Raw genomic sequence first — 144,179 nt, 5'->3', positions numbered from 1 at the left:
GTTTATATATTAATATATTTAGTAGTACAGTACCTACTGTATTGCTCAACCAAATATATAAATTTGATTTATTTTCAAATTCTTAGTTCAATTCAATTTAAGATGTATTTCACCAGTTATAACTATATAATCCAATATATTTTGGTCGAAGAGCCTTCAGTGAAATACCGGCTTTCATTTAAGCTATTAGTTGCTCAAATCGGACAAGTTTCAAGCAAACGCAAGGTGAACAACCAACAAAAACATTATTTTTATAAGGTTTTTCTATGATTAAAAAGCAATAGCTCCAGTATTGTTTGTTTTTTTAGACTCAATATAATCAGTAAATTATAGGCTTTAATTTTAGCTATTGATTGTTGAATCATTTAAGTTCAAGATACTGTATTACTCAATCAATCATAAATTTGATTTTTTCTCGGATATAATATTTATTTTAACGCTGCAGAGCAGCATACTTTTTATATAAATACTTTTCATTGAAGTAGCGACCATACAAAGTAGGTATTTTAAGCCAAGTATAAGTGGAGATGAGTGTAGGATGAGTGGCGTGATCTTGTAGTCTTGTTAGTGACTAAGGCCATCATTCCTTAGACACAGCTGTTAATTAATAGCCCATACAGCTAATGGCAACCAAAGGACCTACAGTTTATAGTAAAATCCGAACCACATATTTGCCTTGGTATTAACGAATTGGTATAATTATCAGGATAGTAGACCTATAGGTCCTCTTGTTAAGTATGTAATTAAATGCATGCTTCTCTCTAATAAACTTTTAATCAAAATATTTATCGTGTAGATGTTGGTGATGAAGCCGAGAGCAAATTTTCCTGGCATGATTTGAAAATATGAACTTTTTCAATTTTCAACCTGCTTTAATAGTTCAACATTTCTGAAGCATACCATTTATATACTCTAAGTCGTCTTTCCGTATAGGTGCCTTGAAATTTTCCCTTTAAAGGATCCCTGCTGTTATAAAAAATCAAATAATTAAATAATTGATGTAAAATCCTCAAAAAGTCTATTGTTGCCTCACAACAAGTAACATGTCTATTTATAACCTTTTTAACCATGCTGTCGACAACAGGGTCTTGCGCGAGATCCCACATGCCGCCTTCAATTTGCCCATGCAGCAACCCCGATACACGCCTGTATTGGTTCGGAAAGCTCTACATGAGCCGTATGGCCTGCGCACAATCCAGTTAGTTTTATACATCGATACTTGAAACATGACGCGCCTAACTTTACCCCCTCGTAGCTCAGGGCCAACTGACGCTAAGACGGTCAAAACACCGCCATTGTCCTTGAAATGGTAGTGGGGGAAGGTAGATGGCGTATCATGTAATTTGCTAGCGGTTTCACTTATTTCGGTGCGCTTTTTCAAATGTACGGACTCTGAATCCATGGCACGAGTACTGGTGGGTTATGCAATTAGTTTCTAATACAAATTAGTGAAAGTTGACAAAATTGTGAAATTAAATCATTATCGAGTTAAGTTTTTTTAACTGTACTGGTATGCACTACTGGATCTTGCATATTTATATTTTTGCATTCAATATCAACTTTTCTTGTGATAGGCCTATTTATCTTACTAATATTATAAATGTGAAAGTTTGTGTGTTTATTTAACCATTCATTGAAGATGAATAAAGTTCAATCACGTATTAACTACTGGACGGATTGGGCTGAAATTTGGCATGATGATAGCTCACATTCCCGATTAACATATAGGTATATTCTTATCTCAAAAATCCTTTCTGGCTCCGCCCCAGTGGCTCTGTAGTTCCCCATGTTAACATTATGAGTATTTATATTTAAAGAGAATTAAAGAATTTAGTCAGCTGTTTCAACTAAAAAAGTTGGTTCTATGATATGATAAAGCATTAAAAAAGTTATAAGATTTACCAACAGGGTGCAGCACTATTTTTTGTATTTATGAAAACAGCTAATTTGAACTAAGCAGCAACAAAAACTTTGACGCAATGAAAACTAAACTGTCAAAGTAGGATTGTTTACTTTACAGTTATGTTTGTGTTTTTAATTTCATGAATAATTTGTGATATTTTGTGAATCTTAAATAATTTATTTTTCTTTATTGTTTAGGTGAAATGGTAGAACATTAAGGCTATGGTAGATGTGTAATACGATAGAATCCTGTAAATTTAAAGAAGCAAACTTTATCAAACTGTGTCCTCCCTCTTTGCAAACGCAAAGCTTGCATATAACAGCAATAAGCATTTTATGCTTATATGTCGACCCCGTACGAAGGACGGGTACTCATTCATCATTATTAGTCCTCTTTGGAAATCCCAAGATATTCTAATCTTGAGTGATGACTATGGTAAATTATTGGATGATGAGTGATAAATTTGCTCAGTAAACATACTATGAAAGAGAAAGGTAAACAGTAAGGTAAGTGAATAAAACGTAATAATTTGTTTTAGTTTGAAGAACAGCATCAGACTGTACTTGCCTGACTTAAATCAGCTGAACAAGGGAAGCAAGGAATTGGTTTACTTGGTGCTGCTGTTGGATAATGTGTTAAGAGTATAACTACCTTGTTGGACTGAAATTTGAATTATAAACGAGAATTTAACTTCACTAATTAGTAATTAAGGAACCATACAATATGTTATAGGCTAAAATCTCCTATTTGGAGAAAAAAATCCTGTTTTTTTAGGGGATTTTGTTACTATTTTTTCTGTTACATGTTCCTATGTTTTGTTTATATGTTGTTGTTGGACATAAATTTGTTGTAATAGTAATACATATTATTTAATTACCCCTACTATATGGTACTCTCCAATTATGAGAAAATGTATTATTTGTTTTGATAAGTGAATTATATACACAATTAAATTCCAATGACAATGATTATGTTGTTGTTTATACTGAATAATGCAACTATTTATTTGTGTCTCTATTTTACTAACAAATATCTTTAATTTGATGTGCATATCAACCTATGGTTACATTTAATATTTCCTTCTCTGACTCCTTGCGGGACGTCCCCGTGGCCCATGATATGACAGAAAACTGATAGTTAATTCAAAATGTAGATTTTTAGGCATCGTGTTGATGTACCAAATCTTATTGGTTCATCTGTTATCGTTCAGAAGATATTAATCCCGTGCGGGACTTAATGTACACCCTGTATAAGATACTGAAGAATACATCCCTTGTATGCCGACCAACTATAGCCTAACTGGGAAAACCTTTTCAACCTAAATCATAATGGGAATCATAAGCTATGTAACACTTCAGCCAATTGTATTTTTAATACACAGTAGACCCTGCAACCAGTTAAATCTTGTTCCATCCTCCTTGCTCCAGTAAAACGGACTTAATATATTTACAGTCTTCTCCTGTGATGATGGAGGTTCTTTAGCTGTCCCGGGGGTTAACAGTACTGATAGAGACAAGACTTTGGGTATGGTACTTGACAGTAGCCTCACATTCTCGGACCACATCATTTTATTTCCCAGGTGGCTTTGGGAAGAGACAGCCAAGCTGCAGCTGGTACAGTCACTTATGTATTTAGTATTCCATTGCTGTTTTCCAACAAATAGTAACTCATCTCAAGGTAAGAGATGTCCGGATTGCCTGCAGTGTGTTTTGTTTACAGTATCTGTGAGAGTGAAAACGGCTACCACCTTTCCAGGAGGCTGCAGGGTTGCTGTCAATAGATGCCATGTTCTGGGGGCAGATTTGTGGCCTCATCCACCGAGTCTTGGTAAAAATCATCAAGATTTGGATGAAATTTGTTACAACTGTGAAAACCTACATTCAAACGAGTTCGCAAATCAGCATATCAGACGATGAGAACTGGCATGAAATGTAGCAATTTGATTCTAAACTATTTTGTAGAGCTTTCAAAACCAAATAATTTAGTATGTTGAGGTGTTTTTTTTACGCTCAATGGTTATGGAGAACATTTTGAATCACCATGTTATTGTTGTGAAAAAAAGTAAATTGATGTGGTTTGCTTGTTTATAGCTATATTTCAACCAATTTATTTATTTCATACCAAGCTATTAACCATAACTTACCTTACCGCTGTTTTCATTCAAACCAAAGAAGGTTTTTGTCCTCACCAACAATGCGAATCACTATTTGCCATACGAAGGATACGCTCCATAGCAGCAGCTTGTCTACGCGCCGGGCGATGCGGGCTCGTTAGCACAGCTTGTCGCACTCGCTCCACGTTCTCCGGCGTCCTCACTGACCTTGGACGACCTGTAGGCCTACGTTTTGCAGTTGATCCTGTGGATCTAAAGGTATCCACCCACAATTTGATGGTGTTTCGGGATGGGATAGGTTCCCCACGAGCCACATTAAAATGCCTACGAAACTTACGTTGCGTATCAACAACAGAATCGCCAGTTTTAAAATACGCCTCAATGACAAACACGCTTTGTATACCGGTCCACTGCCCCATGGCGACTGAAATGGGGTCACTTGGCCTAGAGAATGAGCCGCTCCCCACCACCCTCCTCCACTCGGCTGCCTGACAGTACACGCTTGAAAACCGTCAGATATTTCTGCCGCTCCCTGTATATATATATATGTGTGTCCGTTAGCACGATAACTCGAGCAAAAATGATCCGATTTTGATAAAATTTGGTACGAACGTGTAAACCTACGTTTATTCAAACGAGTTCGCGATCCAGCATGATCGGACCATGGGAACGGGGGTTTATGGGGGGTTTTATGGGGTAAAAATAGGTTTTTCCCATTTTTGACTCAAAAAACATAAAATTTTGCAATTTCTTTCTAAACCATTTTGTAGAGCTAAAAAAACTAATAATTTAGTATATTGAAGCGTTATTATGCGCCTAATGGTTACGGAGAAAATTTCAAAAAATTGTAAATTTAAAATTCCCATGTTATTCTTATGGAGAATAAGTAAACTGTTGTAGTTTGCTTGTTTATGAACATATTTTAATCAAATTTTGAAAATGTTTTTAATTCTTACTAACTATTAACATTTTACAAAAAAAAAAACAGTTTTACCCTACCTGATGCAGCAAACCTAATTACTTTTTAAACTAATTCTATTTAAATCGGAAATAAATGTTATATTTTTAAGTAGACATTTCAGTGTAAATCCAATCAGTCAAATAGAAATTCGCTTAGTCTGCAGGTTTACTGCGGCGGGGGTATTATGTTAATAGCTTAGTAAGAAATGAATGTGTTTTCCAAACTCGATCATGATATGTTCATAAACAAGAAAACTACAACAGTTTACTTATTCTCCATAAGAATAACATAGGAATTTCAAATAAAATTTTTTTTGAATTTTCTCTGTAACCATTAGGCACACAATAACGCTTCAATATACTAAATTATTTGTTTTTTTAAGCTCTACAAAATGGTTTGGAAAGAAATTGGAAATTTTGTGTTTTTAGGGTCAAAAATGGGAAAAACCTATTTTTAACCCATAAAACCCACCATAAACCCCCGTTTCCATAGTCCGATCATGCTGGTTTGCGAACTCGTTCGAATAAATGTAGGTTTACACGTTTATACCAAATTTCATCAAAATCGGATCATTTTTGCTTGAGTTATCGTGCTAATGGACACATACGTATAAATTTGAACGGATGGTGTTTTGGCCTCTAGGGACCTCAAAACGAAAAAGTAAATCGGCCCCGGGTCCAGGTCTTACCATGAGTACTACGGTAATAGCTTAAGGTGCATTGTCACTGGTGCGGCTGGAACTGCAGTCGTTGGACGACAGCTGTTGAACGATAATCGTAGAGCTACTGCTTAGCATTGTTTTCAAGGGCACCGTTGTCACTTACGCCATTGTAGCCTCAGTCGTAGACGTCTATCATACGGGTCTGCTCCTGGAGCAGTCAGAGTCACATTCGTTAGACGATTTTTGAGGAATTCACAGATTTAAGTGCTTTGAATTATTGCTTTACGTCAATTTGTTACTGATATATTAAAAGTGCTAAATCTATTGATATTTTCATTAAAAAAAAAAACACATTAATTTGTTATCCTTGTTGCAGCAAACCTGTGTACTCAGCCCCAATGTTATACGTTTGTGGAATAATTTAAATGTTGTACATCACATTTTTTGTTAATGCATTTTTATCAAACTTAATACTGTAAGTGGCTTTATAAGGTATTATGGTATTAGAACACACATAAATGCATTGGAAACTCTCCGGGTACATAGGTTTGCTGCAACTGGGGTATTACATTGTTTTTATCCTGACCACGTTTTCTTCTGAAAATAAAAATACTATAGGTAGCATTCTAATAGTTTATTAGCTTAATACAAAATTTAACTAGGGTAAATAAACCGTCCTACCTAACAGGGCCGGTTTAACCCATACGCGAACTACGCGTCCGCATATGGCGCCACGAAAAAGTGGCGCCGTGGCGCCAACGAAACATTTTTTTACGTGAACAACGTAATTTTGTTTATTTTTGCTCAGAGTTCAAGTATTCAAAGCACCACAATAAAGGCATTTATTCTGTCAATCAATCAATCAATCAATAAAATCTTTATTCAATATTAGTACTCTGTCTGTTTAAGTCTGTTTGTACCAACAGCACTTGAAAATTTTGTATATTTGTACAGCACTACAACTCAAGGACTCAATGCTATTTGCAGTTTCGATTTGAACTGAGCTGACGCTCGGCAGTCGGCAGCGTCAGCGCCAGCGCGGCACACCGGCACCTATGGGTTTCATTTCACGAATCACTCATGCTCGAGATAAGCAAGCGCGCAGCGCCACTTGTCACAACAAGAAACTTCCCCTTTCTTTCACTCCTTTCTGCCTCTGATCCTAGAGCAGAGCACTACGTTGTATTGCACTCTTTTAGTTGTATACGTAGGCCCACGATTACTAGAAAAATACCGGTATGGATCATAAACATAAACAAATGACGTTGTTGGCCCGAATCCTATACTAATAGCATTGAACATAACATATGTTTTGGCAGTTCCATTTAAGCAATGTTAAATAATGTTTATTTTCTGGCCAAAAACGTCATTTGTTTATGTTTATGATCCATACCGGTATTTTTCTAGTAATCGCGCGTAGGCCTATACCGTATCGGTATCGTATTGGCATTGTTTTGATTCATGATTGTTGATAAGCGAATTATTACGAGTGTTTTAAGTTTAATTTATAATTTGCGCATTAAATAAAAATAAATTATAAACTGAATGAGTGAGTAAAACATATTGCGAGCCGAAACTATGAAAACAATGGCAGAAAAAAAGAAACCGTCTGGCACTTATCATAGAAAGCGTAAGGCAAATTTGGAAGAGGAAGAAAAAAAAGCCAAATCAATGAGTAGACTTTTGTAGAAATCATCTGGGGCCCATTTCATAATAAAGTACAAACTAATATTATTAGTAAATCAGCTGATCGCCCAATGCAAATCTAATGGAAATTACAAGTTACAAGTTGTAACTTGTAACACCCCTGGTGACGAGTTCAGTCAGCCCAAAGAAGTCACGATAGAAGACGGCAATGACGTAGGTATTTATTTATTTATTTGCCAAGGAAAGATTAAAACAAGCAGCTGATCACAAACGGCAAACATTACGTCATTGCCGTCTTCTATCGTGACGTCATGCTTGACGAGCATTACATTACGGCCTGTTTTTTTTAGTGTGTCCTTGGTTTTGCTATAGTTTTTATATGATGAGTAAAAGTGTATAAATGTCACATTTCTGCGAATAATAAACAGCCTTTTATTGCAAGTTACTTCTTCTACCTAAACTTATAAAAAAAATTCTTCCCAAAATTATTGGGAAAAAATTCACAAATACGGTTAAGTTATATGTTCATGGGTTTGGGGGGGGGGGAATTCTAAGTGGCGCTGATTCGGGTGTTCGCTTAACTCTGAAAAATTCCTAGAACCGGCCCTGCTACCTAACGTAAGAACAAATTTCTCATCTCTTGTGATAGGAGGGGGAATGTAGTTTGAAGAAGTCTTCTTAAGATCCTCATTGATCAAACTAGACAAAAACTTAAACTGACATTTTGAAAGTCTGAAGAACTCAGAAAACATTCTCTCATCAGCTTGCAATTGATTGTTTTTTAACATTTTGAAGTACCCCTCCACTGTTCATTTTGTAATAAATTATACTATGTGTGCTAAGTCCTGGAACAATTATCATCTACAAAATTTCTTCATCTTCTAGATCTTTAACTACAGTAGACTCCCTCTTATCCGGACTCCTCGGGACCGAGGCCAGTCCGGATAACGGTTTTTCCGGTTAAACCGACGTCCCCAAAACTCGTTAAAATGGACCGTTTAATTGCATACTCTTTACAGTATTTGACTTAAAATTAGGAGAGCATTGTATTTAGACACGTAATCACTGGTATCAAATATTTCCCACGAGAACAGTCGTTTCAGTACCGCCCACTTCCTGCCAATCTAGTCCGGTTAAACCGATGTGCTAAAAGAAATATCCGGATAAAGAGATGTCACTTCTACCGAGTGTAGTCCGGTCAAACCGATGTCCGGATAAGAGGGAGTCTACTGTAACAAATAACTGAATAGGCCTTTCTTTAAACTCATCAATTACTAATACTATCACTACTTCAGCTCGGTAGCAGTCAAGAAGCAACTTGCCAAATTTCAGCCCAATCTGACCAGTATTTTTCGTGTTTACTTGTCACAAACATACTGTACATACATCCATACATCCAAACTTTCTCATTTATAATATTAGTAGGATCACAAATTTTTTCATCTTCAGTTTTTTCACTCACAATAAATCATTAGCAAACTAAGTCAGCTGTTATAAACTTTAGAAATATTGCTGTGCCTTATCAATACAGTCTTTTGAAATATTAAAGAAACTATATCTATAGGTACTATAAAAAATGCAGAGAATCCTCCCTTTCCGGTCTACCGTGGTCGCGTAGGAACAACATTTTGTGAGCGCTCATTTGGACCTTATGGACTTTAGACGTGTGTTATTCCGACAATAAGATCAAGACACCAACATATGAAGCCTTTGTCTTGAGGACATTCTACCGTTTTACCTACCAGCGCAGCTTGATCCCGTGTCGCTTCCTTGCCGCTCACTACGTCCTTCGAAATAACTCCAAAGGTACATACATACATCATTCTTCATTAACCCGTATTAATCAGCAGTTGATTGCTATATCTCTGTAATCCAAATACTTAAAAAAAATGGCGTTAAGAATCATAAAAAATCTACAACCACAAGTTAAAAGAATAAATCACAAAGATAAAATAAAGTAAACCACACATCATCAAAAACCAAATCCTTACTGTACTGAACATTTACATCCTTGAAGTTATAAAACCTCCTAAAACTAAACCCCCCCAAAGCTTAGGAAAAACTGCCACAAATATCGGTAGAAGCTTTGTATACTTGAAAGTGTACCACTCTAGACGTCCCTGCGTACCACCTTTGGGAACCGCTGCCTTAAGTTATGGGGTTTTTAATGTCATGTTGTAACTGAAAGTATTCTTTCTATCTTTAATAATATAGTCACGTTGAACCTCTCTAGTTAAGATGGATAAAACATTCAAATCAAATCAAATCAATTTATTGTTGTAGACATTTCACAATGTTTTAACAATCGTCATAAAATACATAATGCTTTTATTAATACAGCAAATGAATACTTAGATGTAATCAATCAAATCAAAATCAAATCAAAATATACTTTATTTCCAAAAATATTCAACAGAATAAAATAAAAACATAAACTTCCAGTGGAACAGACACCTTACTCGCTATTGCATGGATAAAATAAAAAACTATAAAACTACATGTAAACTTAATAATAATAATAACAAAGGATGGAGGTTTCAGAGAAAGCTATGTTAATATAGTCATTTAGGAAATAAGCCTACATGGGCTGGAAGCCTGTGCGTAGGCTCAGTCGCTATCAGTGAATTACGTATTTGTTGGAAAACAATAATATTCATAAATATTTCAAAAATCTTAAAAAAAAACAAGTAGTTTAATATAATTGTAAAGTACCGTCAACTAATCTGAGGCTAAATTAGTGAAATGAGCAATTTGAGGAATGCGGCAAGGCGGAGGGCATAGACATACTATAGTTAAGAATGTTCGATGTTAGAAATTCAGTAATAATGACGAGAGATAAAGTAGGGTCAAGTCTGCCTGTACTCTGCTTTGATTAGGAGTTCTAATTCATCTACACCCCACTCTATAAGACAGCCAGTGATGCATTTTTTGAAAATAGTAATCGATGGAGAATGAAACAAATGATAAGAATTACAACGGGAGATAACATTACGATATAAAACTTCAGAAATGTAAGAGGAATTTGTTAATGAGTAAGATTTGGATAAATGGGAGGTAGTTATTCCGACATTCTGTGCATATCGGGAATTATAAGAATGTGATGTTTGGTTAAAAATAGAATCGAAGTTCTTGAAAACATGAATTGAAAGAAATTTAATAAATAACTGTCTTACACTGAGTAAGGATAATTCACGAAATAATGTGTTAGTGGGGTATCGAATTGGCTTATTGAAACAAACTTTGAGTAATAACTTCTGAAGGACAAAGAGAGGTTCTAAAACAGTGGGAAAAGCTCCGCCCCATACGATAATGCCAAATGAAAGTAACGACTGGACATAGGCGTAATATGCTAGCTTCATTTCATACGCAGTTTCCTAAATGCAAAGATATATTTACGTAATTTAGAGGTTAAAAAATGTATGTGGTCAGACCACTTCATACGATTGTCAAAAACCACACCTAAATATTTATAGGAACTTACTTTCTCAATTTGCTCACAAGAGCAAAATCTATTTAAAAAGTTGCCACAACAGTGAATTGAAATATTTTCCAAGTTATAATCAGTAGTATCTCTTAATGAAATTGGTAAGAATTTGGTTTTTGAAACATTTAAGGATAGAACATTTTGGTCAAACCATTTTTGTATTAAAAGAAGATCATGATTAGCATCATCACGGACGTTTTCCCAACTTGTCCCGTTTTCAAGAATGACGGTATCATCAGCAAATAAAAACAGTTTGCCTTTAATTGCAAGTTTTGTGATATTATTTATATAAATTAAGAACAGGACAGGCCCAAGAGTGCTTCCTTGAATTACCCCATAGTTTATGGGTTTTACGTCACTGGAAATTCCGTTAATCACCACACTTTGCTTTCTGTCGGATAAATAGCTTTGAAACCACTGATGAGCGGTGCCACGAATGCCAATGTTTTCTAGTTTAACCAATAGCTTTGTTCGATCAACAGAATCAAATGCCTTTTTTAGGTCTAAGAATACTAGCACACTCCGTCTATTGTGAGAGATATCATCATTTATGTTTTTACTTACTTCAAATAGAGCGTCAGATATACTTTTTTCTTTTACAAAACCGTACTGTTCTTTGCTTAAAATTTCGTTTGTTTCAAGGTAATTAACAAGTTGATCTTTCACAATGCGTTCTAAAATTTTTGAAAAAACACTCAGCATAGATATGGGGCGGAAATTGTTGACGTCTGAAAAATCGTTGGATTTGTAAAGAGGATATACTTTGGCTGTCTTAAAGGGGGTTGGAAAAGTGCCTGTTGTTAAACTTAGATTGATCAAATGAGTTAGCGGTAGGAGAAAAATATGGATTTGTTGTTTTAGAAAATCAGCAGATATATTATCAAAGCCAGGTGCAGACCCTCCCCTAAGTGAGTTAACGTAACGTGAGACGTCATGTTCAGTGACTGTATGTAGCGTGAACTGTGAGTCATGTCTGTAGTCAGCGTCGTTCAGTATTGGGGTTCCTCCAGAGTCAATATTATTGGCCAGATTTTGACCAACAAGAGAGAAAAAAGTATTGAAATCACTAGCAATTCGCTTTGATGTTTCATCGTTAATAATATGTGATTGAGGTAAAAACTTCTGTACAGGAAACGCATCTCGAGATTTGACTCTCCCAGACAGCTCATTGATAACACCCCAAAGCACTTTGGGATCTTTATTCCCCCGATTAATTTTGCTTCTATAATAATCTCTCTTTGCATTTTCTAACGATCGACTTAAATTGCTTCTAACATTGATAAAGTGAATCCTTAGGTTTTCATTAAAAGGTTGTTTTTTAGAGTTTTACTAAGCTTGTCCCTCTCACGAATTTGTTGAACGAGATCCAGCGTTATCCAAGGTTTTATCTTTTTAAATCTTGTATTATTATTTGATAATTTTCTTGAGCTTTCATTAGACACTGATATAATTTCGTTAAAACGCTCAGAACAAACATTGGTATCGAAACAGTTCAGAACGGTTCCCCAATCTGCGTGAGTAAGATTGTCGGCAAGTAGTGTGCGGTCAATGTAAGTGCGATTTGTCTTGTCGGACTGATTGTTGGATAAATTGTTCGTGGTTACAGTCAAATTCAGTGCAGTTCCATAGTGATCGGTGATACCTGTCTCAAAAATAGCTGTATTTATATATTTTAAATCTGCAATACGGACAAATATATGATCCAAACAAGACATAGAGTTATGGGAGACACGTGTGGGTTTATCAATGCACTGAACTAAGCCATTGCCTATCAAACAACTTAAATATCTGTCAGAAATATGATTACCTTTGAGCAAGTCAATATTTATATCACCCACAAAAATCATCTTTACATTCAAAGGCAAATAGTTAAAGAATTCTTCGAGTTCTGATAAAAATAAGTCAACGTTTTTTTTTTTTTTTTTTTTTTTATCAGAACTCTAAGAATTCTTTAACTATCTGCCAATCAAGTTCTAGTATTAAAAAATATATAAATACAGGCACAATTAAATAGAAATATTTTGACATGTAAAAAAATCCTCCACTGTATATGGGCATTTTTGTATTAAATATGTTTTCAATTTTGATTTGAAAGTGTTCAAGGACAACTCCCGAGACTCCACTGATAAATTATTAAACAATTTAGCTGCCATGTATTGAATGTTTGTTTGACTCTTTGAGTATTTACAAAGCACTGTTTGCAAGTTGTTTTTAAATCTGGTTTCATAATTATGTCTATTTAAATTTTCTGAGAACATTTCTAAATGATTTTTTACATACAACAGAACTTGAAGAATATATATTGCAGGCAAAGTTAAAATTTTGAAATGTTTAAATATAGGTAACTTAAATATTGATTAACTATATTGTAAATGGTTTTACAGTAATTCCATTAAATTAAATAATGGTTATGACTTTTATCAGTTTTTTTTAATGACATTACTTTAGTGATTAGCATTATGTCTGATTGTATGTCAAAGGTAATAGGCCTATATGGATACTTTGGGTTACCTCATTCATATCATCAGTCAGTTTATAACATTTTTATATAACTTACAAAACTCTGTATAACAAAATCAAACTAAATAGTAAAAAAAAAAAATAGCGATTAGATGTGCAAAAATGTAAAATAAATGTTTTGAACATATAATATGTGATGGTAGTCATTGATTAAACCAACATGGAATGTATAATTCAAAGGAAACCTAATTTTACATATCTAATTTATTATTGTGATAACAAACCAATTACACTAATGCAATTGTGACGAGATTATAAAGATACTTTACCACAGCAAAAAGTCATTTCATGTTACATATTTAATACAATGTAATTATCATTATTCGAGTCATTTATATTAAAAGAAGTTTGAGCTCTACTCCAAATACCACTTCAGTTTATTGTGCAAAGATAGACGAGATGGATTCAGAACATGAAAATGTTCAAGTTCCAAAAAGCAAAACCCGCCATAGACTGGTCCTGTATTGTGTCATATCTTATGTGTTTCTAATGATAATGGTACCTCTTTGTTTTTATCTAAGAGATCAGTTGGAGTTAGAATTACTACCTTGCGATTATCACATGAGTGCTCCGCTGCTGAATCACACGTTTCATGAGAATGGGACAGTGGAGATGGACAACAAACTATACTTGACCGACCAAATGTTCTCAGTGAATGGCACTACCCGTGTTTGCAAATGCCAACTCAAACCATGCATCAGAAAGTGTTGTGCCAAAGATGAACATTTAGTGACAATTCCTAAAGTACCCTCGTGGTGCAGCAAGAACCCTGCACATTCGCCATTTGACAACTTTAGCGTGCCTGTCTACTTGAACCCTGATAGTTTGGCAGATATAGAGAAAAATCATTTTGACATACTTTATGGTAATGTTTGTACCAATGGAAAATTTGCTTTAAATCCTAAAAAGTATCCAAAAGACAAACACTTTCTAATGGTGACTGGAAACTTGTATCACAAAGAGAAGTATTTAGATACATCCAAATATTGTTTGGAATCTCGAAACGGGAGTGACATAATTTATACTTACAAATGCTTTGATAAAAAGGACAAAGAAGCTGAGTTGGTGTTCTCCATGTACCCAATCTTCTTGTTGTTTTCATGTGTGTTTTTAGTTGTAACTTTCATTATCTATTCCATGATCCCAGAACTTCGTAACGTCCATGGCAAGTCCCTCATGAGTTATGTTATATCTCTCTTTGTCACAAACATCAGTGTCTCTGTCACACTGCTCACAGGGAAGGCCATGCCGAAGCTCCCTTGCATCATGCTAGGTAAGATCATTCAAATTTACCTTGTGGCCCTTGGCAAATCAATATTTTAAACAGAAGCTTGGAGTGAGTATTCCTCTTTGGTCCAGGAAGGTGGAGGGCTAAAGGCGGGTGTACACATGTAGTAATAACATTTTCTTTGGAAACTTTTTGTCCTACTAGATGTTGCAAGTAGCATATTAACATAGACTAACCAACACAAGTAGACTTCTCATCCCATTGTAAATTTTGAAGCACGTTTTTCGTGTCTAGTTCATGTACGCCACACTGTGGGCGCTGGTGTTGACGAAATTTTGTTTCTATTATTATAGCGTTAATTTATTGATTTGTGCTTTACCGTTTGGTTATATGACTAGGGAACAAGTTATTGTTTATGATTAGATCGTATTATTTGGTTAAACAAGGTTTTAAATTACTGTAATAACGGGAAACAAATTCTAAACAAAACACGACCTCTACATAAACCGTACAAAACTAACAATAAAATTGTCTTCAGCTGTTCCATAAGGATGAGAAATCTACTAAGGGAGTATGTTTTATCTATGATATTAAGCTACATGTAGCATCAATTTCTTTGATCTTTTGCTGACACGGGATGGATAACAGATTTTACATACATATATCTCATTTTCTGCCACATTTAGCAAAGCTATATGTAGCAGTTTTATAACTGTTAGATGTACGGTACATTAAAAAAAAATCAACTCTGTCACAACGACGCTTCATAGCAATTAATTGTGTTTTATTTCATTAAGTAATACAGGGTGTCCTGTAAGGAAACAGCCAAACCCCGGAAGATGGTTCACTCTACGACTACGCGCAGTGCTATCCTGATAATAAGACCAATTCGTTAATTACAAGGCAATAATGTGGTTCAGATTCCACTATAAACTGTAGGTCGCATAGTTGCCATTGGCTGTATGGGCTTTTAATTAACAGCTGTGTCTAAGGAACTTGTCTTAGTCACTAACAAGACTCCAAAATTACCTTGATCCAATTAAACATTTCAAAATGGCGACCATTTCAATTTAGTGGAATCATTTTATGAGAAAATTTGACCTAACCCCAACAAAATTGCAACACAAGCAATTTTTTTTTTAATGATAGCTATGAGTGTCTTTAATAACCCCTCAAAAATCGCCATCAATAGTACCATGGCAACAAGCCCAAAAATTCAAAATGGCCGCCAAGGGGGCCGCAAAATATATATTTTGGCATATATCTTGAGAACGGTTAGTTTTATCAAAAACGTTATTTTAGCAAATATGTAGCTCTTTTAATGCCAATCAGTTTTTATATATGCATTTTGTCTGTCAGACGTATGGTATGGTCGCAATTTGAAGAGCCGTACTTCATTAAAATCTGCCTTTTTCACAAAAATTCAAAATTTTCATTTTTTTATGACTTAATGTTAGAAAATACAAACTGTACGTGAAAACATTACAATTAAAAGTTGTTTGCCGTGTGGTTTCCTACTTATTTTCAGTTTTACTTGGGATTTTATGATCATGAACAATTTTTTTGCATGATTTAAATAATCTCCCATTTTAAGGGATAAGTAAGAAGCCTGAATATGGATATGTAATAAAAACATTTATGTTATTTAAATCATACAATTTTATTCAATACTACGAAATAAAAAGATCCCTATATACAATATGTACAACATGAACATATAAACGTAGTTTTACCATGGTGTTAACATAATTTGGCCAAATGATTTAAAAGTTTAGTCAAAATTTTCAAAAATACTATTCTCATCGTCTTTTTCTTTGTCCAATGACAACTGGAGACTGTTTTCACAATTGTTTTCTAAACAATGACCACAGGAAATAGTGCAGTTGAATCCATTTTTTTACACACACATATCACTGATTTACAAGGAGTCTTGCAATTGCATCTAATCATTTTTAACAATGTCTCTGGTGCTGCTGGCAAATCCATCGTTTGAGGCACTTACATGTTGTCCTGCAAAGTCCATCCCCAGTCTGTAGTTATCATACTATCTTCTGCCCTTTCCCATATTTGAATTTGTAAATAGGCACGCAAACTATGAAACTTTACTGCTGACTCTGTTGAAGGAATTTGCTGAGGCTTTACAAAGCTTTTAGCTTTTTTTTAATTTTGACAAAATACTTTTGTATCTACATGCGTTCATTGATTCGTTCTTATTCCCATTGAACAGACAAACCATTAGTTTCAGACCGATTTCTTCAACTTGATCTGGACTCAGATTTGGTGAGCTGAAAGATGACAGCAGACCCTGAAAATACTCGTCTTCTAATGTTCTGTTGAATACAGATAGTTTTCCGATGTGAAAAATCCTCGAAGTTGTGTCGCACCCTGTATAGGCGTGCAGAGCTAATAGAGATTTAGCTAAATCTTCTCCAAGTGAGGATCTAATTTTTTTAATGTTATAAACATGATCTGAAAGTCGTTTGTCACTTCTGAATAGCAAGTTGTAATTTGTTGTAATATTACGCCAATAGATAAGTAAAATAAGAAGCTGTCAGCGACTCTGTAGCACTAAAGGAAAGAAAGCGACTGTGTAAAAACTAAAAATAAGTAGGAAACCACATGGCAAACAACTTTTAAATTATTGTGACGTACAATTTGTATTTTCTAACATTAAGTCGTCAAAAAATGAAAATTTTGAATTTTTGTGAAAAAGGCAGATTATAATGAAGTACGGCTCTTCAAATTGCGGCCATACCATACGTCTGACAGACAAAATGCATATATAAAAACTGATCGGCATTAAAAGAGCTACATATTTGCTAAAATAGGTAACGTTTTTGATAAAACTAACCGTTCTCAAGATATATGCCAAAATATATATTATGGCAGCCATCTTGGTGGCCATTTTGAATTTTAGGGCATGTTGCCAAGGTACGATTCATGGCGATTTTTGAGGGCTTATTAAGGGCACTCTTAGCTATCATTTAAACAAAAAATTGCTCGTGTTGCAATTTTGTTGGGGTTCAAAACTAAAATGATTCCACAAATTCTTCAAATTCAAAATACTAAAAAAAAACTCCTGATTTTGTGAAAAAAACATCAAGAAAACTTTTATTTTGGATTTAAAATGTTCTATTAAACTACACCAATTTCAAAAAGATCACGTAAAAAACAACTGAAATATCACGATTTTCATATATAAAATTAAGTAGAATAGAATCTCTAGTTTCTCTTACCTAAGCTAGTCAGGTTTGGCTAATTTTATAACTAAATACTCCCACCACAGCAAACCTGCAGGCTAATTTAAAATTAATATATGGCCTATTTAAAGACAGTACAACTCTTTCCCCATAAAATAATCTTGACAACCTTCTCTGTAGGTGGAAGTGGGAAGTCTCCAGCTCCTCTACATAAGACTGAGCTTGCCTCAGCTCTCTTTTAATTTTCTCATTCTACATCGTACTGGTCATCGGTGTAGACATTGTGAAGTTCTTTCCTCCTTTAACTCTAGCTTGACTCCTCGAAGCTCATACAACAACACGTTACATTCTTCTACAAACCGCTTCAACCGAATGTCTGCTAGTTCTTCTTGAGCTTTCCTCAGAGGTTTGTTCCTCGGTTCTCTGACCTCACCTTCGCCATTATCCTCTTCCCCCTCTACCACCACAAGACCTTTCTCCTGAATCAGTTGCAACAACTCCTCAAACTGAGCTCTTGATATGTCCAGATCTTCCTGTTGTTTGCTCCGTTCCTGGTCTTGCTCCGTTTGATGTGTTCAAACTGTCGGTAGGTATCCTTGTGTTCTTTCAACAATTGAAGATATTGTTTCCCCACATCCTCATATTTTTCCTTGAACTTATCCACCTTATACACTAGTTTAGCCTTTTAACATTAAAATGCCTTTCATATTTATTTTAATATGTATTAGCTGACTTAATTTGTTTGTTTTTGTTATGAGTTTTTGGAATTGTAGGCTAGGCATATTAGGAATATAAGTGACAGTTAGCGGAAAGTTTAGGTACAGTCCCAATCATCACTTTTCTTTATGTTTTTTGGGTCGCTGAACACGAATATGAGGTTTGCTGACAGATATTTTGCCCGGAACATTGGTTATTTTGTGAAAAACCTTAAAATTTGGGCACTTTTTTTGGTTTTTCGGGCAAATCTCGGTAAGTATGGGTTTTTGAGAAAATCCTGCTTTGTAAAATTACAGATGACAAAATTTACTACAAGTTTCCTATATAACGTTTGTTTCTACGACGAACCGTTTCGCCACTAGAGTACACTAAAAAAGGCCAGAAGTACAAAAAATTAAAAACATTGCTAAATGCTGCCGTTTTACATTACGTTTCCATGGAAACAACCCATGTTACGATAATTTTAACTATTTATTCATGATAACAAACTGAAACACACTTAAAAATACCCCCGCCGCAGCAAACCTACAGACTAAGCGAATTTCCATTTCCCTGATTGGATTTACACTAAAATATCTCCTTAGAAATATCACATTTATTCCCTATTTAAATACAAGTTTAACGGAGTACTTAGGTTTGCTGCAACAGGGAGGGTAAAAAGGTGTTTTTTGTAAAATGTAATAATTTAGTATGAAATGAATGCATTTTCCAAATTTGATCAAAACATGTTCATAAACAAGCAAACTACAACAGTTTACTTAGTCTCCATAAGAATAACATGGTCATGTTAAATTTACAGATTTTTGGAATTCTCTCCGTAAGAAGGACAAGAAGTGTTTTAGTTCTTCATCAGAATTCTTAGCGATGCTGATACGTTGAAACAATGTGTTGGGGTTTACGGGTAAGAATTCTCTACTTTCATCGCGTTATTTACTATGGCAAGTGGCTGGTCACGGTTTACTCGTGAATTTGACGTTACCAAAGTTAAAAGTTATCTACAACTCTTTTAATGTATTTCATCCTTTTTTCTCAACCACTATAGCAGTCAACCCTGTGGCCAGCAACATCCCTGTGCTGAGAAAATAAATGGGGGTTTTGTGGAAACGGGAAATGTTCCAGCAGTCAGTCATACATTTTGGCATAGATTTATCAAGTGTGTATCAGTTCATTATCATGAATAGTTCAAATTATCGTAACATGGGTTGTTTCCATGGAAACCCAATGTAAAACCTTTGTAAAACGGTTATTTTCATTTTTGGTTTTGCCCAGCATGATCGGACTATGGGAACAGGGATTTATGGGGGTTTTATGAGGTAAAAATTGGTTTTTCCTATTTTTGACCATATAAACTTAAAATTTAGCGATTTATTTCCATACCATTTTGTAGAGCTTAAAAAACAAATAGTTTAGTATATTAAAGCGTTGTTATGCGCCTAATGGTTACGGAGAGAATTCCAAAAATCTGTAAATTTAAAATGACCATGTTATTCTTATGGAGACTAAGTAAACTGTTGTAGTTTGCTTGTTTATGAACATGTTTTGATCAAATTTGGAAAATGCATTCATTTCATACTAAATTATTACATTTTACAAAAAACACCTTTTTACCCTCCCTGTTGCAGCAAACCTAAGTACTCCGTTAAACTTGTATTTAAATAGGGAATAAATGTGATATTTCTAAGGAGACATTTTAGTGTAAATCCAATCAGGGAAATGGAAATTCGCTTAGTCAGGTTTGCTGCGGCGGGGGTATTTTTAAGTGTGTTTCAGTTTGTTATCATGAATAAATAGTTAAAATTATCGTAACATGGGTTGTTTCCATGGAAACGTAATGTAAAACGGCAGCATTTAGCAATGTTTTTAATTTTTTGTACTTCTGGCCTTTTTTAGTGTGCTCTAGTGGCGAAACGGTTCGTCGTAGAAACAAACATTATATAGGAAACTTGTAGTAAATTTTGTCATCTTTAATTTTACAAAGCAGGATTTTCTCAAAAACCCATACTTACCGAGATTTGCCCGAAAAACCAAAAAAAGTGCCCAAATTTTAAGGTTTTTCACAAAATAACCAATGTTCCGGGCAAAATATCTGTCAGCAAATCTCATATTCGTGTTCAGCGACCCAAAAAACATAAAGAAAAGTGATGATTAGGACTGTACCTAAACTTTCCGCTAACTTTCCTAATATGCCTAGACTATTGGTATTAAAACAGGGTTTATGTAATGTTGGTTTTATTTTATGTTTAAATAACTTACACTAACCAGCTGCTGTGCCCATGCTTCGCAACAGGAAGATGTACCATACGTCCATACTGCCTAATCCAAACACTTGTTAAGTAGATCCAATTTATAAACAAAGAGCCACCAAATTTTTACAAAAAAGTATGACCTAGGTACATTGTAATTGCCCTACTGTTTACATTAAAATATATCATTAACATAATTTTCATAACTTATGGCATAGACTAACCAACACAAGTAGACTTCTCATCCCATTATAAATTTTGAAGCACGTTTTTCGTGTCTAGTTCATGTACGTGACACAAAGGCGCTAGTGTCAATGAAACTTTGTTTCCATTATTTTAGGGTTAATTTCTTGATTTGTGTTTTACTGTTTGGTTATATAACTAGGGGACAAGTTATTGTTTATGATTAGATCGTATTATTTGTTTAAACGAGGTTTTAAATGGCTGTAATAACGGGAAACAAATTGTAAACAAAACACGACCTCTACATAACCCTAGCAGCACAAATATGTATTTTATAAATATTTTATATATTTAAAGTTGTATTTGATAGAACCTTGAATAAGATATATATATATAATATATCTTTAATAATAGTTTGATATATTCAAATATATATTTAAAATATTACCAAAAAGCAATGCAAAATATAAATTAAATATAAGTTTTGGATATATAAAATTATTTATGATATATATTGATAAAACAATTATAGAATCTATAATATACATAATTTTATATGTATATTTTTCCTATTAAATATTAAAAAAAATTATGTGTTGAGAATATTTTAAATATATATATAAAATATTTTTGAAACTATATTATATATTTAAATTATTTATAAATATATTTTGAAACACGTCAGATATTTTTTATTAATAAAATAATATTATATTTATTTGTAGAATATATAGCCTATAATCTTTTATAATTAGCAAATAAATAATTTGCATCTTTTTGTTTTTTATAGTGTCTATCAGTTTATACACACATTTTTTGTATGATAAATGCTATTGTGAAAGTGTTAAAATTAAGTTAATAATAATACGTACTCTGAATGGTGTCACTCTATCATACACGTAAAGAAAATAATAGCATATTGTTAAGAGGCAGTATACATGTTCGACAGCTACATTTGGGTCAAACGAAAAAAAGTGTTGATGGGTTTTATTTTAGCGAATTTCCCTATAGGGAAGTAGCTATTACCGTAGGTGGCACGGTAAGACCTAGACCCGGGACTGATTTACTTTTTCATTTTGATATCCCCAGAGGCCAAAAACACCATTCGTTCAAATTTTTATATATGTATATATATATATATATATATATATAGACTTATATATATATACGTCCGTGAACGCGATAACTTGAGTAATTTTTGTCCGATTTTGATGAAATTTGGTTTAAAGGTGTAAAGCGGGATAAACTTGAATGAGTTCGCAAACCAGCACGATCAGACCATGGGAACGGGGCTTTACGGAGGGTTTTATGGGGTAAAAATTGGTTTTTCTCACTTTTGACCCTCAAAACACAAAATTTCCCGATTTCTCTTGAGACCTTTTTAAAGAGCTTAAAAAAACAAATAATTTAGTATATAAAAGTATTTTTATTCGATTATTAGTAACGGAGAAAATTTAAAAAATTTTAAATTTAAAATTCCCATGTTATTCTTATGGAGAATATTGTCAAATGTTGTAGTTTGCTTCTTTATGGATATATTTTGATCAAACTTGGCAAATTTATTTATTTTCTACTAAGCTATCAATATTTTACTCAAAAACACACTTTACTAGTTTCCTTGTAGCAGCAAACCTAGGTACTCGTTAAACCTAATGTTATTAAAATATATTTAACTGAAAATCAATTCAGACAAATGGAAATTCGCTTAGTCGGCAGGTTTGCTGCGGCGGGGGTATTTTTAATTGCAATATGTGACAATGAATGTGATCATAGAAATCTCGAATGATTGGCTAGAAAAGGGTGCTAGTGACTGGCGACCTTTTAAGAAACTAATTACGGTTGTATATGACGTTCTAAAAATAATTATTTGATTTACATATGCCATAAATTACATAATATTTGTCATAGTATTTAAATTAATTTTTGTAGTTTACTGTATTTGTATTCGTGGAGACTACTCACTATTCACTACAGCACTATTCAACTCAACTACTTGATGCCAAAACATATTAACAGAATCATATTATACTGTAGTATCAAAACTATTTCAAGTATTGCAACCATTGCAACTGAGAGCCACTCTTTCACCATTTGAAAACTAATGCTAACAACAGTCACAAGTAGCTCAGAGGTAAGATAGGAGGCTCATAAGTCGAAGGACCCAGGTTCGAGACCCACCCGAGCTGAAAAAATTTTATCCAGTAATTTTTTCAAAATTTGTTTTTATGAACTATTTAATCAATTTACTCAACTGATAATTGTGTTTTTAATACTAAATCTTTATTATTTTGTGTTTTTATGTTTAGGCCCCATGGGATGTTTGGAAGAGATATTAAATACATTTTTTATTTAAATATTATTCACTAAAATATATTATTGGAACATATTTTTTTAAATATTTAATAGATTCAAAAACATATTTTTTTATATATTTATATTTTATATTTTAATATATTTTAAATATTATAAAAAATTGACATTAATACACACTTGAGATATATAAAATAGATTTTAAATATATTTATTCATATGTATTTAATATATATTTGTGCTACTAGGGAAACCGTACATGAACTAACGATAAAATTGACTTCAGCTGTTCCATAAGGATGAGAAATCTACTAAGGGTATTTTTTATCTATGCTTATGGTTATAGAATTTTTCTTTATTTCCATAATCAATGACATAAATAAACCTACCACATAGTTGTGTAAAATATTGTATACTAGCAGAGTACCCGTCCTTCGTACGGGATTGGCATATAAGTTTAAAATGCTTATTAGCTATACTCAAGTTTTGCGTTTGCAATGGGGGAGGACAAAGTTTGATAAAATTTGCTTCTTTAAATTGACGGTATATTATGGTATTACACATCTACCATAGCCATAATGTTCTACCAATTCACCTAAACAACAAAGAAAAATAAATTATTACAAATAAAAAAACTATTCATGACAGTAAAAACATAAACATAACTGTAAACAATCCTACTTTGACAGTTCTCATTGCGTATCACAGTTTTTTGTTGCTGCTTAGTTTAAATTAGCTGTTTACATAAATGCAAAAAAAAATATAGTGCTGCACCCTGTTGGTAAATCTCATAACTGTTTAATGCTTTTGTATATCATAGAACCAACTTTTTAAGTTGAAGCAGCTGACTAAATTCTTTAATCTATATCTATAAAAGAGGAACTATGTATGTGTGTGTATGTATATACGTTATGGACTCCGAAACCGCTCGACAGATTGTAATGAAACTTTCAGGCATCATTAAGCATCTTTCAAGGATGGTTCGAGTGAAGTTTAGTGCAGATCTGTCAAAAGGGCTCTGCCCCAGAGGGTTTTAAGCGGGCCAATGTCAGACTACAATGTTACAATGTTTACAATGTCTACAATGTTTACAAATAAATATAATTTAAAAGCAGATGTTTACTTTTACCAACTGTTTTGTAGGTTTGAATAATTACAACATTCTGTATTAGCATTAGTCATGATTTGAAATAGTGCCACAGTGTTTCTACAGAGTGCAGCACAGAAAACTATTTTACTTTTGAATAAGTCCAAATGTATTAAACCCCAATCGCAGCACACCTGTGCACTTAACAACGTTTAAATTCTCCAATGTTAAATATTAAAACATAAAAACCTTTATCAAAGTATTATAAACAATAAAAGGGATGACTTTTTAAAATTTATGACAACAGCTAATTTGCAATCAAAAGGCGAGTGAGCGTAGCGAACGAACATCAACCTGGAGGCGAGTTAGCGTAGCGAACGAGCTAACCTGAAAACAAGTGAGCGCAATGAACGAGCTCCAACCTAAAGGTGAGTGAGCGTAGCGAACAAACTTCAACCGGGACGTGATTGAGCCATGCGAATACTTATGAAGTTAAACGGGGCAAAGCCCGTGGGTACAGCTAGTTCCCTTTAAATATGAATACTCATGAGGTTAACATGGGGAACTACAGAGCCACTTGAAATAAGAATATGCCTATATGTTAATCAGCTATCATCATGCCAAATTTCAGCACAATCCGTCCATTGGTTTATGCGTGATTGCACTTCAAACAAACAAACAAACAATCAAACAAATACACAAACTTTCACATTTATAATATTAGTAAGATAATGTTTACAATTAACATATGTTCTTCTCACTTTTAATTTCTGACAACAGCTGGAGTTTCATAACAATGTTTGTTTCCCATGTTAATCTTATGGAGAAATACAAAACTTTAAAGGACTTCAGGGCCTCACTCCCTAATTATTTCTCTAAAAAGAAAGTTTCCTGCACAACTTCACGTTACGCTCTTTCCAATGACACCAAAAACATGTCAATCGGTTCAGTAGATTCGGAGGAGTCATTGTCACAAAAACCTGCTTGCGTATTAAATAAGTACTAGAGTACCTTTTGCTCGAATTCGAGCAATTGCTATAAGTATTACAGGCGTTATTTTAAAACATATAACAGTCATAATTTCTGATGACTTTAAAAGATTTGACTCAAAGATTATGGAAATACTCAAGATGTACATAACAGATCGATATAATCTTGTAAATATCTTATCATTTCTCAACCGCTGATCTTGTTTTTTAGTGTTTTCTTCAAATAGCATTACTCATAGCCACATGTTGTCCATAATAACGATTATAAATAAAAAATAAAAAAAATTATTTCTATTTCTTCTCCTTGGTGGTTTTCTATGACTTTCCTATGTTTCCATGGTTTGCAAATCGGCTCTTTCAATGATTACTAAGAAATGCAGCACAGTGTTAATTCAGTTTTCTTTTAGCGAATTTCCCTATGGGGAAGTAGCTATTACCCAGTGTTGGGAAGTAGCGCGCTACAAGTAGCGACGCTACAGTAGCGCGCTACTTTTTTTGTAGCGTTAGCTGTAGCCACGCTACTTTTAAGATTTTGTAGCTTTAGCTGTAGCTAGCTACATTTTTATAGTAGTTGTAGCGGAATTTTAGCTACTTTTCTCGCTACATTAACATTTGTTTGAGATAGTGATTTTTATCATAACCTCAACCTTACATGAAACAACCTCTTTCAAACTGAGATTTTCAAAAAAATTAGGCCTACTTTCTTGGCTTCAAACAGCTGGTTGCAGCCGTTTTATTCCCTATTACAACGTTGTGTGGACATAGAGTTCATTAAATGAGTGTTATCCACATTTTTGGCTCTCATTTCCTTAATTTACTACTCTATGATTACTGTCAGATAAAATAAAATCGCTAGATGCAGACGACGTTTAAACTAACGGTACCGGTGACAAGAGAAGCTATTGAATTGAATGCTTGCAAGTGATTGACAGGACAGGGGAATTAGTAATCAATTTAGTTTCTTTATTATATCGATAATGCTTCAACTTGGGGTTTAATGGAAACCAACACACCTTGAAATAATGAGAAAGCTGGTCTATCAACCTTTGCTTCAGCTGTTGATTGTGGTTTATCATCACAAGCCCTTCCTTGGTTAGATTACGAAGATTTTTCAAAGGTTTACTAAATTAGCAAAGAGGAAATTACTTGATGAGATTTAAGATATGCCTAGACTACATGATAATTGTAATGAAAAAATCTCCATATAACATGAAACTTACATTGAAAAAATAGCATAGTTTGCTCCTGCTAACAGCTCTTGTATAGGACTGAGGCTATGGTTTAAGACGAATACCAAGTTCAATTATTATGAATATATCTGTTTAGTCCTTGCAAGAACAAGCCTACTATAGCCAATTTGTTACATAGCCAAGTAGGCCTACATGTTATTTTTACTTTACAAATTTCATCATGTTTAAATTAAAAGCCGATTTCAGGATAAGTTGCTGAATACTGTTTTCTCTACCAACCAGGTTGAAGCACAATTTGCCCTATGCATAATGTCAATAAAGGACGATTTCTTGACATTGAAAAGTGCTATTCGTAGAATAAGTAATTTATCACTTTAAAAGTTATAGCAATGTTGTTTTTAACATTAAAAGTAAAGAAAGGCAATAAACTCCAATTTCAGTAGGCTAGTCTCTGTAACACAAAAAGTATTTTTAAATAATCTTTTTGCAGTTTATTGGTCTTAATTGTTGATATAAAACATCTATAAATGAATCTATATTAAATTAATAAAATTAGCTTTTAAAATATAGTTTGGTTGTATGTCCTTTGAACTTAATGAAAATTACATTTTAAGATGCTTAAAAATGATGCAATATTTAAAAATAATTACTAAATATGATGGGACACCCAACTATTTGGTTCTGTTGTTGTAATGTTAGGTTTATAATGCCAACAAATTAAATACAATCTAGGAATAATTTGTTTTCCAAGTAATGTTAGATACAATACTGACATTTTTTTAAATGTTTGTTCAATAAAAATTTAGTTGCAATTAATTTTACATTTACCTAATGTGCGTGGAATAAAACTTAACGTCTTTGGAAAAGTAGCTAAAATTGTAGCTGTAGCTACATTTCATTGTAGTTGTAGTTGTAGCTAGCTACTTTTTCGGAACTGTAGCTGTAGCTGTAGCTAAGCTACTTTTTTGGAAATGTAGCAGTAGTTGTAGCTAGCTACATTTTAAAAGTAGCTTCCCCAACACTGCTATTACCGTAGGTGGCATGGTAAGACCTAGGCCCGAGACCGATTTACTTTTTCATTTTGATGTCCCCAGAGGCCAAAAACACCATTCGTTCAAATTTGTATATATGTATAGATTTATATACGTCCGTGAACATGATAACTTGAGTAATTTTTGTCCGATTTTGATGAAATTTGTTTTGAAGGTGTATGGCGGGATAAACTTGAATGAATTCGCGAACCAGCATGATCAGACCATTGGAACAGAGTTTTACGGGGGCTTTTATGGGGTAAGAAATTGTTTTTCTAATTTTTGACCCACAAAACACAAAATTTCCCAATTCTTCTCTACACCTTAGTAAGAGCTTAAAAACAAATAATTTAGTATACCAAAGTGTTTTTGTACGGTTATCGGTAACAGAGAAAATTCCAAAAATTGTAAATTTAAAAATGATTTAGTTTGCTTGTTTATTGAGATATATTTGGACCAAACTTGTCCAATTTATTTATTTTATACTAAGCTATTAATATTTTACTAAAAAACTCGCTTTATTAGTTTCCTTGTAGCTGCAAATCTAGGTACTCGTCAAACCTAATGTTATTTAAATAATAACATTTAATTTAAATTAAAATAGATTTGATTGAAAATCAGTTCAGACAAATAGAAATTTGCTTCGTCGGCAGGTTTGCTGCGGCGGGGGTATATTTAGTATATCAAATTATTCAGGCTCTCTTGTTTTTTTTCCATTGCAATATTTACGCCAACTCAAATTCAAATAGTAAATATTTCATTTTAACCAAGTCAGTAAATGTTTGTAGCAAACAGTTAAATTAGCAAACTTATCGACTGTTTATAATTAACATGTTCTTTTTCTCACTTTTAATTTCTGACAACAGCTGGAGTTTCATAACAATGTTTGTTTCCCATGTTAATCTTATGGAGAAATACGAAACTTTAAAGGGCCCCAGGGCCTCACTCTCTAATTATTTCCGTAAAAAGAAAGTTTCCTGCACAACTTCGCGTTACGCTCTTTCCAATGACACCAAAAACATGTCAATCGGTTCAGTAGTTTCGGCGGAATAATTGTCACAAAAAGCCTGCTTGCGTATTAAATAACTCTATTTTTACATTAGATTTAACAAGTACCTAGGTTTGCTGCTACAGGGTAGGTAAAAAGTGTTTCTTTGACCAAATGATAGTATAGGATAAAATAAATAAATTTGCCAAGTTTTATTAACCATTTCCATCGTTTAAACTACATCAGTTGTCATTTTATCCATAAGAAGCACCTGGGGACCGAGCTTTGCTTGGAGAAAATCATTAGTTCACTCTGAAAGCAGTCTTAGTATCGGAGATACATAAATCTGTTCCCAAACTCCACACGGCTCGCCTTTACAACGTCCTACACCATTTCCTACGTCATGGACCTGTTTCCCTCCATTCCCATAGCACTTTAGGATTGTAGATACCTTAATCTAATCGTTATTAACAGTTCCCACACTCCGGACAGCTCGCCTTGACTACTTCCTTCACCACTTCCAACGTAGCGGACCTGTTTTTCTCCCTTCCCATAGCATTTCAGAATTTCAGATACGTTAATCTCCATACTAATCGCCTTTACTACTTCCTTCACCACTTCCTACGTCGCAAACATGTTTCCCTCCCTTCCCATTGCATTTAAAGATTGCAGATACATTAATCTAATCGTCATAAACAGTTCCCACACTCCGGACAGCTCACCTTGACTACTTCCTTCACCACTTCCTACGTCGTGGACCTGTTTCCCTCCCTTCCCATAGCATTTTAGGATAGCCCATACCCTTATCTAATTGTCATAAACAGTTCCCACACTCCGGACAGCTCGCCTTGACTACTTCCTTCACCACTTCCTACGTCGCGGACCTGTTTCCCTCCCTTCCCATTGCATTTAAAGATTGCAGATACCTTAATCTAATCGTCATAAACAGTTCCCACACTCCGGACTACTCGCCTTGACTACTTCCTTCACCACTTCCTACGTCGCGGACCTGTTTCCCTCCCTTCCCATAGCATTTTAGGATTGCAGATACCCTAATCTTATCGTCATAAACAGTCCCCACACTCCGGACTGTTTGCATTTACTACTTCCTTCATCACTTCCTACGTCACGGACCTGTTTTCCTCTATACCCATAGCATTTTATGATTGCCTTTACTACTTCCTTCACTACTTCCTACGTCACGGACCTGTTTCCTTCCCTTCCCATAGCATTTTAGGATTGCAGATACCTTAATGCATTCGTCATAAACAGATCCTAGACTTTGCACTACTACCCTTGACTACAATGTATCGAGTAATCTTAAGTATAATCTTTGCTCAATATAAACAAGTGATGTTTTTCCTTTGGTACTATATTTGTAATTTGCTAGTATACTGTGGGTAGTTGGCTTATTAGCCCAGTCAATAAAGGGATTGTGTCGGAAGTAATTAGTGAAAGGCTGATTTTTGACCCATCGACTATTACCATTTAGACAAGTGTTCAGCCAAAAGTCCCCGCCCCTACCCCTCTTGCTTCCCCCCCTGTGCCCCCCTAAACATATTAAGTGTAAGGGTTTCATAAATCACGTTTTTCTCGATTGTTAAACGACATATTGAATTGCAATTAGTTTTATTGTCTTTCTTATAAAATTTCCTACAATCATGTTCAGTTAACTTTCGTCGTAGCTGTTACCTTTTGTTCATTATTTGTATACAAAAGTAAAAATTTATATATTTTTGAACATATAATTTTATTTTTGTTGCCTTAACTTTTTCCGCTGACGTTTTATGGAAATATGCTTAAAACAAAAGTTGTAGCTGCTTTCATTAGCTTTAAAATTATGTATAATAGTACTTACTTTAATAAAAATCCTGCAAGGTTCAGCCGGTGTAATGGAGTATGCGTACTCAATCAGTGAGCTAAGTTGGGCTGGCGCGGCGTTGCAATACTATCATTGTTGTAATATGGAGAGTGTTTTTTTTTTTTTTTTTTTTTACTTAAGGTATACTAATGCATTATCTCCATTCCCTACCGGAGCAAACCTGCAACTAAGCAAATTTTCATTTACCTGGCTGGATATTTACTCAAACATTCCCTTAAAATCGTCAGAATTATTTCCTGATCAGATTATTTTCATGAATACTGTACTTAGGTTTGCTGCTACAGCCAAGGTATTGAAGAGTGTTCTTTTATCGATATGTTGATAGCTTTTTATGAAATAAATAAATCTAATTAAATATATCTATAAACAAGCAGACTACAACAGTTTTTTATCGTCCAAAAGAATAAAATGGGAATTTTAAAACTTAATTTTTATGAATTATCTCCGTAATCGTTAGGCGTTTAACGTTGCTCCAATATACAAAATTATTTATTTTTTTAAGCTCTACAAAATGGTTTGGAAAGAAATTTTAATATTTTGTGGTTTTAGGGGGGAAATGGGAATAACCAACGTTTAACACATAAAAAACCTTATTAACCCCTATTCCCATAGTCTGATCATGCTGGTTCACAAACTCGTTCGAATGAACGTAAATTGATATATTTGTACCAAATTTCATCAAATCAGATCATTTTTGTTTGAGTTATCACGCTAACTGACTCGTGTATATATATAAAGTGATTTTATATATATATATGGATATATGATTTTAAGTTTTAAATTTTAATTATGAATTTTAACGGCGGAGGGTGTTTTCGGCCCCAAAATGGAAAACTAAATCGGGCCCGGGTCTTGGTCTTACCATGAGACCTACGGTAATAGTTTATTCCCTATGATGAATTTGCTAAAAGAACAACCGAAACAAAACCCATGTACAGTTAATAGAATTTATTTCTATCCTTTGTAATTTAAAAGCATAAAATCATTTTATATGTACGTAATAATTTTATAGGATGTTATTTTTGAACAAAATATTTGCATTATCATGATTTGAAGTTAAGAATTACTCATACATCGAATTCAAAATTTTCCCTTAAAACTTCTTTCCCCCCATATCTTATATTTTCAACACTGGGGTAAGACGACTCCTCATACACTCAGTTTTTAATTTCTTGTCTTATCAAAGCCGCAGCTGTAGAAACAATTCTCTTATAATCTTATCACCGTTATGCCTTTTTTTAAAGAGTACCAAGTTTCAGAGAAAATATTGTCCACCCTATCTCTTAAACAAACTATGGAGGATTTATTTTTATGTTTGTAGTCTAATAAGAAATCTTTCACCAAGTGATTAAGTAATAATTTTTTGAAGTACTTCGTTTCATAAACCTGGTCTCTGCCTGATATATTTTTCATCAATTGCAAAAGGTTAGGAATACTATGCTGGCAATCATCATTTTCCTCAATGAAATCGCAAACTTTCACCTACACACGTATCGGTGTGAATGTGTTGTTTCAAAAACCTAGCATAACAAGGTAAACAAATCCTTCAAGCCTAGACCTAACCTAATCAGCCCAATCATTTTTCTTATTTTCAATACATTTACTTATAGTTTGTTTAGTAGTTAAATTACAGTATGAACTCAACCGACTGCTTTCCTATTGTTTTTTTGTGTCTTAAAATTTAAAAAAAATCGAGAGAATACAATAATGGGTAGAAACGTCTTGCACGAGTGCGGTAACGGATCAGCTATGGAGCGCCACATAAAAATAGTACACACGGTCTCTTCACGGTTAATATCTGGTATTACATAACCATAAAGTACACGTTTCAATATATCATTTTAAAGCTGATAGCAGCTACAATTTTGTTTGAAAAATACTTTCATAAAATGACGGTGTTAAAAGTTTTGCAAAACAATAAAATTACGAGTAAATAACTATTTATCTTTACATTATTCTACGGATAACAAACAAACGGTAACAAGTACGACAAGATTTAACTGGACATGATTGTAGGAAATGTTATTACAAAGGGAATAAAACAATTGCAATTCGATGTATGTTACATTTTTACCTTGCAGATCTTTGTTTAAAGATAACATCCTTTAAAAATAATATATACCTAAAAAAATAATTACATGTTTTTTAAATGATAAACTAAATAAAATTTTTAAATGAATAAAAAATAACTTTAAATATTATTAACTTTAAATGGGGGTTTCGATTGTTTTTTTCTAGGATAATACAATAGTGTATCTTAATTTAAAAACAAATTCTCCACATTACAACAATGATAGTATTTCGCGCCAGCCCCACCTAGACCAAACCCACTGATTGAGTACACACATACTGCATTACACTGGCAGAATCTTGCAGAATTTTCATTAAAGTAAGTAGTGTTATACTTAAACATAATATTGATGCTAATGAAAGCAGCTACAACTTTGTCTACAACATATTTTCATGAAACGTCAGCGAAAAAAGTTAAGGTGACAAAAGTTAAATTATATGTTCAAAATATATAAATCTTTACATTTTTATACAAATAACGAACAAAAGGTAACAGCTAAAACGACAGTTAGCTGAACAGGATTGTAGAAAATTTTATAACAAAGACAATAACATAATTGCAATTCAATATGTCGTTTAACAATCGAAAAAACGTGATTTACGTAACCGTTACACTTTATATGTTTAGGAGGGCACAGGGGGGGAAGCAAGGGGGGTAGGGGCGGGGACTTTTGTCTAAACTCGTGTCTAAATGGTAGTAGTCGATGGGCAAAAAATCAGCTTTTTACTAATTTCCCCTCCCTAAAAACACAGGTTGACTTGACTAACTATACTCGCGGATCCGCGCCGCGAGCGCTCTTGCGCCCGACGCCGCATCCCGTTTTCGGACTGATTCTGTCAACTGGCTGCAATTAAAATACGTAAAACCTATATCATTTTAAAGATTGAGAAAAACGCTAACTTTTTATATAAAACACTTTTCTCTATCTCGTCTCATTCCAATACAAATCAACTTAACACACGAAGGTTGAAATTTAAAATTGAAAAAATTTACATTCAAACTTAAATTACAAGAAAACTACTGAATATATCGATTACACTCTTATAACGTTTTTTGTAGAGAATATTTCAAGGATTGAAATGGCGAAACAAAATTTATTCTATTGCTGTTTGTTTCTGAGATATTGATAAATTGATAAAAGATTACACAAATAGACTTAAAAGGGTGTAGGGGGGAAAGCAAGAGGGGGAGGGGCGGGGACTTTTTAGAAAATGTTCCTTATATGATCTACTAACATCCATGAAAAAATCTGCCTTTCACTAATTACTTCCGACAAAGCACTATTTTGACCCTTTATTGACTGGGCTATATTATGAACACATGCTACAACTTCAAGTCTTTTGTTTACTTTTTCTTTGTTATTTAATTCAGCCAACATAGTTACCTAGCAACCCATAAGACTAATGTTAAAAAAATGTGATTTTCAGTTTCATTTTTCTACGTAATTAGATTTTTGTGGCAGTTCTAACTGCATGAAACTCGTTTTTAGGCCAGAAATGAACTATTTACAACATTTGAAGAAAATCGTCGGAGCCGTTTTTGAGATCTTTGTGCAAGCAAGCAAGCATGCAAGCATACAAGCAAACATTGCTCGTATTAGAGTATAGGATAACACGAAAATTTCAACTTTACAATAATTCCTAAAATTTTATCTGTAACCAATAACACTTAAATATACTAAATTATTTATTTTCTAGTTAAGAGAAAAATTTGAAAATTTTGTTTTCAGGGTCTAAAATGAGAAAACCCCATATTCACAGCTGATCGTATGTATTTGTTTTTGTGTCAAATCATTATGGGTATAGTAGATAGTAAACCAAATTTGAAAACGACTCCTCTCCCATTGCAAACGCAAAGCACGAGTATAACTTAACTGAAATAAGCATTTTATACTTATACGGCGGCCCTGTACAAAGGACGGGTACTCCGCTAGTGCTAAATAAAAGTGCCTAGCATTCGCCTATTGGGTCTAATGATGATTGGAGTGTCCAATCGAAATCGATCACCACTTACCACCTTTTATGTATATTTACCGTCTTGTGAGTAACAGTATAAGCGTGAATATATGATTTAAGTGTTATAAGATGTGTTTTTATTTACTTTCCGTAAATTTAATAACACGTACGATGCTGATCTAGAAGTTATTAAGTTTTTAGCAAAAAACTATTTTTTTCAGAACAGTGCCTAGTATGGATAATGTTTTCAGCCTAAAACTAAGATATTCATAACAATTTAGAGGTATCATAGGAGCCGTTTCGAAATCATGCACAAATGTTACTCGTATTTTTAGTATAGATATATATTATGTAATTACAGGGGGAGGGTTTCGAGTATCAAGAGAAACAAATGAGCAATAACGTATTATGTTTAATGATATTATTCTTCCTACAAATGTAACCGAATTACATTAGTTACAGTTAACCTGTGCCATAGTAGGAACCCGGGTTTGAACATTATAAAATCTTTATATACCACACCTTTAGTGGCATTAACTAATTGAACCAGGGCGTGTAATGTCAGAATAGGGCGTTTACTGAGAACCTTAGTTGATTGGACATTTATGTACATATTATAGAAAGCAAAAGTGAACTTCATGTAATTAGTTTAGAGAGGATACAAGAACGCTTACACATAGGCCTACTTGATATACATTGAGTGGCTTTCTTTAGTTACAAGGGCTTCAAAACATGGATACAAATGCTAACCGTATACTGGGAATGAATTCCCATAGATTTTATCGTGTCTTCAGATTAGTCACTGGTGGACTGTTGATTGTTACATTAATGATTGCTGTGCCAAGCTATTTTTCATACATTTACAAAGTGGATAGTGAATACCCGTGCAAGCTCAACCTGAGTATACCTTTATTAAATCCCCAAACCTTACCCAATGGAACCGTCATCGACAATGAAGTTTTATACAATCCCGGACAGTATTTCACTGCAAGCCTAAATGATAACGTTACAATGAGAGGCTGTATTTGCCAACTGAAGCCCTGCATTAGGAAGTGCTGTGATGAAGGCAAGGTTTACATGAAGACAGGAAAAGAAAAGAAAGCAACCTGCCAACAACCAGATCTCCCTTACCACCTATTTGATAACTTCAATATCCCCATCTATGATAGCTTTTGGCAAAAAACTAACGCATCTGGAGACCACTTCTGGCTCTTGTATGGTGACCCCTGTCCTATTGGCAAGTATCAGGTTTACTCTGATGAAAGAAACCTCCTCATGATTGACGGTAGAATCTCAATAGATGGAATGGTAGGACCAGAGTTTAGGGATGCCTCTCAGTACTGCCTGGAGGGAATGAACGGGAGAGATATCAAGACTTTGGTATGTTTTGATGAGATGGAGTCTGCAGAGGATCGTGTCACTTTCATTATCTACTCCACATTCATGATTGTTTCTATACCCTTCATGTTGGCGACGGTCGTCGTGTACGGCTTTGTATCTGAGCTGCGGAACCTCCACGGAAAGTGTCTCATGAGTCACTCCGTCATCCTCTGTGTCACTTACGTATGTTTGGTCATCATTCAGCTCGGCCGTGACGAAGTTTCCAATTTTTGGTGTGTGTTTTTAGGTAAGTCGTAATTCATTTAATAAAAATCTGAAAATAATAAATAAATCAGTGACATAACTAATTACCAACATTTCTCATTTACTATGTACTTATTGTAGCGGTTTGCACGGACTTTGAATTAATATAGCCTTCGACTATTGACTATTGAGTGAGCAAAAAAGTGCCGACCCGATCGGTCCTCAGGTAATTTTTCGGTTTTCAAGGGAACTTATAAACTTAGAACTTAGAAAATAGCAGTAGTGTCATTTCCTGCTGTTTATCGTTCCCGCCATTTGTTGTTCCTGTCGTTCATTGTTCTTGTTGTTCATAGTTTCCGCCTCTTCTTGTTCCCGCCATCTCTGTGCTTTACACATCACCTGTCAATCTCTCACGACTCACACCCACCATTACCAAGTGACATTCCCTCAGTTCTAATCACTCGCAGTGTAGAAGTTTATAATTACTTCATATTGTGTTTGTCTAAAATTTTCTACATAATCCTGTTTTAGCGAATTTCGCTATTACGAAGTAGCTATTATAGGAGGTCTTATGGTAAGACTTGAGTCCGGAATCGATTTACTTTTTCATTTTGATGTCCCCATCAGAGGCCAAAAACACTATTTCGTTAAAATTTCTATATATATAATATATATATACATAAACATATATACTGTATATTTATATATATATATTATCTAATATATAAAATTCTCGTGTCACAGTGTTTGTCTGCAAACTCCTCCGGAACGACTTCACCGATCGTTATGAAATTTGGTGTGTAAATTCTGTAGGTATGCGAATCGGACGTAAACTATTTCCCGTTTCGAAATTCTTAAAAGGGCTCCGCCCCAGTGGCTCTGGAGTTTCCCATGTTAACCTTATGAGAAATGGAATTAATGAATCTTAACAGCTGTTTCAATTAAACAAGTTGGTTCTGTTCTATGATGTTCAATAGCATTAAAGTTACAAGGATTACCAACAGGGTGCAGCACTATTATTTCTTTTACATTTATGACAACAGCTAATTTGCAACCAAAAGGTGAGTGAACGTAGCGAACGAACTTCAACCTGGAGGCGAGTTAGCGTAGCGAACGAGCTAACCTGAAGGCAAGTGAGGCGAGTTAGCGTAGAGAACGAGCTAACCTGAAGGCAAGTGAGCGCAGCGAACGAGCTCCAACCTAAAGGTGAGTGAGCGTAGCGAACGAGCTCCAACCCAAAGGTGAGTGAGCGTAGCGAACGAACTTCAACCAGGACGTGATTGAGCGATGCGAACGAGATCATCTTGAAAATTAAACGTAACGGTACTTTCTTTCCATCGGTCTGTCTTAGGGGAAACCTATAACTTAGGCGATACGAAGTTTGCCGGGTCAGCTAGTATATATATAAATATATATATAAAGAGAGAGAGAGAGAGAGATGTGAATGTGATAACATGAGTAATTTTTGTTCGATTTTGATGAAATTTGGTTTGAAGGTGTCGGGCTAGACAAACTTAAATGAGTTCATGAACTAGCACAATAGGACGATGGTAACAGGGTTTTACGGGGGGTTTTATGGGGTAAAAATTTGTTTTTCTAATTTTTGACCATCAAAACACAAAATTTCCCAATTTCTCTCTAGACCATTTTAAAGAGCCTAAAAAAAACAAATAATTTAGTGTTTTTGTGCGGTTATTGGTTACAGAGAAAATTTAAAAAAAAAAAAATTATTTGTGAATTTAAAACTCCCATGTTATTCTTGAGAATATTGTAAAATATTGTAGTTTGCTTGTTTATGGATATATTTTCATCAAACTTGGCAAATTTATTTATTTTATACTAAGCTATTAATATTTTACTAAAAAACACTCTTTTTTAGCCTCCCTGTAGCTCAAACCTAGGTACTCGTTTAACCTAATGTGATTTAAATAGATTTAATTGTATATCAATTCAGGCAAATGGAAATTCGCTTAGTCTGACGGTTTACTACAGCGGGGTCATTTTAATATTTTTGTTAATCAGTTTATTTCAAAACAAATAAAATGTAATCTCTTTAAATCCTTTTAGCAAATTTCTCATATAGGGAATAAGCTATACAGTATTACCGTAGGTCTCATGGTAAGACCTGGACCTGAGACCGATTTACTTTTTCATTTTGATGTCCCTAGAAGCCAAAAACACCATCTATTCAAATTAATATATATATATTTATTGAAAACATTGTAAAAACATTAGTACCCTTTTAACTCATTTTAAATTAGTTAAAAGGGTACCGGTACTAATGTTTTTATAATGTTTTCAATTGTTTAGTAGCCCTAATCACAATAATACTTATATGAAAGTTGATATGAAAGTTTGAAGCCGTGTGTCCGTTAGCACAATAACTCAAGCAAAAATGAACCGATTTCGATGAAATTTGGTACAAACGTGTAAACCTACATTTGTTTGAAGGAGTGCATGATCGGACCATGGGAACGGGGTTTTATGGGGGGGATTTATGGGGTAAAGGTAAAAATTGGTTTTTCTCGTTTTTGACCCTCAAAACATAACATTTCCCAATTTCTCTAAACCTTAAAGAGCTTAAAAACAAATATTTTTTTAAAAGAGTTTTTGTACAGTTGTTAGTAACAGAGGAAATTCAAAAAATTGTAAATTAAAATTTCCCATGTTATTCTTATGGAGAGTAAGTAAACGGTTTAGTCTGGGCGCCGACCCATTATTATTTACGATGACCTAGAAATTTGGGTGGACAAAGGTTTTTTTGGCTTATTCTGATTCAGTTTTTTGCGCTCATTACGAATACCACTTTGCCACTTTGGCAACCTTGGGCAAATGCCGCTATATTGGAAAAATGACGGCCAAAACTGGTTTTTCTCTAAATACTTGATAACCGTTTGCCGTTTTTTTTTTTTTGTGAAGAGACGTGAAATAAAGAATGTAAAACTTTACACAAAAAAGATGTTTTCAGTAACTTTTACTAACCTCATGGTTTTAGCATAATTTCATAAATTTAAGTTATTAATAACTGAAAACTAGTAAATAAATACCCATGACATATTGCACAGATTCTTCAGCAAACATATGAAATACAAAGGCGATCCAGAAAGTAAAGAACGTTTCGTTATGACGCCGCTAGGCACGCGCCGATCTCGTACATTTTGGTATGTGCGTACTCGGCAACTCAGTCGGCATCCAGCTGTGACAATTGGAGCATTCTAGCGCTGCCCGTTTTTTCACAATTTCAACTTAAGATGAGCGCTGCAATAAAAAATCCCGCCAGTTAAGGGGTGTGGTCAGTGATACGGTTTTTGTTGGAAAACACTTAAAACCGAAACTTCTCCTCAATTTTCACGGACTTTGTTGTTTAAAATTGTCACGCAACAAAGCGAAAGACCCGTTATTGGGAATCGGCGGTTTTTGCGAACCTTTTCATCAACTTTAGTGACCAGTTCCATCAGTCCATAGCTCGGGCGTCCGCCCTTCGCTTCGTCATGACTCATGAGCGTCAGATCGGCCATTTTTAATGTGAATGCACCATTTTCTCAGAACTTTCAATCATTACGTTTTTTCCTTAAACTTCATACCCTTGGCGATAAATGTCTATCGATTTTAAGTTTACTGCCAATACAAACCGTATCACTGACCACACCCCTTAACTGGCGGGATTTTTTATTGCAGCGCTCATCTTAAGTCGAAATTGTGAAAAAACGGGCAGCGCTAGAATGCTCCAATTGTCACGGCTGGATGCCGACTGAGTTGCCGAGTACGCACATACCAAAATGTACGAGATCGGCGCGCGCCTAGCGGCGTCATAATGAAACGTTCTTTACTTTCTGGACAACCCACGTACAATGAATATTTGTACAAGTAATATTTGTTAAAAATAATTGTTAGTGCCTTCCAACACAGACCACCAAACCAAATGAATGGCTCAGCATCTTTGCAACTATACGCTGAACATTTGCTGATTAAAGTGTATATTTGGTTATACGATTTTGTGTTTATCATACTATTTCCTATCTGAGACACAACTACCAACCCTCCTTTTCTTTTATCTCGTGGCCTTGATGCTATTTCTGTCTGCGTGGGTCACTGGCGGTTGCAGTGGTGCTGTCAGTCTTGTGCTCAGTATTGGAGGGCTTTACTAGCCCTCTTTCCACGCTCAAACGTAGCAATATAAAATGCAGGGATAACAAATCAAACCATCAACTACATATAACTGGCAGAGACTCAGTACCACTCCTAATACACATGAGTACCGTTATGCCACAGGCTCATTTGAAATCAACCAGTGGCGGTTCTAGGACCTTGCCAAGAGGGGGCTACCGGCGGGCTTGGGGGGTGTGGTGACTTTCTGAAGCCATTTTTAACACCTAAAACCGTGCCTAATTGTCCATAAACTCCCATTTCACCTGTTGTTTGTCATGAGGAAATAGAAATTTAAAAAATTAAACTATGACGATTGCATTCATGAATTTCAAAACACACTGTAGACTATGGCCATATCCTCCTAAAAGCCGTTGGGTGACTTTCTACAGCCAATTTTAAAGTCTAGAACTGTGTGCAAAACCTCCCATTTCCCAATTTATTTGTCATGAATTTTAAATGAATTTCATGAATTTTCATGAAATTCATTGTCATGAATTTTTTATTTGTCGTGAGACCTTTTTAAATCTAACTATGACGATTGCATTCATAAATCTCAAAACATATTGTAGGCTACGGCCATTTCCTCCTAAAAGCTGTTTACTGACTTTCTAAAGCCATTATGTATGTCTATATCTGTATCCAACTGTCCAAAAACCTCTCATTTCACCTGTCATTTGTCTTTGTCATGAGCAAGTAGACATTTAAAAAGTCAAACTATGACGAGAACTTGCAATCATGAATTTCAAAACATATGCAGTAGACTACAAAGCCATATCTCCTAGAAACTGTGTGGTGACTTTATAAAGCCATTTCTAACGGCTAGAACTATGTCCAATTGTCCTAAAACCTTCCATTCACCTGTTATATGTCATGCAAGCAAGTAGACACGTTTTTTAACCTTACGTTTTTCTCCATTTCATAGATCTGTCACATTATGGATAGTATCGAATTCAGTAATAGCATTGACTATATGTAAACTTTAACACTTAGTGTGTAGTCAATTATGGTAATAGGCTACTGGTGCTACCGCTGATTGCTGATTGATGCCTGTGTAAAGTTAGTGGCTAGCAGACAAGTTGACAACTAACTATGGAACATCAGGAAATCAGCTGTTACCCCGCCCTCGCTGTCGCGCTCGGTGCTCGCCTTTGCTCTAGCATGTCAACAGCTGCCTGCTGTAAAAATTGGATGATGAGTTCAACTTTCCATAGCGTAATATTATTTTATTCGTTGTGCGATTGTCCACAAAGTTTATATATGTGGAACTTAATACTACTCCTGCCATCGCTTATTAAGTTTAATAAAAACTACATTGATGTCTGTTTTATGATATTGCGTGTTTCAAGTACAAAATGTATGTTTAAACTTATTTTTCCAGGGTCCAAGGGGGGGGGGGCTTTAGCCCCTGTATAGCTCCCCCCCTTGGTACCGCCACTGAAATCAACCCACAAAGAGGCTGTTTGCTGTTATCATAATTAATTGTGATATAATTTCCCAGCGAGCCAAAAGCGAGTACTATATTATATGTTTGTATTTCTTTTCATTAATATTTTCTCAATTTTGCTATTGTTTCATATATTGGATTATTTAATTTGTGTATCATTATGTTTAAAATATTTAATTTTTTGTTTCTGTAGTTCATATAAATATTAATTTATTCTTTTACATTTAATTTTCTATATCATTTTCAATTTATAATATTGTTAAATTTTTGTCCAATGTAGTTAGTAGTTGTCACAGCCAGTGCACTTAATTTTGTAGATACCAGATGTGTTGTATTTGTTTGCTGTGTTATTTGTTGTAAGTATACAATAAAAGCAACATACCATTCCGTTAATCTTATATATTTGTTTCAGCATTTACCGTTCAATATACATTCCTGGCATCATTTTTCTGGATGAATGTAATGTGTTTTGACATCTGGTGGGTGTTCAGGTAAGTTTGATCAAATGAATGACACTTTCAATTGAAAATTACAAAGATACACTTGTAATTTACCGCCTTAATCATTTACCAACCGTCAAAGGTTGTGGTTGTGTGGTTACATAATTGTTAAACAACTGTTTCAAACGTTTTGTTCCTAGCGGCTTCAGGCCCCCTCAAGGCTCTGCTAAGGAGAGAGAGCACAAGAAGTTCCTCTTGTACTCTGGGTATGCCTGGGGTGTGCCTGTCATTATACTAGCCATCTCCCTTGTCATGGACCTTGCACCATTCATCCCCGAGAGCTTCATAAAGCCAGGCTTTGGAGATCCAAAGTGCTGGTTCAAAGGTAAAGAGTAAACAGTATTCTATTATGAAATAAAACTTTAATCATTAAAAATGTTAGTAGCGGAATTAGATATAAAGTGGATCAGCTGTTTCATCAGTAAATAAAGTCTGGATCATTTAAAGCCGAATGATCAGGGACAGATGGGTCCAGTTTCAAACCATCAAAAAGCTTTTGACTTTCCTAAGGATCGAACCGGCAACCTTTTGATTGCCAGACGAGCACTATAAAAACACAGCTACCCAGTCAGCTTACCAAACTATAATACTACTTCTCTACTTAGTGATCAAACAATTTGGGGCACTTATAATTGCGGTGGACGAGCTTTGAAATTCCATTGTCATACAATTTCCCTGAATGGGATACCACCACTCGGTGACATGCAACTGGTACTCATCATTGCATCTAAGTGTTGTGCTGCTAACTAGGTCTTTATTTTGGGAAATTAGTTAAAGTCACTCGGAGCAAGGTCCGAACTTTAGGGTGGTTTGTGGAAAATCTCCTATTTGAATGAATAAAGGAGATCTTGTTGCCGTGTGAGGTTGTCGTTGCCGTGCAAAATAACATTTTGGATGCTAACTTTACTTTGGATGCTAACTTTAATACACATATTTTATTACCCGTTTATTTATACAAAAAACTTAAAATTTACCTTTACGTAAAACATATTATAAATATATGTTATAGTACATTCAAGTCCTTACATAAATGTATAACACATGGAGAAAATGTTTTTTATGCATGTGTTATATAAGAAAATACGAAAAATCGCAACGTTTTCACGTATAGTAACTTTGAGATAACTCATGTAAGGTAATTAGTCTGTCAGACGGCCATTTTATTCTGTTGCTAACAGAAATGACAGTGAGCAGGGCTGCCATTTCTCAACACTAAATTATTTTACGTTTCCTCCGCTATAAAAGGATACTATTTTTGAATAGTTATAAAAGCCATTTGTTATTTTTTGTAAAATTAGGTGTTTTCTAAAAATCATATGATCTTTGCTATAGATTTTTTGCTATTTGATTTAGCAAATCAAAGTGTTTTTGTACGTTCATCCATGGTCTAATAATGCTGGTTTGCGAACTCATTCAAGTTTATCCCGCCTTACACCTTCAAGCCGAATTTAATCAAAATTTGACAAAAATTACTCAATTAATATATCACGTCCACGGACACATATATAACTCTACTAGTGGCATGTAGGGACATAAGTCCCTAAAATCTCAAATGTAAAACTAATTATTGTTACAGTAGACTCCCTCTTATCTGGACACCGTTTAACTGGACATCAGTTTAACCGGACTACACTCGGCGGAAATGACATCTCTTTAACCGGACAATTTTTATCAGCACATCGGTTTATCTGGACTAGATCGGTAGGAAGTGGGCGGTACTGAAACTACTGTTCTCGTAGGAAAGATTTGAGACCAGTGATTACGTGTCTAGTTTTACCATTCTCACGTAATAATCATTATTGGCTTATACAGTATGCATTCAAACGGTCCGTTTTAAACAGTTTTTGGGTACGTCAATTTAATCAGTAAAACCATCATCCGAAATGGCCGCGGTCCCGAGGATTCTGGATAAGAGGGAGTCTACTGTACTGTATATTTAAACCAACTAAGAATCAAAAATGATCTTTTATACACAGCAATTCTGAAATTCGTAGGTTAATCATATTTAGATCACTTTATTGAAACCAGTATTTATCTTAATTATTTGTTGAATTGTAAACAAACTTCAGCAGTAAAAGCACTCTATCAACAGAATTAAAATAAGAATAAAAATTATAATACATTTGTAATCACATGTTAAATGTAAACAAAATGGAAGTTTTTCAACCCAAAGTTTTTGGCCTGAAAGTAAACAAAACCATATGTTAATTAATGCTATTAGTATAGGTGTTTTGTTTACTTTGGGGCCAAAAACGTCATTTGTTTATGTTTATGATCCATACCTGTATATTTCTAGTATTCCTGATCCAAATGTAGTTTAAATGGAAGATATGTTTTGTTATTTCTCATTTTCTGGTAGATTTGTACAAAATCTGCTATTTTTCCCGACCCCCTGGGACCAACACCTTTAATTTGAGCTTACTACTATCATCCTGCGAGCTGTTAAACTCTCACAATTTAGATTTTAAAAAATCGCTTACAGAATTAATAAAATAGATTTTTCCCGATATCTAGCCTAAATAACTCGAAGTTTACCTTTAATAGTCTAAGTTCGCATGATTTGCCTAAATATCTCGAAATTTTGCCGTACAGTGTAAGTCAGCTATGTTTTGATTCTTGTCGAGACATGAAAATCCAACTTCCTTTCTTTGTTTGGCAAGGCTACTGTCTATATTGAGATAATTCTGTGTGTGTCGGACGTCTTATAATCAGTTAAGCGTAAATGTAAAACATTGATACACGATGAGAAGAGAAGAGTAATTAAGGCTGTTGTTTATGTGTTAAGAGTCCGTGGAGGCTAGCAGCCATTTTGGATGATTTCAAACAGCTGTTAAAGAGTTATTTATTGTCCAAAAAATATTTGTTCAAACACCAGAATGATTGTAATTTAAATATCTAGTAAACTGTGAGATTAAATATTTTTTTCAGATTAAATCACCAGGGAATTTGGATTTTTTCCTAACACTTAATTGATGATTTTGAAAAACCGGGAAAAGTATTAGAATGAAGGTGGATTGATCAATAAGAAAAGATGTAAGAACAACAAGTTTAAAGGCGGGAACGAATCTGTTTTAACGTTGTTAAAACCGTTTTGAGATAAAAATTTCCTATATAAGGACGGAATTTTCAACAGAAGGCCTACGCCATTTTTATGCATGATAAAATTTCATGAATGTTACAATGCAAAATTTTGCTGCCTTGTGCATCTGACACTATTAGGAAGACTACTCAAAAAAGGACCAAAGTACAGTCAATCTTTCCCTCACTCCCAATTATAAGCAAAGCAATGACATTTTTACTCAGTGATATACTAGTTTTATACTAACACAGTATCATTGTTTATAAGTATAAAAGAGGATGTTTGTATATATATATATTTGGCAGTGATAAACTCAGACACCGCTGAACCGATTGCCACGAAACTTGGTACATACGTGTAGAATTTCATGGAATAGGTTTATACACCATCAATTTCGTGATCCATCCAATCCAAAGGTGAGTGAGCGTAGCGAACGAACTTCAACCAGGACGTGATTGAGCCATGCGAACGAGATCATCTTGAAAATTAAGAAGTTAAACGGGGCAAAGCCCGGGTGTTACGGCTAGTTTTAAATAAAAAATGAATAGTCATTATTATTTTATTCCACTTATTGTAGTCTGTAAGATTGTTTAGAACAAAAAAATTCTTAATTGAATGATGCTTTAGCTTTAGCTATTTGTTTTAAAAATTTGTTTTACTGAGTCCTGAGAATACTAATATAAGTATCACATTTTACTACTATTAATATTTTAGTGTAAATTTACAGTTTGACTGATCTATTTTTATCTTGTTTGTGTAGATTCCTCTGGAGCGTTGCTGTACTATTACCTACCAATTGGTGTGTTATTGATGTTGAACATCACCATGTTTGTTTCAACAGCATGTAGGCTCCGGGCTCACACCAGGGAGACTAAAGTACTGCATGGAAATGAGAGCAGACAGAGTGTCAAAGCTGACAAGGACAGGTAAACATTAGTCATATTCATGTCATGTCTAACACCTGAATACCAAAGTTTCCTATCAAATCACATAGGTCCTTCCTGTGTGATTTTGATTTTCAACACTACTCTGGTTTTTTTGCCAGGTTTAACCAATAGACACAAACAAAAATGGACTGTGTCAAAAGTCAAGTGCGTATCTCAAAAATAGAATACTACACAAGTCAAAACAAAAACAAAAGTATAAAGCACCCGAAATTGCGGCAAATGACAAAGTGGCGCAAAACGCACTTGTGCGTCATCCGCAGCGTGCAAATTTGTTACTTAGCTTTGAACATTTTTCTGTAGTGTAAAGTTGCTCAGGGCTGTATTTAGAATCAATGACAGCTCACACTAGAGAGGCTTCTCTATCCTCATACTTTGGTATCTGGAGTTTAAGGGGTTTAGAAATACATTGGTTATTAACTCAATGAACGTGACCCTTTGTTTTCGACCGTTCAATCAGTGAATACACCCACCCACTATTACACACTACACGGTATTAGGGACTAGCTAATGAATAATTCCATTTGATTTTTCAATAATATGGCAGAACGCCTAACAGAAAAATGGAAGAAACCTTGCAATTTAGTGATGAATTGGATAAGGGTAAAAACCATCTGTGCAACATTAAGGGCCAGCAGCATGTGTCTAAGGAGGACAAGAAAGAAGTGGAGGACCCTTAGAGAGTTTGAAGATGGGGCTGGGGTGCCAGCTTTTTATTAATTTAAATAGCAAATGTTTATCGTTTTCCATATTCAAATTGTATTATTACTTATTATATTAAAGTTCATTTTATTTGAGTAAAAAAAAAAAATATTATTAGGGGTCTGCCGGCAATCTTTTTTACTTTTGGCACTGTCCGAGATTTTGACTTTCGGGTCATCAGGTTTGGTCCAACCCAATTTCTGTGGAAAGTATTGATTTATAATAATATGTTTTGTTATACTATTACAGTACTTCATTTTTGGCAAAACTGAAAAGACAGAGCTAAATAAAAAATGAAAAAAAGCGTCCTCGGTTAGGACAAGATAGTGAGAGTCCCTTAATATGTTCACAGCAAAATAGTGAACATCTTTTTTGACCTCCAAGTTATCATTAACATCCCGTGGTCGCAACAAAATTGTGGACATCCTCTGTGTTCACGAGGAAATAGTGATTGAACATCTTTTGCGTTCCTAGTGACTTCTTTGTCGTCTCCAGCGATCACGGCAAAATTGTGTTATTTTTGGTCACACCGTTTTTGCAGATGCTCTTGCAGATCACTGCAATAAAAGCTTTGCTTGAAAATCAAACTCCCTGAGTGAATATCAGTGAAATTTACTTTTCAAGAGAGAAAAATTCTTAAGTGAGGCCCCCGGCAACTGCCGAGTCTGCTGTTAAGGAAATGCGGCCCTGCTATAGCAGGTGCATTAATGCACCAGTTCACACAGAGACATATGTTTCCTGATTTACTTGAATTTACTTTTACGGTAATTCTATTAACTTTCTGGAACTTAGGCTATTAACTGCTAATTACTTTTTACTCTTTTCCAAATAAACTAAAGAGCTAAATGAACAAAATTGATTACATTACTAGATTGATACCAAAGATTGTACAGTAATAGGGAACTTGAATGAATAGTTAATACTAGACAATATAAACAGTATGTCAGTCCTATATAGTGTAATGCATTTGAACATGAATTGTTATGAAAAAAAAAATACTGAAGTACCTGCGATGAAACTAAACTTATTACTACTTTGATCAAACATTGATCATTATGGTTATTATACATTGACAATAACTTTGCTGTTGGTTAAATATGTGTATGTATCATAGCACTGGCAATTTTTCAAAAATATAAAAAAATGATCAAATCCCTGGGCTAGTCTTTTTCTGCCTTTCAGTAGTCGTAGTCTCTACTCTAGTCGTAGTTTGTCTCTGGCGTTACCTAATAAAGTTCATTTATTCAGTTTAAAATGTGAGTTTTATTATATTATAGTATACCTCCAAGAACACGTCAGTAGCGACGAGAAAATGTGTTTTAAAACAGTTTAATTAAGTGATTGTGTCAATAACTGCAAGTTTGTATAAAAGTGAAAGCTGCCGGTCGACGGTCGGTGAGTCAATGTCGTCCATTTTGTCAACGTCTGTCTGTGTGTTTTATAATTTAGTCAATAATTAATTCAAAATGTCTAAAGCACCAGTTTTTGTCCCGGAAGAGGAAGATTTCTCGTTGTATATCGAAAGACTAGAACTGTATTTCAAAATAGAAAAGATTGATGATGATCTTAAAAAAAGTTATCTGTGTGTTAATTTGCAGCCTAGTATTTATGCAGAACTCAAGTCTTTATTAAGTCCTATCGAGTTCAAGAAAGCAACATATAGTCAGTGTACTGAAGCATTAGCAAAGAAATACACTAAAGTCAAAAAAGTTATTTCTGAGAGGTATTCTTTTAATTTGCGGAAACAACGAGTTGGAGAGTCCATTACAGACTATATTACTGTGATTAAAACCTTAGCCAGTTTTTACATGTAATTTCGGATCATTTTTTGACAACGCATTAAGAGATCGTCTTGTGTCGGGGTTATTAAATACCAATATGGTCAGTCGTCTACTAGCTGAATCAGACGCCATTACTTTTGAGGAAACATGCAAAATTATTTTCGACATGGAAGCGGTAGAGAGGTCAACGAACATTATGTCTGGAAATGACGTCACGGCTCACGTCAGTCACGTGACCACGCAGGGAGCGCGGCAGTCTACGTCAACTCCTACGTCACAGTCCTGGAGATCCAAACAGCGATCACGTACCCCACCTCCCCCCGCTACGTACAATAGACAACGGTCAACATCAGCTGGTTATCCACGTCATCCACGTTCCGATAAACATTCGCCGTCCCGATATAGGTCACCGTCCCCGCACCGCCGCTCGGACCATGAACTATCCAACAACAACCGGAAAACCTGTCGTTATTGTTTTAAGAGACACAGTCCATCAAAATGTCCCGCAAAAGACTGGATCTGTCACAACTGTGGTAAACAAGGACACGTTGCTGGTTTTTGTCATAGCGCTAATTTTGTTAACATGTCTAATACATTAATTAATGAGTCCGGTCCTTTGTCTGTATGTATACAAGTAAATGGTACACCTACTAATTGGCTAGTAGATACTGGTAGTGCAGTTAGTATTTTGAGAGCAGATCTGGCTAGGAGCTTAAAGCTAACTAAATTGTCACCTTTTCTAGGTCAAATCAGAAGTGTCAATGGTCAAGAATTAAATATTTTGGGTACTTGTGAAGTTGAGGTTAAACCCCAAAACCAATTGAAGCAACATTTTTTGAATGTTATTGTAGCTGAACAGCTGTCATGTCCCGCTCTTTTAGGGAGAGATTGTTTGTCAGTTTTGTCACCAAACTGGTCAACTAACTTACTGTCGGGATGTTTGTCTAACACTAATGATTGTCCAGTAAATTATGTGTCGAGTCCAAACGATGAATGTCAGTCCGTGGTTCAATGTAGGCCTAAAGCAAATGTAGTTGAAGTTTTGTCAACACGTTTCCCTTGTGTTTTTTCAAAGAAAAACAATGAACTACCAATCAAAGATTTTAAAGTCAGTATAAATCTGAAAGATGATGTTCAACCTGTATTTCACAAAGCGTACACAGTCCCTTATGCCTTGAGAGATGAAGTAAATCAAGAGTTGTCTAGATTAGAGTCTGAAGGTATCATAAGTAAAGTCAAACATGCAGATTGGAGTAGTCCCATGGTTTGTGTACCAAAATCTAACGGCAAGTTGCGTATGTGCGTTGATTTTAAAACCACTTTGAACAAGCATTTAAAAGTAGATCAACATCCTATCCCCACTCCTGATGATATGTTTAACAAATTTGTGGGATGCAATGTTTTTTGTCGCTTGGATCTGTCCCAAGCGTATTTGCAGTTAGAAGTTCATGAAACAAGTAAACAATTGTTGGTTGTTAACACAATCAAAGGTCTCTATATGTACAACCGCCTTCCTTTTGGCTTAGCATCTGCTTGTGCAATATTTCAATCAGTTATTGAATCAATCTTGTCAGAGTTAAATCAGGTTGCGCCTTATCTTGATGATATATTGATTGGAGGTAAAGATTTAACCGAATGTGAACAGAATCTGCACAGTGTATTGTCACGTCTTGAAGAGTACAATGTAAAGTTAAATGTAGATAAGTCAGAATTTTTTGTACAGTCGTTGATATTTCTAGGGTTTGAGCTGTCTGGTAAGGGTAAAGCACCGTCTGCTACCAAAGTGCAGCAGATTTTGTCTATTCCAGCTCCTACTAATTTAACAGAACTTAAGTCATTTGTGTCAATGTTTAATTACTACAGAAACTTTGTACACATGTGTCCAGACCTTTTAGAACCTTTTCATAAACTAATGAGAAAAGATGAACCATTTGTCTGGTCATCAGATTGTGCATTAGCTTTTGCTAAGTGTAAAACGTCTCTATCAGAAGCAACTATGTTAGTATTGTTTGACCCATCAAAAGAATTAATTTTGTCTGTTGATTCAAGTTCTTTTGGTGTTGGTGCAATTTTGAGTCAAGTTGAAGGTAACAAAGAGTACCCAATAGCTTTTGAAAGTGCAACCCTAAACCCAGCACAAAGAAATTATTCACAATTAGAGAAGGAAGCTCTGGCTTGTGTTTTTGGTCTAAGAAAGTTTCACAAATATTTGTGGGGAAGAAGTTTTACAATTTGTAGTGATCACTTGCCCTTGAAGAGTATTTTCAGTGAAAATAAGAGAATACCTAACTTAGCTTCTTCAAAGCTAATACGGTGGGCTACCATGTTGTCTGCTTATCAGTATAAGATTGTCCACAAGAAAGGTTTATTGATACCACATGCCGATGCTTTGTCGCGATTACCAAGCTCTGATTTAGTCCAAGATGACGATTCTTTTTTTACTTATTTGTCCACTCCTCTAGTTTCTAATGATGAAGTGAGTAAAGAAACCATGAAAGATAACGTTTTGTCTAAAGTGATAGAGTTTGTACAACATGGTTTTCCAAAAAAAGTGTCCAGTGAGTTCAAAGTGTATTCTAACAACAGCCACTGTTTGAGTGTTCACAATGGTTGTTTGTTTTTTGGAAGTAAAATTGTAATACCTGAAAACCTAAGAAGTAAAGTCCTAGATGTGATTCATTTCAGCCATGCTGGCATAACTAGATCAAAACTATTTGCAAGGTCATACGTGTGGTGGCCTACACTTGATAGCGATCTATATAGATTCATTTCAAATTGTCAAATATGTCAGTCTCATCAAAACAAACGTAGTAACCAATATCGTCTACCTTGGCCTAAGTCAAAATGCCCTTGGGAAAGAGTGCATCTAGATTTGTTTGATTTTCGTAACAATAAGTATTTGATCTTGTGTGATTCTTATTCTAAGTGGGTAGAGTGCTTTGTACTAAGAAACAGAAGTGATTTCAAAGCCGTTATAAATAAACTAGCAGAAGTGTTTTCTAGATTTTCATTTCCGCGCACAATTGTGTGTGATAATGGTCCGCCATTTTGTAGTCAGGAATTGAAAGATTTTTGTAAAAGGAAGTCAATCAAACTCATGTTTTCACCTCCATATTCACCTCAATCTAATGGACTAGCTGAACGTTCCGTTCAAACATTTAAAATTATATTGTCTAAATTTTATCTTAGTCAAAGAAGTCATAATCTGCCACCAGAACAAATGTTACTAGATTGTCTATATGCTTATCGTTCCATCCCATCCTCGTCGCCACTGACGTGTTCTTGGAGGTATACTATAATATAATAAAACTCACATTTTAAACTGAATAAATGAACTTTATTAGGTAACGCCAGAGACAAACATTGTTGATATTTAGACGGCCCAGACAGGAATGGCCAACTATCTGAGTACGGCTATCGGTTACCTGGTGGGGGTATACCTATGATACATCACAGATCAAAGGCCTCTTACAGATGTTAGAAGCTTTTGAATTGTACTGTACTGATTAAAGGAATAAAATCTACCTTTACCTAAGATAAAAGATAAAATCTGCAGAATTTTTAGATTTTCCTCATGATTGATCTCGCCACCTTTAAATTTGTAGGTGAACACTGACTTAATTCACTTCATTTGGATCAGTCAGTTTTCCTCTTGTTTGCTTCCTCTTGTTTTTCACATTCATTGTTTTTACTTCATAGGTTCGACTTGTATTTGAAGCTATTTGTTGTTATGGGGATCAACTGGGTGCTAGAACTTGTGTCATTTTTTGGTGGAGGTCGCAAGTCTCTGTGGTATGTCACGGATATTGGAAACGCACTTCAGGTAATTCTTTGGTGTTATGCCCTAAGTTAAGGCAATGGTTTAGCATAGCAATGTATGAACCTATCTGAATCTGAATCCTGTCTGTGCAAATATATAAAACATTACTCCATGTACTTTACACATCATTCCAAAAGAAACCTGCTTTTTACTTGCTTTGATAGATGAATGAAAAGTACTACAAGCCTATTGCCTAAATCTTTCCTAGTAAGACAAAAAGACCGACCAATCATATACTATCACTAGCAGTGTGGTACGGTAGTACACAGATTCAGCCCATACATTCAACATGCATGTTACAAATTAACGATTTATTTTCCTAGCCTAGTTTGAATCAAAGGTCCACTTCATACATCAGGCGGCGTCGTCCTGTAATCCAGCTACTAGGAGGTCACGAATTGTGGATATTTATAGGGATACACTGTAGATGGGATGCTCCCTGGTGTGGATTAATGTCTGCACTAGTGAGTACTTACAACTATCCGCAGTACTATCCTGATAATTAGACCAATTCGTAAATTACGAGGAAAAAAATTTGGTTCGGATTCCACTATAAACTGTAGGTCCCTTAGTTGCCATTAGCTGTATGGGCTATTAATTAACAGCTTTGTCTAAGGAACATGTCGACCTTAGTCACTAACAAGACTACAAGATCGCGCCACTCATCCTTCACTCATATTTGGATTAAAATACGCACATAGTGGCGTCCCCATCTTAAAATAATTGATAATAGATTGATAATTGATTGACTTACCTAATATACGAGGGTCATCCACAAAGTAGCCTCTGATGGTTTGAAATTAAAACTTAAGATTCAAAAATGTTATATTACATTGAGCTGTAGGGAGAGTGGTCAAAAACGTCCCAATTAAACTTTTCCAAAAGTTCAATTGTTCTTTGTGCCTTGTGAGGATGAGCCTTATCATAGACAAACACAATACCAGATGTCAGAAGACCACAACGCTGGTTTTAAATTGCTCGTCATAGCCGTTTTAAGGTTTCACAATAAGCTGCAGATATAATGGTCATACCACGCTTGATAAATTCATCTAGTAATATACCCTTAGTATCCCAAAAAACTGTAGCCATCAATCAATGTTCTCGCAAAAAAGATTGCCAAGCTTTTTTTGGCTTGCTTGGCGAGGCAGTATAGCCCCATTGCTTTGACTCTTGTTTTGTTTCGGTATTCACATAGTCTCATCTACCCAAGTATCATCTACGATAACTACCCTGTTAAAAAATCTTTCACCTTCAACGTCATACCGAGTGAGAAAGTCTGTGGGAGAACTCATTATTATCATTTTGTGATCGTCAGTGAACACTTTTGGAATGCAACAAGCACAAAACTTGTGATAGCCAAGTTTTTCCTTCAATATCTCATGCACAAGGGTTCGAGAAATGTTCTGGGAAAAGCGCTGGTTCTCACAAATTTTCTCGTTCACTCTGTTCAAAATGTCATCATTAACAAGAGATGGACTACCACTCCAGTCTTCATCATTAACGTTCGTTCTTCCATAAAAAAAAAAAAAAAAAAAAAAACTAACCCATTGATGGACTACACCTTCACTCTTAATGTTTGGGTCACACTCCGCCCTCAATTCATGATGAATTTCAGCAGCTGTGTGATTCTTCGACCACAGAAATCTCATTACACCACGTACTTCACACTTGGTGGGATTTTCTATGGCGGCGCACATGTTTTTAGGCTATATAACAGAACGCCCGACCTTACGATGCTCTCTCTAGCACAGCTAGAAGCTTACCGAACGGCTACGCACGCCGATGTGAGAATTGTTGCGCTACCACTACTACTTATCGCACCACGCACGGACGGCGGTTACTTCGTGGATGACCCACCAACATACATTAATGTGTATGAACATTTTGATTTGACTACAGATGTAATTTTATGCTATTGTAGGGGCTCCTGATTTTTGTGATCTTTGTGTGTAAACGCCGCGTGATACGCCTTGTTAGTCAGAAGCTGTGTTCAGGCCGACTCATCTCTCTGGGATCCAAGAGTGGACCATCTCAGTCTCAGTCATCCCACACCACCTCCACCCTTGTCTCCAAGTCTGCATCTACTAGCAATTCACAATGATCTTTCTCATACACACAACACGTAGAGCCACATGTGTAGCACCTGGATAGCTATAGTAGCTGTGTTCAGGCCGACTCATATCTCTGGGATCCAAGAGTGGACCATCTCATTCTCAGTCATCCCACACCATCTCCACCCTTGTCTCCAAGTCTGCATCTACTAGCAATTCGCAGTGATCTTTCTCATACACACAACACGTAGAGCCACGTGTGTAGCACCTGGATAGCTAGTAGCTGTGTTCAGGCCGACTCATCTCTCTGAGATCCAAGAGTGGACCATCTCAGTCTCAGTCATCCCACACCACCTCCACCCTTGTCTCCAAGTCTGCATCTTCTAGCAATTCACAGTGATCTTTCTCATACACACAACACGTAGAGCCACGTGTGTAGCACCTGAATATAGCTATGTATTACTGTAAGGATCAAATTAACTATTGATTTTTACAAATTATCATCAGAGTTTGAAAGCATTACTATCTCCCTTGTAGTTGTAACATAACTATTTACACTTACATGTTATGCCTGTACAACCTGTTCCACTTAGAAATATATGTTGAAACTCTCGAGTGTTGTTAATTCATTTATATTTAGATTATTCACTGTATTTGCATTTAGATTATATGAGAAAAACTGCATGACAGATTTCTCTTTTTTTTTGTCTTGATCCCCTCCAAGTTTATTTTAGAGTTTTTTTTTTCTGAACAATCCAAATCCAAATTTGGTGAGTAGGTGGCTCAGTTGGTAGCATCACAGAATTCGGGCCCAAGGCAGCAATGTTGTGGGTTCGGAACCTAGTCACTGCCACTAAAATTTATCAGTACAGTTCATCTTTGTACTGTACTGGCTCATCCCTTGCTTTGGTGGATACGTTCCACGCACAGATTTGTAGTCTATGTGGACGGGCAAATGGAAGGATAAAAGAGGTCGCCAACCTCTTTAAAAAATATAATAATAAAGTCTTCACTATCAGATTAGCATAGGAGATTCTTAAACTGCTGTCTCAACAAACATATACCTCCAAAATTATCCAGTAGATCTATCTATCTATATATTAATAGGCAAGCATGTTTCTTTAAAACCTTTTTTCTCAGCTCGTGTGAATCGTAGGGAAAATCTACGCATACCGTTGGAAAGCTATTTTCCTGTAGGTGTGCAGAATCCCTTTATAAATTTAAATAGGCTCAAAGATAAGCACAAAAAATGAGTTTAAAAATTTGAAAAAATTAACATGGATCTTATGCGTTGCTATGCTGGTTACGAAATAACAACGAAATATAAACAGAAAATCAAAACAAATGGAGGAAACTCCAATCACATGTTTTATTTACAGTGTGGGGTGAAAATAGATAAGTGAGTACATTACATATTTTTGGTCGAGTTTCGACCACTGGACGACCTCTCGTTTATATTAATAGCTAGGTAGCTTTGAAGTTATAGAGAGAGCTTGCTGAGCTGAGTGAGCAAAGCTCTTATACTACACTCCTGCTTTTGTTTGACAAATATTCCTTCTGAACAACTGAAGCGATCCGCACGAAATTTAGCACAGATATAGTAACCAACTATGGGAAGGTATAAATCTGAAATGGTACAAACTGGACGACAGGGCTTTTGCCTACACAAAGTTAAACTTTTAGAAATTTAACATGGGCCTTATGGGTTAATTGGTTGCCATGGCAGTATTTGCATGATAACAATAAAAAGGTAAACAAAAGTCATAACATTAGGTTTATCAATAAATAATCTAAACTAGCACATTACAAAATAGAGGGGATGAACAATCGGACTGATACCGGTGAACATTATTTGCTACAACAAGAATACCAAAAAATATTATGAACCATTGGCTTTGATACTGCAAGTAGACATCCGATTTACGTAAATCAAATATACTATTAACTTTGAATAGGTAGGCCTACTTCAAATAGAAGTTCCATTTACTTCAACCAGATGTGCCATTGACTTTTATACCGCAAGTAGATATCCGATTTACGTGAACCAAATGAATTGACTTGGATAGGTTCTGCAAGTATTTTTACCATTTACTTGAACCAGGCGTGCCTGACTTTGGATACTGCAAGTAGATACCCCCTTTACGTATTAACAGATGTAGCATTGATTTGATTTTTGGGTTCTGCAAGTTGACATCCCATTATCTATGTGAACCATTATATGTACCATTGACTTAGGATTTGGCAGGGAGACATATCTCATTTACATGAACTAGACTTAGCATTGACTTTAAAAAAGTATTTGCTCCACTCAATATTGCAAGCAGACAACTGCATTGTACACCTAGTTTAGTAATCAGAGGGTGAGGAGCGAGCTGGTTTAGTGGTAGAGCCCGGGGTTTTGGTGCCCGAGGTGCCGGGCTTAAATCCTGCCAATCAATAATGGATTTCATCTATGTGATAATGCTGCAACCCCCTCTAGGACTAGACTGAAGTGATGTGTCAAACAGTGCTGAGCTAGAACCTAGCGTCTTATGACGTAAAGGTGGGACAAAAAAACTCATAAAGCCTGTACGGGCCACACCACAGAGGCAGCAGCCTCAATGAATGACAATATTCTGCTACTGAACTTGTTTTATTTTGCTACTACTTGCAGTAGTTTTATGATAACTAAAGTGTTTCATTGATGACAGATTTTGAACTTTCATTTACTATAATTTTTTTTTTTTTTATTTGATGAGTGTAGAAGTACCTTCCAACCTACCACCAGATGCCATTTGTCATTGGGCTTTCAATTAATGATCCCATCTAACAAAGGTCAAAAATGGATAGTAACAAGACTAGGGTCAGGACCATTCTCTTGTAAAAAAGGGACCTCATAAAAATGCGACTGATGTTGATAAACACATATAGTTTAAATATAAACCTTTTGCAGTTCATCAAAACCTAATCAGGTCATCATAAATTGAGCTTTATTGCCATTCTGTGGCTTAGCTTGTTGGTCATGCTGTCATAGCCCATGTTTCAATAAGAGCCACAAGTTAAAATATGGGAAAGTAAGGGGAAAATGATAAGTTTATGAAGGCACTTGAAAACTACAATTATTATCTGTTGTATTAGTTACCAAAGGGTAGTGATGTGGGCCGGGTAAATACCCAGTGGGTAGGTAAATATAAATTGGGTATTTACCCCAGGCCCGGGTAAATACCCAAAAACTGGGTATTTATAATTTGTATTAAAGTTAGAGAAGATTGAGATGTTTTTTTGCAATTATTACCTTATAAAGATAGCAAAATGATAATAAAATGTGTTAAACAAAATTTTATATGGTCACTACTAGCATTTTACTTCTCGGTATGATCACCATAAATACCCAGGTCTGAGCATAAAGCATAATCGGCATAAATACCCTGGGCGCATGGTTGCACTGGTCCTGACTACTTATGATTTTTTAATTTCTATGATAGATAGATGAATTTATTTTATTAAAAGTTAAAAAAAATAATTTGTAAAATAATAATTATTATTTAGAAAGACAGGAAAATTTAACCTAGTAGTGGCCTATGTGTAAACAACTTAAGAAAATAATTAAAATTCAAACTGTAGGATGGCAGGATTTAATAATATTTTTGTTCCAGATCTTTTGTTGGTATCAAAATAAAAATAAAACTAATTTCATAAACTTGTGATACATAAAATTTGAATCTATAGCACAATAAATCTTTCAAAAATATATCAAAGTTAGACCAAAAAACAGGAGATACATTTTTTAGTAGGTTTATCCAAATATATTATTGTTCCCAACTAAGCGGTAACACAGAAAAGTTTAATGTAGACTCCCTCTTATCGGGACACCTTTTAACCGGACAATTTTTATCAGCCCATTGGTTTAACCTGACTAGATTGGCAAGAAGTGAGCGGTACTGAAACGACTGTTCTCATGGGAAAGATTTGAGACCAGTGATCATGTATCTAAATACAATGCTCTCCTAAATTAAAGTCGAATATGACAGTACCGGTACACGGTTTCCGTTTTAACAAGTTTTTGGGGACGTCGGTTTAACCAGAAAACCCGTTATCTGGACTAGCCTCGGTCCCGAGGAGTCCGGATAAGAGGGAGTCTACTGTACTTTCAGTATTCTGCCATTCTGCCTACATCAATCAGGCCTTGGGTCTGTCTAGCCATTTTACAAAATACAAATTTTTCTAAATATCATAATTTAATAACAGTAGAAGTAGGTTTAGGTTCACTATTTCTCTGATGAGGTGTTGTCTTGATTTCATAAAAAAATGTGCTAAATCTTTAAATAAAAGGTACTAGCAAAGCTTCAAGTTACTGTAAAAGGTGTTATAGACTATCCTAATTTATCATGTAATGGATAAAAATGAATTTCAATCGATTTCATAAATACCCAAAATACCCGGGTATTTATGGATTTTGGGTATTTACCCTGAGTTTTAAATACCTGGGTATTTTACATCACTACCAAAGGGTAACTAAGCACACACTGTTGATAGCCAGTGAATTGAAAAACTGATTCAGATGTAAATTGGTGTTTTTATTATATTCAATAGAATCTAAAGCAATAACAATTTAAATACAAGCTATTTAACCTAATACAAAAGAAATATATCACAGTGTTTGTAAATCAGCCAGTAGGCTAAACAATATCTATCAGAACATATTTGATATTTAAAAGCATTTTAGCAGCATTGTATTTCTTATGAAAATGTAAAACACATTAACTCTGTGTATACAACAGAGTAGAATCCTTCAAAACCCAAAATTAGAAGGGGAAAAATAGCAAGATAAAAGTTAAAAGTATATGTGGCAGAGTTGTTTGATATGTACAATTTTACAGACTAAAAGCTAGCTTAAAGTGTAATTCGGACCATATAAAAATATCAATTAAATGTAATTTTTATCTTTCAAAGATCTAACATAGAGCTTGAAATACAAAGTTTGATTTTTTTTAACTGAGATGGTTTGGTTCAGCTGATAGAGCTTTGCGTTTAAAGTAGATTTCTTTTTGTGACAATTTAAACCATTACATGTAGAACTGACCTGTAAATATTGTACTAAAGTCTACACTATTGGCTTTATTTGTTTATTATTTTATAAAGGCTTTCACATAGTTGCTGTATGCAATAATTAGGAACTTTAAAAATATCTACATTTATAAATCCTTGTAGCCAACAGACACTTCATCCAACATAATTGTGCTTTTATGGTAGTATTTAACCATATGTTTCATACTGAGGGTAGTAGTAGTTCTGGGGGGGTGGCTGCTGCTGATTCTGAGGTCTTTGGATACCTCGGTTGTTTGATGGAATTGACTGTGACTGCACAGTTGAATATCCATCAGAACTAAACCTATCAACTGGACTATGCTGCTCATAGTTTTGAGGTGAGCTTAATTGTTGCACTTTTTGTTGTTCATGTCTGATGTTTGATCCAATATTCTGTCCATATACTAATTGAGGCCTCTCAGGCACAGGATACCTGTTAGGATTGAATCCATTCACTTGATCAATTTGTCCCGGGATTTGAGCTAATCCCTGTTGACTGGGATTTTGACCATAGGTGTGGATTGCATTTGGTTTCATACCAAATCCTTGGTTATTCCCAAAACTTACTTGTCCATTACCCATAAATCTATTTACGTTACCGATTCCATTATAAAAGTCCAATTTTGTATTACCAATATTATTGTCTCTTTTGGGAGGACTTGACATTTTTGGTGGTATTTTTTGTGATGCTTTTGGTCTTACCAACCTTCCATTAAATATAATTACAAACTTTAGGTTTTGTACTAAGTAATAAACAAATGGTCGTCGGGCAAAAAAAATGTTGTCTTCTGAAACTCCTGAAAGTGGTTCCACAACTCCTAGAATCATATTTCATAATTTAGTTCTTCTATTACATTAACAAAGTGATTTTTAGTTGCATGGCACAAACAAAATAGCATACCCTGTCATTGCTATTCATAGCCTTTATAGGACTAAGTAGTGTTAGTTGTGAAATCAATAACAGTTATCATTGATCCACCACCAAATTAAGTAGCATTATTGGGAATAGAATTTCTAAGGCAATGTACAAAAGAAACAGTCCATAGCCATGCCGTGCTTTTTTATTACTATTTAAAAAAGATATCAAAAATATATTAAATATATTAATAATATATCTAATGGAGGCTAATAGAATAAGTTTTCCCTCTATTTGGTTTCCACCGGTTTTATTAGGTCAACATTTTATACAATATATAATCCATAATTTTTAGTTTAAAGGTAGGCCTAGTAAGTTTTTAAAAATAGCAAATGAAAGGAAAATTATTCAAAAAATTATCTTTACGTAAGACTTAAAGATTTGCTTAAGAGTCCGCAGAATCAATGATTTTGCATTGCCGATGACTGTCATTTGCCAGGCGAAACAGTGGTTGTCCGAGCGCCGATCAGCAAAAACATGCGTTCACGTTGAAACATATTAGTCATGCACCGTAAGATTAATTACCGAGCAGAAAATGTTATATGATTCTTAAATATATTTTCTGTGATAATTGCTTTTAGGATTTAAAAACTTCTGTTTTAGAGGTTGAAAAAATTATAATTAAGTCAATATATTTAGTTTGACAAAATAATAACAATTAATATTAAAAGGTGGATAACAAATCACATCCGCAATTTCAATAGCTTTTTAAATGAGATAGTTTGCAAACTTTGTATCTTAGTAAACAGTGCTGTAATATGCTTCAACCATTAATATTGGCGTTATGGGCAGAAAATACAAGATGGCTGGCGGTCCTGCCGACTCTTAAGCTTAGATATGGAATAAAACGTGACAACAAACAAGTAGTTATCTTATGGTGGCCAGGTTCTTGAAGTATATTTAAATGATGTACATTTTGCCACGTGTATGGCACCATCAGGAAGAAAATTTATATTGACACCACTTTCATCACTTAAAACACTATGCTATTTATTGACATAAAATGGTCGGCGGACGATTTCTGACACGGGCTTAGAAAGCGTGTGCGGGAACAGAGACACTACATGTGGCTGTTGAGTCGGTCTGGTAGTGTTGGCGTATGTTTGATAGGTCAGGGGATACTTCTAGCCATGATCCTGACTGATGAAACAGCTGACCTTAGTCAGTAACAAAGCTACACATCTCACACCATTCTAGACTGATCCTTCATTCATATTCGGGTTAAAATACACACATAGGTGGTGTCCCCATTTCAGTTGGTAATGATAATGATGACAATACCATACCAGACCGACTTAACAGTCAGACGACATATGTATAGTGTCTCCAGCCTGTGCACGGCTTCCTACACTCGCCTCATAAATCGTCTGCGACCACTTAATGTAAATAAATAGTATAGTGTGTGATATTGTTTTAAGTGATAAAAGTGTAAACTTTGTGTATATAAACTTTGCTCCTACTGGTTCCATACATGTTTCAAAATGAATTCTAGGGCTCAATTCAACACACTTCAAGAACCTTTGCCACCATAAGCTAAACCATAGATAATAAAACATAGTCCCTTATTATTATTATAACTATTTATTAATAGACCTAGAGGTCGTCCAGTGGTCGTAAACTTTATTATTATTAGTCCCCCTAAGGGACTATGTTTTATCTATGGCTAAACCTACATATATAATCAATTGTTTTTGAGACTGGGAATACTACACAAATTGACAAAAAAACTTTTTCAAATGTTTAAAAATTTGTACATGTAGGCTTCAATATTAGTATTTATTATAAAATTTAGACATGCTGTTTATCAAAACATAATCAGGTAGTCATAAATTTAGTTTGTATGCCATTATGTGGCTTACGCACTAGCTTGCTGGTCATGCTAATTAGCTCACGCTTCTGTAAAAAATTTGTTAACAACATAAATGAGCCTCATGTTATAAAATGCAAAGGTAAGGTAAAACATTATAACGTGATGGAGTGAATTGAAAACTACAATTCTGCTTGAGGTTACCAATACTTTTTAGTTTTTATATACCAAAACTTCAACTGCGCACACACTGTTGATAGCTAGTGAATTGAGATTTAATTATAACTAGTGTCCCTGTTGCTAAGTATTAAGAGCGTTATTTTAAAACGAATAACAGTAATAATTTCTGATGACTTTAAAAGATTTGACTCAAAGATTTTGGAAATACTCATGATGTAGGTACATAACAAATCGATATAGGCCTAATCACAATTTCTTGTAAATATCTGATCATTTTTTTAAAAACTGATCTTGTTTTTTAGTGTTTTCTACAAATAGCCTTACTCGTAGCCGCATTAGATTGCCCATAATAACATTATTATTTCTAAAAAAAAAAAACATTTCTATTTCTTCTCCTTGGTGGTGTTCTGACTTTCCTGTGTTTACATAGTTTGCAAATGGGCTCTTTCAATGATTAATAAGAAATGCAGCACACTGTTCATTCTGTTTTCTTTTTAGATATCAATTTATCCAGGCTCTCTCGCTTTTATCCAAACATAGTACAATATAATAGATCACAGTGATTGTGAATCGACAATCATAAAATTACTATCAGGACATATTTTAATAGTATTCTTTTTAAAAATTTATTTATTTTGTGTCATAACAATCTTCTTCAAAGCGCATAGATAGAGATGGTAAAAATAGCAAGGAAAAAGTAAAAATTAGGTATACACCGTCGGCATATGTAGGCCTATGTCGTGCAAATATACATATGCACAATTTTAAATTAAAAAGACTAATAGACTTCAAGTGTAATCTGAACAGTATAAAAAAATCAATTTTCTTTTAACTTTCAAAGATCTAACCTTAACTCTCCTTTCACACTATAGGCTAGCTTAATAAAGGATCGTAGGTAACACATTTACCTTACCGTACAGTTAGAAACAATGAAATGTAAGAAACATAGACATAAGAACATAGACGTAACATTGTGCTGTTTCAACTGGACGGCGGAAAAGGGTATGGTGTGAAGGGAACGTTACAGTAGTAGTATAAAATCATTTGTTCATAATCTTTTGGTATTTGATATGTTTTAAGAATTGTCAATTTCATGTATAATTAAATTTGAATCTTTTAAATTAAAAGTTTAATTTAATTTAGGTTTACACTATTGGTTTTATGTGTTATTAATTGGGCAAAGTCTTTTACAAAGTTGCTGTAAACATCCCAACACACAGTAATTTTCCTTATTTATTTTGTTTTTACTGAGCAGTATCCTTGACTATTGAAAGAACTAGAAGAAAGAAATGCCGTTCCAATGTTAAATCTGTGGCAAACTTTAGAGTAAAAATTAAGGAAGTAAAATTGAGCCACTGACATAGAGTAAATTTCAACAGTATTGCACTCCACGAGTGGCACATTTTATACCACTTAAACCTGAATCTATTAATCACTCAACCATTTTTCTCAGGGTTTTGTGGTTAACCTTTGGGGACTTGGATTTTGATTTTAATTTATGTGTGGATTGTATTTGGTTTCAAACCAAGTCCTTGGGTACTTCTAAAACTTCCTTTTCTATTGCCCATAATGTATTTATGTTAGTTCTCTTGCTAAGTCCCACTTTTTATAACAATTATTATTATTACTGTCTTTTTAGGGGGGACTTGACATTTTTGAGGGTATTTTTTTTAGATTCTTTAGGTCTTACCAACCTTCCACTAAAAATAATCACAAACTTTTTGTTTTGCATTAAGTAATAAATAAATGGTCTTCGGGCAAAAAAAATGTTGTCTTCTGAAACTCCAGAAAGTGGTTCAACAACACCTAGAAAGTAGAAACAAATTTCATTATTTAGTACTTCTATTACATTCTAAGTTGTTGATTTTTTATGGTTTTAACAAAATATACTTTACAGTTATTAATCATAACCTTAAATTGGGCTCAGTGTTAGTCATGAAATTAATAACTGATATAAGTTATCCACCACCAATCAAGTACCTTATTTTAACATTGGTAGCTTATTTTAACAGCATTTTTAATGCAAGATTTTTTTATCCTTTATTCATATAAGTACAATTGTACACTGTTGTGAGTCAAAATGTTAAGAAATAAAATTTTTATACATGAAACTAAAAATAAAACAGAGTAGGTATTTATTTTATTTGTTCTCCAAAAACTTGTTAAGAGAATAAGGAACAAGTTTAATCAAATACTGTTTCAGACAATTTTTAAACTTTGTTGTATCATTTTCAGTTAGAAGTGTTTTTGGTAGATGGGACATACATTTATTTCCTGTGAATTTTGTTTTCTTTTTATAACATTCTAGATTGTGTGTATCAATTTTAGTTTGAAAATGAGTACTATAATAATATGACTAATTATGTTTTGATACCTGACTTTTGATACGTGAACATACCTACATAATGTTATATTATAGTATGAAAGAATGATGGGATTTTACCTTCTTCAAAATGGACAACCTGTTATGTATATGGTTCTTTATCCATCTCTGAAAAATTCTAAGAAATACCCCTACTGCAGCAAACATACAGAACAAATTACATTTTATTTTCTTAATTGGATTTTCACAAAAATATTTCCTCAGATTTATTTGCTATTTAAATAACATTAACCATATGATCCAAACTTTGCTCGGGAAAAATCACTAGTATAGTCTAGATACGGCAAATGGTATTTATCAAAAAGCTCTTAAATAGTTGATCTGTAAACTGTTAAAATAAAGTTGCTTTAAACAGAAAAGCCCAGTGTTATGTATTCAATCAGAAAAGTTAGCATTCAGGTGCCATAAAGGTAAAGAAAATTTATCTGCTTACAATTACAGAGGTAGCAATGAAACTTCTAAAGCCTGTCTTTGCTCATAGGCAAATTATGCTGTGCTAGTGTGCTTGGTTGCTAAAAGCTTTGTTCTACAAAGGATTTTATAACAGAAACTGTATTTTACCACACAAATTTAATCCTTCCAATCATTAAAGAGATATTGTAAGCAGGGCATTTAAATTAAATTATGAAGATTTCTTCATTACACACCTTTTAATGATTTGTTTTTATCCTACACGTTTATCTGTCAAAGAACATTAATTAACGTTGTTTGTATAATCAATAATTCTACTCAAACAAAGTGTATTTATTAAGGTTTCAAAGGAATCATTACAGCAAGGAGTATTGTGTTTGTCTTTTTTTCTGAAATTGTGTAACTTTTTTGATTAATAAATAAAATTGACCCCATAGTGTGATTACAAATACAACATACTGCTTGCTGATCATCAGGCTAGATTGTGTCAGGACAAAGCAGACTAAACCAAACTTTCCATTTGGTAAACAAATAATAAATCATTTTTTTAAAGACAAAGCTTAAATTAACCAAAATGTATATTGTTTACTGATGGTTTTATGTGTTTAAAGCTTGAGCTTGGCAACTCTTGCGGAAGCGCTTGGGTGTAGTGGAAGAATTTCGCTGGGTTACAGCAGCGCAAGTGGCGATGGCTGTCGAACAATGGTTATCTTTGTGTATTTTCAGCACCTTTCAGGAGTTTCGGAACTCATGGTGAAAATTCAGATCCTCTCGTGTGATCTCGTCCCAAATTTGGTATGACCAAACTTCCGCAGAAGTTGCCAAGGGTGCTAGGGCCCCCTCTGGGAAGAGGGAGAAAAGCGCTTCGCTTCCACTAGAGTTGCCGATTATGTTTCAACCTTAACTCGTAATGTTTTCACTTTATGAACGTGGATTGTTCCTCTTGGAAGAATATAGTAGTAGAAGAAAGAGAATCTGATCTGACTGAGCATCTCTTCCTCTCATTCCAGTCTACTTGTGTTTCCTGAGCACGTTTTTACGTATTTCATGACCATGGTGTTTATAAAGTTTAAAAGATTGCTCATATTAGTCCAATTCTATAGTACTACATAACGCTTAAAAAGGGGAACGAATGATCTTTGCCATTTATGTTAGCTTTAACAAATTAGCATTCATTTAAATTTTCTTAAAATACTAACGAGTCTAACTGAATACAGAAATAATAAACAAGTTTACACTTTTTGTCTATAAATTAACTTTTGACTTTCAGGAAAGCATTCTTGGTTGATTAACTTTGGTTTTGTATAGCATTCTTATAAACCAATATATACAAGATATTTATTAATCTTCTATATATATAATTATGAAAATTCTCCATTTATGTGCACTGATTTTTGCCTTGATAGTAGGTAGGCCTATCAAGGAAGAATTAAAGAAACATCATAAAACGGACTTAGTTACAGTGGTTTTCCCTTCACATATTAAAATCAGATCACTGGTACCTATTGTGGACTGGCTATCACATAGTTACAGTGCAGTTCAAAGGAATGCATGCTACAATATTTTTAGAGAATGTTTATTGCAACTAGTTTAGTACTGTATTAGGTATTAATAAACTTTTACAAATTTAATTTTCTATAAGCTATGAAAAACACTGACCTTATGATTAAATACTATCAATCTAAAAGTTTTGTCTGGAGTTTTTATATAGATGTAATGGAATCAAGTTTTATGAGGTTCTTTTAATCTGCCAGTGAATAAAATATTTTTTGAATGTGAAATCAGACAAAATGTAAAAGGTCTTGTTGCAATAAATTCTTTTATACTTAAATCCAGAGATTTTGTGTTGAATACTGCACCTGAAATAAATACATCTCCCAGGAGTAAAAAATCTATACTTCAACCAAAATAGTTTGGTGAAAATGTGTGTATATTAATACTTGTTGAGTAGCCTACATGCATACAAAAATAATGCTGTTATACTAGTGTGCATTAATTGTTTTCATGCTCCCAAAGTTACCACCCCATAGATGAACTTTGTAATATTTTAATCTAATATTAATATCAAATACAATTTTAAAGCATTTGTTTAATATTAATATAAAGCGTAGCCAGGAGGTGTTACTAAAAAGTTCCAAAAACCAGTTACCAAAATCAGGTCACAAACAAATTAGTAAAAAACCACTGTATAAATTAGTTATAAATATCTGTATTTTTCAAGCAGTTATCTTGTTTAAGCTCAAAATGGAAGATTATAAAAAGTTAGAGGTAATAGTAATTTGTTAGTAGTAATATGTAAGACTTCTTGTACATATAATTGTTTCTAAATGGGAATTTATAAGACCAAGGAGAGAAAACATAATTTTAAAACTACTCAAACGATTTAATTATATTTATTTTTTCATTGGTGCACTTATTTTATTTAGATGACAGTTAAAACATAGGATTATTCAGTCTTCCATTGAACAAGATTGCATTTTCTTTGATAAGATAAAATGTAAATGGTCGATTTGCTCTGAAAGAAAGAGGCAGCGAGTATGTGACAATGTGTAGTCCTGCAATCACAACACATTGCATTAGTTTGGTTTGTAATTAGCTGAATCTGAATGGTCTTTAGAAATAAACACATTGAGGACAGAAACCTGATTGTTAATTTGGTTTGGACATTAGGAGTTTATATATTTAATTTATTTCATTCTCTACAGCATATTGCAACTGTGAGAAATTTGGGCTACATACTCATACCCCTACCCCAATGTTAAGTATTTACAATTTATATGATTATCAAAATAACATTTCAGATTATTTGTTTCAGGTAATGTTTTATTTAAACAGGATATCACTAAGAGGAAGGCTTTTGTAAGTAAGAAATAAATTACACAACATAAAAATTGTTATAATTTTAATAACATATCAATCAAATATAGTGTTTATACAGTGTAGTTGTCAAATTTCAGTAGTGTTGTTTCTTAAATTGGTCAAGGGTAAAGAGTCTTATGGTATTCACCTATATGTGAACAAAAACTAAAAACTTTAACACATTGTAGTTGTTATTTTGTACTTAAAAATCACTAACACAACTTGCTAGCAGCTATTCAATACAACAAGTTAAACATTATTCAATATTTTCAGTTTTAATAATTAAAAATAGTAATAAGTCAAATATCACTTATTTTAATTTGGGCATTGTTAACTAAAATCTTCTTAATTGTGAAAACTTGAAAAATTAAAAAAACTAAATAACTGATGAAAAAAATTATATAAACAGGCAATTTCAGTTTATATCATAAAAGTTAGATTTCTACTTATAATAATTAATTTAATAGTCAGTTTTTGAACCGTTCCTGTCTATGGCTTATTGAGCCGTCCACTAAACACTGTCACGGTGGGCTCTACTTTGATGAGGTAAAAGACGAACGGATGATCTGCTCGGAAGATTTCTGGAGGGTCATAATAAACTATTGCCGACAGTAAAGCTATCTGTATGGCTGAAAACATATCAAGAAAACCCTTTTTATAATCTTTAAATGAGTTATTAATTAGATGACGAGATGAATTTAGTAAATAAAAATAAACAATATAGGTAACCAGTGAGAAATGCTGTGTGTACATAGTGTTGTCGTTTAGTGAGGAGATGTAGAGGGAAATTGTGGCACAAACTATTTTAACTACTTTATGTATTACCATTGACTATTGGATCAAAGGTATTACTTTGACTGAAGATCAAAAGGAGTTTGACTGTTGCAGGCAATTAAGGTGTGTAGCTATCTGCTTGGGAAAGAGTGCTACTACTTATGTGTTACTATTATACGTGAAATATTTAATTACATTTTAATATTATATGAACCCTATTGCACTGTAAAATGTTTAAAGGGTAATAAAGATTCTTATTCTTATTCTTTGAAACTACTATAGCCCCTGTTTTCCAATCTTACGGTTGCTGGTTAGATCTCAAGCTGAATTCATTATGGTATCCATAGCGAACAAAAGATTGATATTAGATAGTAACAAGACCAAGGCTTTGACTGTCCCCTTACCAAAAGTTCCAATGACATTGAACAGAAAATCTAGAATAGATATTTTTAAGAACCAAGTAATTGTAATAATGATTTTTTTTACATTTTATTTTTATTTAAAAAAATTAATACACTGGAGGAAAACTTTAGAAAGATGAGGAGTGTCCTCTTGACCTATGTATGTCATGGGATAAGCCAAAGAACAAATGATATTCCACAGTAAAAAGTGACAAAAAACATAAAAAGGATTTTAGTTTTGTGTATTTAAAAGAAATTTCCCAATGTATGGTTAATCAAAATAGGCATTTTGAAGCAATGGAAACATTTATTAAATCTTTACTCGTCAAAAGTAAAAAACAAAACAACATTTGTGGATATTTTTGTTGAAATCTGGGTGTGAGGCAACATCAGTTATATTTCAAAACTTAACTGTCTGTATATAGAGAAACAAATTAACTAAGAACCTTTTCAACACTTCCAAAAGCTTATCAACTATCTATTAACTACATAACATACACTCCTAACTAATAATTTGACCTAATTATTAAACAGGACATTCAATTAATTGTAACTATTACTTCTTCAGATAAATTTTCAGTCAGAAAGCATTTGTTTAGGAATGGCAAACCGTCCACAAAAAATGGCTGTGGCTAAGGGTTCTGTTTTGATCAAGTATAAAACAAAGGGATGATCTGCTCTGAATACTTCTGGAGGGACTGTATAGAATGTTGCTGACTCACTAACGATAAGTATGGCTGAAAACATACAAAGAAAAGTGTTTATTGTGCTTAAGCCCCTAAACATTTGTGTTCAAGAAAATACTTTTAATGCAAAGTCAATTCATCTCATGTTTACTGTAGGTAGACATATTTTAGCAATTACACCATCAACAGGGTATTTACTCGAATGTTGTGCATCTCCTGTGATGAGAATGAGTTCACAAACCTAGGGCCGCTTTAGTGATGGGTCCGTTGGGACCGGGGTCGCAAGAGGTCTTAGGTTTGTTGGGGTGCAAGGAACATAAAAATTCTCCCACAAGGAAGGTGGAGGTGGGCCATCACAAATCTTTGGCTTAATTCACAGTCAAGATTAAAATAAAATACCTGAAAAAATGCTGACGATGGTACAGTATAATTGTTTGAAACAAATAAATATGCTATAATGAGTGAACTGGCTTTTATGATAATAGTATAATTGACAATCTGAGCTACAGGTCCTGGGATGTCAAGATTTTCAGGATGCCCAGTCACACTATGAATGTTTCATAAATTATTTTTCAAGACATATTATTAAATATGACTTTCAGTTGTTATCATACAGGGTGTTCAAAAAAGGTGGGGATATAATTTATGTAGGCCTAGTGCTTTCTTGGGTCAAAATAAAGAAAAAAATGAACATTCAAAATTGCTTTGTTAATCAGATATCCACCCTTTTTATTTTTTACATATACATTTTTATCTTCAAAGTTTTTCAACCGATAATTATGAAACTTTATTAAGGTCTATGCAAGGCCCCACTAGAAAAACAGGCCATGCTGCCACGCGGGCAGCGCAACACTACGTCACAGTGGTGGATAGTTGTACTAAAACTAAGTTAACAATTATTAGCTAATAATTATTGGATGATAATTATTGGATTTTAGTTGTACTAAAATCTTATTGTTAAAATCTGACAAACAGCCAGCTTATTTACCTAAAACATATGGGATATTGCAGTGAATCTATCAACAAATCTATCCACTAGTGTGACGTCATGGATCCTGCTGCATGGTTTTTCTAGTGGGGCCTTGGTCTATGTTAAGGTTGAAGAGACCCATGTTGGGAAAAAGTTATCTTGATTCAACTTAAAATTTCAAAATGGCGGACATTTTAATTTTTAAACTTAAATTAGTAAAATATGGCTGATTTTATGAAAAAATGTCAAGAACACTTTTATTTAGCATTTTTATTTCTCCATCAAAAAATGCCAAGTTCAAAAATATTTTGAACAAAAACTGCTGAAATATCACGATTTTTTGTTGTAAAAATATGCCAAATTTGACTAGCTTAGCCTTATTCTACCCTATTTTACAACTAAAAATAGTGATATTTCAGTAATTTTTTTATCAATCTTTTTGAACTTGGCATATTGTTTGATAGAAAAATAAAACTGCTAAATGAAAGTGTTCAAGTTTTTTTTCATAAAATGAACCATATTTTACTAATTTGAGTTTAAAAAATATAAATGGCCGCCATTTTAAAATTTTAAGTTGAATCAAGATAACTTTTTTTCCATCATGGGTCTCTCTCACCTTAACATAAATACCAAGTTTCATAAAGATCAGTTACATAAGATTATTATGTAAGTAATACAAAATGGCGAATATCTGGTTAAAAAAGTGGTTTTGGGAAAAATTTTATTCTTCATTTTGTCTTTATTTTGACTTAAGGAATCAGTATGTAAATTGTCCCCACATTTTTTGAAGAACCTGTAAAAAGGCTAGACAAAAGAGATTTTACTGTGTATGGTAAGAAACAGGAAACAGGAATGGCAAAATATTGATTGTAATAAAAATAGATACAACGTTTATTAAGCTAAAATATTTATGAGAACACACACAAATGTTCTAGTTATACTGGTTTGTTTGAAATGTCATGTCTACAGCTTGTTTAACCGCCCATGAAACACTGCAACTAAAGGCTCTATTTTGATCATGTAAAAGACGAAGGGATGGTCTGCTCGAAACACTTCTGGAGGATCAGGATATCGTTTTGCCGATTTATTAGCTATTTGCACAGCTGAAAAACATAGATAGAAGAATCTCATTGATTTTACAAAATTTATAGGTCATATGGTGAAGACAACATGTATCTATAATATAATATTATTTGTTTTCTCATGTTCTAGGACAGGGTCTCCAACCTAAGCCCGCACAGAGATTTTGTCCGGCCCGGAAATACCTTCCTAGAAAATATGATTTTCAATGGCATTTAAACCGAAAATCATCTCCCGTAATCGCAAATCCACTCTTAACCATCCTTGCGTTTTCGGAAATACTGCGATCGTCACATGTGATCGAGGCAACACTTGTGAGCCTCTTACGGTTTTTGCGATGCTGTGATTGTCATTACTCACCCGTGATCGTGGAAACACTTGTACGCATATTTTGCATCGTCAGTGATACCTTGATTGTCATCCATGATCGCGCAAACACTCGTGAGCTTCTCTTGTGATTTCGGGTAATAACGATTTTCGACATTGAAATATAGCCATGGAACATTGTCAATGAATTGAGGCTCATTGGCTATTGGCGATCATTTTGTAATAACTGCTCCATACTGAATTCAAGTACAATTCTCAGTTTCTGGGTCGGCTGGATAGCCCATTTAAAAATGAGTACACGACATTTACTTGCTATGTTATCCTCGATAAATGCAATTTAGTTTTAATCATGTACCTAGTGATCGAGCTATCTAAAAACAGAGCTGCTGAGTTAAATCATTCTTTGTCATCAATCCTAAAGATCAGAACAACAAATTCTAACCCTAATAATTAATTGGGATGCCATTTAAATGGCAATTGTAATATTCTTAATAAAAAATTCTAGTTCTTTTTAAACAAATGAAAAAGAAAAAAAAATAGTTTTATTTCAAACATAGTTTAAAGTTTGTATACAATATTATGTTAAATGTTTACACTTAATATACACTCTTTTATTGTTAAGTTTTATTTTTGCTGTTACCATAAATTTTAAATACAATAGATCTTGTAGTAGATGATGTATTTAGAAGGGGCTCAACTTTCTACACTGAAATATTGTTGGCCCAATTTCATTTCAATTTTTGTTTTAAAATTTATTTTTATTTTATACTGGCCTTTTTTCAAAAATGTACAATGTGGCCCTTGGGTAAAAAGGGTTGGAGACCCCTGTTTTAGGACACACGCTCAGAACTTTTACACATACTTCATTGGGCTTTACCAATCTGCCTGTTAATGTAGATATGTAATATTTTTACTCGATTTTACGAAAAGGTATGTGCTTTAAAAAGAATTTAGGGCTCTATCATGGTATTTTCAAGTTAAAAATTCTCCTTGAAGTTTTTGGAGTAAATATCAATCAGAACACTTTATGGCTATAAAATTCAACAAGGGAAAAATCAATCTTGAGTTTTACTATTTATTGAGTGACGGAGTCGAGGTTCATATAAAGTTAGCAGCATTAATTTGAAGTACAAGCCGTTACAACTACAGTACAAAGAAGGGTAAATGCTGAAAGAAGCGTTTAAGATTTGCAAAGCAGTAAGCAAAGTTAGCTATAAGAGTCAGCAATATAGAATGAACTAAAAACATTCCTTAACTATTCATGTGGAGAAAATATAACTATAGAATAATGCACAAACAGTAATTTCAAGCTTAAACCATACTGTGGTTATCTTAAAATAATATATATTTATTTTTTGTCATACTGCAGCAAAAACAGCTGTTTCAATTCAATATATGTGTGGGGGGGGGGGGGCTAAAGAAGCTCTTACGCTCCTTTCACACTATACGATTAAAACTCGTACGGGCAGATGATCGTGGGTCTGTTGCTTTCACACTATACGATTTGTAACCGTACGATTAAAACATCTTAACCCCCACTCCACTAGAACAGAGTTCATTGATACTTCAGTGGAAAGTGGAAAGTGGAAAGTAGTAAGGATCGCGAGCATATTATAGCTGCTTTGATAATTTACCGGAGGAGAAAAATAAAGAAACGTGACCGCCTCCACTGAGTGCATCCAATAAATTAAATCCAATAAAAGACCTGAGAAATGACAAAGGACAGTTTTTCAACTATTTTCGGATGTCAAAAGAATTGTTTAAAGCTTCTAGGTTAATCAGATCCATAATTTTAACTATATAAACAAAACTGTAATTAATAACAAAAACTGAGGGCCGCTTTCCCCAAATCAAGTTTAACTCTGATCGCGGTTTAAACTCTAGTTTAACCTCAGATTCACTTTCCCCAAAATAATTTCTCCGTTTAAACTAGGTTTAAGTTAACCCTAGGGGTGAGGCTGGTTTAACTGGCGATCCGTGGGTTAACCCAGGAGAGAAGAATAATAGCTTGATTTTGATTGGCTCTTGGCTGACTTTGTTACGTTCGGCAGACGGCAATGGCAAATATCCTTGTTTGACATTTGTTAAACATAACCTAAAATAAATTGAACTGGAAATAAATTAAGAAATAACAAACCAGAACCTATGTAGACAATTAATTCATGACTATTTCAAATTTAAAGATATAAGGCTACAGATATACAGTAATGGTTTTAAGGTTTTTAAATGCGTAGAGTAGGCCTAAATTATTATATTTTCGGTAGGTAGTATCGTATCGTAGTTGTGTACAATCGATAGGTTACCTTGTCCACAGAAGTTTTTTGGTTTGATTTTATTTTAACACGAGTCTTACATTACACAAAAGTAAATATTAAACCTTCGGGCCTAACCACTAGTCTATTATTATCATGTGTAAATTAACAACTACTGCAGTACGCCTAAAATTAAATTTAGTTTAGAAACATAACATCGAACGTGTCTAATGCTGAGTAACCTAGGCCCTAGTCCTGCCATTACAAAGGATAGGCTCTAGTTTTTAATCCACAAACATTAATTTTGCGTCTTTCCCAACGTTTTATTTTCCCATGATTGTAAATGCTTTTATTTGATGCGTACAGTAGGCCTACTGTTTAATTAAGTTTGAGCTTAAATAAACACAATAAATGAAATGCTTATAAATTAGCATCAGTACAATTTATTAGCCTGCAAATAAAAATGTTTCTTTTTAATGTCAACAATTGGAGACAATGACACGAAACCTAATACAAATAACCAAAACACGAGAAAATTAATGACAGGTATGTCATAGTGGGAAGTTAAACAGCTAATATTGCAGACAAAATTGCATAACAGTGTTGCCAACATTGTTGCTTGCAAAGAAAAGCTAGGTTAAACTAAACTTTCATGACAAAATAGTGGGGAAAGCCATCCTAAGTTTAACCCACAGATTAAAGTTAACCGAGATTAAGTTAAACTTGATTTGGGGAAAGCGGCCCTAAATAATATAATACATTATGCACAGGTAGTTCAACTGAATAATTAAACAATTAAACTGTAAACACAAAATATCTTAAAACTATACGCAATGAACTGCACTCGGGGAGGGCTCCCGTACGAATCAACAATCGTGTAGTGTGAAAGGGGCCATATGGTCACATGGTCCACTAGCAATAGACATGATTATTTACTCGTGCGGGAGTCGGATACCGTGTGCACCTACGGTGGCTACGCGGGTGAAAATCGTACACAGTTGGTAATCGTATAATGTGAAAGGGGCCATAAGCTCCAGTGGTCGACTACAAATACGATTAATAACCGCACAAGCGAAATCGTATAGTGTGAAAGGAGCGTTAGGGAGAAAAAACACCAGCTATACATTTTTATAACTAAAAAATTTGTCCTTTGATTTTGATGAAGAAAACAGTCTCAATATCAACTACAATAATATTGTGCCGTTAATAATATTTGTTTGTGACTATCGTTGTGTAATATTGTATTTTACTGTGGTTAGACAAATTTATGTGTAGAAGTTCATTAGTTAACATGTCCCCATCTCAATTGATAGTGATATAATGATGGATAGTTATTGGTGTGGGCAAAGGCAAATCACTCGTGTTACACATATTTTTTCTACAGTTATTATAAATCATATAAATAATTAGTCTTTCAAACACCGTACAACACGTTTTTAGGTTAGGTTAAATCCAATCATTGAACGAAATGGGAAACGCTGCACCAGCTGATCGTAGTCGTAAGCTGTTTAGAATAACAAGAAGGAAACCTTTGTTGTTGCCTGAGTTCATGTAGGTAAGTTGTTTATATCATCCCTTGAATTTTGCCAGCTTGTAGAATCCCACACAAGCTGGCAAAATGCATGGGGTGTCATTAACATCTTATCTGCAACAACTCAGGCAACAACAAAGGTAAATCTAATATAATTCAAGTTCTTGAAACTAGGATTGCATAAAAAAAATAAGGAAAACATTTTAGGCACTAAGATATAAAAATGAAATTCACGTTTTGTGAATTATTTAGCTTAAAGAAAGGTGCAGTATGACAAAAAATTAAGTTCATCACAGGGGCCTTAAGTATTATCGATCCTCGCTCGTTTTTCACTTTAGCATCTAAACTTGGGCTTGGATCGAAAAGAGTCGCTGTAGTGCTTTTGGCCCTAGTGATGAAATATAAGTACCATTACATGACTAAAAATTTTTGATTAAACAAACTCAATATTTTTGTTTTAGTTCTACTTTAGTCTTAAAATATAGCAGGATGAAATATTAAGCTGGCCAACTTAAGTATCTTCTTAATTATTTCATAAGTTTAAGCCTATGTTTTGTGCCTTTGTCTGAATCTACATCAACTAACTTATATGAGTTTCTTACCTGTAGCGGCGGCAGCTTCTGTTCCCTTCTCATTGACATCAATAAAGGTCTTTTGGATAACAGAGTCAACAAAGAGATTCTCTCCCTGAGCCAGATTACTCAAGTTAGCTCTGCTGTCAAATATGCTGTTGATGCCCATCTGTAAAAGAACATGAACAGTTCAGTCATTGCTTTGGCAGTGGTCTTTCGGCTAAAAGGGGGATCCCCAGAAATAAAAATTCACTTTCTTTCTGGTTATGTTAGAAGAATGTATTCTTTTAAAAATACTAGTAATAAGTTTTCTATTTAATAAATACTAGATAATTTTTACAGGGATGGTCATGTTCAAATTAACCTGGAAATTTAACTATTACCAACTAAAACGGCATTGTTACTAATATTAGACACACTCTTCCTTATAAATATCCATGGTTCAATATCCATGTGTAGGTATCCAAAAGTCAACCCCAGCCACAAAAAAGTTCACATTTACTTTTGGGCAATGCAACTATAATGCTTAACCACCAGGAAAGTCTGAAGGTTTCAGGTTTGGTTAACTTTGAAGCTTTGATTGCACTGATATCGACTAAATGTTTTCTCTGATTTCAGATTAAACTTACCACCATTGTTAAGCATAAAGTTATCAATAGATTGTTTCACTTTGTTAATGATATTAAATTTCATAAAATAACGAGAAATGAATATTAGCTGTACTGGTTTTCTAATCTACTAATATATAAAAATGAGATGGTGTGTGTTTGTGTGTGTGTCTGTCTGTTACTTAATCACGCAAGAACCACTGAACCGATTGAAATAAAATTTTTCCCACAGTCCCCCGACAAAGTTGGCTTCCTTGTACTGTTTATAGTACAGAAAGCTGCTAATTGATGCATATTTATACTTTGTCGTACGGTTTATACTTCGGCGCACACATCAGGATTCCAACGAAAGAACACAAAACAGCGTGGTTCTATTATACACGTAATCCGTGTACGCTTGGAAATAGGTTGGCAACACTTAAAGATAATAATACTATCACAATGTAAAATGTAAACATTACTCTCGTGTGCAGCAAAGTGCCACTTTGCCCACTAGTTACACAAATAACTATGGTATGAAGGTAGCTTATATACCTAGTTAACATATAGGCTTATTCCTGATATTATACTTCCCTTGGGCTACGTTCAAGGGCTTCCAAAGTTTGAATGTTTACATTTTGGAAGAATGAAAATAGTAAAAAGTATTAATTGAAGTCAGCTGTAAATACTATAATTTTGACAGTTCAAACAGCAGAGGAAGAGGTACAGGTTCTGCTCCCAAGATTCTTAAGTTTTATGATAATTACTAGCAGAGTACCCGTCCTTCGTCCGGGGTTGATATATGTTTAAATGGTGCTTTTTGAAATCCGAAATGAAAAACAGAGTAAAATAAGATTAAATTCCAATAAATGTACTTATCAAAAACTTTTAACTTACTAATTACAAAAAAAAACACATGTTCAAACATTAAAAGAAATAAAAAGCTCAAAGCTTTTACTTACTTTCAAATGATAAAATCAAATATAGACAAACAATAATTTACAACATCTGGTTAATATTATGGTTTGAATGAAATGAAACATGTGGTCTTGCTTCTAAAAACTAAACAAACCTACTATTTATAGCTCCTACTATTCATGCACCAAAGGCAAGTGCATAAACAACTTAGTTTTTATTGTTGTTTTTTAATTGAAATATTTGTATATCAGTTTAAAATTAGGAAATTTAACGGCATTCAAACAATGTCTATGTCAAGGGTAGGTTAAGTTAAGAGGAACTTGGTTGAAAATATACATAATGACCATGAAACGCTAGAAAAAAAAGTTATTCATTATTAGAATAGAATGTGAAATCTACAGGAAGTGTCAAAAGTTATAATATAGATAGGTAGTAGCTACCTCTGGATTAGAAAACATCATAACTAATCTATGAGTAGTAATATGAAATTATGATTAAAAAATTTGTGAAATGGCCAATGGTGTGAACAATATTTCGCTTTTAAAATGGCAAAAATATATAATTAATTATATCTCCTTGAGAAAAGTTTCAATTTTTAAGGTGCCCTACTCTAAACAAATGTTAAAGTGTTCAAAAATGTTAAAATGATTCAAGTAAATGTGAACTTTATAATTTCACTATTTTTTACACCAAAATCTTTCAATACAATCATTCACATTAGCAAAATTTTAAATAATTAGTTAGGGTTAGATACAGCAACAGATATACAATCTCACTTATTTCATAAAATCAATAATCAATGAACCATCAAATATAAGAATAAATAAACATGTCACATAGAATATTATAGAATAGTATAGAATATTATATGCCTATTTATAAACCAGCTGTGGAATTGTGAATTAATGTGGTTTGACAGTTCAGCTTGTTTACATTTGGGTGGCATAGCAAATTGCAAAAATTTTATGTGTTCTCATGGCAGCCATGGAGACCAATCAATATTTACTTTTAAAATCCTCACCTCAGATCTTTTAAAGCCAAAGGGGCAAAGCCCACGGTCAGTATCGAAGTGTGAATAGTCCTATAATGGTCCTTGGTATGGTAGCTATAATTTTGTAAAATTTAAGCCCGGTCAGTTCAGTAGTTTATGTGCCTATTAGTAACACACATACAGACAGACACCACTAGATTTTTATATAATAGTATAGATAATAGTTTGATTAAAATATTTATGAAAATATACTTATTTTCATGGAAACAGAAGGATCATTACAATGTATAATCTTTTTGGAATAATTTTGAAACGGTAGCTTTATTACAAATTTGAACTGATAACAACTGTTTGGATCAGGATTTTAATAGATTTTAAAAATTAAGAGATACTAGTGTACATGTTACTCGAATTCGAGCAATCGCAAAGTATTATAGGAGTTATTTTAAAATGAATAACAGTCATATTAATTACAATGAGTTTAAAAGAGTCAACTCAAAGATTACCGGTGTGTAACTCAGACCATGTTTATCTTCATTATTGAAACCTAAAGCATTCCGGCCGGTTTTCTCCTTCTCAAAATGCCTCCCTGTACACGGAACACAGGTCATTGATAGAGGGCCAATTGAGAACGAAAAGTCGTTTTGGGGTAGTGTTAGGGCGCATTTGTAACCTAATAGTTGAGATTGTCCAGGGCCAGGTGCTGACTGTGATGTGATGAGTTAAGCCTAATACGCGCCACTGTTCTGTAGCTGCGGTCGTTATCACGATTACGCCTCCTGTCTATGTTTCGTTGTCGTCGCGTCGGAGGCATGTAAAAGAAAAAAAAACAACAAATAAGCAAATTATAGCTACACAAAACAACGATAAATGCACAAATTTAAGTTACACGATCCGTCACAGCGACACAAAAAAAAAGATAAATACACAAATTTAAGATACAACAATACTACACGTCCTGTCTTGGGGGTTATGTTTACACAAACTCAAATAGTAAATAAATGTACTCAATGCGTTTCTTTGAATTGAAAAATAAATAAAAGCAATTAAATTATACAGCTGATCAAAATATAACAATTTTGTTCTTCATAAGGATAACATGGGAACTTTCAAAGCCACTGGGGCAGAGCCCAAGGGACTTTTTCAAAATGTAAGGCCAGTTTGCAAATCTACGTGACACGGTCTTTCCAATGAGACGTCAATGGATAAAATCGGTTTAGAAATGGCGGAGGAGTTCAACCGACAAAGTTTCGTGTAGCGTATTAATTATATAGATAATCATTTAGCAAAAGCTACATCAGAGGTTAGTTTATAACCTCAAAGTTTGATTTTTCATAAACAAAATTTTATTAAATTAGCGAATTTCCCATATAGGGAATAAGCTATTACCGTAGGTCTCATGGTAAGACCTAGACCCGGGACCGATTTACTTTTTCGTTTTGAGGTCCCCAGAGGTCAAAAACACCATCCGTTCAAATACATATATTTATTTATATATGTGTCCGTTAAATGTGATAACTCAAGCAAAAATGATCCGATTTTGATGAAATTTGGTACAAACGTGTAAACCTACGTTTATTGGAACGACTTCGCGAACCAGCAGTATCGGACCATGGGAAGGGGGGTTTATGGGTGGTTTTATGGGGTAAAAATTTATTTTTCCCATTTTTGACCCTAAAATCACAAAATTTCATAATTTCTCTTCAAACCATTTTCTAGAGCTTAAAAAATAAATAATTTTGTATATTGAAGCGTTGTCCAACATTAACGGCACAGAAAACATACTAATATAACCCAGAATGCTGACCTCGTGGAGCTTTGCCAGTCAATTTTAGGCAGCGCCACCAACATACAATGCACCAGCCACCAACATAGCAATGTTGGTGGCGCTGCCTACGAATTGACAGGCAAAGCTCCACGAGGTCAGCATTCTGGGTTATATTAGTTTCTGTGGTTACAGAGATAATTAAAAAAAAAATTAATTCAAAATTCCCATGTTATTCTTAGGGAGAATAAATAAACTGTTGTAGTTTGCTTATTTATGGATATATTTTAATCAAATTTGGCAATTTCATTTATATTTCATTCTAAGCTATCAACATTTCGATAAAAACACCCCTCAATATCTTTCCCGTAGCAGCAAACTTAAGTACTTACTAAAATTAATGTTATTTTAAATAGGAAATAAATCTGACAATTTTTAGGGAATATTTTAGTAGAAATCAACCCGGGTAAATGGAAATTCGCTTAGTCTGCAGGTTTGCTGCAGCGGGGGTATTTTCAACTTTCTTATAGGCCTATATATATTTCATCCTAGTGTGGTATAAAAAAGACGTGTTCTTACCACAGCTGAAAAGGTTTTGCAGCCCTTAATCGTAAATTAGCATCTCAAACTTAAAACACGATTTCAAGCCAGCAAATCCTTATTTTCGGCCCTTGGTACAAAATGTACTATTATGTACCTAAGGACTGCAAAAATAATAACTTAGTGTATGAGTAGACCTGAGTTATATGCTACAAACCAGCAGTTCATTTAGGATCCTAGGTATGGTACACATTTAGGGTTTGGATCAATCTGTTCCTTTTTTTTTACATTATGTCATGTCAACTATTTTTCCATAATGTGTAAGGGTGAAATTCTTACATGGAATTTTTAAATTAGCCGATAAAATAACCCATTAAATTAGCCGATTTGTAAATTAACCGGTCCTTAAAGTCACTGTGGATAGGAAATTAAATATGGTGGGATCCGTGTAATTCCTTTTATGTTAATTTTCAAATAGCCTAAAATACGTCTTTGGAGGTTAATATTTCTCAAAAATTGTAGGGGAGGGCCCCCCCTTGAGCTAATCATTCAGGCTTGACTTTGCTTACGCATTGCTTGAAATTAAAATGTCAAACGTAACCAATGTTGAAAAAACAAAACTATATTTCTGACGTCTTGCCTTGTACAAACGTGTTCAATTTAAAATTTTGGTAACTGTGCGAGTTGACAGTCCAGCTAAAACTAGTGGTTGTATTATTATATCTAGGTACTAATAATATCTACATCAATTATGAGTAGTAACTAGAGTGTCAGTTTCTATTTGAACCTACAAAATTGTATAAAATCATCCCAATGGAGCAATTTAATTGAGCATAACAAATAGACAGTTGCACAGTTCACTTTTTACTTGGTCAGATGTGCTTATTCAAATCGATAGCAACTGCATGTCATAATTGTACTAAAAAAATACCTGTTATTTTTTAAGCCTGAACATACCAGTGTTTGTCCTTTTATCTTAAATTAAAACAGTAAACCATAATGAGCTAGCTAAACTAGCATTCCCCAGGGTTCTTTTCCTTACTAGCTCTGCACTAAATCATATTCAAACTGTAATGTTAAAGATGATCAGTTTTTACCTTCATCAATGTATCCTTTAGTTGCATTTCCTGTTCAATTTTAAACTTGGGTATTGTAGTTTCAACACGCTGTTCCCTCAAATCTGTCAATAAACTGTCCATGGAGGTGTTGGCTAGTTTGTGTTCAACTTCTTGAAGGCCATCCTCTTTAATAGGTAACACAAACACCATGCTGTACTTGCCACCCTGGAACAAAATATATCAAAGGGATCGTCACTGTCAGTACAAAACAAAACTGTAAAATCTTGGTTGCTTTAGCACAGGGGTTCTCAAACTTCCACCTACTCAAGGATTCCCATAGTTAATTGAGTGAAAATTTAAAAACGTACGTTTTCAGGAAACACACTTTGCAAATTTTTTTCCCCTTTTTTCAAAACTTTTATTATTTTTTTGATTTCATTAACATTTGAAGTTTCATAAAATGTCCATGGTAACGCAATATCTTTGGTAGTTTTTTTTTAAAAGAGCATCTTTAGTGGAAAAACACAAAATCCTGTCACGACCATAACAGACGTTTAAATGAATATTAAAAATAGTTAATATTATTTTTATAACTATGTTTTGCTATAAACTAATTTACTTTTATGACCATTATACATTAAAAAGGTCACTGAGCTTTTAGTATATTTGATCTTTCTAGAAAAAAATAAAAAACTAAAAAAAATTGAAAAAATGCCAATAATATCTTTTTAAGTTTGTATAACTCCGAAAAAACTTACCTGAGACCCGAAAAATCGTTATGTTTGCATAGAGGCGTGCTTCTTTTGTGTATAAAACATTGAAATATGACGATATTTTAATTTTTGAAATTTTTATGACAGAAATCATAAACGTGATGGTCAGGGACAAGCGGTACGGTCGTGAATTTTATAAAACAACCTAAATCTTTCTAAACAATCCTTTAATTATACTATTAGTTATAATAAAAATATGTGTTTCAATTGAACTAAACTGTTCAAATTACAATTATATTAAAGTTATTGTCACGACCAAACACACTATAATCCATAAGGCTGGATAGGTCGTGAAAAAACCCGCGATGGTCGTGAAACTTTGGTCGTGAAATTACGTGTTATTTGGCTCTGTTCTGGCGGTAGCTCTGCACCTCATGTTCGAGGATACAAAGTGGACTTCTAGGTTAATCTAGCAATTGAAATATCTTATAAACAAAAATTAACACCATGTCTACTTCATCGAATGACTATGTACGGTCATGGACACACCAAAATTACAAAAAACACAACCTTTCCTGTATTAATCTTGTAATTCCTCCTTTCAACTCGAAACGACCGGCACTACAATCCTGACGTACACCCCGAACTAGTCTCTAAAACCAACTGACTCCATCAACGCGAGGCTTGCCACTGTCGTGCTCCAAAGTTGAAAAATTTTCCCAAATGGTCGTGACGCCAAATCGAGGGACAGACTTATTATGTCATGGTAGTCAGTTTGCAATGACAATAAAATTATAATATGCTCCTTTTTTGTAAGTTTAATAACCATTGATGACATAAAAATATGGCTTTATATATTGCTGCATGAATAATTAGTCTAAAAACAGCGTGAAAGTTGGAAAATGTACCCTAGGGACACGTCATGGTCGTGAATTTCGAGACTTTAAAAATACGAAAAAAATACCTAGAACCTATTTAAAACCAAATAAATGTGTGTAACATGTTGCCCCCATCCCAAAAAATATTAAAACACATAATAATAAACTACAAATCCAGTAGCTACGAAGTAAAATGCCAGGGACATGAAAACGTACGTTTTTAAATTTTCACTCAATTATGTATGTAATGCGGACCCCCTACAATTCACTTACCCCCACCCCCTATAACACCCCCCCCCCCCCGATGACCCCTTAATTTTTATTTTAAATTGATCATTTCAAAAAATTACTTATTTATAATGGGCTAAGGAATAGGTTAAACAAATAAATAACCAACACGATTGAAAATTAATTTGATAAAATGTTTTTTGTGGACCCCCAAAATTTGCTTGCGGACCCCTAGGGGTCTGCAGACCACAATTTGAGAAACTCTGCTTTAAAGAATATTGATTTTTTTAGTTATACTATTAATTAATTAATTAATTTTGTTATATTATATCGTTTTAAAAGGCTTCTGCAATTTTGATGAATTTGTAAACACAAAACAAAATTGAAAATAAACAAAATCGACAATACTTGTTTGTAAAAACTAAAAACCTTTTTTAATAAAGCCGAAATAGTATATTTCATTACTAGGACCGAAAGTGGCATTTTCCGTCGCGCGCCCAAGTTTTTATGTGAGGCGAAGCCGAACACAGGGAACCCCAATTTCACGTGCGAGGCGAAGCCGAGTATGTGAGAGCCATTTTCACGTACGAGGCGAAGCCGAGGACGGGAATAATGGAGCAAGTGCCGGATAATAACTTTCGGTACGAGTTATGAACGATACTTTTCATCACGACGCAAAAATACACAAACACAGAATAGCAGACCTCAGTATATTAAAACAATTTAATTTCTCAATTAATTTGATTGAACATCAAAATAAAATAAAATCTTCTAAAAAGAAACCTACGTATATTTCTCAATAAATTTTGTTTAAACATCAAAATAAAAGATTAACACAACTTTTAAAAATACATACAGCTGATTAAAATCATTAAATTAAACCGTAACAAAACACTGGCGCGCGTAGTGAATAAATGGAGAACTAATTGAGAGCGAGGGAAAGTAAATTTAGAGCGAGGGAAAATCAGCTGATCGATTTTCCCTCGCCCTAAATTAGAGCTTGGGAAACGACTACTTTCATTGATATCAGCTGTTATCGAAAATAGTTACTTTCGTTAAGGAGTGATGAAAAATATATATTGACAGTAACTTGATGGTTTTATAATAGTTTTTATACATTTTTAAAATTAATTTTTGCTAAACAATTTTTCTTATGACTGGGTGAATATTTTCATCATATACTGTACTACAGCAAAAACCGCTGTGTCCAATTCTGTATTTGTGTTGCGGTGCTGAAGTAGTTTTTTTTTCTCCTAAGGCAGGGTTCACACAAGCAACACATCTAGCTGACTGACATTGACTAGCATTCCTCGCGACCCGGCGACACCCCAGTTCACACGAGCCCCAACAATGACACGAGTCCACTGACTAGATCCCAGGCGTGACATAAATGAATGATGAATGTGCATCATTAAATGATGTTTTCGATACATCGATGTTTTGCTGTCAATATTTGATGGTTTTTGCATCGATTGTGACCAATGTTTTTGTTGCATTGATGTATTGGACAAAAACAATATTTTAAACAATAATCAAAGTTTTTTGGTAAATCAATTTTAAGTAGAATAATAAAATTCAGCTAACAATTCATCAATTAAACTATTATAAAAGTTTGGGTCCAAAAAACATTATTTTTAAGAGGATATATAAGGTAATTTCAAATTATTTTTTGAAACCTCTTGGTCGTTTTCAACTTATATTTTGATTATTCGTATTGTTGGACTTGTAATAGAATTGACCAAAAAGTTGTATGCAATTCAGAATATTGCTAATTTTCCAAAATCAGACCATGATTTTGAACCAGAGAACTTATTTTATCGAAGAAGTGTTTAAGAACTAGCACCCAATGACTGCATTATACCTGCCCAGCAAGCAACAGTTAACCTACACAAAGTACACTACCCAACTAACGATGCCGTCGGCGTCCCGTCACTGCTACCACCTTAAGAGTTGGTCTCAGTGTTCAAATTGTTTTTTACGCCAGTGGCATTTTACAAGGCGTCAATGTGAGAATAAAGTTTTTGTGCAATGTTTTTGTGGTTGTGAGTGGTTGTGCCGGGAATTAAATCCGCCCCTTCCGCATCTAAGTCTGAGACACTACCATTTTGTTGTTGTTTTGTGGCTAGCAACATACCAATTGGGTAGTGTTATTCTTAAATATGATATCAGGTGCTCTAAATATGAATGATATTTAATATTGAAAGTTTTAAAATTTTCTACGGTAATCATTGCTGTAATAACAAATTCATATTGCTGAACTCAGATAAATTAATATTTAACTACCCTTCAAGCTTGGACTATTGATACAACTTATTTTCTTTACCCAATTCAAGTTTTCAACCATCTAGGTTAAAATGAATGGTAACATTAAATGCCGAAAAATTAAATAAGAAGAATGCGGCTGACCGTCGAACGCCAGCATCGGACACTGCCGTTGCCGTAAATGACTGAAAGCGTCCGTCGTCTGCCGATCTTCCCTACTTTTCATAACGTACAAAAAATAGTCAGACTCGAACGATCCCGAGGTTTGGGTTAGAGTTTGTAATTAGTCCATTCGTTCGCCACAAGTGTAAAGACTACAATTAATTCAATTTGGTAGAAAAATTTGCAATAAAAATTATTAAAGTTCCCCTGGTAGTTTATGTATATATAAAATATTTTGGGGGGGGTCACGACTCCCCTGACCCCCCCCCCCTGGGACCGCCCTTGGTTTTACTCTTAACTAACTCTTTTTCCAGTAACAATAATATTTAATTACTAGTGGCTTGAAGGGACATAAGTCCCTGAAAAGCTCAAATGTAAAACAAACTATTGTAATACAGTATAAACAAACTTAAATAAATCTAATATATATATCAGATATATATCCCAGTACAACATATCTTTTGTGTAAAAAATAGTTTGTTGTTTGTCTTTGTTTGCTTTTGTCGATGTTATTTTTAATAAATAATTTAAACCAAAGGTTTAACTCTGCTAAAGGCAGCAAACATGTTTGTGAATAAATATTAGTTTACTGTAGCTTTGGTCTTTTGATAATAAAAATGCTTTCCTGATTAAAATTGGAAATTGTCTTCGTCATATATGAAAAGGCAAATAAAGGTGTGTTGAGATAAGCTTAGTTCTTAGTTAAAATCGCTAAATTAGCACCCCGACCCAGTTATTATTTCTAAGTGCATGCTCCTTTTGTATACACTACAATAGATCTCAAATTAAAAATGTTAGTAGGGCCTAAGTATACAAAAAAGTGTAGAATAAATCTTTAACAAATGTTTTGAAATCAAAACAAAGCAGAAGTTTTGGACAATCTTGAATCGATTATTATTTAGTCAATGTAGTTATTTCATGTTGAACATTCCTTCAACACAACAATAACTGTTAAGTTAGAAGAAAAAACTTTATAACTTTTTTCAGCCATTCTAAGTTTAATTCCTTTGATTTGAGCCATCTCCTATGATTCTTCTACTTATCATACGCTTCACTAATTTACTTAAAAATACACAAGTTTGCCAATTGCACAGTAAAATAATTGATTTCAACATTCTAAGACGTATCTAAAATGTATTTATTATTATAGGTAGGCCTAAAGTTATCCCTGGTTTTATATAGTATACAGTATTGCAGAATTGACTGGCAAATGAGTAATCCAAATGTAATATTACTTACTGGTTTGATGATTAATCACGATCAGTTATATTAAAGTAAACCAAAATCAGCAGTAAATGGCTTCTAATGCATTTCTTATGGAGAACATTTTACGTTATATCCAATTTTGTGTTAAAATTTAGGGAATTTCACTATTTTTCCCGCCGTCACAGGATCGAGACCTTTAATTTGAGCCCTCTCCCGTCGTTCTACGACTTCCCAGTCGCCCACAATTTTGACGCAAAGAATCAGCTTACGTAATTAATATATAGATAGATTAAATTGGTAAAACATATGTTATATCAAAATTTAAATAAAACAGTGTCTTATTCTCTTAGTACCTTTAAAGTGTGCTCATTAATTTTCTCTCTCCCCCATATATTCTTTAATCTCAATATTTCTTTTTCTCAACATATTATACCCCTCTGGTTCTTCGAACCATTTATCATTAACCTTTCTCTTTATATTCCCTTTTCTCTTACCTTAACTTTACTTTGTTTTAACTAATATTTTCCCTTCTCTACAATCATCCATTGGTACTTCAAATCCAGATAATTATATTCTCCTACTCTGAAAACATTCATTGGTCTTTCGAGCCCGGATATTTGAATATTTTCTACTCTGAATCATTCAGCGGTGCCTGGCGATGGTTTGCTACACCAAGCTCGATCGCTGAGGCCGTACGCTCGTGTGAACGGCTCCATTTGATCTTGTGGTCCATTACCTAGTCCTGCTTACCTAGTCACAGCCTAGTCAGCTAGATATGTCGCTCATGTGTAAGGCAAGATTTTATAGCTATAAAAGATGTCCACTGGATTTTGCCGAAGAAAATAGTCCTTAGCAAATATATGCTATTTATTAAAATCTTTTCATTTCATATCAGGTAGGTAATAATTATTTCAATGCTTACTTGAAAGACTTGTCCTCACAAAAGATAGATGAAACTTACCTCGTAATCCATCTTGAGTACTTTGGCTCCTAGAGCACGGTCCTCCTTGTAAGGGAAGTGATCAGTCAAAGACAAAAAGTCGGTTTTTATCACTTCAGTTGGAGTAACCTTGAAGTTTGAAGAAAATGCAGGAGGAAATGTCTTAGCCCAGGTAGCTTTGAAGTGCACAGCATTTATGATCACAAGTCGGGTAAGATCTGACAGAGAGGCTGAAAAAAATTTATTTAAAAAATTTATCTGATGAATACCAACAATGCCAAGGGATTTTTAACCAAAGGTTTGCCATCCAAAGGAGTGGTTATGAGTCTCAATTGATATGTTTTTTTTTATTTTTAGTTAAAACTAATAAGAAAAATCTCCTCAAATTGGAATAAGTACCGCTATTGAGTTACCTGGTTTTATAATATCATGGATCTTGTTGTTGGTTTTGTTCTCCACATATGTATTGATAGTTTTAGCAGCTTCAGCAGCCTTGCTGTAGTCAAGGGATTCCACATCGGACAGAAAGTATTGTTTAGCAACTATTACATAGTCAGGCTTGGGAGTGAAGCTGGTTGCTGGGTACAGCTTTGTTGCTATCTTAAGGACATCGTCCTGGAATCACAACATACAATGGAGGGAAATGTGTTATACTTTAATAATAATTTTTGTTGTTTTGAATTGAAATAAATAAATGTTCTCATTTGCTCGTATTTCTTCTTTTTTTACAACTATTTTACTTTTTTTCAACATTCTTAATAAAGTTCACTGGATTATTACTTAAATGAAGCCAATATATGAGTTGGGGCTATAAAGTTACGAGACTGGTTTTCAAAGAGACACACAGGGTGAGCCTCAAGGCCAAGCCTGTTTATAAAAGAAATTACTTGAGAAATTTTTACTAACTTTCAGAAGGTACTTTGAATAGAAGAACAATAATGAAAGGTGGATCAAATAAGTGTACATATATCAATGAAGGAATTAATTTTCTGTGATACCTGAAGACCTGTGAGCAGTGTCTTGTAGTTGTTCTTGATGTTGTCATTGGACCCAGCCAGGTGTAGAGCTTTACCCAACTCATTACCAGTATTGCCACCCGCACCTTGATGGACAAGAGTCAATGCTATGTGGGCACTTAATGGACACACAAGTACGTTGCCTGGAGTTTTGGCCAGTTCCTGCAAAATAAAATGTTTTCACTACCATTCCTACATCTGTCACATCACAGACGTTTTTTAAGCAATCTACAAACAGTAATAAGATTTTATCAAGCATGCAGTTTATCCCTACAAATCTTTAAAACTCATTTGATCAGAGCCACTGTAGTAAATGGGCCAGTCGGGGTGCAAGAGAAAAGAAGAGGGGGGGGAAGAAGGGCCTTTTTGCTGGGGGCATAAGCTAGAAAAATATTGTAAATCGTGATCCAATGGTAATCTCTACACTCTCAGTTTTCCCTAGTGATGACTCACAACTGTAAGTATTAACTTGATATTGACTTTACGTACTTAATCCTAGCTATGTCTTTTGTTAGTTCATTTTGTTCAATCTTGTGATACTCATTGAAAAGCTTAAGCAGTTTACCTTGTTGCACTGCATGAAAATCCTGTCCTGTTCCCATCCCGAACTAAAAGTACAATCCCGTCAATCTCTACAGTATTGTGTTTGATTTGATAGTTTTATCACAAATGGTATAGCCTCCTCTAATATAAGCTGTGGCAAGACAGAAGTAGTAGCCTACAGTAAAAATAAGTGAAAAATTCCATAAACCTTAAAAAACTAGCACAAGCAAGGAATTCCGTACAGATGTTGGGTGTACCTTCCTTTGAACATACTAAAAGTCCCCTAAAATGTGTTTTTTGCTATAGTGACTTTATTATTAGAGATAGGCCTATACAGGAAAAAGCTAAATATATACAAAATGTAATCCGTCTAAAAATACACATTTTTGGTATTTATCATTTTTCTCTAAACCTGACGGTTTTTGAGTTATTTTTGTGAATAATTATATTTAGTTTATTTTATTAATCAAAAACAGGGGAAACCCATGGAAATTGACGGTTACTTTCAAGGTTTACAAAAATTTATCTCATTTACTTAAATAGTGTGATACTATAAAATCTTGAAATTTAACTTTATTTAATGAGTAAAATAACTCCGCCACAGCCAACTTGCAGACTCAACAAGATTCCATTTGACTGATTTGATGTTTCATTAAATTGTATATAAATAACATTAAATTTAACAATTACCTAGGTTTGCTGCTCATGGAGGGTAATATAGTGTGTTTTTTTTGTAAAATATCAATATTAGTATAAAATAAATTAATTTTCCAAGCTTGATCAAAATAAATCTATAAACAAGCAAACTAACAGTTCATATGAACTGTACTTATTCATATGAATAGCATGGGAGTTTTAAATTTACAAATTGTGGTTGTGTTAACTAAAAAGATGGCGATTCTCCGTCACGATTCAAATACCGGTACCGGTACTAACCAAAGGGGTTTTCAAAAGGAGATGGAACAATTTATTTAAGTTCTGTGTATAGTCAATGGTAATATTAACTCGTACCAAAGTACCGGAAATATTGTATGCAGTGAGGTAATCAACCATATTTTGTAAAGTATGCAATAGTCATAATATTTTATCCTCATTTTTTACCCATTTAATAAAGTTATATTTTAATATTTTGATGGCACCACCCACCACACATCATTGTGTTTGAATACTAACACAAGTAGACTTGACATCCCATTGTAAATTTGGAAGGTTGTTTTATGTGTCTAGTTCAAGTTGTTGACACTGAACGCTATAGTGACAAAGACATTTTGTTTTCCTACAGTCACCCGACAAAGTTGGCTTCCTTGTACTGTTTATAGTACAGAAAGCTGCTAATTGCTGCATATTTATACTATGCCGTACGGTTTATACTTTGTCGTACGGTTTATACTTTGCCGCACATCAGGATTCCAACGAAACAACACAAAACAGCGTGGTTCTATTATGCACGTAATCCGTGTACGCTTGGAAATAGGTTGGCAACACTTAAAGATAATAATACTATGAGCAGCTGATTGACTATTATAACTACGATTTAACCTGTCATTTCTTGTTTATAGTTTCGGTATTTCTGAACTTTCTGGACTTTTCTTTTAAACGTTTTTAAAACATTCCTACGATCTTAATAAACAAGAAAATACTTTTAAAGCATTTTTTTAGGCACGGGAAACCACTTCAAATTACAAAAACATACGGAACTATATATTCTCAAAAGGCGGAGCACATTTCTTGCCGAGGAAATAAAATAGCGGAGTGATACGGACCGCGGGTACTACTTTCTCTAGGGCACCATTTGTGTTGCCAGCTGAACCTAAAAACGTGTTGTATATAGTGTTTGAAAGACTAATTATTTATATGCTTTAAACTGACTGTAGGAAAAATATAATGTGTAACACAAGTGAAAAAGGCCTTGGCTGCACTCGAGATCATTCCGCACTCGCCTGCGGCTCGTACGTAAACATTGCTCTCGTGTGCAGCAAAGTGCCACTTTCACCACTAGTTACACAAATAACTATTCTATTATTTTAGGGGTAATTTTGTGATTTGTACTTTACTGTTTGGTTATATAACTAGGGGAAGAGTTATTGTTTACGATTAGGTCGTTTTATTTGGTTTAACGAGGTTTTCAATGACTGAAATAACTAGAAACAAATTGTAAACAAAACACGACCTCTACAGTCCACCGGACAGAACTAACAACAAAATACTTCGGCTGATCCATAAGTATGAGAAATCTATGTTTTATCCATGATATCACTCTGTTTAACTGAGTGGGATGAATAATTGTCGTAAACCTTGAAAGTTACCGTTGATTTTGATGGGTTTTACCGATTTGTTATAAATAAACAATAACTCTAAAATAATAAAAATAATTTTTTTTTGACACTTGCGCCTAGTTTCATCAATCAGGGGTACCCAGAGAGGGGAATTTTTTGAGGGATTTAAGGGGAGTTTTATTTGCCATTTTGCCTTTAACAACTTATTATTTTTTTATGAGTAGCCCTAAAATCTGTTATCAAATCCATATATTTATATACCATATTAAAACTAGTAGCATAATTTTGGCAATTCATAATTAAAAATTGTTCCTCTCAATAGTTAATGTCACATTCTTGGCTAGGGCACTGGGAGATGAATAGTTCTATTCTATTCATTCCCGTGGAGGCAACCTGGCCTTGCGTTCGTCCGTTTGTGGCTATTTAATTTTTTCCTGGGTTGGGTGAAGAGACCATCCCGAATTCTCTATGAGATATGTAATGGTATATGTGAGATATGTAATGTAATGAGATTTGTGTTTTACTTAAAACAATTCTTTAAATTTTGGTTTCGGTGCGGGAAGGTCAGTGTTTTTATTTGGTTTTTTTTTTGGGGGGGGGGAAGGAAAGTAAGGAGAAGAAATGTGATATGGGGGCATATGTGGACCTGACTTTGGGGAGGATGATCACCTCTGTCACCAATATAAAAACTATAGTCATGAAAAACAGCTGAAGATTTTTACAATGAGATGAGAATTCTACTTGTATCTAGGGTGGAGAGTGGGAAAATATCTCTCGGGCCCATAGTGTGTCACATACAAACCGCGGACATAAAACCTGAGTTCACACCCTATTTGTTTTGGTTTAATGTGGCATGCATATAAATATACCCAAGTTAAGATCCTATAGTTATAGATCTCCTATAGTTAAGATGCATTTTCTATTTTAGGTTAGTAAATTATTAATTGGGATTTGTTACAAGTGTTGTTGTAATCACAGATGGTAAATTAGAGTGGTCTGGGTAGCCGAGAGATTATACTAATGCTCACGTTCAAATCTGAAAGGCGCTGGTTCAATTCCCAGTTAAATCAATTCTGGATCTAGATTATTTTTGTCAATGTGCCATTAATTACCAATGTTATCAAATAAAAGGTCAATGTTATGATAGCAACAAGGCCAGAGATTGAACCGCTCCCTTAAAAAATATATTCAAAGCCAAATGTTTCTCAGATATTTTTTCCTAAATAATTTGACCAGTTGATTAGTTCTAAATCTTTAGTAATAATTGAATTTGGTTTATAAACAAAAGTGTAGATAGATTTCTTTCTTACCTCTAGATTTATTTTCACCTCTAAGCCTATGCTGTTGTTTCTTAATAAAATTCTCCCTTGTATAGTATCAATGACTTTTTTATGTAGCCTACTGCTTCTCAAAATTTTGGAATTTATGACTTTGGTAAAAAGCTACTGAAGTTAGTGGGAAAGCAGTGTGACTAATTAGGAGAACTGGCAATAAGGGTGTGCCAGAGTTTGCAATTGCAAGATCAAACAATTCTTACTTTTTGTCATATTAATCACTAGCTGAGTACCCGTCCTTCGTACGGGGTTGGTATACAATGCTTATTGTGGTTAAATACTCGTGCTTTGCATTTGCAATAAGAGAGGACACGTTTTGAGACAATTTTTTTTACTATAATCTACGGTATACTATAGTATAGAACATCTACCATAGCCATAATGTTCTACCTCTTCACATAAACAATAGAAAGAAGTAAAGTTCTCACACTCAGGTTTTTGTTGCTGCTTGGTTCAAATTAGCTGTTGTCATAAATGTATAAAGAACTAGTGGTGCTGCACCCTGTTGGTAAACCGTATAACCTTTTAATGCTATTGAATATCATAGAAACAAATTGTGTAGTTGAAACAGCTGGCAAAATTATTTCATTCAGCTTTTAAATATGAATACTCATAAGGTTAAAATGGGAAACTCTAGAGCCGCTAGGGCGGAGCCCGAAAGGATTTTTGAGGTAAGAATATGTCTATATGTTAATCGGGAATGTGAGCTATCATCATACCAAATTTCAACACAATCCGACCAGTAGTTAATGCGAGATTGAACTTCAAACAAACAAACAAACAAACACACAAACTTTCACATTTATAACATTTTAGTATGATTACCAGAAGAGTCCAACTGAGTACTGAGTAATAATCTTTTGTGGAGTAGAATAAAATCTATGATTAATTTAATCTTCGAGGTAATTTCTGCATTCCAAAATAGAACTTTAATACTTAAGATTGATATTAATTTACCTGATAGAGCTGTGAAGCAAAAGCGTTGGAGGCCTGTGAGATGGCCAAATTGTTTGGGTCTGCCATGGTAGTTTGAAGTAGCAGAGCAACTGAGACAACCAAAACTGTAACATGAAGAAAAACACAATAATTTTGCTAAAGCACTATAGCTACTTTACAGGAGGTAAACTTTTAAAAGTCATGGGATATATCAACAGTGGTATCCCCATGGCAATTTGAAGCTGTAAAGTAACTGTGGCAAGCAGAACATATGATTGTTTTGACAAAGGACTCCTCATACAAGGAAGAAAGAAACAATTTGTTTGGAGGTCTGGGAGTTGATAGGATTATTTATTACTGCTTTGATCAGTGTTCCTAGAGTGATGCTACATAAATCAAAAGCATTTGTCATGGACATGATAATTGTTAAATAGTTTTATCAGCGACGACACATTTGATTTAGGCCCACAGGTTATTTTCACAAAAACAAAACCTAACACTATGATTTAGTCATGTAAGCAAAAATCTAACTGTTGGACTAACTTTAGTCTGAAAAATATTGGATTATCACAAACTTTGCCCTTTCTGATAAGAAACCCTTATCCTTTGTACTATCAACACTGAATAAACCAACAAGTTAATACTTGAAAATAGCACACAATATATTTGTTTGATGTTTAAATCTCTGTAATCTCTTTAAATACACTGGTATTCACTTATATCAGCTTCAGTGGTTAACAGATTACAAGACAAATAGATTAGAAATTTACTTCTTGAAAGTGGTTAGAATAGTAAAGAGTTTTACTGGAAAATGCAAACATAAATAAAGAACAGAATTGCTAAGAGAGCTAAAGTGTTCCATTTTAAAATCTTTAATTTTTTCACTGCAAATTGCTGATATCTATGTTCTTGCGCCAATTTTTAGCTAAAAGATGTGCCATCCTATCCTTTCCAAAATTGCAGTTGCTAAGTAAACAGAATTTACTGCATTATGTCAGAACAGCCCTACGCTGCTGCTGCTGCTAGTGGATCCAAGTGCCACGGTTGTAAGCTGTCTGCATGGAGTTATGCCAATAAACTCAGTGATTACCTCAGGTACTTAGATCTATTTGATCTGCAAGAATATTTTGCTTATAAACCAATGGTATGGTATAACCTTTTTGTTAGTTGATATTCGTAAAAAAAGTGGATAGGCTTATATTTTCTACCATGTGACAAATTATTAGTAGTTTCTTTGAAACTTAAAATTCATTTTTAGAGAAGTAAACTGTTTTTTTTTTTACTTCCTGAAAAATTTTTATTTTGGCACTTTGATCCATTAGCAGCAACTCCACTCTTCAAATAGGTAGATGAATCACAATAGCAATGATTCAAGCCTTTGTATTTTGAAATTCCTCCAAGGAAGCTATATAAAAGTAAATATATGTGGCATTGTGCTTGCGATCAGAGCAAGTAATTGCATAATTTTATAAAGCAAACAAATTGAACTATAATATTGATAAATATATTGGAGGAATTAAAAATATTTTCGTCATACTGCAGCAAAAACAGCCGTTTTTAATGCATGCGTTGCGGGTCTAAAGGAGCGTTTTTACTCTCTAGGGAGTAAAAGTCATTTTTAGTCTCTAGGGAGTAAAAATCAGCTGTTGTAAACAGTCGGAAATTTTGATTGTGGCAATCCTATCGATCAAAATTATTTATCGATAAATTTATTATGTAAGGTTTTAGCTTATTGTTATCGATTGCTCGACATATCGATGGTATAATGTACTGTAACACAATCGTAATGGACAAAATGATTGAATCACTTACTAAACAGCTGCTTAGTTGCATTAGCAGAATTGAAAACAAGAAGTCGTTTTTAGAGAGGTTACCTTACATAAAAATTATTTTGTTTTCTAGCTTTGATTGTTAATTAATGATGCAATATGACAAAAAATATAGTTCACCACACTGGCAAAAAGTTACTTTTTCCTACAGTTACCTAACAATGTACGGTACATGTTCTCTCACTGATTTGAGAAAGCAAAGTGGCCAATTCGCTCATCAGTGAGACAATGTTAACATTGTCTCACTCTAATTACTTTGTCTCACTCCAGATTTGCAACGTGAAGGCACGAAATAGTGAGCGCGTAACATGCAGACAAGTTTTTATGCGCGTGACATATGTTGGCAGCACTGGCTCACTGGCTGTAAATCAGCTGGTCAGCTGTTGTACTGTTCATTGTACTGTATCATTAAATGTCATATTAAAAGTTCATTTCTGTGTAAAAATATGTTACGTTCCTTTACCAATTTATTTGTTTTATGGTATCTGTAGGAAAAATATAATGTGCAACTCGAGTGCAAAGTGCAATTGCCTCACTCCAGAAACCATTCCTCACTCGCCTACGGCTCGTGAGTAAGTATTTCTCTCGAGTGAGTCAATTGCTCCCTTTGCTCACTAGTTGCACAAATAACTATTTAACCCTCGCTCATTTTCCGTTAACTTGACCTTGGGTCAAAAAGAGCCACTTTAGGCCCTAGTGATGAACTATTATTCCCTACATTATAAAAAATGTCAGAAAGTATTTATGGATTACTAAATTGAGAATTAATATCAGCACTTCATACTATATACTAATAAATAGTACAAAAATATGACAGAATACCTATTTTCTGTATCTCAATTAAATAATTTGATCAAATCATGGAAATTGCCGTTTTAAAAATCCTATACTTAAAAACTTATTCATATAATTTTGGATTTGAATTCATAATAAAAATAGGGTTCGATGGGTAAAAGAGTGTTTTCTGGACATACAAGGAGTTGCTTAGCCTGCTTATATAGTGAACCATGGAGCAACGGCATCCTCTAGCTTAAGCTTAGTAAATAATATCATCTGAGAAGGGTAGCCAATGGTAACATCTTATCCATCATGGTGGTGTCACTAATACAAGCAGTTCCTTTCAGGGGTCAGCAGCACTAAATACTGTCATGTGCATGTGCATGTGTTGAACCCAGTTCAGGATGAGCCTCAGCAAGGGGACATCACCTGCACCTGGCCACTGGCCAGTAGAGTACTGAAACCAGACGTCTTAACATTTGTCACTGGGGTCAAGGACATCAGGATAACCAGCTTACACCTTGTAATGTACAGAGGAGCAATCTTGTCTGTGATATTACTTCTCTTGTCTGTTTCTTAAGGCTGGGCTGAAAGTTTCTTTGAACAACAGAATATATTAGAGGGATGCCACTGAGTTTCACTTGGGTCTCTGAATAAGAGGAAATTCCTCTCAAAAGACTCTATAGCTGAAAATGTTGTGAGGATGAAAAATCAGGCTTTCAATTAATTTTTCAATTACCGAGATATGTTTGATATGCACACAAGATCCCTAGTTCTATCATGGAGAGACTAATGAAAGGCAGGAAACAATTATAAGGACAATCTCAATGTTCATAAGGGATCTAGGATTTGACGAGGAACAAGATCCTGTAATAAGTGTGCACAATGTAGGCTGGTAATCAAAGCAGTGTTGCTTTCCCATGGTTTAGAAGCCTGGCCCAAAGTTATACAAATTATCTTAACCCTTAGGATGGAAACCAAACTTTAATTACAAAATTAATTATTTTATATTAAATTAATAGTAAAAATTAATTACTGAGTGCATAGCAACGCTGGTGGTGGCGCTGCCTACGAATTGACAGGCAAAGCTCTCTCAAAGTACTTAACGCTTTTTACCATGCGTTCCATACGTTACCATGGCATTCTGGGTAATAGTAGTATGTTTTCTGTGATGTGTGAGTCATAATTGAGTAAGGAATTAAGTTCATTTTAGGTTGGCAGCACATTGGTCACATGTTGGTTTCAATATTTTTTTCAGTCATTTCCCTAGTAGCACAAATATGTATTTTATAAATATTTTATATATTTAAAGTTGTATTTGATAGAACCTCGAATAAAATATATAAATAATATATCTTTAATAATAGTTTGATATATTCAAATATATATTTAAAATATTACCAAAAAGCAATGCAAAATATAAATTAAATATAATTTTTGAATATATAAAATAGATTCATAATATATATTGATCAAATAAGTATAGAATCTATAATATACATATTTTATATGTATATTTTTCCTATTAAATATTTAAAAAAATTATGTGTTGAGAATATTTTAAATATATATATAACATATTTTTGAAACTATATTATATATTTAAAGTATTTATAAATATATTTTGAAACACGTCAGATATTTTTATTAATAAAATAATAATTTGTAGAATAAATGTAATCTATTATAATTGGCAAATAAATAATTTGCATCTTTTTGTTTTTTATAGTGTCTATCAATTTATACATGCATTTTTTGTATGATAATTGCTGTTGTGAAAGTGTTAAAATTAAGTTAATAATAATTTGTACTCTGAATGGTGTCACTCTATCATGCAGGTAAAGAAAAAATTACGCATATAGTTAAGTTAGTATACATGTTCGACAGCCTACATTTGGGCCAAACGAAAAAATAGTGTTGATGGGTTTTATTTTTTAAATTGCAATATGTGACAATGAATGTGATCATAGAAATCTCGAATGATGGGCTAGAAAAGGGTGCTAGTGACTGGCGACCTTTTAAGAAACGAATTACGGAAAAACAGATTAACAGAATCATATTATACTGTAGTATCAAAAATTTTTCAAGTATTGCAACCATTGCAACTGACGGCCACTCTTTCACCATTTGAAAACTAATGTTAACAACAGTCACAAGTAGCTCAGGGGTAAGGTAAGAGGCTCATAAGTCGAAGAACCCAGGTTCAAAACCGACCCGGGCTAAAAAAATTTTATCCAGTAATTTTTTCAAAATTTGTTAATATGAACTATTTAATCAATTTACTCAACTGATAGTTGTGCTTTTCATACTAAATCTTCATTATTTTAGGTTTTTATGTTTAGGCCCCATGGGATGTTTGGAAGAGATATTAAATACATTTTTATTTAAATATTATTTACTAAAATATATTGTTGGAACATATTTTTTTAATATTTAATAGATTCAAAAACATATTTTTTATATATTTAATATATTTTCAATATTATATAAAATTGACATTAATACACACTTGAGATATATAAAATAGATTTTAAATATATTTATTCATATGTATTTAATATTTATTTGTGCTACTAGGGTTCATGAGTTTTGGAGGCAAGTCGCCAGTGTGAGGAATGTGAGATATAGCTGACCTTTGTGAATTATTTTATGTAAGAAATTAAAGGTATTCAGTAATATACAAAATAATGTAGAGTTGTTTGTAGTTTTACCATGCTATATAAATAATTTCAAGCAGATATTACAAACCCTTTCCTACTGGTGATAAAATTAATCATTATCCAAATATGAATCATCAGGATGTTGCAGACCTGGGTATTGACTAAGGAGGCAATGGTGTCTAAAGTAATATGAAATCCCAATAAATAAGATTACTGTATCTTTTGCCCACATGAAAATGAAAAAATGAAATATTTAATACTCAACCGTTTAGTTTTAAAAATAAAACTGAAATAATTCTAATTCTTACTATCTTTTTTTATGTAAAAAAGTGAGAAAATTGTATCGAGGGATATAACTGACAAAGACCAAAATGATTTTTGAAAATTTTTTATTAATAATTTTTTAACATGTTTTATTTTAAGTTTTCAAATCTATTTTATTTATTTTAAATTTATCCTATACAATATAAATTTAGTACATAACATTTAATTTATAAGAAAATCAGGATTGATTTTTCCCAAAATCATGTTATTAACCAGATATCCCCCATTTCGTAACATCTACAGAAATATTTTATCTTTAGATTGTCCGAACCAATCTTTATGAAAATTTGTGTTTAAGGTAAAAGAGACAGCTTTCTTAGAAAATTAACTTGATCCAATAAAACATTTTAAAATGGCTGCCATTTTCATTTTAGCGAATTTCCCATATAGGGAATAAGCTATTACCGTGGTACTCATGGTAAGACCTGGACGCGGGACCGATTTTTTTTTTCGTTTTGAGGTCCCTAGAGGCCAAAAACACCATCCGTTCAAATTCATATATATAGATAATTCGAGCAAAAATGATCCGATTTTGATTAAATTTGGTACAAACATGTAAACGTATGTTTATTCAAACGAGTTCGCGATCCAGCATGATCGGACCATGGGAACGGGGGTTTACGGGGGGGGGGGGGGGGGGTTTATGGGGTAAAAATAGGTTTTTCCCATTTTTGACCCAAAAAACATAAAATTTAGCAATTTCTTTCCAAACCATTTTGTAGAGCTTAAAAAAACAAATAATATAAAAAACAAATAGTAAAAAATAGTAAAAAAATAGTAAAAAATAGTAAAAAAAAATAGTAAAAAACAAATAGTATAAAACAAATAGTATATAGAAGCGTTATTATGCGGCTAATGGTTACGGAGAAAATTCCATAAAATTGTAAATTTAAAATTCCCATGTTATTCTTATGGAGAATAAGTAAACATATTTTGATCAAATTTGGCAAATGTTTTTATTTCTTACTAACTATTCACATTTTACAAAAAAAAAAAAAAACAGTTTTACCCTCCCTGATGCAGCAAACACCTAAGTACTTGTTAAACTAATTCTATTCAAATCAAGAATAAATGTTATATTTTTAAGTAGACATTTCAGTGTAAATCCAATCGGTCAAATGGAAATTCGCTTAGTCTGCAGGTTTGCTGCGGCGGGGATATTTATATTCTGTTCAATTAAATTGAATGAGAAATAGCTGAAATATAGCGATTTTTGTAAAATTAAGTTAAAGGCTAAGCTAGTGAGGTTGCACCTCATTTTGCCTTATTTACCGGTAACAAAAATAGTTTGGAACATGTCAGGTATGTTTCAATGCTGTAGTTTGATAGGAATTTTAAATTCTAAATAAAAGCGCTCATGACATTTTTCATTAAACTATCCATTTTTTGTCATCTAATATACATAAATTAAAATGGCTGCCATTTTTTAAATTTTGAATAATTGTGCCAATTTAATTTTTTTCTTACATTTGTCTCTTTTACATACAAATAATAATAATAATACAAATAATATAGTTTCATAAAGATTGGTTGGAGCATTTCAAATCTAAAAATTATTTTATAAAAAATACAAGATTGCAGATATTTGGTTAAACAGTGATTTTAGGGAAAATGGCATTCCTAAATTTTCTCTTTACAGTATTTTGGCCCATAAAACCATTTCTCAGAGTTTGTCTATTTACTTGCGAAAGACAAAAATTACTCAAGTTATCGCATTCACGGACACATAGGCCTAACTATATACAGGGTGGCTGGTCATCAGTGTGACAAAATTTTTTTGGCGTAAGTACAAAGTAAATGCAGTGTTATGATGCATATAAAAGGTTCCAAGTCCAAAAATTAGCTTCCCAAAGAATTATTTTATGTTTTTCAAAAATAACTATGTTTTCAAACTTAATACAGCTATTTCTCAATTACCGGTAAATGGATTTGAGTAGACAATGTCATTTTCGTGTTCTACATTAAATTTTGAATAAGAATAATAGAAAATGACGGAGGATCAGTTGTAAAAACCCCATTGTAAATAGATTCAAAGATAAAAATTAAGATGTTTGATACAAATTTAAAAAAACATTGGTCTATTGTATTTGTGCACACCCTGTATACAAGAAAGTGGCCGATTATGTTAAAAACTGCGCCATTTTATAAGCTTTCTAACCATATGCTACACTATTGAGGTTTAGATATTCTGTTGTTTGTTTTAGTGGTTTGAATACCAGAAAACAAGGAACTTTTTACTGTTTTTACTGTTCAAGCTGAAACAAAAATACAACTTTTGCTTAATACATGCCGGCTTTCTATGTTTTAAATGTTAAAAGACACCCTGTTTTCTGGTATTCAAACCACTAAACACCGGGCCCAGGTGTTATCGTGCCACCTACGGTAAATAACTACTTCCCTACTGGGAAAAACACTAAAAATACAAAATATAATAGATCACCAAACCTAATTAGATCAGATTTAATTCCATTCAATTTTCATTTCAATTTCAAATTTAATAGGCCGAAGTGCTAGATATCAACACAGAATAAAGACCATATTATTTTGTGATATCAATCAATTAAAACATTTCCAAAATCAAATCAGTGGTAAATGGAAAAAGTTTATTGATTAAAATGTTTCTTATTTAACTAAGAATACAAAGCATAGCTACAAAGAGAAAATTTAGATGTAAAAGGAGTAGGTTTAGTGCTTCAACAGTTGGACTCTTGTCATTATTTATGCTCATCACATTTTCCTCATTCCAAGGCAAGATTCCTTAACCTTCTACACTTTCCCTAATCCCAACTCCCACAATCTGTTTGGTTAATCATCTGATAGATTTTGTGTGTACAATTTACAGCTCACAAAAGCTTTGACAGCTGCAGTAAAAAGGAGCAAATTACACAGTTGTAAAACGTAAACACAAATTACACAGTAACACAGTCTTACAAACTACCTCAAACAAATTCAACCTTGAAAAGTGGGGTTTTCCTTCTTCTTTCGTTTACAATGGAAAATAAGTAGTAGCTAATGGACTTGGCAGGAAAGTTACAACTACGTTTAAAAAAGCAAAATACTTGGGATTTTTTTTAGTGTAATCCTGTTAACAAGACGTAATATTGAACAGGGGGATATTGTAAATAACACTATCACCTATGTGTATCTGGATGTAGATTTTTTACAGTATATGATCAAAAATGATCTTTTCCTATATATTTTAAAACTACAAGGTGAAATCACGCCAAAATATAAGTAATTTAGTCTAAGCTTATTTTAATTAAAAAAACTAAGCTAATGACAGAAACAAAAAATGTATGATAGAGTAAATTAATACGATACCACCAGATTCAATAAAAAAAATAACCACTGCAGAACTGAACGTGATATATCATGATTCATATAGATGTCATGAAACAGATTACCTTTTCTTGCACTCGTAAATTTAACAAGAATATGCTATATTATGCCTGTATCATGTGTGAACTTGTTATAAGCCTGCAAAACTAAACTATTTAAAGGAACAAAAACTGCATGTGCATGTGCCAAAAATAAAGGAAATTCAAATCAACGCCAAAAAATATAGCGTACAGTGTATAGTGTTTGGAATAAATTGGAATAAAAGTGTGGTAAAAGTAGTAAACATACTTTGTGTAAAATCGTAAAAACTCAGCTGCCTAAAAAGTTGAGTCATTGTTTTGCCTAAAAGAAAATCAATATTTTACACTGCGCCGGTGTTATCTAGAATTAAGGCATTTCGCTTTTTTTAAGTAGGCTATAATGAGAAAAAAACAGATCAGAAAGCAGATTAAATCCTATAGGCTGTACTTTTCAAGAAAAATCGGATTTGAGTATTCATAAATTAAAGGCTTAACACATTTCATATTATGGATGTTGTCTATATAGACTATACTTATAAAATAGCTATGGAATCATCAGTAGTGAATCAACTACAGTAACAGATCCACTGGGACATAATAATAGATGGCAAATTAATTGTTACAAATTGGTTAAGATGTATGCCAATAATGGATTTAAATTCTGAACTCACCGAGTCGCCTCATGTTTGTTTAGTTAGTGCAGCTACTGGCGTATTGGCGGGTACTGCTCTGAAGATGAAGACGTGATGTCGTCGGGTCGTGACGTGACTGAGGAAGAAATGATAAACCGGTTGGTAGGGAGACACAAATCGCCAGCCTCCTACGTCACGCTTGGCAACGACAAACAAACTACTTAGCTGCCAACAACAAGCCACCTACTGACCTTCCTATGGATGTTTCATCTTTTTCCAGACCTGAACTTTCCTAAATAAGATAGTCTCTAATTGCAGAACACAAATAATAGATAAAAGCTATATTTCACGGGAGAATTTAAAATTTTTAACCTCAAAATATTAAAATATTATGACAGTGTGAAACAACAATAACGAAACTATAAGGGGCAGAACTTTGCAATAAAAAATGATACAACAGTTTTCTCTTTCATCGTTAAGGTAATGAATATTTTACAGTTCCGCAAAGAACCTGCGACATATCATAGGATTTATACAGGGTGTTTCCAAATTGTCTGGACATTTTGTGAACTTGTTCCTTGGACTAAGACAAACATAAAATACCATACAGTATAAGTATGGGTCCAAAATGCCTAATTTCTGTTTGTCGGTCTGTTTGTAATTTTAAGAATTATTTTATATTTTGGATATTTTTCAAGATAGAAATTTGAAAATTGGTATAAATGTGTATTTTAGTAGGTAAAAAGAACTTACAAAGTTTCGTTCAAATATCTCAAGCCGTTTCAATATGGTGGCCATTTATTAATGCCAAATTTAATGAAAACCGTAAATTTTAAGAAAATTGTTTTTCAGATTAAAAAGATAGAGAATTTAAATCCAAATCAAATGAGACCTTGTTTGTTAAATCGGATTACAAACAAACAAGGTCTCATTTGATTTGGATTCTCTATCATTTTGATTTTATAAACAGTTTTATTAATATTTGCGGGTTTCCTGAAATTTTGCATTAAAGATATTAAATGGTCACCATATTGAAACTCATCTTTGACCCTCAAAACACAAAATTTCCCAATTTCTCTCTAGACCTTTTTAAAGAGCTTAAAAACAAATAATTTATTATGTCAATGTGTTTTTGTACGGTTATTGGTAACGGAGAAAATTAAAAAAATTGTAAATTTAAAATTCCTATGTTATTCTTATGGAGAATAAAATGTTGTGTCTGGATAAGTGGCGGCTAAAGGGTACCTATCCCAGATATCAGGATTCACATTTTTATTGGTTAAGCTAGAAAAATTAATTTTAAAAATTAATAGGAACCTCAAAGTTTGATATTTGTAAACAAAATTTATTATTTTTATATGGTGTCTAGTAGTCGGGAATTAGTATTGAATTTCAAATCGGTCTTGAAAAGTTGGGATTTAGTCTTTGTTTTGATATGAAAGTCGGGAATTTTCATAATTTTGCCGCGATCGTCGCAGACGACGCCGATGACGTTTCCGTGGCCGCGGGAGTCAATGATGATGTCTACACGGCCGCGGGAAATGATCATAATTTTGCCGCGATCGCGAACGGCGACGATGACGTCCGAGGCAGTTAATGATGATGTCTACTTGGTCGTGGAAGATTTTCATCATCCAAAAATTCCAAATTGGCTAGTTTACTTTATGACATAAAGACAGGGTTTGGTGTAGAGTTAAACATTTTGGTTAAATTATAAAAATTGACATTGGTATCGAGAATTGAGAAATTTGGCCTTAGTCTTAAAAAGACTGGAATTAGTCTTGAATTTTTTAATGGAAATAAACAAGACACCCTAAATTTTAACTTTTCACCGTCTTACCATTGCCAAAAAGGTGTTGGAGCTCTTAATACTGTAGACAAAGTTAAGTTCTTGACTTCGTCTGTGAGAAGACCTGAGTTATATGCTACAAACCAGCAATTAATTTAGGATCCTAGGTACACAGTACACACACATTTAGGGTTTGGATCAGTCTGTTCCTTTCTTTTACCTTATGTCAGCTATTTTCCATAATGTGTAAGGGTGAAATTCTTACATGGAATTCGTAAATTAGCCGATTACAAGGTCCTTCAAGTATGTTCACGGAATCCGTGATTCCTTTTATGTTGATTTCCAAACAGCCTAAAATACGTCTTTGGAAATTATATTTTTTCAAACATTTTCGGGAGCGGACCCCCTCCACACATTCCATACCCCCCGGCTTAGCCCCCCCCCCCACATTTTGGGGCCTTGATCCGCCTATGGTCTGGATATATTTTCATCAAACTTGGCAAATTTAATTATTTTATACTAAGCTATTAATATTTCACTACCATATTTTACCAGTTCCCTTGTAGCAGCAAACCTAGGTACCCGTTAAACCTAATGTTATTTAAACCGATTTTATTAAAAATCAATTCAGACAAGTGGAAATTTGCTAAGTCGGCAGGTTTGCTGCGGCTGGGGTATTTTTAAATATTCTTGTTTATCTAAGTTGTACTGTAGTTTAGAAGTTTATAAACTAAGAAACGAAATGGCATTTCTTTTTTTGGCCATATAGGTGGTTGGAATCTTGTTTTCTGTAGACACCCATCATTACTTACAAGTTATATTTGTATCTAGCAAGTTTTGTTGTTTAGTTTTGTTTTTCTATTAAAATTAGTTTTGCTGAGTATCTTGTTTAGTTAATTTAGGATTAGGGTTAGGTGTGCTTGTCTGTTGTTGCAGTTTAAGACTTGGAATTAAGCATTGCCAACATATCTTGCATACAACTTAATCATACTTTTCCATTTTGATTTATCTAGAGGCAAAAAACACTATTCTATCAATCTATATACAGATAAATATATATAGATTTTTATATATACGTATGTAAATGCGATAACTTGAGTAATCTTTGTCAGATTTTGATGAAATTTATCTTGTAGGGCGGGATAAACTTGAATGAGTTAGACAACCAGCATGACCGTACTATGGGAACGGGGTTGTTATGGGGTGAAAATTTGGTTCTCTCAATTTTGACCCTCAAAACATAAAATTTCCTATTTTCACTTTACACTATTACAAGGAGCTTAAAAAAACAAATAATTTAGTAAATTGGAGCGTTTTTGTGCAGTTTTTGGTTACAGAGAAAATTGAATAAATTGTAAATTTAAAATTTCCATGTTTTTCTTATGGAGGGTAAGTCAACTGTAGTGGTTTGCTTGTTCATAAATATTAAAATTTTTATCAAACTTGTCAAATTTTTTTTGATACTAAGCTATTCATATTTTACTACAAAAAACACAATTTATTTACCTCCAAGTAGCAGAAACCTAGGTACTTAAACCTAATGTTATTTAAATATATTTAATTTAAAATCCAATACTGGTAAATGGAAATTCGCTTAGTCTGCAGGTTTTCTGCGGTGGGGTTATTTTTAAAATTCAACCAGGCTAACAAAAATTGTAGGCTATGCTGATTTGCATAAAAAATATCTATGCGTTTCCAATGTAATTTGTATTAAGATAAATCTTTGTCCTAGTTCAAACACTATTCACTAATGATTTTTTTTAGATTCAGGTGGAAATTGTTTTAGAATCAAAATCAAGATAACTTAATTCCTCCACCCTAAACATCACAAATGACTAAAAAGTCTACTAGGGTCATATAATAAAGCAATCTTTTCAATAAAAATAGTAAGTTTATTTGATTCTAGAATGAAACATCTTTCCGCTTGGTTTTCGGTCTGGTAGATGTCTCACTTTCATATTCAACCTCCAAGTGTGGCCTCTTGGACTTAGCAGTTTTGATATTTGCCGCTTTGGATGGTTCTTTTAGCTCGGACACCTCCTGAAAATGTTAAAACATAATAGTTATTACTTACACTTAAATTATAAATATATCCACGCAAGTATCATTTAAAATGTGTTTATGAGTCACTAAGTAAACAATTTGGAATGTCATACTGAAAATATAGTTCAATTTAGAATATCTGTTTAATTAGTAAGTAGAAAAGTAAAGTAAAAGTATTGAAATATCAAAACCAGAATAAATCTCATTCAATTATCAAGAGATCAAAGATGTCAAATGAAAATATCCAAGAAGATATGGTAATTCAATCCAGAAACTCTGAACTAGTACATTCATGTTTGATCACAGGTTTTGTAAACAGAAAATTTGATATATAATGCTGTGCTTGATGGAGTTTGATGAATCGAGTGAAACCTCAAGATTATGTGTCTGTATCAGTATTTTGACGGGTTTCTCCTAGTTATCATTATTATAGGATATACACAATACAAGACTAAGAAGCTAATTACATTTTTTATAGAAAACAAGGATTCTGAAACCACCAAAATATTTTTTAGGCTTGAGTTAGAACGACGATTAGTTTGTGATGTATTTTTCTATACTGTAATATAAAACACCAGTTTGATATGGAAGGTTCAAGTACCACGCACAATACAGCACTAAGTTCCTGGATAGGCCTCAGTTCAGAGATCTGGGTTGGCCTTCCAGGGTTCGCTTCTAGATTTTACCTTTCACACTCAACCGTCTGTTGCCTTGGCTGAGGTATACCACGTTGGCGATCTAGAGCATCTGGTTTATCACACAGATGTCGAGGTGGTCCGGATCGATCCTCAAGGACCAGCCACTGCCCCTCCTATCTCAGTGATCAACGTGGTGGCCTTCCATGGACCCACTCTGGCGGTTGGGTTCAACCATAGACAAAAAGAAATAAATATAGACTGTCAGCTGTGCTGCGGTTAGCGTATATTCCGGCACCGACCGCTAGGGGTAATGTGTAGTTACGGCGCACACCGCTGCAGCATCTAGCACTAGCGACCGTTTCCATAACAACTTGGTAGTTGGGAGTAGTGTTGCCAACTTTGGAGGAATTCCCCGGAATTGGAGTTTACTGACTTATTTAATATTATGTTGTAAATTAATTTAAATGCCATAATTTATGGTTTTTTAAAACATATATTTGTTATACAACAACATATCAACATACATACAACAAACATATCGTTGTAGTTTCATTACAATGATTCAAAGTTTTACTTTATTAATCCATAATTTTAGGAAGTGGTTTATTGGAAGGTTTTGTTTTATATTTGCAAGGTAAAATCTAACTAACCAGGGTGTCTAGTAGTCTGGGAAAACGGGAAAGTCAGGTTTTAGTATTGAATTTCAAAATGGTCTTGAAAAGTTGGGATTTAGTCTTTATTTGATATCAAAGTCGGGAAATTTAATGATTTTACCGCGATCGCGCTAAACGATCACGTTTCCGTGACGGCACAAGACGATGATGACACGACCGCGGGAGATGTTCTTAACACGTTCGCTGCGGCACGTCAAATAGCGGGCGTATCCCCAGTGCGGCGCAGCCCTCAGCGTCGAGTAAACCCGATTGCCGCGTGTGATTGGCTTTCCAATTTTGGTCTGATGAATAGCAAACAACGTGAGGGGATGTCCTGCTTTACAACGAGAGTCGATGTAGTTCGCTAAACACCCACAGATAGCAGCATTGCTTGGAACGTAGCCGGTCCCATTGGAATTGTATTGCCAAATCGAGGGAAAAAGACGGGACAAAAAGAAGACTTTTGAGATTGCCAGACGGGGATTTTAAGGGGAAATTTACTACCAACCTACACCACAACAAACTGCAAGTCACATACTACACGCTAACGTCGTATAGGTCCGCTTTCGGCCGACGCTAGAGCAAAAACGAAGATATACAAAAGGCATTACCGAGCGTTCCCGATGGGGTACGGACGCACCGTACGGGGGCCAAGCGCCGTACCCGATCGGGAACGGCCGCACTCTACGTGTTAAACCACGACCGTGCTAGACGACATTTTCGTGACCGCGGGAGAAACGATCACGTCTTTTCTACGATCACGCAAAACGATAATGTCTACATGGCCGCTGAAGATGTTCACGATTTTGCCGCAATCGTCGACGACGATGACGTTTCACGACCACGGCATTCAATGATGATGTCTACACAGCCGCAGAGGATGTTCATGATTTTGACGCGATTGCAGAAGAAGATAATAGTGATATAGTAATAATTTCGTTTGTAAGAGTGGTAGTGCTGGTAACAGCTGGCGAGTAGTTGACGATGAAACCGAATAGAATACCGATAACCGATATCGAACGGCGATAACGCTCTAGCGGCAGATCGCAAAACCTTTCTTTGACAGTCTATATTTACTCTATTGTCTATGGTTCAACACATGTGGGTTAACTCCATCTGTCACTGTAGCCTGGGGTTCACGATCGCCCTCCTGATGTCATAGCTGCATGCTGAGGCTCATTCCGCCCAACCTCTCGTTAGAATAGGCTTGGCTCATCCGGCCTCACCTGGCCGTCGTTGCAGGCTGGGCCTGTCATAACCGCCATAGCTGCTACTGCAGGCTCGAGTTATACTTCCTATGGGTCGCCACTGTCGTCTGGGCATCTGGTTGTGCACACAGATACCTGCCAGTGATGTCGTCTAGGAATCCGGCAAATCGCACGGACTCTTGTTGATGATGTCGTACGGGTATCCTGCTTGTTGCATGGACACATGTTGGTGCTATCATAGGGAATCGCATGGAACCCTGTCACTGCCACTTCCACCATAGTGAGCCACGTGATAACCTTCCATTATCGTTAGTTGTAATTCCCGAACTCGTCTTAAATGTCCACATGTAGTCCAAGGGGAATCTGGTTCAACACACAGATCCCTATGTCGTCGCGGTACTCTAGGGAACTCTACCTGCCACTGTAGTCAGGGTTCGGATCACCCACCTATCGTAGCAGCTACAGGCTGAGGCTCCAACCTCACCTGGTGTTCACTGCTTGCTGGGTGTCCATCGTGCCCCCAATTGAGACTACTGCCGGGAGTCATCTGCCCCATCGGTCTCCGTCGTTGTCCTGGGTGTCTGGTTCATCACACAGACACATGCCACCGCAGTGATCAGGTCAGGTGATGGCTGTCCATTGACTCTAGTTGCCTTCCGTGATGTGAGCTACATGTATCGTCACACACAGTCATCGGGAATCTGGTTCATCACTCAGTCCCTGAGAAGTCGCAGTACTTCGAGCTTCTGCCACTGTTTTAAAGAGTATATTCTGTAGTATATTCTCCGTCTGCCACTGTAGTATAGGGTTCATGCTCACCTATTGGCCTCGGCTATAGAGTGAGGTTCTTTCCGCCCCACAGCTCATCGATAGCTCAGGTTAATCTGACCTCACCTGGTCTTCACTGCAGGCTAGGTTTTCCATCACACACCCCCAATATCGGTGCTACACCTGGGGAGACATCTTATTTATCTATTGCCGCTGACGTCCTTGGGTGTCGTCTGCAGCTGACAAATTGTCAGAGCTCTGGCTTGTTGACTTAAGGTTATGTCACGTTTGGTTTACATGACAATAATTTTAAGTTCAAGTTGTCAGTTAATATTATTCACACCAGATTTCCTCGCGTCTTTGGGATGGATTATCAGCCTAAGGCTGCAACATGCGGGTATATCAAGTGTATGAAGTGTCGTCCAAGTATTATGCCGGGTTAAGCCCTAGCTTGCGAAACACATTGGTGAGTTAATAAGCAACAAAACACTATAAAAAAGCTATAAAAGTGTATAAGGTTTAAACACGCTAATACAGAATTAATAACTCTCATTCTATACTTCAACACTTGTTTATTACAAAACATAACAGTGTAGCATGCTTATCATAAACAATGATGTTATAACTAAGGTTAGCTTTCTAACCTTTAACCTTAGATAGGTAGGCTATACCCATGGTTAGGCCAGACCATTAATAGGTTAGTTTTACCACACTCAAAATAGGCACTTTACAAGTTGTACAACATTGTAACTTTACAAAACTATAAACCACTATTATTCATTATTGTAAAAGTATTACCTCAATATCCTCAATGTCTGATTCGTCAAAGTCATCCAATGATTCCACATCCCCACTGTCTGACATCTAAAACGAGAAAATTTTTCATTTTCTAACTAATTTTATAAACTAGAATTAATAATTTTTAATTTAAAATAATGTTAATTTAATTTAACTATTTTTTTTAATTTCACCTAATTTTAATTTAAATTCAAATTAATTAATTTCATAAACTCACATTCATCAACATTTTTTGTAACTGAAGTTTTGCTTATAGACATGAATATCAACGGTTTTATTTCAGGGGATATAAGTTAATGAGTTTTAAATCAATTTGAAACATTGCATGAGATAACAATAGTTATTACAATGTCGCACAAAAATCATTATAATCTTTCCTTTTCTGTGAGAGACTGAGTGGCCAGTGAATATGAAATGTGTCAATGTTGTGTGTGTTTATTTATATGTTACATGTTGAGAAGGCTAGATACTGTATGGGTAGGCCTGTTTACAATCCTATTCTGATCTAGAGCCCTTTACCAAGAATACCTAATTTTGTTCTTTAATTTCAATGTGAAAGATGATAACGCACAACACTTTTACAATGCTAACCTCATCGTCTTCATCTCCACTATCACCTTCCACAAACTCAGGCTGTTTCTGCAGCTCTTTCTCTATATCAGGATCCAGCTCCTGAAACAAGTGTTTTTTTTTTTATCCCTGTGAATACAGTCATAGATACAATTATTCATGATACACATCTTGCAAAATTATCATATTTGGCTTCCAAAGTATAGCTATGATCACAATCACACCATGCAAACTTTTTATTACTGTAAGAGAAAGTTTTAATGAACTCAGTAGGAGGTCATTAAAGCTTGAAATCCGAGACAAGGAGCTGAAGAAGGTGATATAATTCGTCATCCACGCATAGAGGAACACGATCACCGGGCAGAATCAAGATAAAAATATCTTCTATTTATTAAATTACTGTACCACTTACTAATGGTGTATATATTTTTGTTGTATCATAATTAATTAATATACTTCTTTTAATTGCTCCTGTTGACTTATCTTTTGTTGCATTTCCATGAAAATAATTGTTGGTTCAGTATCAAATAAGTTTAAACTCTATGACACATTTAATCGGGAGCAAGCTGGTTTAGTGGTATGGTAAAGCAGAGGACTTAGGTCTCCAAGGTCCCAGGTTCAAATTCCGTCAATCACCAATTTATTTTATCCATATAAAATGCTGCAACCTATTTAGGCCAAGCCTGAAGTAATGTATAACACGGATCCTTGGTACAGCCTACGTCCTGGAATGTGAAGGTGTGACATAAAAATTATTTAAAAAATAATTTATAATTTAATTTTTTAAATACTTAATTAAAAACAATAATTTTTTTAAATAATTTAAAAATTTTTATTACAAAAGGTAAAAATATGACAAGTGAAAAATCCAATACATTCCCACCCCTGAATATTATGATTGCTTTTTATGAATAAATCGAAATAATTTTTCATTTTTAGCAAATTTCTCATATAGGGAAAAATGTATTACCATCGTCTAGATTATTACCATAAGACTAGACTTAGGACCGCTTTACTTATTTTTATGTCTCAGACATAAAAACACCATCCATTAAAATTCATCATGAGAATGAGAATGAGTTTTTTTTTTTTTACCAGTGAATATTTTATAAAATTAATTTAAGTCCATTGGAGACCACATACTTAGGTCACTTTTTGGAGCTAACCAGCTAACAAGGGCTATCCAGAAAGTAAGGAACGTTTCTTTCTGATGCCGTTAGGCGCACCCCAATCACGTAGATTTTGGTGCGTCTGCACTCGGCAACTCAGTCGGCGTCCAGCCGTGTCAACGGGATCATCCTTGCACTAACCGTTTTTTTCACAATTTAAACTTAAGATGTGCCCTGCGATTGAAAATCGGTTGTGAGGTGCGGTCATTGATAGGGTTTTATGCAAAAAGCTTAAAACCAATAGACATTTATCGCCAAGTGTGTGAAGTTTAAAGAAACAATGTAATGAATGAAAGTTCTGTGGAAAATGGTGCATTCAGTTTAAAAATGGCCGAACTGAGCAAAGGGCAGACGCCCGAGCATTGTGACTGATGTAACTGGTCGCTAATGTTGATGAAAAGGTGCGCGAAAACCACTGATTCGCGATAACAGAGCTTTCGCTTTGTTATGTGACAATTTCAAACAACAAAGTCTGTGAAACTTGAGGAAAACATTGGATTTGATTTCCTCAAGTTTTCCTCAGCTCCGGCTGTTTTCGCGAACCATTTATCAACATCAGCGACCAGTTCCATCAGTCACAATGAATGCTCGGGCGTCCGCCCTTCTTTTCGTCTTGACTCATGAGCGTCGGTTCAGCCATTTTTAAACTGAATTCACCATTTTCCACAGAACTTTCATTCATTACGTTGTTTGCTTAAACTTCACACACTTGGCGATAAATGTCTATCGGTTTTAAGCTTTTTGCCAACAAAAACCGTATCACTGACCGCACCAACCGTTACAACTCACAACTGGCGGCATTTTCAATCGCAGCGCACATGTTAAGTTGAAATTGTGAAAAACGGGCAGCGAGAGGTTTCTTCTGACTGGCTGGACGCAGACTGATTTGTCAAGTGCGCACGCACCAAAATGTACGAAATCGGTGCGCACTTTTTTACATATGAAACTTGCTTATGGTCGACTGTGCGCTTTCAGCTCTAGTATGTTGTGCAGGAAATATACTTCTGACGAGCAAGGAAGAGCCCGAGCGTTGACAGCTGTATGGAAATTACTACCACACATAGGGCACAGGGTCTTCTTCCACCCTGAGTGAGTGTAAATGAGGGGAGGGGGGCGGTGTTGGACTTTCCATGGGTTGGTTCCTCTGTACCTTACTTCTCTGTTAATGTACTAATTTGATTTGAATAGGGAATAAATCTTACAAGTTTGAGGAAATATGTTAGTGAAAAATCCAACAAGGCAATTGTAATTTAGCTTATTCTGCAAGTTTTCTGTGGCATGGACATTTATTATTCTTTCAATGTTAAAGCTTCACTTAGTCACCAAAATTCTCAGGCCAAAACAAAACATGGATTTGCAAAAGGAAACTCATGCCACAAACACATCAACTTAATATAGATAAAAAGAACATAATTAATCAATTTATGTACCATATGATAACAGATATTGGAATACTTACAGCTTCTTCGTCCTCTTCCTCTTCTTCCTGCTCACTCTCGTCCTCTCCCTCCACTTCTTCTTTGTCCAGTGCCTTCTCAAATACATTCTGTGGGAAGTTGTATATGTCTCCATACTGCAATGTGAAAGTTCAGTTTCAAACAAACAAGTTCACAATACAAAGTTCAAGAGTAAGATTATAGATGTTTCCGATAACATTTTAATAAACACTTTTGAGATCTGGCTTATGATTAGAACATTACATGCTTATTTGTCTGAGTAGAGTAATTAATTGTTCAGCTGAGTTAAAAACATTATTGCTACATATTCTCAATCTATCTATACTATTATAAAAAAGAGGTGGTTGCTGTATGTGTGTATGGGAAAAGTAAACTCGAAAAATACTGGTCGGATTGGGCTGAAATTTGGCATGATGATAGCTCACATTCCCGATTAACATATAGGCATATTCTAATTTCAAAAATCCTTTCGGGCTCCGCCCCAGTGGCTCTGGAGTTTCCCATGTTAACCTTATGAGAAATGGAATTATTGAATCTTAACAGCTGTTTCAATTAAACAAGTTGGTTCTGTTCTATGATGTTCAATAGCATTAAAGTTACAAGGATTACCAACAGGGTGCAGCACTATTATTTCTTTTACATTTATGACAACAGCTAATTTGCAACCAAAAGGTGAGTGAGCGTAGCGAACAAACTTCAACCTGGAGGCGAGTTAGCGTAGCGAACGAGCTAACCTGAAGGCAAGTGAGCGCAGCGAACGAGCTCCAACCTAAAGGTGAGTGAGCGTAGCGAACGAGCTCCAACCTAAAGGTGAGTGAGCGTAGCGAACAAACTTCAACCAGGACGTGATTGAGCCATGCGAACGAGATAATCTTGAAAATTAAGAAGTTAAACGGGGCAAAGCCCGCGGGTTACAGCTAGTATTATCATAAAAACTCACTTTGTTTATTTTAAAAATTAATTTTGAAAATCACAGAAGTCTATTGGAAGTTTATGTACACCGGTAATGTTATCTAAAGAAATAAATTTTGAGATTTTGCTCATGTTCCGTGTTCGGCAATTTGATTAATAGTTATTGGCTAGTGAACTTGTATTATTATTATTATCAAACTTAACATTCACTGCAAATTATTGTTGTAGCAAATTGTATTTTCTACAGAACAAGTCTTAAGATTATAAAACAAACTAAGTGATGCAATCTTAGGCCTACCACTCCTTTCTTCAATCTTTCCATCAACTGCTTCTCTATTGCATTGTCCAGCTGAGCAGCAATAAGTGCTTTTTCTTCCCTCCTCTTTATCCTTCTCTCTACCTTCCGGGGCAATGGAACAAGCTTCTTCCTGAAATAATAATATTATCCAATATAAATGATGTAATCGTTTTAAACAGCTCATTTGAAAAACAAAAACTTATGTGTGGTGTTCCACCATGAACATTGTTACAAGTCAATTTCGAGGGGAGGTATAGCATTGTTCTCAGCCCTGGTCTTAATACTAAAATGAGTACACTGGGCTACAGCAGTGGATCAACCGACTTGATCAGCACAAACTCTGAAATTTTAAAAGCCTATGGGATGTAGGGCTTTAACGGGATATCATCCAAACCCGCAAAGGCACATCTTGAGGATAAGAGCTTTAAATTGATACCCAATATGCCTATAAGACTAAATATTTAGGGGTTGATTTGCTGAATACAAAAATGTAACAGATTCATTTAATAATAGAGTTTCTGAAAAATATCATCTCATATTATTATAACAAAATAACACTATTATTTAATATTCATGAAATGAAAATGTCAACAGTATACTTACTGTCTCCTTAGCCTCAACTTCCTCATCCGAATCAGGTACTGGGTTATTTTGACAAACCTTTGCTTGCATTTAGATTTGATAAATTGAGGCCAAAAAAGTAGATTTTCGTTTATTTGATATATGGCCTTTTCAAAGTTTCTTGATAATTTAACTCGTTCCCATGTTTTTCTAGGAAAAGCAGACCTGAAAAACCATGATTGTTGTAGAAAAAATCCATTAATTTAACAATATTGCTCATGGTTTCCATCAAAAAGTGCCGCTTTGTTATATATATATATTCCGATATATATATATACTAGCTGTACCCGCGGGCTTTGCCCCGTTTAACTTCATAAGTGAGCTCGTTCGCATGGCTCAATCACGTCCTGGTTGAAGTTCGTTCGCTACGCTCACTCACTTTTGGATTAGAGCTTGTTCGCTGCGCTCACTTGCCTTCAGGTTAGCTCGTTCGCTATGCTAACTCGCCTCCAGGTTGAAGTTCGTTCGCTACGCTCACTCACCTTTTGGTTGCAAATTAGCTGTTGTCATAAATGTAAAAGAAATAATAGTGCTGCACTCTGATGGTAATCCTTGTAACTTTAATGCTATTGAACATCATAGAACAGAACCAACTTGTTTAATTGAAACAGCTGTTAAGATTTATTAATTCCATTTAAATATGAGTACTCATAAGGTTAACATGGGAAACTCCAGAGCCACTGGGGCGGAGCCCAGAGGTCGGAGGGTAAAATCCTTTCTTAGTGAGCGTCTATTGCCCAAAAGGAAGATGCCTGCCAAGTTTCAGGTTCCTAGGTCTTATGGTTTCTGAGATTTCGTGATGAGTGAGTGAGTCAGTGGTATTTGAGCTTTATATAGGCCTATATAGATAAAGTTGTTATTCATTTGTTATATACAGGGAGGGGCAATGAAAGCGCCCCAATTTATAAACAGTACAAACTCAATAATATTCACCCTATGGATATAAATAGCACACCAAAACACAGCTTATCTTTTGCCATTTTAACTTAATAAAGTCATTTTTCCATTTCTTGAGAACAAAATCCTACAAGTGACTTCATTGTACTACTTGACATTCCTTTTTAGCCACTTGAAACTCCATCAAATACTCCTCCAGCACTTCTTCAGGATTCACTTTAGTTTTTGGACTATCCTTAGCTTCGGTTCAAGCAAATCTGTGGGGTGACTTTGAAAAACCTAGAACGTCAAGTAGCTTATTAGAACAACCCACCCCTCCCAAAAAAATTAGCCAACGTAAAGCTTTCAACAACAAAAGCTTCCTGGCAAATCTCTTCGGACTTTGAGTTACTTGGACTCATATTCTTTTAACATTTGCTGGTGTACAAAGAGTTTTGCGGCACCCACCGATTATTATTATTTTTTTTTTCAAGCGATTATCCTAAATAATTTTACCCAGTTCAACATTGTTTTCCAATCTGGAACAGCGCCATTATGACCAAGGATGGAATACGGTCCAAACAATCTCTGGGTTTTTGCACATGAACCACTATTTTATAAATAGGTTTCCACATCAAAATCTCAGTGTTAATAGCCTCAGGCATAATATTTACTAAAATGGCATAGTTTAATTGATGTTTTAAGCACAGCTGAACATTCATTGTTGCAACAATTAACATGTGACAGGTAAAACAAATTGTAGCGTTCTCATTGCCTCACCCTGTATATACATATATATTTTCCGTCAATTTATTTTTTAGTATAGAAAAGCAGCAAAAGGATGTCTATCTTAAGACAATTGTCTTGACAATCCTGCTATAGTGTGCAGTCTTACTTCATGGAAATGATTCCATCACACTGGAATATCCGCGGATAGGGTTAGATAAGAAAGAAGGTAAAATGATTGAAAATCAGATTATCGTACTGTACTGCAGCATATTTGTGTCATGTTCAGAAGATGGACAAAGAGTACCATGTTCGAGTTTAATTACCCATTCAACGTTGTTTCATTCTATACATGAGAAATACTAAACGGTGTAATTAGAATACCATTACCTTTCTGTAGTCTTCATGTAAAGGTAGATTATTCCTTTTTCCTCTCTTACGGTGGCATATTGACTGTTGGCAAGTGGACAGGAAGATCTGTTACATGTTCCTGTGAGATTGTATTCATTTCTGCAAAACTGCTGAGTTTTTGTGCTATAAAAAAATACAAAAAGTTAGATTTTTAATAAGTTTAGTTTCCTTTCCTGAATTTCTATGTCATGTAAGGTATCTATGAATCTTTTGTCACATATGGGAAAAAATTAAGAACTGTAGTAACATATTTTTATGAAAACAGTTTTTTAGATATTAATTGATTACCGTACACCAATTAAAGTAAAAATGTAAAATGTAAAAAGTTTAGATCTTCAACTTTATTTGGACTCGTACAAACGTATATAGTGTAACGTACCCCATACAACCCTGTACCTGTTTTACCTTCCCCTACCTACCTACGAGTTCCACTTGCTAGAGATATCCTGTCCTGCTAGAGCAATCCGAGCACGACATCCGTTCTGCTAGAGCAATCCAAACATGACACCCGCCCTGCTAGAGCAATCCGAGCATGACCCCGTCCTTCTAGAGCAATACGAGCATGACACCCATCCTGCTAGAGCAATCCGAGCACGACACCTGTCCTGCTTGAGCAATCCAACCATAACACCCATCCTGCTAGAGCAATCCGAGCACGACACCCATCCTACTAGAGCAATCCAAGCACGACACCCGTCCTGCAAGAGTAATCAATAGCACGACACCCGTCCCGCTAGAGCAATCCAAGCACGACACCCGTCCCGCTAGAGCAATCCAAGCACGACACCCGTCCTGCTAGAGCAATCCGAGCACGACACCCATCCCGCTAGAGCAATCCAACCACGACACCCGTCCTGCTAGAGAAATCCAAACACGACCCATGTCCTGCTAGAGCAATCCGAGCATGACACCCGTCCTACTAGAGCAATCCGAGCATGACACCCGCCCCGCTGGAGTAATCCATAGCACGACACCTGTCCTGCTAGAGCAATCCATAGCACGATCCCGTCCTGCTAGAGCAATCCAAGCACAACAACACCCGTCCTGCTAGAGCAGTCCAAGCACGTCCCCGTCCAGCTATAGCAATCAAGTCATGCACTAGACGGCCTGTTGACTTTGCAAGCCCCGACACCTTCAACGGATTTTTCATTCACTCTGTAAGAACTACCGTTGAGGCCTTACCTGATGTAGATGTGGACCCCATCCAGCTTCTGGAATCTAGAGTAAATCTTCCACCTGATACTCTAACGGTTTTCCAACCTACAACTCTTCACAACCTCAGAAAGTTGGTTATGTCATTCAAGCCATCTAGGAGCCCTGATGTGTTTGGTATGTCCACCAATATACTTAAAAAACATTTTATGCCATCACCATTCCACTTGCTGCTGCTGTCAACGACTGCCTGAGTTGTGGCGTCTTCCAGGACTTTCTGACGACTTTGAAAACTGCCCCTATCTACAAGAAGGGTGACCACCAGAGGCTTGATAGCTATCGGCTCATCTCCATAACACCTGTCTTTGGAAAGATTGTTGAAGCCACCATAACACCCCAGCTTGAAGCATTTTTTTGAAGGACTTCACCTCTTCTCGAACATGCAGTTTGGCTTCTGTAAGGGCAGGGCAACCGTTGATGCTTTTGCGAAAGTTGAGGCGAGCGTGGAAAACGCATTTGAAAACTGTCAAGCTCTCTCGCTGACCCTCTGTGATATCAGTAGGGCATTTAATTGTGTCTCCCACTCCATCTTGAAAAGGAAACTCCACTTCTATGGGCTCAGGGAGGCTGCTCTTGCCATCATGAGTACTTACCTCAAACGACGCTCGCAGGTCGTTGTGTCGATTTTGGTGTTCTGCAGGGTTCAGTGCTTGGGCCTACCCTTTTTCTCATCATGATCAATGATCTTGACGGCCTTGGAACTACCACTCATGTTTGCGGACGACACTTCTCTCCTGTCAGCGGGTACCAACATCGATCAAGCTTTGGAAATCTCCAGACAGTGCCTTGAAGAAACTGCCTGGTTTTTGGCTAACCGTTTTCAACTCAACGAGGATAAGACACAGCACATCATCTGCAGCCTTTCCAGAGATCAGCCTGGTGTTCAGGATCCAGTAAAACTGCTTGGATTTGTTCCTGATGGGAAGTTCAGCTGGACACATCACATACCAGACCACCAACAGACTCTCACGGATCTGTTTCCTCCTCCTAAAACTAAAATTCTGCGTAACAGAGGCATACTTGGTGATGGTGTACCACGCCTTCTTTCACTGCCATGTCAGTTACAGCCTTCCTCTCTGGGGACACTCGTCAAATGTTGTAGAAGTGCTTAGGCTCCTGAAGCGTGCAGTAAGGCTTATTACTGGGAGTGAGTATCGTGCTCATTGCAAACCCCTCTTTGCACGACTTGGTTTGCTTACTGTAGTTGGCCACAACATACTTCTCTGTGTGTTGCACGTTAGGGCCAATATAACCAACTTCAGCACTCGTCATGACTAGGCAGCACCGTCAGCTTCATGTACCCAGGGTGCGATTATCTAGGACCCAAGCTAGTTACAGTGTTACCGCCATAAGTTTGTTCAATAAGCTGTCACAACATATCCAAATGTTGGATTTTAAAACTTTTGAGTCAGTGTTTACCTCTTTCATCAAGACCCGAGCCTATTATGAAATCTCAGAATATCTAAGGGATGACTTAAGAAACCTACAGCCTGCCGGAAGTATTGTAAATATAAGGTTTTTGGGTACTTGAGTATTAAACGGAGGCCACCTAACCTACAGTTTCTTAACTTAGCTATGATAATACTGATTATTTTATTAGTAAACCTTCATTCGATGTTTTCACTATCAGCAAGTTTGGTTGGTTAGGTTAGGTTATGATAGTTTAGTTTTATAACTGATATAGCTGACCAGACACAGTGACAGGCGATGACAGGTAATGGCGCGCGCTCCGGTCAACGACCCTGACCTTGGCCTACTTGGAGGGGATTCTACCATGACTCATCTGATAACGCTCGACTCACAACAATACTAGAATAGTTCTACTACAACATCTATAACAATTTAACCCTCTATAAGTGCCGCGGCGCGTTTCGTAATGGTGGCCTCCGTTTAATACTCAAGTACCGTTTTTTGTTCAGTAACCATGTTAAATGACACTGTCAATCCCACTTTGTGGGTAAAAGCCGAAGGAGAAGGTATTAAGGTTACTTTTACTATTTAGATACGTTTTCCTTTCACCATTTCTTTCTTTTTGTTAACACAGTTTAATATAAATATTGCAAAAGGGTATTTGGTTTTTGTTAATGGCATAGACTACGTTAATATTATTTTTATATTATACTCACTTGACTTTAAATGAACAAAATGAATTGTTGATGATACCCCACACAACCTGAAAATGTCAGAACAAGATTATAAAAATATGTTAAAAAACTTTAAAAACGTTAAGTACTTATATAAAATATTGATTAAAATTAAGATTAAGTTACCTAATTTAAACACCTCTTGGTTAGACTTATTTCATTTCTGGACTGGATTATGAAAAATGAAAAAGGAATACACGTTTCGTTCGGTTCTTCTCTTCACTTCACCGAGTGGCTTAGCTTAATTTTTCACCATGTAACCTTTATGTCCCATTATGATAATGGTGTAGTGGCAGACTTAACCAACCCTAGACTAGCCAATAGGTATGTTAAATCTGTGACCAATTGATATACAGTGTGCTGTATGTGAAAAAGCACCTATTTCACAAATGTAGGAACAAATCTGTATTTTTTAAACCGAAATAGATAGAAATATTCTGTTTTACGCAAATTTTTACATTAACAATATTTTTTTAGCCCCTTTAATAGGGGGGTAGTGGGTGGGGGTGATACTTTTTTTAAATAACAACCCCTCATTTTGAAGGGCTTGTCAAAAGAAACACAATGACGTAAACCCGAGGTAGATATTTCATCCCTAGCAATGGCGGGTATTCCAAAATTTGATTTATGTGAAAAAGCACCGATTTTGGAATACCCGCCATTTTGGCTAGGGATGAGATATTCACCTCGGGTTTGTGTCATTGTGTTTCCTTTGACAAGCCCTTAGGGGTTGCTATTTGAAAAAAATAAGTCAACCCCTACCCTCTACCCTGTTAGGGGGGTTAAACAATTTTTGGCGTAAAAAATTGCGGAACCTTTGTTAAGAATCTATGCTTCAACGAAATAGTTCTATCTATTTTGGTTTAAAAATTACAGATTTGTTTCAGGATTTAATTTACACACTGCATTACAAATTGACACTAACCTAACATAACCCAACCAATTTTCTTGAACAGTTTGAAATTTGTTTTTATAAGATGGAAAAGACATGTTTGTTTCAAATTCAAATCTATTGTTAAGCCTCTCTGAGCTGTAGATATTATTGTAAGACTAGATTACTTCTTAAGTCAATAGCTCATTGAATCGTGAGTTTCACTTCAGTACATGTTTCGACACATTGTCATCATCAGCTGAGTAGCCTACTTGTGAAGTTTTGTATTCACCAGATGGCTTCGTCATTGTTCAATAAATTAACACGCAACACAAAAACGACACGACACGGACACATATACATTTAAAACATGTAAAACTTAAAGACATTGCAGGCCTGCTTGAACAAAGCATACAAACACGCCGGGGGTCTGGAACAGACTGATTTTTTGAAATCAGCTGTTTTGTCAACTGGCCATTTTGCCCAAAGCGCCGTTTCAACAGCGGTTTCTAAATAACTAAAAAAAATATTGACAATTGATATAGCGTGACGTGAATCAATATTTTAAGATAGTTTGTAAAAAAATTGTTATAAAATGCTAGGTTTCTACTTTTGGAAATCAAGCTAAGTCCAAAAATTTTAATAAATCAGGTCAGGGCAGTCCTAGGGTTAATGGGGACAAAATTATTAAAAAGTAGGTTGTAGGGAGGCGGCGATGGTTTCATTGAATTCCTCGCCCTAAAAGTAGAGGGTAAGTTAAGTTAAGTTGTGAGGTTTACAACAAAAGTAGGGGAAATACAAGGATTAGAGAGAAATTCCCTGCCAAAAATTCCCAATTCCCAGAGCCATAATACACCTAACTTACCGTGGCTACCGCTCTACCTAGGATCAAAGATTCAATTTGAATCCTCCCTTAAGGGTCGTTGTTTACACTTGGCGACTAACTCGCCGTGGCTTAGTCGTCGCTATTATTAGTCACAGCTACTGCTCACCAACAAAATATACTCTGAGTTCACACATGGCGAGTTGTAGGTAGCGGCTAAGTACGGTACTTTAGTTTGGCTGTGTTTACTGTGCTGAGAAAAATGTCAGTAGGATTGATAAAGAAAAAAAGATCAGATTTTGAGAGAAATCAATTTCATGCAGGACAAACTAGAAATAACTTTAAGGTACATGGCAAGTGAGGACAGCCTTAAGTCACTGCACAATACTTGTTTAATTTCTTGTTGAGGGGGGTAAATATTTTAAAATGGTAATTTCATTTAAGTATTTAGGGTATAAGTATCTCGGTTTAGCCATCCTGTCAGATTGCAACTATCTAGCTTGTGTGTGAATGAGTGACAGTTACATCAGTAACTTGGTGCAAATTCAAATTGGGTGATTATCAAATTGAGGGACAAAATCAAAACAAATAAATTTTTTTCATAAACAAATTTACTTTGGTATGGTTCTTTGTATACAAGTAGTATATGTCATATAAAACATAGTAATTAGTTCAACAGAGCTTAATTCTAATAATTTCTATTTTTTACAGGTTTTTTTGTGAGCAGAGTACAAAAAAAACGTCAGTTTCGTTACGTTTTAAAATTCCTTAAAAAACATATTTAATTTAAAAAAAAGTTTTGTTAATAGTTTTAATAAATTATATTAAGGGTCTAAAAACAAGAATCTGAGAAGAAACTAAAATTAAAGTATATTTTAAGATAAATAATTGTGAAAAACCTCTCCTTGATTGAAAATATGCTTAGGATGCAAGACAAAGTTTGTTGTTTCAGCCTGAAAAAAATTTGTCAGGCACTTGTTTCTGTGTTAAAGTATGTAATTATATTGTATTATTACAAATAAATATTAGTTGGTCAAATCAAGTACGAAAATATCCATGAAAAAATACATTTCTTGGGAGTTACGAAACTGATTATGTGTTACGAAACTGACCGCGCGTGACGAAAATGGTGATATCACGTAACGAAACTGACACTACATATAGGTTTCAGGCCAAAGAAATGTGAAAAACGTAATACAAATTAACAAAAACATTATTTTGTTGTTTATTTATGTTTATTTTACCCCCCATGTAATCCTTATTTCTAACATAAATACTGAATAAGGCCGTAATGCTCGTCCAGCATGACGTCACGATAGAAGACGGCAATGACGTAATTTTGCCGTTTGTGATCAGCTGCTTGTTTTAATCTTTCATTGGAAAATAAATCAATAAGTACTTATACGTCATAGCCGTCTTCTATCGTGACGTCATCCTTGGCGAGCATTACGGCTGGAATAAGCTGATTTTCGTCGAAACAAAACTGACTACAAGACTGACTTAGTCGTAGGATTATTTTTCGTAGGAACGTGTTACCAACTTATTATAGAAATAAAATAAATACACTGGAAATTAATACTAAATTTAAGGTAAGTAAAAAGGCTGAACGTGACCTTCCCTACTATTTTTGTAAGGCAATAAAAAACGCTGAACGTCACTTTCACAACTATTGGTGTACGTCAATGTCACAGTCGAATTCATAAAAAAACCTATCCCCCTTCATGATCATTTCAGGAGGAGGAAGGATCTCAACAATATCGGTGAAATGAACAAACGAGTTGTCACTGTTCACAACTTTGAAAGTAGTGTTATTCTCTCCAACGCGTTTAGCAAATGTCACCTCCACTTCACCATTGTCTTCAATGGCTGAACTGCACACAGCCAAATAGCGATAAGGTACATCCTTTTCATTTTTCAAATTTACAATCAAAAATATCCCGGCTTGAATATGATCTGGATCTGAAATAAAAACAATTTTCATTAAACTTATAATTTCAATTAAGACATAAGTTTTTTTTTAATTTAATAGAATGTTTGAAAACAAAACATTTCCTTTAATTTAATTAATTTAAATTTATTAAATTAATTGATTTAAATTTATTTTAAGTAGTCATTTAATTAAATGTAATTTAATTTAATGTAACTTTTAATTTATTAGCAAAAACTGTTTTAATGTTTCATGAACGTTATTGCAATTTTATTATTTTTTGAAATGAAGCTGATAATGATTTTTTTTGCTCCTTACCAATATATTTAGTGGATGAGTCTTCCAGATTAGTGCTTGCTGGCCCTTCCTCTTCAAGTGGAAAGTCACTTTCGTCACTTGATGTAAAAACATCGCTAACTTTGAGTACCTTTTTCTTGTGACTTTGATTCCGAGTCTTTTGTTTGGAGGATTTTTTATTTCCAGCTTCCTCGGTGATATTTATTTGCATTACACCGAAATGTGGGCATACCTTGTTGACTGGACAATCAAAGCAGGAGAGTTTTCGGCCGAACATACTTCCAACAGTACTAAACGTTATTTGCCTCAAACTCATGATCCCCTTTATTTCTGGGATAGATTTAGGGAGGGCCTTTTTTGCAGATTCAATAGAAGTGTAAGGAATCTCAAGAAGCCGAGTCTTGGTCTTATCATTTAATGCTGATACAATGTCAGCAGCACACGTGATATCTTTGCCGTGTTTGACTTCTGAGTCTGCGCTTCTTTTTATGTGGCCACCTACGCCATCCATGGCCCCCTTCCCATGACCAGGTTCACTGAAGTTCCAAGTCACACGTTTGACTTTTTTGAAAATGTTCGGTAGGATTGTCTTCATTAAGTAAACGTTTGTCCGGTTCCTATACTGGGATGACGGACTATCCGAAAACACATGCACTGTATGAGTATCCGGGAATCTTTCATTTGTTTCTTCGAGAATAGGTGCCATATGCGCCCAAACACCATGCGCATGATGGTCTAAATTATCAGAGAGGGTGCAAAAAGTTTCAGCCTTTGTTGTCTCGCCAATATGATAATATAATAGCCCTGTATGCAATGAAATCTGGCGTTTGGATGCTCCAAAATGTGTGGCTTGGATTTCATTTGCATACTTAGCAACGTAGTTCTGAGAAAAGTCGATGTGAAAAATAAGTTCACCGTCCTTTAGATTGCTCTTCAGCTGTTTAAATGCCTTAGATTGATGTTTCAGATTGGCAACGTGTTTGTTAAACACTTCCAGAGACTTATAGAAACGTTTCTTTACTTTTGCTATTGGCTCAGACACTTCAGACTTAACAGTCTTTCTGATTTTCCTACAAACTCCTTTAATGTCTTTAATTTCAAACTCCGTTTTCCACTGATGGAATTTAAGTTCATCAACTATGTCACCATGAAACTCCACTTCTTCAGTTGGGCAGTTCACGAGATCATTTGCATTGGCAAACTTTATAACATTTGAACGTTTTAGAGCATTTACCAGGAGTTGCATGTTTTCGTGTATAATACAAGCACACGTTTCGCGGTCTCTTGCATTTGGAGGCTGGACCCAAAACGGCCTTACACGTGTAAATGTAGAGTATGAGATTTTTCGCCCATATTCCTTAACAAATCTCAGATACAGGTTCTTCATGGTGTCCAAAAGGATTCGACGCTGCTTTTTAACTTTGGCTTTCTTCACCACGTCTTTCTTTCCTGGGCACATTTTTGAGACGGTGTCATCTTCAAAGAACTTTTGAAGTGTTTTGGAGTCCTTAACTTTAATTGTCCGGTAAACTTTTCTTGAGTATTCAGCATTCACTTTGTCAGTCTCATGCTTATTGCATTTGTACGGAAGAATTTGTTTCAACTGATTTTGAAGTCTGTATTTCCTTAAGATTTTAGTTCCAACCACTTTTCGTACTATTTGGATTTCTTTAGTTTTAGGACTTACACTTTGAAGTTGTGTTTTTAATTGTTTTTGCAACGCAAACCCAATGAATAATTGTCTGCGTACATTGGGAGATACACGATCTTTACCTATCACTTCTTTCACTTTCTTTGAAGGTGAGGGTGAGGCTAGTGTTTGATTGTCACTTTTACTTGTTTTTTTTTCAATCTTTGCAACCGTTTTTTACATTTTTCCAGTTTTCTTTCCAAACTTAATATTTTTTCATCCTTTTTTCTAAGCTCTCTATATGCCTTTGCTCGATCCCGTCTTACTTTCTTTCTTCCACTCAAATTTTGTCTTGAAACTTGTTGGGGCACTTGTACAATGTCTTCTTCCTCTCCAGATTCAGGGGGGGTGTTTTCCAAGGCCTTCTCTTGCATTTTCTTCTTGTCGCGATACCTCTTTGAGTCTTCTTTCCACCTTTTTCTTCTTTCTTTTTGCTCTTTAGCGCTAAGTTCCTTTATAAATTTTACTTTGTTCTCTGCTTTCCTTTTTTGATATCTTTCCCTTGCCTTTTTTCTGTATTCAGCTTTCTGTTCTTCTGACATTTTGTCTCTATATTTTTTTTGACGATTTGCGGCGAGTTTATTTTGCCTTTCCAGTTTTTTTGATTCAACTGTCTTTTTCTTTGTTTTTTTCGCCATTTTTTCAATCTAGCAACTGTAAAGAAAAAAAAATCCTGCATTAGAATGATACCCGAAAATATAAAAATGATATTAAATCTTAGTGTGGTTAAGATAAGATCAACAGGAACAAGAAAAACATCGAGGATGCAAGAAAACAAGAAAAAACGAGAGGTGCGGCAAAAACATTATGTTACACTTTTTTCTAAATTGCTTATTATTGTCCCGCATAATAACAAACCATTAGAAGAACAGGTAGTATTATAAAAAAAATCAGTTATGTTTATACAGAATACAAAAATCGTCAGATACGTCACGGTTTCGTCAGTTTCATTACGATTTCGTCAGTTTCATTACGTAACGAAATCTGACGTCAGTTTCGTAGCGGAACGAAAATGACTGTAACGTAACTGACGATCTTGACATTTTCGCGCCAGATGGTGCTGAACATCGCCAGGGTGAGCGAAGAGACGTATAGGTTATGTTTGTACTGACCTACTGTCTACTACTAAACCTTAATTAGAACAATTAACATATTAGTTTTATATAAACATGAGTAACGAAACTGATGTGTAATAAAGGTACTTACCTTCAGTAGTCCTGAATTTATTTATTTCATTCGAAATATAAAGAAAATACCCACACGAAACACTTTCACCGCAAACTTCATTAGTTCCTTTTGCCACTGTAGTATGATTGGGCGGGATATCGGCGAATCACGTAGTTTGTAGCGCGAATTTAAAATATCTCTGCAGACGATGGCAAAAGCCGGGGACACGCAGTTTTTTATTATTTTCTCTTTAAATAACAATATTATGGAAAATATAGGTGTGGTATAAGAATATACAGACATTAGTTATTACGTTTTATATTTAGTTTACAGATTTCTTTTTGATTCTACATTACTTTAGAGTTTAATGATATTCAAACTAGCCTCTGGGGACAGTAACGAAACTGACAAAAATCAGCTTTTAACAGATTTAAAACTAATTTATTCACTAAATAAGTAAAAAATAAGGATTACAAGGGATAAAATAGGGATAAATAAACAACAACATAATAAAATTGTATTTTTTTATTAACTTTTTCACATTTTTTTGGCCTGGGACCTAAATTGTCCCTCAATTTGATAATCACCCTAAAACATTTTGAAAATATTGAAAAGTCACCAATTTAAATTTTTTAAGGAGGTAACAATTTTAAAATGTTGCTTTTGGGTATTCTCCTTTGAAGTTGGGAACATTAAAGTACAAATATATGTTATTAAAGAAATGTAGGCCTAGAGCTAAGTTAATTTTACAAATTAAAAACACGTCGAATAACTTAAATCGATCCAGTAGAAATGAAGAATTATTTGTAGGCTACAAAGATTTTTAACAATGAATTATTATTATAACTTAGTAGGTACTACATTGATTTGAAGGTACTTCAGTATTAAACGGAGGCCACCTAACCTACAGAAATATTTCGTACCGGATACCAAAAATAACTACATACTTGGAAAGAACACACTTTAATAGATTAACAGGTGAAGTTTAGAATTAATCCGACGCCTGGTTCTGACGTTGTGCAACCCAGAACGCAGCAATGTCGGTAGGCCACATTTTGTCAGCGCGCTGCAGCGGTTATGTTAGGTTGGGTTATCGTAAATATTATGTGTGTAGGACTTTCCTCGCTTCGGTTATGATTATCGTATTATGATAACCCAACCTAACATAACCGCCGCAGCGCGCTGACAAAATGTGGCCTCCGTTTCAGACACAGTGACAGGCGATGACAGGTAATGGCGCGCGCTCCGGTCAACGACCCTGACATTGGCCTACTTGGAGGGGATTCTGCGAGTAGACACATGACTCATCTGATAACGCTCGACTCACAACAATACTAGAATAGTTCTACTACAACATCTATAACAATTTAACCCTCTACTTATAAGTGCCGCGACGCGTTTCGTAATGATGGCCTCCGTTTAATACTGAAGTACCGATTTGAACAGCAGATATTTCCAAAATGGCATTTATGATGTCTATTTTATGGCTAAAACACTCTTATAGCCAAGTAAACAAAATTCATTCAGAATCCTGTTAGTTAGGCCCAACTTATATATTGATCTAATATAAGCCTACCTAGCCTAATAATATAAAATATAACCATAGGCCTAGACTAAGTAAGCAACACAGGTAGACCCTCGTTGCATTGTGAATTTTGAAGCTTGTTTTTCGTGTCTAGTTTATGTAGTCCAACACTGATCGCTGAGGTTGACGAAATTTTGTATGTTTTATTTTAGGGTTATTTTCATGATTTGTGCTTTACTATTTTTGGTTACCGTATATAACTAGGAGACCAGTTATTGTTTATGATTATATTGTTTTATTTGGTTAAATGAGGTTTTAAATTACTGAAATAAGAAGAAACAAATTGTAAACAAAACACGACCTCAGCAGTTGGATGTACATAACTAACAATAAAATTGGCTTCAGCTGTTCCATCAGGATGACAAATCTACTAAGGGAGTATGTTTTATCTATGATAAAACTCATATTTCCTGTTACCAATGTGGCTCTGCTCCTGCCATAGATTTAAGTTAGTTAAGTTTTCTGTTAAAATGCATGTTGTTACCACATAGGCTTAACTTGAATCCACATTGTAAATTGGTAATCTTGCCGTTGGAATAAATAAAAATAAAAATAAAATAAAAAAATATAGGCTAACACGAGGCGTCTGACAAGGCCACTGCCTTTAGTCGCGATAGCGATGACTAGGCCTACTAACTTAGACTGTTCAGTGTCCAGACATGGTGACATACTTAAGCGCTACCGACTCTGGGCAAGTGAATCACGTGACTCGACGTTGGCTACTCGCCAAAAAAAGTGAACATGTCCGACTTTCTGTACGAGTGAATTTTTACTTTCTGTTCTCACAAAGTGATTAGTAACTTAGCCGCTAACTCTAGTCATAGCGAGTAAAATCACCAAGTGTGAAATAAGTTAAGCCTTTGGTCAAGTTTTGTGTGCGACTTTTGGGGTAGTTTCTTAACTGGGCTACGCTAATATCGATTGAAACTATCGAATTTAAAATATGATTAATAGGTAATCGATATTTAAAAATATAGGCTATCTATTGTATTATAAAATTAAATTATCATTACCTAACCTAACCAATCAAACTTGCTGATGGTGAAAAAATCGCATGAAGGTTTACTAATCAAATCGATAGTTTCAATCGATATTAGCGTAGCCCAGTTAAGAAACTGTATAACTTACACCCGACTTTTGTTCTGAGCAGGGCACTTGCCTGTAGCATAGGCCTAGCTGAGCTGTGAGAGACCCCAAATACAAACCTCTGAGAATGGCTGCTTTTTATAATTGTTTGCTACTTTAAACAGTATTTACTGAGTATCAATAGAAAATGGGATTTTTTATTACTAAACGTTATAGGTCTTGGCCTAGGCAAAAAATATACAGAATGTATTTAATCTCTTTACACTTAAGTTATGAGCTGCCTATGTAACTTACAATTATTTTATACATAGACCTAACCTAAGGTAGGCCTAGGTAAAATTATGACACTTTACTCACATCGTCCTGCTGCATTCTATTTATCAACTGATAGGCTACTTATAACGTTATCCTCCCAAAATGTATGAAGGCTCAGGCAGATTGTTTGTTATAGGCCTGGCTGGACCTGGACTCAGAACAATAGAACATAACCTCAGAGGCAGCATACAGACAGCACATTTATTACACACACGAGACACACACAAACAAAACGCCAAAAAAAACATGAATCACGACACGGTTCACGAGCGCGAGAGAAAGGAAAACGCAGTCGCTTTTTTTGCTAAGGATATTTACTCAGGGGAGGTATAGATGAGCCTACGATGACAGCTGTGGGCTTCTTATTAGCTGAGGTTCGTGAAGTTGGCGTACCCATATTAGCGTATCCACTTTTGAGTATACCAAACGTTAGTTCATCGTTAGTTCTCGATAGTTCCCAATTTTTATCGTTAGTTCTCAAAAAATAAAAAAGTTATAGCCGATAATAAGTGGGTACGCTAACTTCACACCACTGAGCTTTCACACTTCCGGTTTTTTAGCGGGCGCCATTTTCTGATGAGAAATGTTTACATCTATAGATAAATCGTTAGTTCTTCGTTAGTCCTCAATAGTTCTCCAATATTTTCGTTAGTTCTAAAAAATAAAAAAGTTACGAGGCATACAAAGTGGGTACGCTAACTTCACAATTATAGAATTTCCAGCGGGCACAGTTTTCTGAGTATAAACGCAATTATATCTATATACCAATCGTTAGTTCTCAGTTAGTTCTCGATATTTCTCCAATATTTACGTTAGTTCTCAAAAAATAAAAAAAAGTTATGAGGCATACAAAGTACGCTAACTTCACAATTATAACATTTCCAGCGGGCACCGTTTTATGACTATTATATATGCTTATATCTATATACCAATCCAATCGTTAGTTCTTCGTTAGTTCTCGATATTTCTCTAATATTTACGTTGGTTCTCAAAAAATAAACAAGTTACGAGGCATACAAAGTGCGTACGCTAACTTCACAATTATAAAATTTCCAGCGGGCACCGTTTTATGACTATATATGCTTATATCTATATGCCAATCGTTAGTTCTCGACATTTCTCCAATATTTACGTTAGTTCTCGAAAAATAAAAAAGTTACGAGGCATACAAAGTACGCTAACTTCACAATTATAACATTTCCAGCGGGCACCGTTTTATGACTATTAGGTATATATGCTTATATCTATATACCAATCGTTAGTTCTTCGTTAGTTCTCGATATTTCTCCAATATAAACGTTAGTTCAAAAAAAAAATAAAAAAGTTACGAGGCATACAAAGTGGGTACGCTAACTTCGCAACTATAAAATTTCTAGCGGGCACAGTTTTCTGAATAAAAATGCTTATATCTATTTACCAATCGTTAGTTCTTCGTTAGTTCTTGATAGTTCTTAATATTGATGTTAGATCTCTAAAAACAAAAAGGTTATAATGAATACAAAGTGAGTACTCTAACTTCACAACTATAGAATTTCCAGTGGACACCGTTTTCTGATTATAAATGCCTATATCTATATACCAATCGTTAGTTCTTCGTTAGTTTCTCGATTGTTCTAAAATACGTACGCTCAAATACTCGTTCAAACATTCACAACATGGTTTTTAAACAGTTTAGAAATACGTTCAAAATTAAATGTGTTAAATTGTTAAATTATACCGAGGATGAGGATAAATATTTTTTACTTATGATAAATTAGTTACCATAGTTTTATGAATTGCAAAAAGGGGGTTTTATCCAAGTTCCATGCCTATAACCGGCTCCATACATGCGCTATATCCACGCGAAGTACAAAGCAGCAACTCGACGAATCGCGAGTTGTGTGGCAGCCACGCTAACTTCACCCCACTTTGTATGTCTCGTAACTTTTATACTTTTGAAGAACTAACGTAAATATTGGAGAACTATCGAGAAATAACGAAGAACTAACGAGTGGTATATAGATATAAGCATTTACAGTCATAAAACTGTGCCCGCTGGAAATTGTGTAATTGTGAAGTTAGCGCCACTTTGTATGCCTCGTAACTTTATTTTTATTTTTTAGAACTAGCGTAAATATTGGAGAACTAAAGAGAACTAACAATGAACTAACGATTGGTATATAGACATAAGCATTTATAGTCATAAAACGGTGCCCGCTGGAAATTGTAATTGTGAAGTTAGCGTACCCACTTTGTATGCCTCGTAACTTTTTTTATTTTTTGAGAACTAACGAAAATGTTGGAGAACTATTGAGGACTAACGAAGAACTAACGATTGATATATAGATGTAAACATTTCTCATCAGAAAATGGCGCGCGCCAGAAACCGGAAGTGTGAAGTTAGCGTACCCACTTATTATCGGCTATAACTTTTTTATTTTTTTTGGAACTAACGATAAACATTGGGAACTATCGAGAACTAACGATGAACTAACGATTGGTATTGTTGATTCCACTAATTTTACTAATAAAAGTTCACATTTTGTATAAGAAAATATAAAGTAAGTTTTTATTAAATCACAATCTGTAAGTAAACATAAACAATTCAACAAGTAAACAAAAGAATAATTTGAACACATGTTAGAAATAAAATGTAAATAAATAGTTATTTGTGCAACTAGTGAGAAAAGTGAGCAATTGACTCACTCGAGAGTGTCTATACTCCTTTTATCTATGCTCGAGAGAAATCCTTACGAGCCGTAGGCGAGTGAGGAATGGTTTCTCGAGTGAGGCAATTGTACTTTGAACTCGAGTTGCACATTATACTTTTCCTACAGTTACCATAAAACAAATAAATTTGTGAAGAAACATAACCTATTTTTACACAAAAGTGAACTTTTAATACAACATTTAATGTGAAGTGACAAATACAACAGTACAACAGCTGACCAGCTGATTTACAGCCAGTGCTGCCAACGTATTTCGCGTGCATACAACGTTGCCTGCAGGTTACGCGCTCACTATTTCGTGCCTTCACGTTGCAAATCTGGAGTGAGACAAAGTAATTAGAGTGAGACAATGTTATTGTCTCACTGATGAGCGAATTGGCCACTTTGCTTTCTCAAATCAGGGAGGGAACATGGACATTGTTAGGTAACTGTAGGAAAACATATGTTAACACCTCCTCCTCTATTTACTGTGCTGAGGCACTCTGCGAAGAATCAGCTGATCAACATGTCTTCTAGTTATTCGCCCATCTCCCAGCTGAACTACGTACATTACATGTCCTTGCTTTTCAGTTATATAGCCCGAGTACCACTTGGATGATCCATTGACATATACCCGCGCTTGAACCTTATCTCCAACTTTGAAATTCCTTTTTATACCGACTTGGAGTCCCTTGTTCTGAAATTTGTTCTCTAATGTTGGAACAATTATTGCGAGGTTTGTTCGTACACTCCTTCCAAACATTAAGTGGTATGCTGATGTACCAGTTGAATTCGGGGATTGCCTGAGTTGCATTACAAGCCTTTGGATTTTATTTGGCAGTGTACCCTTTTCTCCCTCCATGGATTTTAACGCCTTCTTGACAGTCTGCACGTATCTTTCAGCCTGGCCGTTTGAGTTTGGGTGATATGGTGCCGTTGTTCTGTGAACAATCCCACATTCATTCATGAAGTTTTTGAACTCTTGGGAAACAAACTGTCTTCCATTATCTGAAACTAAGATTTGAGGAAACCCAAAAGTTGAAAAGATTTTCCGTAATTCTTGGACTGTCCATGTACTTGTAGTTGTTCTTGTCTGTATCACCTCCACCCACTTACTAAAAGCATCCACTAATATGAGGTACTGTTGGCCATCTGTTGGTCCTAAGAAATCGATGTGCACTCTTTCCCATGGATTAGTAGGTTGTTCCCATGGATGGATAGTTTTTCTCGGGTTGTTGCATTGTTCAATGCATTGTCGACATTCAGCTACCATCTGTTCAATATCCTTGTCTATACTTTTCCACCAGCAAAAACTGCGAGCTAAAGCCTTCATTTTTATTTCTCCTAAATGAGCTACGTGTAATTCTCGAAGCACGTGAGGTTTGAGGGATTGAGGTATCATGACTCTCCAGCCCTTCAGTACACAATCATCTTGAATGGACAGTTCGTTATCGTGAAATCCATATTGTTCGACAGATTGTCCTGATTTTAAGGCCTGTAGGACTGGACCCAACACAGAATCGTTGATAGTTTCCTTAGCCACCACGGTACTGTTGACATTAAGTGTTTCTAGTTGGTTTATGTGGTACTTAGAGAGGTCATCTATTGCATTTTCTTGTACAACTTCGGTAGGGAAACGTGAAAGATAATCTGCATTGCTATGATGAGCAGTTTGCCTGTACTCTATGTCGTAGTTGAACCCGGAGAGAAAGTGAGCATAGTTGAATATCCGTGTTGCCGAGATTGTTGGTAAGGTCTTTGCTGGATTAAAAATTGAGACTAGCGGTTTGTGGTCTGTAATCAAAGTAAACTTGCGGCCATAACAAAATGGGAAATACTTTTTCAGGCCCCAATATATTCCCAAGGCTTCCTTGTCGATTTGAGAGTATTTTTGCTCTGATTTTGTTAAAGATCGAGAGGCGAAGGCAATTGGTCTGTCCGTTCCATTGCTATAGCGGTGAGACAGAACGGCTCCCACACCTACCGGTGAAGCATCACCCAGACAGCACACTTTATCCCAGGGACATCCCATAGTAGTCCCATATGTCCTGAGAATGTCTCGGGATATGTGTGCTATCCTCAGGATATCCCGCAAAATCCCGGGACGAGTACGAAATCCACAGGATATCCTACAATATACCGCAATGTCCCGGGATTTGTAAGTTAACCTCAGGATATCCTGTAAAGTCCCGGGATATGTACGAATGCCATAGGATATCCCAGAATGTCCCATGACATCCCGGGACATGTAAAAAATCCACTGGATATCCTGTAATGTCCCGTAATGTCCCGGTAACAAACTGAAGAAAAAAATACTACCACTGATGAAATGTACAGTATATCTAAATTTAAATGTTCAACAAGGCCAATATATAATAATTTGTTTTTTTCACTAGTGCTTTCAGAAACTTGGTTTCCATCTTCAGGCTGTGTTTACACTAGTACAGAAAGTAAATATTTACTTAATAAATTAATTTTAAACAAAGTTAAAACAGATGATTTAAAGGATATTGGAAAAATAAAAAAATCTTTTGAATTTTGGATATTTTACAGTGTTGTTCTTGATGTAATTATTTTCAGTAATTCCGAATTTATAATTGGGCCGTCTTCATTATTTAACAAATAATTTTGGTCTGTTTTTTTTTTCTAAAAATAAGATTCCCACGCATTAAGATGTTGAGGTTTTATAATTTATTTTAAAAGTTTAAGGTTTCCCAGATTGAAAATATGTCTTGTTAATACTATGGCTAGCAAGGGTTGACTTTACTTTACTGACATATTACTACCACTGAGTTCAGGAAAACTCGAGTTCTATCATAGTTGTGTGAAATGTGAATTTAATTCTAACTTTAAATTAATAAAACAACAAAAAACTAATTTTAATCATATAACAATCAATTATTACAGTGCTAATCTAATGGTGATTAAATAATCTATATTCAAATACCAGTATCCTCTCCAACTACCAGAAAAACAATTCAACTACTTGAGGCCTAAACAGATTAACAGAATCATATATAGCCTATACTGTAGTATCAAAAATATTTTAAGTATTGCGACCATTGCAACTGTCGGCTACTCTTTAACCACTTTAAAACACCCATAATCAACAAGCGCAGATAGCTCAGGAGGTAAGGTAAGAGGCTCACAAGGCGAAGGTACCAGGTTCGAAACCCGTCTGGGCCAAAAACTTTTTTCTCGTTTTTTTCTTCAAAATTTGTTTTTATTAACTATTTAATCAATTTACTAAACTTATAATTAAGCTTTTCATACTAAATCTATATTATTTTGTGTTTTTTATGTTCAGGCCCAGACCACACTTTATCCCAGGGACATCCCATAGTAGTCCCATATGTCCTGAGAATGTCCTGAGGACTACCCTGGGATGACCTCGGATGTCCCACGGATATGCGTGTGAGCTTATCCATAGGACATCCCCGGGCGGGGACATTAGGCATTCCTGTGGATATCCTGTGATATCCCAAGTTGACCATAGGACCACTATGGGATATCTTGCATATCCTGTCGCAATATCCGTGGGATGTCCTGAGGAGAAAGTGTGCTGTCTGGGCAGTAGCTAAGACCAGAGGTAAGCTAGGATCAAAGTGAACCAAAACGTCGTCACTTGTGATAATTTCCTTAATCTTCTGAAAACTCTTTTCACAAGATGAATTCCAATTGAAAGGATTTCCTTTTCGTAGCAGTAGGTTCATCGGATGTAGAAGTGTTGCCAAATTCTTTATGAATTTGTTGTAATAATTTGCTAGGCCCAGGAAAGTTCGGAGTTCAGAAACGTTTTCTGGCCTTTTACATTTCAGAATGCTCTGTATCTTGGTATCTGACTTATGTAGCCCTTTGCTATCGATCACATGACCTAAATACTCAATTTTCGTCTGGAAAAACTTGCATTTGTCTCTATTTAGCCTCAAATCGTTTGTCTTCAGTCGTTCGAACACCTGTTTCAGTCGGCGAAGAAGCTGTTCCCGGTTAGATCCTTGGATAATGACATCATCGAAGAAACATTGTACACCTTCTAAGCCATGTAATGTTTTGTCCATGAATCTCTGCCATAACAAGGGTGCCACTTTTACTCCAAACATTAATCGGTTCACCTTAAACAGCCCTTTATGAGTACTGATTGTTTGCATTATGGCACTGTTTTCGTCAATCTCCAGGTGCAAGTATGCATTACTGATATCAAGAGTACAAAATATCTTTCCACAATGCATCTTTGACATGATATCGTCGATCCGAGGTATAGGGTAGTGTTCGTCTTTGATGACTTTGTTCAATGTCACCTTATAATCAGCGCATATTCTGACTGAACCATTTGGTTTGACGACCGGAACAATTGGTGTGCCCCAATCAGATGATTCGACTTGTGTGATTATACCCAAAGTTTCCAGTCGTTCAAGTTCTTTCTCTACTTTTTCTTGTAATGCATGTGGCATGTGTCTTGGTTTGATGTAAATTGGCTGGGTTTCGTCTTTTACATTAAAATGGCCCTTTTCGTTTGGCATTTTTCCAATGCCTTCTTTGAAAATGTCTTCGTATTGAATCATCAGTTTATCTAGTTCTTGAATGTTTTCATTTGTTTCACTTGAATCTAATGAATGTATGTCAGCTGCATCAAGCTGAATCTCTCTCATCCATTCTCTTCCGAATATAGAGTCTACACACTTGTTTACAATGTACAGTTTTCCAACAAAACTTTGATCTTTGTACTGAACATCTACAAAAACAACTCCTCTTGGATTGATTATTTCTCCAGTGTATGTCCTGAGTTGAACATTTGTTTTGAAAATCCTTTTTGGAGAATTTAAAAGCTTAAATGTATCATATGATACAATACTGAGAGCCGCTCCTGTATCTAATTCCATTGTCATGAGTCGTCCTTCCACTTTTACCTCGAGCATAAACTTGTCATTTGATTTTGAATGAAGTTGGTAAATTTCATGAGTGTCATCACTTGTATTTTCTACGGTTTCATCTGATTGTTTTACTTCCTTGTTTGGTTTCCTTAAGCACACTCTTGCTAAGTGACCAAAACGTTTACACGAGTTGCATTCTGCATTTTTGAACTTACATTGATGAGCTCTATGTGAATCATCACCACATCTATAGCACTTGTTCTTCAGTTTCTCAAAACGAGATTGATAATCAGAGAGTTGTATATGATTAGATTTACTTGATTTACTATCCAGGTGTTTGTTCTTGCTCGATACTTGGTGTACTTCCTCTCGATTTTCATTTGTCTTAACTATTCTGCTCTCACTTTTCGCTAGTTCCAATGTAGCTGCCTTCTCGACTTGTTTGCAATAGTTTATCTTGAAGAAGATGAAGACGTATATCAGAACTGCATTCGAAGTAGAATTTCAGATACGGATTCATTACAATGTGTACAAGTAAACTGGCATACGACACTGAGCTTTCGAAGAGCATTTGCTTAAGCTTGTACAGATTCATTACAGAGTTGAGTACGTGTTGTGAATTTGTGCTGACGTGCCCAAATACTGGGTTTTGGTTCTAGTTGAGCCATTAACAGATGAATCAATTCCTCATACGGCTTGTTATGTGGATCATCTGGTATGCAAAGATCGTAGAGCTGTTCGTGTATTTGTGGGGCGATTGATTGTAAAAATAAATCCACTTTGACCTGTGGACTTAAGTTTCCCCGTAATTTTGTGTAGTTTTCAAAGCGCCGAGTGAAGTTTTGAAAACTTTCCTCTTGTGTATATGGCTGGAAAGGAATATTAGATACATGTTGAGATATTGTAGATGCAGACATAGCAGTTTGTGTATTGTACTTTTTCTTTTCTACTTCAAGGAATGTTCGTATCTCTCAATGTATTTCTTCTAACTGCCATCGAATTTCTAATTCACTTTCTACTGAATTCGTGTGAAGTTCAATATTTGACTGTGTAGCTTCGAGGTCAGTCCATATTGCTGAAAGCTTATCGGTATAGTAAGTGCATGTATCTTGAGAATGTTCACATGTATGTAAATCATCCTTGAGTTTGTTCAAGCGTAGTTCTAGCAATTTCCTTTTCTTGAGATACAAATCCAATTCTTTTCTACTTACCATTTTACTCGTCGCCATTGTTGATTCCACTAATTTTACTAATAAAAGTTCACATTTTGTATAAGAAAATATAAAGTAAGTTTTTATTAAATCACAATCTGTAAGTAAACATAAACAATTCAACAAGTAAACAAAAGAATAATTTGAACACATGTTAGAAATAAAATGTAAATAAAACATATGTTAACAGGTATGATCAAAAGTGGATACGCTAATATGGGTACGCCAACTTCGCGGACCTTATTAGCTGAGGGAACACCATTACCATAACAATACGATACGCAGCCATCGGCCTCGGTGATCTAGTGGTTAGCGTGCCGGGCTGATATACTGAAGGTTCCAGGTTCGAATCCCGCTAGTAGCACTAACTTTTTGTCTAAGATTTTTTCATTATCAGCAAGTTTGGTTGGTTTGCCAAGTTTGCCACGTTGCCACTTCGAAGGCCAAAAATACTTAAAGTCCGCTTAAAGTTTACAGCTCTAGATTTTTAATTCATATTGTTTCGGTTTCCATTTATGTATGTTTTATTTTCAATATTTTAATAAATTTATGTTCATAAATTTAAATTTAAATCAATAAAGTGCGAATTAATAAGCTGATGTCACCTGTCTGCCATGTTATCTTATGGGACGTCTGTCACTAAACAACACCACTTGCGACGTTGCCAATTCTACCAGGCTGTTAAATGTTGCCGTGCTACAGGCCGCGTCCTGGTGGAATTGGCAACGTCGAAAGTGGTGTTGCTTAGTGACAGACGTCCCATAAGATAACATGGTAGACAGGTGACATCAGCTCATTAATTCGCACTTTATTGATTTCAATTTAAATGTGTAAACATATATCTATTAAAATATTGAAAATAATACATAAAAAATTGAAAACCGAAACAATATGAATTAAAAATCTATATCTGTGCATTTTAAGTGGAGTCAATATTGTCATAGTCCAGTAACCAATCTTTCGTAAATACACAAAAATACCATTAGCATAGATTAAACATTCTCCTCAAGGAGTTTAACATACATTAACATACTCCTTGAGGAGTAGGCTATGTTTAATCTATGCCATAGCTGCTTCCAAACAAAACAGCTGTTACAACACCACTTGCGACGTTGCCACTTCGAAGGCCGCGGCCTGGAGTTAAGAGGTGGCCGTGCCTGTAGTTAAAGGTGGCCGTGCCACCAACACATCTGCACCTAATCCCTTGCTTGTGTTCATTTTTTTGGTCATAACATATTTTTACAGTACTATTTCTCAAAAGTTCGTGTTCCAGTTCCTTATTAGCTCGAGATGCCAAAAGATGTGAATAACACAGACAAATGAAATTAAATTTGCATATAATTAGTCCGTAAAAAGGTAGAAATAGTAAGCTCTGTATTCCAAAATTACATTGACGATATGGTACCGGTAATTGATTAAATAATTTGATCTATTTACTTTCTACATGCGGCAAACGTAAATTTTGACACAAGCAGCTAATAAGTACAGCCTATAATATCAGGGAACTCTGAACATAGATTCTGTGTGTTGCCGATGGCAAAGAACGGCATTGAACCAACGATATCTTACTTTTAGCAGGCAGGTTGATAAACTCATTCGTACTCATCGGCAATATGAACACTTTTTATTTTTACACAAGTATAATCAATGACGGCCCGGATTGACGGGTATAATAGGATGCTTTTCTGAGTATCCATAACCATACTGTAAATTTCCAGGCGTCCATATTTTTTTAGATTGCTGTTTGTTTTGTTTATTATTATGATAATTTGAAATAAATCTGCCTTTCCCTGTCACTAGTCATAATGCAGCGGTGGGGCACACGGGAGGGACTAAGGCTAACATATCTTGTAGTGTCAGCGTTCGCCGCTAGAACTGCTAAGTTGAAATCATTTAAATTAACTTTTTTTTAGTTATAAAATTAACTTTTTAATTATAAAATATTGTTTTAAAATTATAAAATAAATTTTTAATTTTTAAAATTAAACTGTCATAACATAACCTAACCAACCAGACTTGCTGATAATATAAAAACTATATAAGATACAAATCTAATTAATAATTACTTATAATTTTCAATTAATTATAAAATTAATTTTAAAATGTAGTATTATAAAATTAAACTGTCATAACCTAACCTAACCAACCAAACTTGCTGATATGAAAAATTTGTTGACAAAAAGTCAGTGCTACGAGTGGGATTCGAACCCAGGACCCCCTGCACACCAATCCGAAACGCTACCAACTATGCCACGTACGCCGCTGAAATCACATCGTTTCGTAACGGTAATCGTGTTGCCTCAAGAGAAGACATTACCCACTAGAGATATGACGTCACTACACCTTTAGCCTTAGTCCCTTCCGTGTGCCCATTCCCATAACGCAGTAACCATTTAACCAAAACCCAGTCCCAGCCACAGGGTATTTACTCAGGGGAGGTATAGAAGAGGCTACGATGACAGCTGTGGGCTTCTTATTAGCTGAGGGAACGGGGGAACGCCATTACCGTAACAAAACAACAAAACGATCAGTCCAGTGGTCATCGGCCTCGGTGGTCTAATGGTTAGCGTGCCGGGCTGATATGCTGAAGGTCCCGGGTTCAAATCCCGCTCGTGGCATTAACTTTTTGTCCAAGATTTTTTATTATCAGCAAGTTTGGTTGGTTTGGTTCGGTTATGACAGTTTAATTTTATTACTAAGTCATTATAAAATTTTAGTAGAGCAATTTCTAGTTTTATTTAATAAACATAATTATTTATACTTAAACATAATTATTAGTGAACAGCGCT

The 144,179-nt window shown here is 34.7% G+C and overlaps 3 protein-coding genes across 13 annotated transcripts in view; 1 reads left to right on the top strand and 2 right to left on the bottom strand.

Annotated features, from left to right (window-relative positions):
* LOC128986228 (uncharacterized) overlaps positions 1-4,004 on the top strand; it is an 11,466-nt gene extending 7,462 nt beyond the window's left edge. For 3 of the 5 annotated variants that reach the window (XM_054406460.1, XM_054406461.1, XM_054406459.1), the window contains exon 4: positions 2,442-2,829. The gene's annotated coding sequence lies outside the window, so the exon portion shown is untranslated. Of the gene's footprint in view, positions 1-2,441; positions 2,835-3,622 lie in introns of those variants that run through there. The other 2 variants (XR_008490107.1, XM_054406462.1) reach the window with 2 other exon arrangements.
* Positions 4,005-58,964: 54,960 nt separating this feature from the next.
* LOC128987848 (antichymotrypsin-2-like) lies at positions 58,965-104,747 on the bottom strand. 7 transcript variants are annotated; one of them, XM_054408892.1, is made up of 8 exons: positions 104,607-104,747; positions 95,008-95,111; positions 89,880-90,059; positions 89,295-89,496; positions 88,903-89,111; positions 82,532-82,717; positions 76,664-76,802; positions 58,965-60,302 (listed from the first exon to the last, which is right to left on the bottom strand). In XM_054408892.1, the coding sequence occupies exons 1-8, from the start codon at positions 104,617-104,619 to the stop codon at positions 59,653-59,655; spliced, it is 1,683 nt and encodes a 560-aa protein (XP_054264867.1). In that variant the 5' UTR covers positions 104,620-104,747; the 3' UTR covers positions 58,965-59,652. The 7 variants fall into 7 exon arrangements, with proteins under 7 accessions (XP_054264867.1, XP_054264868.1, XP_054264872.1 ...); XM_054408893.1 differs by lacking the exon at positions 58,965-60,302 and adding an exon at positions 62,757-64,193 and having other exon boundaries at positions 104,607-104,746; XM_054408897.1 differs by lacking the exon at positions 58,965-60,302 and adding an exon at positions 66,889-67,040 and having other exon boundaries at positions 104,607-104,746.
* Positions 104,748-108,227: 3,480 nt separating this feature from the next.
* LOC128986162 (protein MAK16 homolog) lies at positions 108,228-132,820 on the bottom strand. Its single transcript, XM_054406342.1, has 9 exons — positions 132,664-132,820; positions 122,843-122,889; positions 119,484-119,627; positions 117,474-117,656; positions 116,871-117,000; positions 115,663-115,776; positions 113,056-113,136; positions 112,465-112,530; positions 108,228-108,396 (listed from the first exon to the last, which is right to left on the bottom strand). Exons 1-9 carry the CDS (start codon positions 132,676-132,678, stop codon positions 108,259-108,261), a joined length of 918 nt encoding a protein of 305 aa, XP_054262317.1. The 5' UTR covers positions 132,679-132,820; the 3' UTR covers positions 108,228-108,258.
* Between the last annotated feature and the right edge of the window lie 11,359 nt (positions 132,821-144,179).

This window comes from Macrosteles quadrilineatus, unplaced genomic scaffold (genome assembly GCF_028750875.1).
Source record: "Macrosteles quadrilineatus isolate MER2022 unplaced genomic scaffold, UCM_ALF_1.0 Scaffold_2__2_contigs__length_208266976, whole genome shotgun sequence".
In the NCBI taxonomy this organism is placed as follows: domain Eukaryota; kingdom Metazoa; phylum Arthropoda; class Insecta; order Hemiptera; family Cicadellidae; genus Macrosteles; species Macrosteles quadrilineatus.
This window is presented reverse-complemented; position numbering and strand designations above follow the sequence as displayed.

What these genes read in the sequence shown, in the direction of transcription:
- LOC128987848 (XM_054408892.1), bottom strand. An exon ending in CACTGCTCACAGGTCTTCAG is followed by an intron (nt 89,497 to 89,879) that starts GTATCACAGAAA and finishes TTGTGATTCCAG; the next exon opens with GACGATGTCCTTAAGATAGC. An exon ending in AGAAGCTGCCGCCGCTACAG is followed by an intron (nt 60,303 to 76,663) that starts GTAAGAAACTCA and finishes ATATGATTCTAG; the next exon opens with GAGTTGTGGAACCACTTTCA.
- LOC128986162 (XM_054406342.1), bottom strand. An exon ending in TTTTGTTCATTTAAAGTCAA is followed by an intron (nt 119,628 to 122,842) that starts GTGAGTATAATA and finishes ATTTTTTTATAG; the next exon opens with CACAAAAACTCAGCAGTTTT. An exon ending in AAGTTGAGGCTAAGGAGACA is followed by an intron (nt 117,001 to 117,473) that starts GTAAGTATACTG and finishes TTATTATTTCAG; the next exon opens with GAAGAAGCTTGTTCCATTGC.